Below are 144,179 nucleotides of genomic sequence, written 5' to 3'. Positions count from 1 at the left end.
AGAAATGGTGTAGGGTCTTCCAGGCTGTTTTGGGGCCTTTTGGGGGCTTTTTTCAGGCCATTTTTCAGCCCTGCAAAACAGTTGGAAAATGGCCTGAAAAATAGCCAAAAAACTACCTGAAAAGCAGCCTGAAAATGCCCCCAAAATAAGCATGCGCACACCGCCAGCTGGTCTTTGTGTATCCAGCACTCCAGCGTGCATACATGCATGTTCCAGTTTGGGCACTCGGTGCCGAAAAGGTTCACCATCACTGGTATAGGGTCTCCTTCTTGTGAGGAGGGGGGTTGGACTAGATGACCTCCAATGTCCCTTCCAACTCTGTTAATCTGTAAAACCTTCATTGCCTCCTATCTCCCCTCGCTCCTCGAGTCAGTAGCTGAGCTGGTAGTTGAGTTCCCCAGACTTATGATCCTGGGGGACTTCAATCTGCCTTCGCTCGGCGAGCACTCTGATGGAGCGCAGGAGTTATGGCTTCCATGACAGCCATGGGCTTGACTCAAGTAATTTGGGGCCCGACTCACTCAGCGGGTCACATGCTCGACCTCGTATTTCTCTCGGAGCAGTGGAATTGTGATCTTGGTTTGAGGGGTAGTGAGATCTTGCCCCTGTCATGGTTGGATCACTTCCTACTGAGGCTCGACTTTCGGAGACCAATCCCCCACTGTAGGGAGGAGGAGCTGATTAGGTGGTTCCACCCCAGGCGTCTTATGGATCCTCAGGGTTTCCAGATGGCGCTTGGTGTTGTGCCTGATACTCTCGCCCACAGTCCGGTGGAGACCTTAGTTGCTGCTTGAAACTCAGCAGCGTCTGAGGCTCTCCACTGGATTGCGCCTTTACAGCCGATCCGAGGCAGTGGATCCAGGAGGGCTCCTTGGTTTCAGTTCAGTTCACTTTATTTGTATGCCGCCCTTTTCCCTGGGGGGACTCAGGGCGGCTATCGAGGACCTCCGGGAGATGAAGCGCCAAAAGAGACGCCTAGAGCGCCGCTGGAGGTCCAGTAAACCCGAGTCAGACCGAGCACTATTAAAAGCCTGCATCGGAGCATACCTTCTGGCAATCCGGACAGCTAAGAACACTTATATTGCCGCTTTGATTGCGTCCGCTGAGTTGCGCCCAGCCGTCTTGTTTAGGGTGACCTGCTCCCTCCTGAATGGGAGGGTTGCGGATAATCCCTTACGAGGTAGAGTGGAGGAGTTTGTCCAGTTCCTCGCGGACAAAGTTGCTCGGCTTTGGACAGACCTGGACTCCAATTGCGCAGAGCCAGCCAAGGTACCGGGGGAGGGTCTTGAGAGACATTTCTGGATTGATTTTCAACTTGTTACTCCTGATGAAGTGGACAAGGCCATGGGAGCAGTGAGTGCCTCCACGTGTGCACTGAACCCGTGCCCCTCCTGGCTGGTCGCGAACAGCAAGGAGGTGACGCGGGGCTGGATCCAGGCGATAGTGAACGCCTCCCTTCGGGAGGGCTTCTTCCCCCGCCATTGAAGGCAGCGGTGGTGAGACCCCTTCCTGAAGAAGCCATCTTTAGATCCAGCCATTTTGAATACTATCGTCCAGTCTCCAACCTTCCCTTCGTTGTGAAGGTTGTTGAGAAAGTGGTGGCCTTTCAGCTCCGACGGTCCTTGGATGAAGCCGATTATCTGGATCCCTTTCAGTCTGGATTCAGGCCTGGCTACAGCACGGAAATTGCTTTGGTCACACTGACCGATGATCTCTGGAGAGCCAGGGATGGAGGTCATGCCTCCGTCCTAGTGCTTCTTGACCTCTCAGCGGCCTTCGATACCATCGACCATGGTATACTTCTGCGGCGGTTACGGGAGGTGGGGGTGGGAAGCACCGTCCTTCTGTGGTTCTCCTCCTACCTCTCGGACAGGTCGCAGTCGGTGTTGGTTGGGGGGCAGAGGTCGACCCCTAGGCCCCTGAAATATGGGGTTCTGCAGGGTTCGGTCTTGTCCCCCCTCCTGTTTAACATCTACATGAAGCCGTTGGGCGAGATCATTCGGCGGCACGGGATAAAATACCACCAGTATGCGGACGATACGCAATTGTATCTGTCCGCCCCGTGCCAACTCAGTGTGCCAATGCCTGGAGGCTGTCAGGGCCTGGATGGGGGTAAACAAGCTTGCACTCAATCCAGACAAGACCGAGTGGCTGCTGTGTTTCCCTCCCAAAAATTGGCTAAGCATTCCATCACTCAGGCTGGGGGGTGAAATTCTATGCCCCTCAGAGAGGGTTCGCAATTTGGGAGTCCTCCTGGACTCACAGCTGACCTTAGAACATCATTTGTCGGCTGTGACCAGGGGGGAATTTGCCCAGTTTCGCCTGGTGCACTAATTGCATCCCTACCTGAACTGGGAGGCACTCGTAACAGTCACTCATGCCCTCGTGACCTCAAGACTGGACTACTGCAATGCGCTCTACATGGGGCAGCCCTTGAAGAGCATTCGGAGACTTCAGCTCGTCCAGAATGCAGCCGCGCGAGCGATTGTGGGTGCACCTCGGTACACCCACGTTACACCTATCCTCCGCGAGCTGCACTGGTTACCGATTGGTCTCCGGATACGCTTCAAGGTGCTAGTCGTCACTTATAAAGCCCTTCATGGTATTGGACCTGGGTACTTGAGAGACCGTCTGCTGCCAATTACCTCCCAAAGGCCCATTAGATCCCACAGATTAGGCCTCCTCCGGGTTCCATCTACTGGCCAATGTCATCTGGCTACTACCCGGGGGAGGGCCTAATCTGTGGCTGCTCCGGCCCTTTGGAACGAACTCCCCCCAGAGATTTGGACCCTCACCTCTCTCAGGCTTTCCGTAAAGCTGTTAAACCTGGCTGTGTCGCAGGCCTGGGGTGATGAGTTCCCTTCCCCTCTCGAATCGTGTGACTGTTGATTGTCTTTAAATTCCCCTGTATCTTTTGTTGTAGTTTCTTCGTGTTTTACTCTCCCCCCCCCCCTGGGTTTGGTGAGCCACCCTGAGTCCCTCAGGGAATAGGGCGGCATATAAATAAAAATAAACCTTCAAACCTTCAAACCTTATCATGTATTGTTAATGCATCATTCATTGCATAAATAAAGAAATCTTAGGTTGGGTGAATCCTGAGGAATTCGGCGCTCTTAGGAACCTCTGGAAAGCTCCCTGCTGGAGCGCACATTATGGGGAGAAGCACTTGGACTCCCTGATCCCTCTACTTTCATATCATGAAAGAAGGTGTGAAACCTAGAGCAATGCCTGAAAGTTCAAGTACAGATGCAAAAGCAATGCACTCCTTGGTTGAAGAAAAGAGAATAAATCCACACAAAGTATTAGTAGCGCTATGTAAAGCTGCAGTAAGACCACCACCTGGAATATTGCATCCAGCTTTAGTTACCACATTACAAAAAAAGATGTTGAGACTTTGGAAGAGTGCAGAGAAGAGCAACTAAGATGATCAAAGGCCTGGAGACTAAAACCGTATATAACGGTTTGCAGGAACTGGGTTTGGCCAGTCTAAAGAAAAGAAGATTAGGGGTGTATGACCAGTATTTGAAGGGCTGCCAGTATTTGAAGGGCTGCCAGTATTTGAAGGCTGCCAGTATTTGGATAGGGCTGCCACAAAGAAGAGGGGTCAAATTATTCTCCAAAGCACCGGGAGGGCAGGACAATAAATAATGGTTGGAAACTATCAAAGAGAGAAGCAACCTGGCATTAAGGAGAAACTTCCTAAAGAGGTGAGGACATTTAACCAGTGGAACAGCTTGCACCGAAGTTGTGGGAGTTCCATCACTGGAGGTTTTAAGAAGAGACTAGACAGTCATTTGTCTGAGATGATATAGGGTCCCCTGCTTGAGCAAGGGGTTGGACTAGAAGACCTCCAAGATCCTTCCACTTCTGTTCTGATTGATTGAAAATAAGCTTCCTTTCCTTTCCCAGCACATTATTTCCTCCTGTGTCATGATTTTTGCTGCATCAGAATTACAGTTCAGTCTCTTCTGACTCCTTACACTTCACCAAAGTAGAGAGTATCAAGAATGGAGATCCAAAGAAGAAGCAGATTCTAACCAAATTGCTCATTTCCATCAAGTAAAGCCGAATTGATGATAATATTGACAGGACCCTATGTAGCCGGGCCAGATGCCAGATGTTGAGGGACAGGGACAAGGTGCTTCCGATTGCTGGACTTTCAAAGCTGAATTTAGAGAGGAAAGTCCTTTAGAAGGATCACTCTGATTTACTCCTGGGGCCATCCAGACATCTGCTTGTTTAAACACAGACAAAAAGAAAGGGTTAAGTGTCGGCCTGACTGATGGCAGAATGATGCATCCACATGGTTTTTCCTTGTTGATCAAGAGAGTGGAATAGAAGAGTCAGACCGAAGAGAGGCTGCTCAGATATGTGGTTCTACTTATGTCAGTCATTCAACCGTCTAATCCAGTGTTACACAACCTTTACAACAGGGCTGTCAAACTTGGGGCCCAGGGGATGGATGCATCATGCGCTGCTGGTTTAGCCTGATTTATCGAAGGGGGGGGGAAATTGAGACACGTCACATGACAACCCCCTGATGACGCAGTTTGATCCCCTGCTCTATAACGTGAGAAGTCAACTGGATTTCAACTCCCAGAATTCCCCAACAAGCATGCTGGCTAGAAACTCTGGGAGGTTGAACATAGAATCATAGAGCTGAAAGGGAATTGAAGCAGGGGTGAACACCAGTTTGGCGAAACCAGTAGGGACGATTGTCCTTAGTTCTGCAAACCGGTAGTGAAAAAAAAAGCTTCTGAGGATTGCACAGATCAGCTGTGAGCCACGCAATCATCAGAAGCTTTCCCCCAGCACACACACTTTTTAAAGCATTTTTCGACAATCGCCAGAAGCTTTTTTAGAATGCTTTAAAACGCTAAAAAAATAGCTGAAAGTGAAAAAAAAGTTGGCCACGCCCACCCATTCAGATGACCCCCCCTTCTCCCAAGCCACCCCCACAGAACCGGTGGGGGGGGGATTAGATTTCACCACTGAACTGAAGGTCTTCTCGTCCAGCCCCCTCTCAAGGCAGGAGCCTTACACTATCCAGTCAAATGGTTGTCCAGCCTATTTGTGAAAAACCTTCAGTGATGGAGTTGATTCTGGGTGGTTCAAATCCACAAGCATGGCTGGCTGGGGAATTCTGGGAGTTGAAATCCACATGTCTTAAAGTTCCCAAGTTGGACACCCTGCACTAGATGGAATCTCTCTCTAACAAGCTTCCACCCATCACTTTCTTGTCCTGCCCCAGATGCCTTAGAAAATAAGCCAATCCCCTCTTTTTTTGCGACAGCCCCTCAAGTACTGGAAGACAGCTTTTGTGTGTGTGTATCTCATAATACTTCATTAGGCTAGCATGATGGCAAACCTATGGCACGCATGCCGGAAAGTGGCACGCAGAGCCAACTCTCTGGGCACACCAGCTGTTGCCTGCAGGAGTTCCGCAAACCAGAAGAGCAGCTGCCTGGCATGCATACGCCTGCTGGACACTAAGCTTCCAGTTTCCAGCACTGCATGCATGCCAGCAAGCTGATCTTTCTGCGCACGGGAGCAGCAAAAAGAGGAAGAGCAGCTCCCTGGCATGCATGTGCACACCGGGAAGCTGTTCTTCCGGTTTCTGGCATTCCAGCACATGCACACCGGAGAACTGCTCTTCGGGTTTTGGCGCTCCCCCCCCCGCGTGTGCTTGTGTGCTCCCATTTTGGCACTCGGTGCCGAAAAAGTTCACCAATACTGAGCTAGACATACCTAGTATCTTTAACTATTCATTCAAATAATGAATTAACTGAACTGTCAAGTTTTAATGTTTTTGTGCATGGGCAAGTACCCTTACATGTCTTTATCATTAATGGCCAACATCTTGCAAAGGATGTCCAATATACCTTATTACCGTTTGTCACACCATCAGCCAGATGTTTAGACTGAATTTGGCATTTTTAATGTACCTATCAAGTCCTTCCTAAGGATCTGAGATAGGCAGATGTTTTTGCTTGATTGTGTGATAAAGGTATCAATGCAGGATGTAAGCTGTTCCAAGTAAAGCTGCCTTTTTGCAATTGACCAATGGGTGAATTTGTCAATGCCGATGGTGTTCAAGTGGTGCTCCAGATGTTTTGGGATTACACCCAAGACACCTATCACTATTGGTACTACCTTTGCTTCCTTTTGCTACGGTCTTTCTATTTCAAGGTCTTTGTGTTATTTTAATCATTATTATTACCGAGATAGTTTAAATCTCATGAGACTTCAGACGAGAACACCAAATCTTTACAATATGCAACCTAGGAAGAAGATTTAGGACCATAATTTATTCAGTCCCGTAGTGATGAAACCCAACTTATCCATTCTTTCCAGGAGGTCTGCAAAAATGTTCAGTATCAATATAGCAATCCATTCCATTGGGAGAGAGAATGTCAATATTTTAACAAATTCCTCCCAAAGCAGTTAAGATGTTTTGCATTCCGAGTGACCTTTCATTTGAGAGAGCCAATCAAGTGAGATACTGTCTGTCTGTCTACAGTATCTACAGTATCTATAATCTATCTATCTATCTATCTATCTATCTATCTATCTATCTATCTATCTATCTATCTATCATCTATCTATCTATCTATCTATCTATCTATCTATCTATCTATCTATCGATCTATCGATCTATCTATCTATCTATCTTTCCTTCCTTCCTTCCTGCCTTCCTTCTCTTTCTTTCTTTCTTTCTTTCTTTCTTTCTTTCTTTCTTTCTTTCTATCTAGCTATCTCTATGTCTGTCTGTGTCTATATCTATCTATCTATCTATCTATCTATCTATCTATCTATCTATCTATCTATCTATCTATCTATCTTTATGTCTGTCTGTCTGCCTGTCTGTCCGTCCATCCGTCCATCCATCCATCCATCTAATTTATTTAAAATATTTATACAGCTGCCATCTTCTAACCAACTCTGGGCAACCCCCAATCAAAATATAAATATATCAAAATTAAAAATATAAATATATTAACCATACTTTCTTGGAAAAAGATAAAGGGCAAACCTGAAAGGGGTTCATAAAGATCAATAATAATCATTGTTTATGTTGATATCTGCTTTACAAAGGAAAATTCAAAAGCAAAAAAAATATATATGCAAAAACATATCTAAAATCAAACAATATACATCAATTTATTTTGAAAAAGAATTCAATGCATAAAGTGGTACCATTAGCATGGTAAAATTTAAATGATCAAATAGCTAACTGACCAAAATAAAGGACAAAAGTAATGTTTTGCAAAATAAATAAATCTAAAGACAGCTTTCTGAAATAAATGCCTGTCCTTTAAAATAATGGATGTGTGATCCCTATAGATATTTAAATCAAATGAATAAATCTGATTTACTAAAAGAATGTATAAGATTATTCCACTCACAAAGTGAATTTCTGGCCATCGTACAGTATTTAAAAATAAACTCTTCTTGGTATCTTTTACTAAAGTTACACAGATAATTATTGCATATATTCATGGCAAAGCCAAGAATTTTAGGTTCCAAAATAGACCCCCAAAGCTGGCTTCTGCTTATTAGCTTTGCTACTGAATATACAATAGGGACATGGTGGCTCAGTGGCTAAAACACTGAGCTTGTTGATCAGAAAGGTTGGCAGTTTGGCGGTTCGAATCCCTAGTGGCATGTAACGGAGTGAGCCCCTGTTACTTGTCCCAGCTTCTGCCAATGTAGCACTTTGAAAACATTTAAAAATGCAAGTAGAAAAATAGGGACCATCTTGGGTGAAAAGGTAACAGCGTTTCGTGCTCCTTCGGCGTTGAGTCATGCCGGCCACATGACCACGGAGACGTCTTCGGAAAGAGCTGGCTCTTTGGCTTTGAAACGGAGATGAACACCGCCTCCTAGAATCAGGAATGACTAGCACATATGTCAAGGGGAACCTTTACCTACTGAATATACATTCATACTCACGAACGTACAGACAGATCATATATTGCTTTGAGACTTCACTTCCTTCTCAAAGTCATATAAACCATAGAAAATATAATGAGACACAAAGGTGGGTATTTCAAGAACGGCTCCATCAAGCAAGATAAAAAGACTCCCAGCCATCTTTCTCACTTCAGAGCTCCAAAATGCTTTGATGTCTAAAGGAGAAACTGAATTCTTCCCAAAGGCTTGATGTTATTAAGTCTTGGACGTGTGCCCGACCTGAATGAAGAGGGCCAAGAAAGAACCATCTGAAGTGGTGAGTCTTCCACATGAAGCCTCAGGTGATGGAACATGGATTATCTTCACTTGATTTCCATGTCAAGCACAAAACAAAACACTTAGCTTAAAAGAAATTAACCAAGTCCTGGCAAACACGTTGTCCCACATTCCTTCCAAGGATGTTTGCCTCAAATCTTTGGAGGAGGCTGGAGCTCTTGGCGGGTAATTAAACGTTCTCGCCACCCCAGTATTTCCTTCCTGTCACTGCAACTGATCTCTGTCACTCTTCGGTTCCATGTTGGCTGGAGGACCAGAGCATGCTCCAGTTTAAGCATTCAAACCGGGGGTGAAGCCATCAACAAATTGTGAGAAGAACACAGGGCTCATCACAATTCTCCTCCACAAAGGTAAGAGATTTCTTTGACATCCTGGAATAGGAGTAGGAAGGAAAACCAAGGACAACCCAAAAGGTCCCTCTTCCTTCTTCATCAACAGGTGATGGAATGCGTGCGAGCCTTTTTAAGGTTAATTGCTCCTTGGTTTAATGCATACACTTATATTCTGTAAGCCAGGAGTTCTTGGAAAACCCCTCAAACTGCTGTTTTGAGTCTTTTTGATACTCTGGCAGTATGGACTAGTTGTGCCACCAATGAATCTTTCCTCCCAGGTTTTAAATCATATCACAATAAGAAGATTTTTAGTACAGTCTGTTCAGAAGTAAGTCCCGTACTTGCTTGGTAGGGCTTATTTTTACCTGCTTGGATGTAGTTTACAAGTGTCTGTCTGTCTGTCTGTCTTTCTCTTTCTTTCTTTCTTTCTTTCTTTTCTCTCTCTTTCTCTATTTTCCTTCCTTCCTTCCTTCCTCCTTTTCTTCTTTACTTCCTCCCCCCAGAACATAAAAACATCCAGATTTCAAAGTAACACTTGGGGGGGGGGAATTAAAATAAGGAGAAGCAGAAATCCAATATTCACCAAATGTTTTTTAATTTCTCAGAGAGAGAGAGAGAGAGAGAGAGAGAGAGAGAGAGAGAGAGATATGATACCCACTAGAACAGGAAAAAATAGTTCCATCTGATTGATTCAAATTCTGTAACAGAATAGGCTATCCCTCCAACCCCTTTTAGAGATAAATCCTTATCTATAAAATACATTATGCACGAAACATCACAGGATGTTTATTCTAAACATTTTTCTAGAATTATAACTGAGCAACAAGATCGCAATGTAAGACCTGTAATTTGCAGTCTGGGGGTTGGGGTGGGGGGTTAAGGGCACATATTCATGATGATGGGTGGAGCACCTTCAAATGGAAAAAGATGCTCAAATTAGGTACCTGAATGCTTGCAAGATCTTCTGATCCTGATATCTCAGTTTGGCATATAAAATTAGGGCTCTTCTCTGGTTTTTGTACCGTGCTTACCTGCCAGCTCCCCCAAAACCAAGAAGGGCATGTGGTGATTCTTCTGAGCAGATTTTTTTAATGGTTCCATGCCTTTGGCTAAAATCTCGCCAAACTGAAGCAAACGACCCTACACCAGGGGTTCCAAACCTGGGGGTGTGAGACAATATTCCAGGGTGTGTGAAAACGTGGGTTTAGAAGTCTCAAAATTATAGTGCATAAGTCTTAAGAAGAAGATATGTATAATTATATCAGAGGTGGTATTCAGCCGGTTTGGACCGATTCGCCCGAACCGATAGTGGAAATCGCGGGTGGTTCCGGCTGCTGCTACTGCCAGTTTGCTCAGGGATGCACTGCACCGGCGCATCTGCAGTACTAAAAAAATGCTTCTGTGCATGCGCAGAAGCAAAAAAGAAGATGAGCGAGAATCGGTTCGGGGGTATGGCAGGCCAAGTTACTACCTACTCGGCTGAACCGGCCCGAACCAGTAGGAACCCACCTCTGGCTCACCTCCTGTCCCCTTCCCCCTTGTCCCCGCCACCCCAGATCTATGCTGTCTTATTTAGGCACATTTTCAAGCCACACGCATGTGTGCAAGCCGCACACGCGATCAAAGTGCATGCATGGAAGGCCGAACACATGCGTGGATGGGCTCACATTTGCGAACCGGTAGGAAAAGTAAGTGAATACCACCCCTAAATTATATGCATGTAATTATTTATTATTTTAAGGGGTGTGAGAATATATCAGAAGCATTTTAGGGGTGCTGGGTATAGAAGAGATTGGGACCCCCTGCCCTACACAAAGCATACACTCTGGGAGCTGTTAGGGAGAGTCCATCTTCACCCTCTTTCTCTCACACAAGCTATCTGAACTAAGTCGTCTCTTGTTCCTCTGGAAGTTAGGCACCTTCCCTCCTGGGAATCCAGGCCTGGGACTGTCTGTATGTTGAGCACTTTGGAAGACTACCTCAATGACACCCAAGGAGGGCAACCACGGAGCTCAAAGTCACAAAGGTGTAAAACAGGTGAACAGCTGGAGAAGAGAGAGAGACCGAGAACTCAAAGGGGAAATGTCAGGCTGGCTACAAATAAGAATCCAAGTTAAAAGGTGAAATTAAAAAAACAAACAAACAGAGTAGCTGAACTTAAAAGGGGAATTTCAGAAAAGGGCAATGCCAGATTATTTTTAAAGAAAAACCTGACCTCTCCCTTAATCACAATATCGATTAGAAAGGACAGGAACAAAGGCAATTTAGAATTGGAATTTGAACAATAAGATTCTATCAACAGTGAAAAAAAGCATCTTATCGATGTAAAAGAGCAAACAAATTATTTTCAAATAAGTTAAACAACATTGCTCTATTCTAATACAGTATCTAGAGACATTACTAAAATATTTTGTAAAGAAGCCGGAGAAACAAAGCTCCAGATCTACATATTATGGACGTCATTATATTTACATATGAGTGTGCACATGTTATTATTCACACGTTTACGTGGCGCAGAATACAAAGAACTTAGTTGTATAATCTAATTACAAGGGTTGTGCAAGTCTTCAAATATCCATTTCTGACAAAGGAAAATAGCAGCAAATGTGTTTTGATCGCTAATGTGGAGAGCTGTGTGGCCTGAAGGCGATTTGATTATGTGCAATCAAGTCATTTTTGACTCTTAGAGATACATAAATAGATTTTCTCTAAGACATTCTGTTCCCAACCTGGTCTTTCATGCCTTCTCATCAGGGGTGGGTTGCTGTCAGCATTACTGCTGGCTTGGCGTGCAAAAATGTATGCACATGTGTGGGTGTTTCGCTCATTCGCACACCAAACACACGCTCTGCATGCATGTGCATTTGCACCTAAAAAGGCCTGTGCATGCACAAAGCAAAGGGGGAGAACGACATTTCTGCAATGAAAATTGTTCTGCGCATGCGCAGAACTGAAAATAAAAATGGCGCCGCCGGAGGAGAACCAGTTTGGGGGCGTGTCAGGCCTGGGTTGCTGCCCGTTCCAGCAACCCAGGCCGCCAAGTTAGGAACCCACCTCTGCTTCTCATGGTGTATTCATCGCCATTGTTAACTGAGTCCACCCACCTGGCTGCCCAGTTATCCTCTTTCTTTTCACCTTTCCCCATGGTGGGTTTTTTTTTGTGTGCTTCTGTGATGAAAGGATTTGTCAGTGACATCACCGTCGCCCAGGGGATACCCATTTGGGGCTTCTTTACTCTCCCTGCAAAGTTGCCCACCCAAGGGTACCCATTCATCTGCTCAGAGTTGCTCACTTTGAAACTCCTGTGTTAGCAGGAGGTGGAGCTGAGCATGTGATGGGAATTATCCCTGTGGCAATGGGTCAAGGACGCGAGCCTGCCGATGTCAGCCCAGCATTCTAACCTCGTAAGCCACCATCTACCTTTCCAGAGAGCTGCGTCTTTGTGTATCATAAAAGTAGAATAATTTGAACCTGGTCATTTGTGCCTCGAATAAGACTCTTAAGTTCACTTGCCTAACGCTTCACTTCTATGTTTTATTTCATGGTGGCTTCAGGAATCTTCTCCAACACCAAAAGGGTCAACATTCTTCTTATCCTAAAAGTCTGTAGAGATTCTCTGTCATCCAGGTCACGATTGTCCCAAAAGTGTTTTTCAGGAGACAACTGGACTTGTTTTTTTCTTGAAGACATTTCGCTTCTCATCAAGAAACTTCTTCCAAGTGCTTCCAAGTGCTTCAAGGACCCTCTCAAAGGATGCAAATGACCAGCTGTCTGCAAGGAATATAAATCCTTCCATTCTCCACCATCCAGTCAGAGCTGAAGAAGCTTCTTGGATGAGAAGCGAAATGTCTTCAAAAGAAAAAACAAAAAGTCCAGTTGCCTCTTGAAAAAAAGCACCTTTGGGTCTTCCTAACCTACATCTTCAAGGTCCAACTTTCTCTTCCAGAGTGTCACAGGAAAAAAAAAACATGGCTTGTATTCTGGCCTTTGTACACCACCACACACCACCACACCTGAATATTTGCCAAGGCCTCCATGGCTCCAAGGGCTAGTTTGCAGCGCAGTGCTTGACCTAACCGCAGCAAAATTCCCTCCCTTCACTCCACTATACCAATGTCTTGGGGCTTTTAAAGTGCTGGTAGTGAAAATTAGAATATTTCCTAATATATTGCTCATTCTATTTGAGATCGATTTTGACAAATCTAGGGTGCAAAGAAGCTTGGGGTCTCTATTTAGGGAAAACATATTTGGCAGAGTCTGTTGCAGCATCAGGGAAGAGTTGGGTCTCAATCAATCAAAATAGATCTGGAAGGAACTTTGGAGGTCTGCTAGTCCAGCCCCCTGCTCAAGCAGGAGACCCTATATTTATTTATTTATTTATTAGACTTATATACAGCTTCATAGGGCTTTCAGCCCTCTCTAAGCGGTTTACAGATTTTTTAGCAAATTGAGTCAGCAAATTGCCCCCACAGTCTGGGTCCTCATTTCACCCACCTCGGAAGGATGGAAGGCTGAGTCAACCTTGAGCCGGTGAGATTAGAACCGCTGAACTGCAGATAACAGTCAGCTGAAGTGGCCTGAGGTACTGCACCCTAACCACTGCGCCACCTCGGCTCCTTGTACAATTGGAGACAATTGGTTGTCCATTCTCTTCTTAAAAACCTCCAGTGATTGGGTGCCTACACAACTTCAGAAGGCAAACCGTTCCAGTAGTTAATTGTTCTCAGTATTAGGAGGTTTCTACTTAACTCAAGGTTGCTTCTCTCCTTGATGAGTTTCCATCCATTGTTTCTTGTCTTACCTTCTGATGCTTTGGAAAATAAGTTGACCCCTTCCTTTTTGTGGCAGCCCCTCAAATATTGAAATACTGCTAATATGTCACCCCTAGTCCTTCTTTTCTCTAGACAAGACATATCCAGTTCCTGAAACCGTCCTTCATATGTTTTAGCCTCCAGCCTCCTAATCATCTTTGTTCCTCTTCTCTAAACTTTTTCCAAAGTCTCAACATCTTTTTGTAATGTGGTGACAAAAACTGGCTGCAGTATTCCAGGTGTGGTCTTACTAAGGCTTTATAAAGTGGTATGTACTCTATTTAACAAGGCAAAGTGTTGTAGCTTGGTGTGGAGTAAGCTACATTCATGTCAAGATTTAAGTGCTTTAGCTTCTTCAGTAATTGGCTAGAGGTACCTCCGATGAAACTGTGAGAACAGGAGTGTTAAAATGGAACCTTAACCCCGTGGATTCTATTGCTTCCAACACCAGAGATGGCTAACCGGTGGAAAACGAGACATTTGTCCTCTGACTTGCTTGTTCTCCTTTGTAGGGAGAGATTTATTGGTTTATTTGTTTATCTGTCTCCCTGTCCATCATATTCCTGAACTGCCCATCACCCTCAGATGTCTGGAATAAAGATGTCCCAGCAGAAGGAGCAAGTCACTGCTCCCATGGTGACATTGTCTGTGCCCCAGGAACCTTATGCTGTGGGATACTCTGCTTCATACACCCCAGAGGCCTACACATCACAGCCCTACAATCCACAGATGTATGCCCCAGAGGCCTACGGCCCCGAACCACAAAGCTATAAACAATACGCATCAGATTCCTACGCACCTAATGGTTCGGAGATCGAGCATTATCGTGTCACAGGTATGTGCCAGGTGCTTTTCCAAGGGTGAGGTTTGGATCAAAAGAAAGAGAATTGGGTTGGGGGCTTGATTCAAACCCTCTGCAATGCTTCTCTTTCTTCCTCCTCGATGCAGATGCTTGCTGCTATGAAGTTGCATCTCCACCTCCGTATAGCTGCGAAGAAGTGCCTTGCGATACATTAGGACCAGGTATGCACCAGAGACCTCTATGCAGAGGACTGATTCATATACAGGCAGTCCTCGACCTACAACCATTCATTCAGTGACCATTCAAACCTACAGTGGCACTGAAAAAAGTGACTTATGACCAGTCCTCATACTTATGACCACACACAATTCCCATGTCCCTGTGATCCAAATTTGGGTGCTTACCAACTGGCATGTATTTATACAAGTTGCAGCTTCTTAGGTCATGTGATTTGCAACCTTTCCTGTAGACATCAATAAGAGAAGTCAACGGCGAGAGCTGGAATCGCTTAGCAATCACATGATTCGCTTAAGGACTGCAGTTATTTGCTTAACAATCATGGTGCAAAACAACCAACGGTTGCGAAATCAGGTCCAATGCATTTAATAATTTCTTTGCTTAGCAATGGAACTTCTGGTCAGTTGTAGTCATAAATTGAGGACTACCTGTAATCTTGGGGAAGAATAAGATGCCTTAGATGTCCAAGTAGCATTCTTTGATATCTCTTCCCAAACACCAAGGGTTAAGGTTTCTGCTGGGCTTTGCACAAAATAGACCACAGAACACTGATGACAACCAGTTGTAGATCTCAGCCCTTAGTGAGGGAAGTGATGCTGCTTTTGTGGAGGTCTGATAAGGAACAACTGGTTGGAACTGATAACACCCAGTGGCTTTGGGACAGGCAGGCAGGCAGATAAGAGAGACAGACAGACAGAAGATGAATGGATGGATAATAGATATATAGAGAGACAAGTAGGTGTGTGTGAGAGAGAAGATGGATAGATAGATAGATGATAGATGATAGATGATGGATGGATGGACGGACGGATGGGCGGGTGGGCGGATGGGCTGGTGGGCGGGCGGGCGGGCAGGCAGGCAAGCAGAAGATGGAAGGATAATAGATATATATGAGACAAGTAGGTGAGAGAGAGAAGATGGATGGATGGATGGATAAACATGATAGATATATAAATATGTGAGATTTTGAGAAAGAGTGAGTGAGAGAGAGAGAGAGAGAGAGATGAGAGGCAGATAGATATAGACAGACAAACAGATGATACTGTAGATAGAGAGATAGAGAAAGACAGAGACAGAAACAGATCAACAGAGGGATAGTCCAGAAAATACAAGAGGTCTCATTTATGACCATTTGCAGATAGACAAAGTGGGTTGCCACTATTCATGTTTATGATGCAGTCATGGCTTATTCTGGACACCTAAGATCTCACAGTAGACCAATACCCGGGGAGAACAACGTCCATGTTTCCCTGAATTTCCTGCTTAAGGCTCTTAAGATTCTCCTCCAGGATCTAAAGCTGAAAGTCAGAGGGCCCAAAGGTGAGGATTGGAATGCTGACCAAGGACCAGGAAGAGCTCTGCAAATGTTAGTGACAGGAGTGCAGCAAATGACAGGGTGCCCATTTAATTACAAGGACATGTATGAGACAAAGTTGCTCTCTTTACTGGTGTTCCAAGGAACTGAACTCCTTCAAAGTGTTTCTGTTTTAAGAGTGCTGGCGGAGTCTCTAGGAGGCCCAGAAGCATTTGTGTAAATAGAAATGATGCATCTCACTTGCTCTTTGTAACCAAAAGCCTTTTATCAAAGTATTTAAGGGCAGACAAAAGCAAAGCATCTATGTGGAACTGCCTGAGAGATGAGCAGGGACCCAAGGCCATCAAAGTCAGGTCCCAAGGACAGGGGTGGTTTAAATTGCCCGACTAAGATAAAAGATCTTAGGGAAAGGGATGGAGAAAAAGCTTCTTCCCGGGAGATCTTTTCACAAAGCCATCTTTCCCAGGGAAAAAAAAGGAGCTTTCAACCTCATTACCGGGAGAATCTTTCAAAGCTTTTTGCTTGTTTTTTATTCTTCCTGGGGTTTGCTGAGCTGTCTCGATTTATGGGCTGGTGCAGTGGTGGAATTCAACTGGTTCGCATCTCAGGAGAACTGTTGGTTAACTCTTTCTGGAGTTCTGCAAACTGGCTGAATAGTCAAGGCAGGCTATCTGCCTGCCTAATGATTCCAGTGGCTTAGGCTTACAGTATATAGCAATAGCAGTTAGATTTATATCCTGCTTTACAGTGCTTTACAGCCCTCTCTAAGCAGTTTACAGGGTCAGCTTCTTTCCCCCAACAATCTGGGTCCTCATTTTACCCACCCCCGAAGGATGGTAGGCTGAGTCAACCTTGAGCTGGTCAGGATCAAACTCCTGGCAGTGGGCAGTCAGCCTGCAATATTGCATTCTTACCACTGCACATCATGGATGGATGGATGGAAGGAAGGAAAGACGGAAGGAAGGAAAGGACTAGCAATAGCACTTAGACATGTACCACTTTATAGTGCTTTTACAGCCCTCTCTAAGCTGTTTACAGAGGCCGCCTATTGCTCCTAACAATCTGGGTCCTCATTTGACCCATCTTGGAAAGGTGGAAGGCGGAGTCAACTTTGAGCTTGGGGAGATTCAAACTGCCAAATTGCAGGCAAATGGCTGTCCAGAAGAGATTTCTGCCTACACTGAAAAGCTCTGGGTGTAAGAGATGAAATACACATTGATGTCTCTCCCTTCTCTGCCCCACAGTTTGCATGGACTCATCTCCACCTGTTGTGGTGGCCGGGATCTTCTCCAGTAAACCTGCATCCACCATCTGCCCCTGTTGTCGACAGATCATCACCACCGAGGTGGTCTTCCGTGTGGGGTGCCTAACCTATGCCGCCTCGACATGCCTGTGTTTGATTGGGTGAGTGTCCATATGCTTTGTGGCTTTACATTTGGGAATTCATTAGTATGTGAGAGTAGACAAACAGACCCAACATTTTCTCGCCCGCTGAGTTGGAGGGGAGGGTCTGGAGCAGGCTGACTGGGGAATTCTGGGAGAAGTCAACCTATCTTAACATTTCCATGAGCGACAAATCTGCCAAAATGGGTGGTTCTTCAAGAGTGACATATTTTTACAATAAAATCTCAGACTGCCTTCTCCAACCAGGACTGGGACTGCAATCAAAGACTGGACACTTGGAATCTGAGGGTCCACTGTCTAAGGTCTAGAGCAGGGGCTTCCAAACTTTGCTACTTTTAAGAGTTCTGGACTTCAACTCACAGAATTCCATAGTCGGCATGGCTGGTTGAGGAATTCTGGGAGTTGAAGTTCACAAGAAAGTTGCCAAGTTTGGAGACCCCTGGTCTACAGTTGCTGGGGTAGGTTGACAGATAGTAATTCTCTATTTCTAGTTTGACATTTTGGGAGGCATTTTCCACTCTCGTCCTGCTGAATCATTAGAAATTGCCTGCGCCAGAATGGATAATGGTTGGTCTATACCCGTGATGGTGAACCTATGGCATGCATGCCACAGGTGCCACACAGAGGCATTTGTTAGGGAATGCGAGGTGTTGTCCTGTCAGCTCCAGAGCGCATTTTCGGCCATTTTTCTTCCCTGAAGCCTCCAGAGGGCGAAAAACAACCTAACAGGTAAAGTGGAAGTTCGGGAACGGACTTCCGGGTTGCCCATAGGGGCATTTTTCACCCTCCAGAGGTTTCAGGGAAGCCCCTGAAGCCTCCAGAGGGCCTCTGGGAGGGGAGGGGGAGGCTATTTTTGCCCTCCCCAGGCTCCTAGAAAGCCTCTGGAGGCTTGGGAGGGTGAAAAACAGATCCATCACGTGCCAAAAGCGGGGGGAGGGCAGGGGTCGCGCGTGCTTGTGAGAGGTGGGGGGCACATGCATAGAATTATGGGTGTGGGCACACCCGCGCATGCCCCCTGCTTTTGTAATGCGAAAGCAAAATGGTTAGCCATCACTCGTCTATACAATTTTGAAATGGAATTCTTGGTGTAATTTTTTGGCATTACCTTCAAGCCATAAGAAAACCCTTTTCAAGCCATGGTCTGTCTTTTTATTTTCTTACGTGGCTCTCAGGTGCTGCCTGGGCTGCTGTCTCATCCCCTTCATGTCCAAATGCTGTAAGGACGTCGATCATTATTGTCCGTGTTGCCGCTATCACATCTACCGGTATAAAAGGATCTAGCTGCTTAGAAGAACGGCCCACCCAGCTGTCTCCTTGGAAATCAAACAGGAGCAAAGGAGTGTCCGACGTGGATGGATTCACACATTCTGTCCCATAGCATCCTTATGTTTGGAACTGGATTGCCCTATGTGGGATGGGCTCCTTAGTCTGTGGTGAAACTGGCTGGGCTCCAGTAAACATTGGCCTTCAGTCTCCTAAGCAGGGAAGCGGCTTGCAGTCGGTCAAGGATCTGCTCTAGGATTTTCTGTACTAATTTCCTGGTATTTGAGGTTTGTGAATTAACTCATTTTGGTTTTTCTTTTGTGAATCTTTTGGTACGCTCCCTCCTTGAGACTGTTTAAACCCATCTGTGCTTCAGTCACGACATATCTCCTCTGAGGACCAGGTCAACAATGTACCATTTATGTCCTACCAAGCATCTCCTCCTGGCCTCCTTGCTTGCTGGACTAGAGGCCACTTTTACATGCTTTTTACTTCATGCTGGACTGAGAAATCCTTCGTTTTTCTCCGGACCCAATTTTCATTGGGTTGGATAAAGGAAACGCCAGAGAAATCTCTCCATTCCTTGGCCTGAAGGAGCCCCAAACAGTGAAGATGGAGTCAAAGGGCAGGTCATCAGAGCCCCGCCTATTTTAATATGCATTTTAAAAAAGGGTGGGGCTTTGGTTGCATGGTGGTGGTGGCCATCTTGACTTTTTTGTACCATCTCCACATAGACCAGGCGTGTCAACCTCAAGGCCCGCAGGCCAGATCTGCCTCACGGAGCTGCTTAGATCTGGTCTGTGGTGCTGCCTTGAAAACAATGAAGGACCAGCCCACAATGCCTTTGTTAGCGAAAATGGGCTCCCGATCTCCGTTTTCAGCTGGGACAGCCTCCTGCAATTCTCTGCCAGTGAAAACGAAGTTCGGGAGGGCCGCATACGGGCCTCCCAAGCTCTGTTTTTGCTGGCAGAGGATTGCAAGAGGCCATCCCAGCCGAAAATAGAGATCGGGAGGGCCACATTTTCGCTGGCAGACACTCGGGCTGTCACAGCTACCCCTGACACAAGTGACATCAAGCTGGCCACACACACCCTCCCCCCCGGGTCAAACACAACCTTGATGACAGAAATGAATGAAATGAAATTGAGTTTTGACACCGCTGACATAGAATATCCTGCCTGCCCCTATATTTGATACAGAATTTTGAGAAGCTCTTTGTTCCAGCTCTTGTTTTGGGGGATTAATTGTTAAGATTTTGATTCTTTATGTGGACAGGGTAATGGCAAAGCTTTCTCATTAGATGGGAGAGCAGGACACGTTCCCTGGATGATGCTCTTATTTTGTTGCACTGGTTAAAGAAATGGTTCCTGTGTCGTTCTCCAATGTTGTATTTTCTTTGATAAGGAAGATGGAGGATACTGGCAGCTGAAGGGGGAAAGGAGAAAAAGAGCAAGGGAGAAGGGAGGATACTATCAGCAGATGGTAGTCCTTGGTTCCTATTTCTCCACTCCAGCAGCTTAAGATGTGTGGACTTCAGAATTCAGTATGCTGGCTGGGGAATTATGGGAGTCAGTTCATATATCTTAAAATTGGCCAGGGAACTCTAGAAGTCAAAGTCTACAGGACTCAAAGTTGGCTGGGAAATTCTGGAAGTTGAAGTTCATACATCTTAAAGTTGCCAAGACTAAGAAACACTACTCTAGTGACAAAATAAATAAACAAACAGGCTTCTGAACCAGATTTTGAAACATGCCAAACATGTTTCTTAAAACAGGTGAGATGTATTTAAGGACCTCAGTCTTCAAACACACCATAGAATTTGGAAATCTTGCATGTAAGGATAGCAACCCAGAGTCCCTGCCATCATTGGTTAAATGGCCCATCATGGTATCAGGGCCTCCAAGAGAGTCCTGGACTGGACTTTTTCTCCACCTAAGTAAAATCAGGGACTTAAACGCATCGCCACTTGAACTGGTACATAGCAAGTAACCATTTGTTGTTTTGATTTTCCCAAAAATTGATTTTAAATACTGAATGACAGACATTTTTAATGATTTCCATTTGGTTAATTTTGCTTAGCTGAGTTGAACCACAATTTACTGATTGCATCTCAAATGATTGGCTATGCAGTACACAGTGAGCCATCAGCCACTTACAAGCCGGTCTGGTTTGACAAATCTTTTTCAGACCTCAACTTGAAAGGATGTGCAATCCCATTAATCAAAACAAGTGAGTCAAAGCTCAAAGTCCAGATTGAAAGAACGATTACGAAGGTTATTATACGGGAAGGTTAGGCAAGAGAGATGGAAATGCTGAGTCAACGGCCACGTCATTCAGAGTTTATATTTCAAAGTCCTCTAGCCAGTTTTAAAGTTCTGAGTTTAGCAATTTACCAGTCAACCGAAGCTAAAGATAGACCAAATCCTGCTGTAAATTGATGTCTTCGTACTTTACCAAGGAGCAGCTGAAGAAAAGGTTTTCCAAATTCAAACCCTACCAAACTCAACCGATACAACCACCTGTATAGAGATGGTGGCCATATAAATGGAATAAATAATTTTAAAAGACATGTTATGTATGAGGTATAAAATCCCACCTCACCCTATGGGGTGGTCTGTGCCTTTCTCCATCTTGGGTTCTCTACCAGAAGCCTGGGAGTTTTGAGGGCTTTGTAGAGCATCTCAGCTGTTCCTAGAACTGCACTATTTTGGACAGAGAACGCCAATGTTCTTCCTGGGATCTGTTGGGAGTCACTTTCCTAGCTTAGGAAACACAACTCTTGAGTGCTCCTACCATCCCTGGGGAGGCTTTGGCCCATACCTCCCACATCTTCTCTAGTTCCTTCTTCAGGCCCTGGTCCTTCTCCTGCTTCTGCTTCTTCCTGAGGTTGCCGTCACTTGGCACTGCTACAGCTTATCACCAGCGTTGTCTTCTGGCCCTTGTCTACTACCACAATGTCTGGTTGATTGGCCGGTACCTACCTGTATGTCTGGATCTGGAAGTCCCTCAAGATCTTAGGCCTGTATTTGTCATGATCTTCTGTGAAATCTCCCATCTGACCTTGGGAGGGTCTAGCCCATACATTGTGCAGATTTCCTGTACCCAATGCCAACTACGTACGTGATTGTGCCACCTAAAAGTATACTGACTTTTCCTGCATCCTACACTCTACCACTATGTGTTAGACTCTCTCTGGGGCCTCCTACATGGTCTGCTCCTCAGGTCCTAGCTAGTATGGTAGTATGGTCCTTTATTTTTATGGATATTAGTCCCTGTTCCTGGCCTGCTGGCTGGAAAATTCTGGAAGTCGACTGTTGTGGCCCGCAAGCAGATTCGGACAGCGAGGAAGTTGGGGAGGAACATGGGCCAGTCCTGGAGTCTGGGGAAGGTTCTGATGAGGGTTCTGTGTTGGAGGCAGAGAGGGGGCCAGGGCGGTCTGACAGTTATCAGCTGCCTTTGGAGTCAGACATCAGTGGGGCAGACAAATAGTTGGAGCCTGTTCCCAGTGTGCACATGCGCAGAGTTGCCAGACAAAGGGAACAACTAAAGAACAGGAGTATGGCAACAGGTGGATGATGAATGGCCCCTCCCAGAGGAAAGAAAAGAGGAGTGAAAGGGGAATGGAGCTTGCAGGAGACAATTAGTTTGCTTAATTGATTTGTGACTCTCCAAGACTCCTTGCCAAGTTTTGCAGATATCGGGCTGTCCACTCTCCAAGCCAACAAGGTCTGTGACTGTAAATCCTCCCTTGAAAGACTTTGTTGGGTGTGAAGGAGCAGAATTCAGTCAATTAATAAAAGTGGTTTTTGTCGGGACAAGGAATTTGCTTCAGGCTCTTGGGAAACCTCGGTCAGAACATCAACGTTCACACATCTTAAAGTTGCCAAGACTGGGAAATGCTGAGTTTTAACAACTCAGGATTGTTTGGTGGGAACCTCATCCTCTCACAAAAACTAGTTGTGGTTCTCACTTGACCCCTGTCAGAGATTTGGAGGAGGTTGAGAAAGAACGCGGAGGAACACTGATGATCAGGTAAGGAGTTTCCCAGTAGCTTCTGAAATAAGATAGCCCAGCCATGCCTTCAAAAGGTAGGACGAAGGAAGATTCAGAAAGCTACAATTTAATAAAAGTGGGACATTCATAGAACATCCATAATTAATTGGACTGCTTGGCACAATGTTTAATCAGAGCCATGGTGCACAATTGCAGATAAAGTCTGCCCACAGCCTGGAGTTTGATGCTGACGGGGCTCAAGATGGACTCAGCCTTCCATCCTTCTCAGGGCAGTAAAACGAGGATCCAGATTGTTGGGGGCGATAGGCAAATAATGCTTCAACATTGTAAACCACCCAGAGAGTGCTGTAAATGCTATTGCTTTTGCTATTATGTCAGGAGTACAATAACCAGGAGCAGTCATTGAGTTTAAAGCACAGATGAGTTTATTACTATCTGTACACAAGAATCTGAACAAAGCTAACATGGCTCTAAATATGGATCAATGGAATTCATGGGGGGCTGGGTTTAGGTCTGTCATGGGAGCGCACAATGATTCCAAACCAATGACCTACCCACCTCTGGACCATTCCCACATAGCAGGGGTCTCCAACCTTGGCAACTTTAGCTGGCTGAAGAACTCTGGGAGTTGAAGTCCTAAAGTTGCCAAGGTTGGAGACCCCTGCCATATACCATTCCTGCAAGTCAGCAGGAGGTTGTAGATGGCTATTGGTGACTGTGGGGAGCTGCAACCTCATGGGAGTCACCTAAAAGTGGCAACTGAAACTGTCTCCACTGCCACTGTTAAGTCAGCATGGTCATGTGAGGTCACACTTTTATGACTGTGCTGCTTTGCGATGGAATTGCAGTCCCAAACACTGTTGTAACCCAAGGACTACTTCCCTACCACTACCACCACCATTCAAAAATTGTGGAACATAACTTCTCATGCCAAATGGACACTTTAAAAAAAAACACCCTCTGGGAGTTGAAGTCCACCCTGCCATGGTTGAAAAATTTCTGCCCTGAAGGCAGGCTGGCAGGAAGGAAGGGAGTCTAAACCAGGAGTCTCAAACCTTGGCAACTTTGAGACTTGTGGACTTCAACTCCCAGAATTCCTCAGCCAGCAAGCTGCTTTATGCTGCACAGTAAGGCCACACTTGGAATGCGGTGTCCAGTTCTGCTAACAATATAAACAAGAGGCTGAGACTTTAGATAAAGAGCGGAGAGAAGAACAATGATGACAAGCGATCTGGAAACTAAACCGTACAATGAATGTTGTGGAGAAAAAGGTATCTTTAAAGAGAAAGATTAAAGGGGGCATGATAGCTGTCTTTCAGTAGAGGTGCTGCCACAGAGAAGACTAGGTCAAGATTTTCTCCAAAACACCTGAGGGCAGAACAAGTAGTGGGTGGCAAAATCATTAAAGAAAGATGCAACCTAGAATTAAGGAAAAATTCCGATAGAGAGAATTATCAGGAAATAATCAAGGTTGACTCAGCCTTCCATCCTTCCAAGGTCAGTAAAATGAGGACACAGATGGTTGGGGGTAAGAGCCTGACCCTGTAAACTGCTTAGAGAGGGCTGTAAAGCAGAGTGAAGTGATATATAAAGGAGGCTCAGATCTAACTGTCATGTTTCCGATAGATGCCCTAATTGATTCATGAGCCTCGAGCCAAGTTTCAAAAGAAAAACAGTCATTTATTAGGAGCACCATTTTGGCAATACTCTATTGCAGTCAGATCTAAACCTCATTTGAATTATAGCTGAACTTTACCCGTTCCTCCCCTCCCCTCAGTCTGTGTCATAAATCACATTCTCCAACAAGGTGCATGCCTCCCAAGTCTGCTGCAGTAATCTGAGATCCGACTCTAGCCGAAGGTATGAGTGGAATGCGCTCCCCCCACCTTTCCTCACCATGGCAACTTTATGAGTTGATATTATTGCTATTAATTGGTGGAACAACATGTCTCCAGAAATTATGGGTGCTCCTTCACGGGAGGTTTTTCAGAAGAGGTTAGACAACCATTTGTCCAGAATAATATACGTAGGTCTCCTGCTGGACCAAGTAGTTGGACTAGAAGACCTCCCAAGAACTTTTCCAACTGTTATTCTACCTTCTATGTTCTATACTGGAAGGTGGCATGACAATTGGGCCACCACATAGCAAAGCTTCTGTGCACTTTTAGACATGCTGAAGATGGAATGTAGAAGGCAGGGCAACACACTAAATGGTGCCATACATACAATATTCCCAACTAAAATAAAGCTTGATAGACATCCAAAGAATGAGGCATTTCTAATGGAGTTGGGGGTCATGGAAAAGGGACCATCTTGATTCAAGTGGAGAACCAGAATAGATTTTGTAAGGAATACATGGGGAAGGATGCCTTTGTAACTGTGTGAAAGAGGATGGACAGGCACTTTATAAGAGCCACAGATCTCCAGCTTAATTCTGCTGACTGCTGGGGGTTTGATCCTCACCGGCTCAAGGTTGACTCAGTATTCTGAGGTCGGTCAAATGAGGACACAGATTTTTGCGGGGGCTGGAGGCTGACTCTCTAAACCGTTTAGAGAGGGCTGTAAGCGATATACGTATAAGTCTAAGTGCTATTGCTAAGCCAAGGTTAAAATATTAAAAAGGCTGCCTTCCATGAGATGGAAGGCAATATGATCAGAAATCCAAACAGAACAAAGAAGTCTCAGGCTAGGTAACTGCAGAATAATAATTAGGGAATTATGATTTCATGGCAGGGCTGTAACTTCATATTTATCCAAATGAGACTCAAATGGGTTGGACGTCTCAGAGAAAGTTTATCATAGGTTGCCAACCTCATTGTGTTGAATGGGTGAAATAGAAGAGAGGACACCCTGAACGAGATTGGCCCATCTGGTTTTAACTTACATTGTAAAGATTGATCTGATTTAAAAATGTAAATGTAGCTTTAAATTTTAATCCAGAAACTTGGAATTTGTCAGTATGGCTTTACATAGTACAAGGCACAGAAGTTTTGTTTTCAAGCTTAGAACCAAAGCGCAAACCAGATTTGAAATCCTGCAGAAACATCTTCACCTTATTTTAAACTGATTCTTTATTAATAAAACAGAAATCTTGAGCAATAATATGTAGGCCATGTAATGGTGCTTAAAATCTGGACTTTCTCCATACACAGTACTTTGCTTCCTTCTGTTTCTTTTTCAGTGCAATTCAAAAAATAAAAATATTAGCTTTATAAACCAGACCGCCTAATTTGGCAGAGATGTGGACACATTTTAAGTTTTAGACCAGTGATTACCAAGCAACCTGACGTGATTACAGAATATGTTAATTCATTACTGAAAACACACACCAACCCTTAAAAATACGACTTGCTAAAGTAAAGTATTTCCTCCAAGTTTGCTTTCGGAAAAATTAAAGCATCCAAGTGAAAGAAAATTGTTCAAAATGAAAACAGCAGACTTTTTGCATCACTTCAGTATTCCATTAGAATATTTTGGGATGGCAAAACCAGGAAAAAATATTACAAGATGCTGAAAGGGTTGCAAATTGCCTAAACAATAGAGAGATTCTTGTCAGTACAAAGCAGGGCCAATCCCTTCTTTTAGAGAAAAAATTCACATTGCAGCATTTCAAGGCACTGGAAGCAGAGAAATCTCAGGGTGCTCAGCAAATTCTTCTGGTAATTGAAAGGATCAAATAATTGCAGGGGAAGTGTTGTTTTAGTCCATGGTAGCTAAAACTCTGAGAGCCTGGTAGCATCTTTTTAAAGTAAAGTTAATTAGGAAGTGTAAGCTTTTGTGAGCTGCAGCTTATGCCTTTCAATTAAAAAATGGTCACTATAAAACGGTTCATTTGGTGTGGGCAACTTTGAGGTGTGGACTTCAACTCCCAGAATTCCCCAGCCAGCAATGCTGGCTAGGGAATTCTGGGAGTTGAAGTCCACACCTCTTAACGTTGCCAAGGCTTAGAATCACTACTCTAAAATTATATTTTTTTAAATGATAAAGCGGCTGTCCATCTAAGCTCATTTTACAATCAGAGCTTTGATTATTCCTTTCCCTCCACCTCAAAGGGCCAATGGGATAAGGCTAATGGGAACTGTAGTCCAGCAGTTTCAGAAGGCGGACTCCTCACCAGGAATATTGCTGGCCTAATTTTAACGCACTAAGCTTCTGTTTTGCAATTTTTCAAGGATTCGTTTTCCTAAAAATTTCTCATGACACAAACTCCATTAATGTCTTTTCTATTGTACTAGAAGGGAGTATTTGCTCCGCAGACAAAGCTTGAACCCAGAAACGTGTTCAAGATGCACCCATATCTTCAGGGGTGTGTAGGAAAGAATCAGGCAGCTGCCGACAGCCTGTCTTGCACTAAGCCAGGATTAATCACAGTTTGCTGGAGTAACTGGCCCACATTGAACCAGGAGAAATTATAAACCATGACTTAACAGTTCACTAATGGAAGAAGCAAAAGAAAAAACAACCCCAACCTACCACAGCCTCATGGTTTAAGTTGTGCAAATCCAGTTTATTTGATAAACTAGTTACGTTCCCCTTAAACTTTCTATAAAGGATGTGATGTCCCTGGAAAAGCTAACTAGTCAAGCTTTTAGGACCAATTGTTAACCGGGAATTAATACACACTTGGAGAAGGTACATTTTTATGGGAAAATATTGATTGCTCTGGCCCGAAGTGAAGCAGAACATACTGACAGAAATTAAGTATTACTTTTATTTTGGTTGCTATAGGAAAAAAAAAGTGTAACATATCAATCTCTCTCAAACTCCTTGAAATTATGACCTATTCCAATTTAGGTCTTCGCTGCACTTAGCTGTATTTATGTCACTTTCGTGCTGCAATTGCAACGCTATGTATATTATTTTTTCTATCAGTACCAACATCTTGCTTTTTAAAATTCAAGCCAAGAGAAGCCACTTCACCTTATTCCTGAATCAGGTCAATTTCAAAAACGTTTGCCCTTTGATAAAACAAAAACCCTGTCTTAAATAACATCTCCCAAAACTATACTTGCAAGGAGAAGTCGTCTTCGACTCACTGAAGTAAAATTTTATAGAAAATTTTATTCAACATACAACATTTTTTTTCCAGCCAAAAAAGGCAATATACAGGAAGAATCATTGCACACTGTAGCTACAGAAACAAAATAAAACAAAAAACAAAACGGGAGGGGAGGGGAGGAGAGGAGAGAGGAGAAAAAGAGAAGGGAGAGGAGATAAGAACGAAGGAAGGGGTGAAGATAAAGAATACGAAATTAAAGGAGGGAAAAAATGAAGGGAGTGTAAATGGCAGATTCTAGTTTTACTCACTCCAAAAAGAAGAAAAAAAAGTAGATATTCCACAAAGGTTGCCATTAGCTCCAAACTAAAACAGGAAAGGAGGCTGGGACCGAAATAAAACTACACACAATGAATATTGACATCTGAGGAATTCACTGGCAGACGTACCCTGCCCCCCTCCCCTCCCCGGCAAAAAGAGAAAACTCCAAGTGTTAAATTGTACATGTTTCCTTTGTTAAATATACAATTGTTTTTTTGCCCCCTCCCAAGCTCCCTGCCCCTTTTTACAAAGTCAACAGCTTACTAAATGCTAGTGAACGTGCCCTCAGTGCGAAAAAGCGAGTTTGCTCGTCTTCCTGGATTAGCTAAAATTCAATATAAATCAGGTGATTCCCTCCCTCCCTTCTGCAATCCCCCTGAGATGCCAGCTGCCATACTTGGGCATTAATTGATAATCAAATCCTTCTTCCAAGCAGTTTCTAAAAGGAATATAAAGATGCCATGGCTCTTTCGAGGATTTTGAGTCTTCCTTGGCAAAAAGTGATGTGGGGAGTTAGTGAAGGGGAGGGACTTGACTCAAAAGTCTTTTATTTAAAACAATAATAACAATAATAGAATAATAATAATAAAAGGAGAATTCCTAGGCTGATTGAAAAGACGTTTCTGCCCCGAATAAGTGCCAACAGTGTACACAATGAAATAGAGATTGCTATTTATTGATGATGTGAGTTTCTCTTCGCATTTACAAATGCACAAAAATTTCACTTAAAGTATATAACTGAAGGAAAGAAATCAAACGTGAGCCTAACCATAGTGCCAGCTAGCTGCAGTGATGGCAGGTACCACGCATAGGGGGTGGGTGGGTGGGTAAAGGATCGGGTGGGGGGGGGGAGAGAAAGGAGGGAGGGCAGCCCGCACAGACTGTGCCCTTAAAGGTACTACAGACAAAGAGTTTGCCAATGTCAACTGTCCTATTCGACCCTCTTCCCTTCTTTTATGCTGACCATCTTGCTTGGTTCCCCATAAAAACTCTCATTGGCACCCGAGCTGTATTTTTTTTTTTATAAAACACCTTCATTTTTTTTTGCTCAAAAAAAAAAAAAGAAAAAAGAAAATAGAGGGCAGTCAATAATAGATATACAGAGAAGCCAAACTGAACAGCCTCAAAATAAAATTAATAAATCAGCAGCAAATTGTCTTGCTGGAGACTCCCGATCTCAAGTGCACGTGTACCAAAAGTCCTACAGTTGTTAAAAAGGTGCGCGCGCGCACGCACGCACACACACACACACACGCACACACACACACTTATCGTTGCCCCTTTTTGCCTCGAACAAACTGGAGAGGGTAAGTCAGTTATGGATTTTAATAGCTTTTTCAAGGTACGTGTAGCGGCTTCTCTTTGGGGCTTTGTTGAAATGATCGAGCCCGAGCCATGGCCTGGGATGAGACATGTTGCCTGGAGGAAGAAAGAGAAAGGATGAGTGAGTTTCTACAGCAGGGGTGTCAAACTCAAGGCCCGGGGGCCGGATTCGGCCCACAGAGTGCTTAGATCTGCAGGCCATCTTGGAAAGACTGGCCCGTGGTGCCTCTGCTAGCAAAAACGGAGCTCAGGAAAACTGCGTGTGGCCCTCGCAAGCTCCATTTTCACTGGCAGAGGGATGCAGGAGCCCATTGCAGCCAAAAACGGAGGGTTTCGCTGGCGGAGGGTTGCAGCTGAAAAAGAGCTCAGGAGCCCGTTTTCACTGGCAGAGCGCTCTGGCCACCACAGGTGCACCTGACATGAGTGACGTCGAGCTGGCCATGCCCACCCCAGCCCCCAGTGGTCAAACACAATCCTGATGCGGCCATCAATGAAATCAAGTTTGACACCCGTTCTAGAGGGTTTGCTGTGACACCTGAAGAATTGTGACACAGGATCTGCTCCACCTTCAACCTGAAGTAGCTCCCACTTAGTTTGAAGAACACAAACAACACAACACAACACACACACTCATATAGAAACACACACACCCCAGCCCCCAAATGAAGATAAATGGACCCTCACCGGGTTGGGGCTCAAAATCTTTCAAGTTCACTTCATATTCATCTTCATTAAGATACTGGTGCCGGCCCATCATTACAATAGCAAACTTAAACTTTAAAGAGAAAAAAACACACAACAGAAGATTTATTTACCGCACTTCAGTGACTAGACTGCCACAAAAATTAGGGACGAGTACAAGCTGAGAGAAAACAAGAAACTTTTAGAAAGATCAAAGCATGCCCATGGTTATGTGAGCTTTAGGGGGCGGTGCTCATCTCCATTTCAAGGCCATTGGGCCAGCGCTGTCCGAAGACGTTTCTGCGGTCATGTCATCACGGAGTGCTGTTACCTTCCCACTAATGTGGTAACTATTGATCTTCTCGCATTTGCATGTTTTCGAATTGCTAGATAGGCAGGAGCTGAGGCGAGGACGGGAGCTCACCTCATCACATGGCACTGGGGTCTCGAACCTGGGCTGCTGGTTTTCCAGCCGACAAGCCCAGCATCTTGATACCTCAATTTACAGCCACAATGACTTATAGTTATAATTCTGGCCTCTATGCATGTTTTCCTTTCTATTAAACCTGACTTGTTTTTTTTTTACATCTCCAATACAAAATCCAAATTTTAAACATAGAATATTATAAGTATTTACATTTACAAAGCAATTCTAGGCAGTTTTATTCCTAAGAATGTAAGCGAGAACTTTGTGGAGGGGAAAGGTGAGGTCCTTACAGATTTAATGAAGTAGATGAAAAGAAGGAACACCCTTTTCTTCTACCTCACTCTCATGTCAATTCTAACACCCACCATCCTTTGCAAAGTAACAGATGTTCTACTTCACATCAATACCTTTTCAAATTCCTTCTCTTGGATGTCCAGGACTGTCTGAATCCTCTTCATCACTTCTCGAAAATGCTCACCCTAAAAGCATCAGAATTCCAGAGATACAGGACATTAATTATAGCACGTTAAAAGTCTATCAAGCATATATTCTGCTAGTTAACTGTAGATTTAGGTCTATTTTATACATCTGAGATGATGCTGGACAATGCTAAAAGCCTGTTTTGTGTGCATGTGCTGTATAAAAGTTGAACAGTTGTGTGTGCACATTTATAAACATTTATACACACCTATGCTTGCACACTGATTTAGTTTACCACCCAAGGATGTTGACTAAAAATTGTGATGGAGTGAACAATAATGTGAAAATTGTGAGACCTGATAGCCACTGGTTTGGGAAGACCATCCATCAGTTTTGGTCTTCAGTGCAAAATAATTTCTCTTTCGGTAACACAGACTCAACGCAACCACAGTCTATACAGAACCCACCTGGTGTATTCTTAGCAAAAAAGGGGTGCCAAATGTTCCAAAAACCTCTTTCTGGAAATGAGCCACTGTAATTAGCATCTCATTCTCCTTATCGAGCTCTACCTGGTCCAAAGGAATTTCCTACAGCAAGAAAGATCAATGAAATATGCTGATTATGAAGACTGTCCGGCAGCAGCATTAGCAGGATAGTTGAAAAACATGGCAGTAATCGAATCAGAACTTCTGAAATCAAACTTCTGAAAAAGGAAGTAACCAAGACAACGACGTTTGATTAGGGAGCAGCTAGAGGATCTCAAGATGAGCAGAACGAAGCCCCTTCACGCACTCCATCATGGTACTCTCTTAGTAGGGTTTCTTTCATTACCCAAACTAAGTAACATCATCAGAACTGGTAATGAAACTTCTGCACAAAAACTATCAAACTCAGAGAGCAACAAGAACCCTTAATTTCAACCGTGAGCTAGAAATATTCTCTTTTATCAACCTTTAAATGAGAAGCAGAAGTTGTGAAGGGGATAAAAATCAAACTGTAAGTCTCCCCTGGGTGGCCTAGTTTTGTCAAGTCTGCAAAATATATTTTTGTTCCATAATTTGTCCATTATGAACAACTGATTTGGGGTATCTGACAGAGTTAAAAGCTCTTTTTAACTTACTGCACCTGTGTATGGTTTGCCAATTGCACAGTGGTAGATAGGCCATAACTCTAGAAGGTTCATCATTGCCCAGAGGATCATTGGTTGCCCTCTCCCCTCTTTGGAAGAGCTTTATAGTTCCCGCCAGCTTAAGAAAGTTTAAAATATTCTTAAAGATCCATCTCATCCTGGGCACCTTTTTTTTTTTTGAACTATTACCATCTGGCAGACGGTACAGGACAATAAAAACAAGGACAAATAGGCTGAAAACAGCTTCTATCCCAGGGCAGTAACTATATGGAATTCTACTGTATAGTGCAATATTAATGCAATAATAGTTTTCAATTCAATAGTATAGAATGTGATGGAGGTGTGTTTGTATTTTTATTTTTATAATTATAATGTACCCTGAAGATGGCATTTAATTTCGTTGTATGAGGTGCAATGACAATATACTAAACTAACTAACTTTTTAATCCTTTACAGGATTTATTAATTCTGGTAATTTCTAACCAATGAAGATGATGATAACAAAAGCTCACTTGCCCATCCAATCAATCAAATGGACTGGAGAGAGCAATTATACTACAGTTTGAGAACTACTGACTCCTGGAAAAAAACTTGACAGCAACTTTCCTCCTTGCCCCCTTCCCCATTTTAAGAGGGGAAACTCCTCCTTTTTTCTTTAAAGGGGTCCCGGGTTGCAATGTCAGATCTATTGGATCAGTTTAGATCCGGTCAAAGGATTTTGGTCCGTGAAGCAGATAAACCAAACCAGCTCCCCCCTGCTACTGAAATCAAATTAATACAAAACACACAGGTGTATGGAGTACAACTTCCAGAATTCCCCAGCCACCATGCTGAGCTGCCTGGGGAATTCTGGATGTTGAAGTCCATACATCTTGAAGTTGAGGCTGAGCAACACAAATCTGAAAACAATTCTCCTGAAGCAGCTTTATTACAGTTGAACATTTCAGTGAGGCCTGCAGGAGAAGATCACCTCACCCAAGTCCCAACGTTTCCTAATAAAAGTACCGTATTTTTCAGACTATAAGACACACCTAAATTTACAGGAGGAAAACAAGAAAAAATAGTTTTTGGCCTCCGTGCATCGGATTTTCGCCCTCCCAGGCCCCCAGCAGCACTCTGCAGGCCAAAAACAGGCATGTTTTTGTGAAAAGCAATAGCAATAGCAGTAGACTTATATACCGCTTCATAGGCCTTTCAGGCCTCTCTAAGCGGTTTACAGAGAGTCAGCATATTGCCCCCAACAATCTGGGTCCTCATTTTACCCACCTCGGAAGGATGGAAGGCTGAGTCAACCCTGAGCCAGTGAGATTTGAACCGCTGACCTGCTGATCTAGCAGTAGCCTGCAGTGCTGCATTTAACCACTGCGCCACCTTGGGGCTGTGCAGAGCACTGAAGAGTGCTTCTGGGGACTGGGGAGGGTGAAAACATGATGCGCAGAGGGCTTTGAGGCACAAAAATGCCTGAATTCAGTCTATAAATCACATCTAAATTTTCATCCACTTTTAGGGGAGGAGGTGTATCATACTCCGAAAATATGGTAATTTCCCATCTTGTCTCTTTGCACACTTGGGCCTCAGGAGCTCATAAACGTAGTAGTAGGACCCATTGGGAATTAATGGATTTTTTCAAGTGCAGCATGAGGTAATGGGAATTCTAACTATGGTTTATTGAAGAAGCCGTAATAGCCTGGATTGTGCATTAAACCAAGCATCAAACAAAGGACCCTGTGGTTCAATTCAAAGAAGGGACCCAGTCATGAAAGCCGCTTGGGCCCTTGGGCCCTTGGGCCCATCAAGGGTCTGGTACCGCTCGGATAGCCATGCTTGACATTGTCTCATTACTGACCTCTATTCGAAATGTCCGACTGGTCGCTGGCGATAAGCACTCTAGTAATTCATCCTCCTGATGGACACCAATGATTTTGTAGCTTACGATTTCTAGCAGCCTTAATGAGAGAAAGACAGTGTAAGAATACTCAAAAACTCACACCTGAACTCCCGAGGAAGTTCTGCTTCTTCTGAAGTACTTCGTCAGAAGTACTTAGCGCAGGAGGCGAGGTGACTTTTAAGAAGATGCATTCAAATCTGGCTTGCCATACATTTTTACAATTGATAAACGGAGCCCAGTAATGATAAGGAATAAAAACATTTCAAACTGGTAATCAAGTTGAAGTTTGGCTTTCCTAATTTGTTTAAGTATGCTTTCTACTTTCTGTGGATCTCAAGGGGAGGGGGGGGATTTAATTAAATAAGGAAAACACTTGCCTTAATTTCCCTGAACCTCTTTCAGCAAGTTCTACAGCTTTTTTACATTCATCTAGTAAGTCTCGCACACATCCATGTTTATCTGGATATAGTGTTATTTCCTAAAAAAAGTTAAGTGGGGGGATGAGAGAGAGAGAGAGAGAGAGAGAGAGAGAGAGAGGGAGGGAGGGAGGGAGGGAGAGAGAAGCCGAAGCCAATAATTAATTGCTGTAAGATGCAAAAGGAAATTAAAGTTAGAAGGAACAAGCTCTTGAGTTATATACAAATGGTAAAACCTATCAAGTATATTTGATATGGCAACAGAATCACTAATACTGTTCTATGTATCCAATAGGGTTTTCAGAAGAAAAAATGCTGTATCCTTTGGCTAGTAAGATGGGCAGCATATACATTGAGCTAACAAACAGTTTGTTAATTGATTGCACCTTTGCAATTCTTCAGTTAGTTCATGTATGGTACTGAAAAGCTAAGTAACAACAACAAATCCCTACCCGTAGATAAAAATTCTGATTTTTTCCTCAAATACTTTACTATTACTGGAATTTTGGAATGAGTAAAACCTTTTGTAATTTATAAGACATGAATTTAAGGACGTGAATTTAAAAACTTGCCATTTGATCATTCTGAACACAACAACAGATGAAAGGGCTTACCTCTTCCCTAAATTGGCTGTTTAGCCATATGCACTTAAAACTTCTCCTGTTTTCAAAGTCTGTGATTTTCATTTTAAGCTATGGAGAGTTAGGGAGGAAAAAGGCACCAGTTTATTCATACTGAAAAACGAGACAATTGTTCCTTCTTGCAGAAGTAACAGAAGCCCCTTACCTGCTGATAATAAAGTTTCTTAGGTTGTCTGGGTTTGAAGAATTGCAGGAGATCTCTTAAAGTTCCATCATAATTATGCCTAAGAGGGTTACCAGGACCATCCCTGTAACTAAAAATGAGACACAGAAAGACAGACAGACAGAAAGACAGAGACAGAGAAAGAGACAGACAGACAAGGGGGGGAGGGGAGGAAAGAAATCTCACTTTAAAATACTTTCTGCACAGCATTTTAATTGGATTCCCCCCCCCTGTAATCAGTCTTTTAATATACTCTGTTAGATATGCACTATGATTTCTCCCTGCCCTTAAGAATAAAGAGAGGGAGCTGTAGTTGTGCAGTTGTTAGAATGCAGGATTGCAGGCTACCTCTGCCCGACTGCCAGGAGTTCTATCCTGACCAGCTCAAGGTTGACTCAGCCTTCCATCCTTCCGAAGTCGATAAAATGAGGACCCAAACAGTTGAGGAGCAAGATGCTGACTTTGCAAACTGCTTAGAGAGGGCTATAAAGCACTGTGAAGCAGTATATAAGTCTAACTGCTATTGCTATATAAAGGTTTTACAAAATCTACAGAGGTTTACCATCTTGTGGAAAACATATTTTTTTTAAAAACCTGCTCTAAAAAAGTATGCACGTTGGTCCATGATGAAGATAGAACAACTTGGAAAGAATGTTTAACCAGAATGTCAATTGCACCAGGATCTAAAACACACACTTACATGCAGCATGAACCAAAATCCAAAGAATCTTGCTATGCAAAATGCTGCAAATTATCTTCTGTGCACAACTGGCTTTCCCTCCCCAAATCCAGGATTCTACCCTGGAGATTTCTGGCATCAGGAATACACATGTCATCTCTCGCATTTGTAAGTTTTCAGCATCTACATTACCACATGAACCAGATGATGTATTTGATCAACGTCTCTTACCCTTGGGACTTGAAAAACTGCAGCAGCATAGGATCCGTATTAAGCCTTTGAGCCACGGTCTTTGCAACCTGAGAAGATAGAAGAAGAAAAAGAAGAAGGAGAAGGAGGAGAAGAAGAGGGGGATGGTGGTGGTTGAGGAGGAGAAGAAGAAGAGGAGGAGGAAGTGGTGGTGGATGAGGAGAAGATAGAAGAAAAAGGAGGAGAAAAAGAGGGGGAATGGTGGTGGTGGAGGAGGAGAAGAAGATAGAAGAAAAAAAAGGAGGAGAAGGAGGAGAAGAGGGGGTGGTTGAGGAGGAGGATAAGAAGAAGAGGGGGAGGTGGTGGTGGTGGTGAAGATAGAAGAAGAAAAAGAAGGAGAAGAGGAGGTGGTGGTTGAGGAGGAGGAGGAGAAAGTGAGCTGCATTTGGGTAAACAATGGAACAGCTTTCCTCCCAGAGTTGCGGGTTTAAATATTATGATTTTATTTCATACCAGAGCTGCTATTCAGCAGGTTCCGACCCGTTCTGGAGAACCGGTAACAGAAATTTTGAGTAGTTCGGAGAACCAGCAAATACCACCTCTGACTGGCCAGGCCCTCATCTATTCTCTGCCTCCCTAGTCCCAGCTGATCAGAAGGAAATGGGGGTTTTGCAGTATCCTTCCCCTGCCATGCCCACAGAACCGGTTGTAAATTTTTTTGAATCCCACCATTGCTCCATACCACATTATGAGAAAGGAGTAAGTACCTGAAAATAATTCATTCTGTTGGATAACGTGACCACAAAACCAGGATCATTAGGGATAGTTTTATCACAAAAGATGACGTCGACTCGGTAGTAGAGATCTCGGAAGTATTCTTTTGCTGTTGCTAATTCACTGTTGTCGTTTTCGGGGTCATCCCTTGTAAGCAAGAAAAAAAAATTAACTAAAAATTGCTGAAACAATGAAAGGATGATAAAAATCTGTAGCTCTTTGGTCAAACAAGAGCTAATCCTAACCCTAATTTCTAACAATGAACTACTAAAATAATGCACACATGCTAAAAAGAGCAAAAATGAGAGTGAACTGTTTTTGAAAGAATTTCACAAAAAATAATTGCAATTACATATTGTAGCCAGCCAACACAGTAGATTACTCAACTAAAACTCCAACAGATTATAAGCAAAATGGGATGAAGATTTTGTTTTAAGTAAAGACCTCACTTAGAATGCTCTACCAGAGTATTTCAAGTAAACTGCATCCCACTAGAATGAAATTTGAGAAATGTTGGAGTGTTTCACCACGTAGTCGGTAAGAATTTGAAACAAATCCATTACTCCTTCAGTTTTTGTACAGAGGTCACAATAATGGATTCAGATGTGTTGGAACCCATATTGATTTGGGCTGCTGGGGCATTCCATTGGGAGAGCCTGGGATTGAAATTGTCAGAGCCCTTGCACAAAAATGGTTGCAAGCCTACTTTTGAAATACAATGATGTCACCGTCCATGAGTTCGTCAAGAGCTTTGTCGAGGGAAACATCATAGTCTTGAATTCTCTCTGTTAAATTCGGTTTAACTTCCTGGGGGGAAACAAACCCAAGAAATTAAGAGATTAGTTAGATTAGTTATCAGAAGTCATAAATAAGGAGAAATAGTTCATTTTCAATCCTAAATAAAATCTTTAGATATTTTTGTATAAGTAGCCACAGTACACATCAGGATTCTGCATCCTACTGTACGTTTAATCACTATTCCTTAAGGATAAAAATGTTCTTTAAACCATGCCCTGAAGATAACTTTTGAGTTATGAACACTAAGAAATGTATTCTGGCATTAGCTCTTAGGGATTGATGTGATTTCTATTTTGAAAAGAACGAAGGGGGGAAAAAAGATTAGCCTCTGTGTTTCTCTTTTAATAATATTTTATGATAGGCTTCTCACAGCCTAGAAAAAGAAATGGGGATTTGTGCAGTGTTACAACCATAGATCATCTTCTGGTGTAATGGACTTAAAATTGGTACTAAAGGAAAGGTGGTTCCCAAGATTTCTGTAACCCAATTCCTCTTTCCCTTTCAATAAATCTGATAAAGGAAGACTTGAGTATTTTTATTTTCAGTTCTAAGTAGCTACTGATGCTACTGGTGTGATTCATTTTTAGAGGTTTGCCTGTTTTTCTGCTTCAATAAGAACCAACTAAGGCTCTTATACCACTGACAAATTTGTTATGGCATGACTTTATGAAAATATTGTCAATATTATCTTTGTTTCAAAGGGATCATTCTTGGGTGGAAACACTGCAAAAAGCTAAGGCAGAACTTTAATTATATAGACTAACTGAGGCAAAGTACTGTTTATTACAACCACGTGATTTGCTTAACAACTAGGGTGACTCGACTTGTGACTGAAGTAAAAATTGTTGCAGAACAAATTGTTATTACAACCGCAACAATTTAGAACAGAAATTCCAATCTCAAGAGTGGTTGTAAGTCAAGGGCTACCAATACACTATGCAATATTAAAAATGAGTTAAGTTTTTCCATGTGCCACAAACTGCCTTTATTAATCTGAGGATATTGAATGCATGAAAGAAGGCAAATACACAAGGTGTTCCAAGATAATGTTCCAGGATCCAATCTGGGTCAATCACCAGAACCAGAGGTTTAGTCTTCTGAGCTTTCAAATTCATGCTGGAGCCCATCTTCAAGAAACTCTCTTTCTTTCTTTTTTTTGAATTAAAGTTTTTTATTTTCCCTTTCAAATTCATTCACAAACATACATTCTTATAATTGCTATTTAACACTTGTCTATTGACCATTAGTCTCTATAATTATTTTTACTAATACCGTATTTTTCAGAATATAAGACGCACCAAAGTTTTGAAGAGGCAAATTTAAACAAAAAGTAGGTAGGTAGATAGAGATAGAGAAATAGAGATAGAGAGAGAAATACAGTAGGTAGGTAGGGAGAGAGTGTGTGTGTAGGTAAGTAGATAGAGGGATAGATAGATAGAGAAAAATACAGTAGACAGGTAGGGAAAGAGAGAGTAGGTAGGCAGAGAGACAGATAGAGAGAGAGGGAGAAATACAGTAGGTAGGTAGGGAGAGGGAACTTCTCTTTCTGTGCACACATTCTGGTGAGAAAGACATTCCTGATGATGGGCTCCAAAAAGTTTGGAAGTCAGAAGACAAAACCTCTGGCCCCAGTGACAGACCCAGGCTGGATCCAGCAACATTGAATGCAGTTTCTAACTCATTGCTGCATTTAAAATTGCGCCATGCTCCCTCTGACCCCTTTTCAACACACTCCCTTTTGCTGATGTTGCTGGATGGAGACACTTTAAGGGTGTTTCAGAGCTTTGCTCATTGGTATCTTTCCAAGTTTACATGTTTTCCTAAGTCCACACAATAATTGCATGATTTCAGGAAAACATGTGTATGAATTTAAGAAAATGCTTAATTTGCAAAGTACTGCATGGCAACCACAACCACTCTGAAACATCTTTTTAGTTTTTGCTCCTCTGTGATGCAGATCCCTTAACAATTCCCAAGCAGCATGCTTAACAGCACATTGCAACTATTTGCAATTGAACTATTTATAATTTTTCCAACCTCTAAATAAAAGAGAGAGACTTAACGCAGATTAGCTATTAGTACCCCAAATTTAACTGAAGGTCTGGATGAACAGCTGTATCTCAGTTTGCCCCAGAGGCTTGTAAAATTTGGACACAGTACTTATGATACCTTCAAGGGGAAGGATATAAGGAACTTGAATTTAGCTTGGCGTTGCAGTTCCCCTAAAGCAGAGGTGGGGGAACGAAGGCTCCTTTACGATTCATGGATTTCAACTCCCAGAATTCCTGAGCCAGCATGGGAATTGAAGTCCACAAGTCCTAAAAGGGCCTTGGTTCCCCCACCCCTGCCTTAAGCAAACACTTTAGCAACATAGTCGAGTGTTTTACACCAGCTGTAGCTTCCAGTCCCACTCCACAGACAGCATAACATTGCAGGTCTTGAAATCAATAGTAGGTAAATTACTAGGGCCAGTCCTAAATGCCAATTTGGAGATAAAAGTCCACAAGCAATAATGAAGATAATCTACTGCCCACAAGCAGCACTCATAACAAGAGGAGAGCAATAGATACTTAATGATAGAGCTCTTGTTATGTGTTAGCACATTAGTTCTAAACATAAATGGCAACTTTTCTAGGAGAGCGTAAAATGTTTTGGATGCAAAACAATTGTTCAGAGTTCAAAGTGGCTATTTCAATTTCACAGAAGTAGTACAACAGTTGCTTAACCTTATTGGTCTGTGGAGAGGGCTGTGAATACTTCCAGGATGTGGAACTATCAATGGAATTATTATGATTATAGACCAGCATTATAAATGAAAGCATTAAAAAAAACTCAGACAAAATAATGTATTACTATTAGTGGCAGATTAGTGGGTTGTTAAAATCAGCCTAATTCTGTACACAATGTAACAAAAGTTGGCCATGTTCAGAGAAATTACTTTGTGCTGATCTGAAAACAGCAATTTTAGATAAAAGAAATCAGTATTTCTCCAGTATTTAATTAGGTGAGGTGCTATCAATTGAGTCTGCCAGTCCAACCTTGGCCATTTTAAGACTTGTGGACTTAAAGCATGGCTGGCTGGGGAATTCTGGAAGTTGAAGTCCACAAGTCTTAAAGTGGCCAAAGTTGGAGAGCCCTGTTATAGAACGTGTAGTATAGCAGGACATCACTTGTAGCTTCCATGGTCTCTTGTCCACAGGGATCTGGAAGTACTGAAATGCTTTCCTGAGGCCACAGCAACCCATTTCAAACTCAAAATAATTTGCTACGTCTGATTTTTCCAACAGCCCTAAAACTTCAAATGCACTAATCTCTATGCCAAGTTTTACTATGCAAAATGATCGATTTTTCTTTTCTTTTTTAAAATATGTTTTATTTCATTTTCATTTTCAATTTATACAATCACTTATATACTGTGCGATTAAAGAAACAATAAACACAACTCTTCCAAAATACAAAACCAACATAACATTTCAACCCTCCATACACCCTTTCTTTCTCCCCCTCCAACTTTCATTTCTCCCCTTCAGCATTCCCCTCCTCTACTTCCCCTCCCCCTCTAACGTTCCTTTCTCCCCCTCCCTCCATCTCCCCCTCCTTCCATTCCCCTCTCACTCCCTCTCTACTCCTCCCTCTTCTTTCCCTCTACTCCTTACTTCGGTGTATTTCTGCTATTCATTAGTATATTCGATTTGTATTTTATACTAAAATTGAAAGAAAAAAAAAAGGAAAATAAAAGAAAGAAAAGAAGCAACAGTATACAAGTGCATTCTTGTTGTTTTGAAAATTGAAACTATGTTTCCCCCTCCCTCCTCCCCCCTCCCCCTATGATCCCCCCTCCCTACCCCCCTTCAGACTTCCCAGATCCCATACCCGGCTTAGCTTTTATCAAACACAGTCTAGAGTATTAAAAACCAAGTACATTGAAGGTTAAGAGATAAAAAAAGAGAAGGAAATAATTTAAAAAAAAGGAAAAATCAATAAACTCTTTACTTGAGCTCAGCTTCCCATCATTATTAAGACTTGAACCAATGTGCATCATTCCTAATCTCAGTTAATTAATTGCTTGCAGATTTTAAACTGTATTGAAACCAAATAAGTTAACCAGATAGAATTCTTCTCTAGCTAGGGACCTTATTTCTTTATCTAAATATCTGTCTGGTTCCAAACCTTTAATTTGTCCCTTTTATAAACACATCTCAAATTCTTCTCTCGGTTTTCCTTATCCAACTCTTCTTGTCCTGCCTCTATCCGTGTCCATATACATACATATACACATATATATGTATATACACACACATATACATACACATACATATTTTATTTTCATCCGTACTCCTCTCATATATGCTTCCGCCTTCCTGCAGACTCCCTGGGTGTATCCTTCCAGGCATTATAATCAAATAACAGTTTATACAAAAATCAATTTACTTTCTATCTCAAATAAGCTCTAGTTCAGCCTCCACTACCCTCCCATCTACACCACACCTCCCAACTCCCTCCGACCTGAACCACGATCCAAAAACACCAAACTCTCCGCCCTCCTCACCCTGGAAAATAATTCATTAGTAATTTATATAAAAGTTCAAAATTATCCATCAAGTCTTTTTTTTAAGTCCATATAATATATTTTCCAAGGAGATCAGCATCATTTTCAAATGAATTGTTACAAGATGCATTTCATTATGCTGCTATTTTTTGCTATTTTTTTTAAATAAAAAAAACTCTCCTTGAAAAAAATTCAAATCGTGATTGGAATATTATTTGGAAAAACTGCCAAACCTTGCAATTTGATCCAACTATTTGGAAAAATGAAGACACATTTTAAAGAAATGTGTTCATATTTGGATTGCTCCAAGTTTATTTTGCTGTAAAGACATTCATTCACTCTGACAATATATCATAACATTCAGCCTATTTTCCCCCCAAGATAAATGTCTCAAAGAATAATTCTACTTTTAAAGAAAAAGTAAATAAATGGCCCAAACCTCATAGAGGATAAGATTAGATTCTTGGGGAAATCCTGCTCTTTCACACATAACTGGCAGCAAGTCACCTTTGGAGGAAGAACAGAAAAAATATATATATACATATTGCAACTTCTGCTTCTTTGGAAAAATATTGCATCTAGAAATCACTTTAATTATCTAATGTTGTGGTTTAGCTCAGAGATCAAAACTATAGCTCAAAATTAGCTTCTCTCACCTTCTTCACAGATTCAGGCAATTAGAGGCCATGTCTGCTATCCTATATTAACAAGTTCAGACAAATATATAATCTGAAACTACAGAATTCTATTATGCAAAGCATAATATGTGGGGTGGAATAATTTCTTTTTCTTTTGGCTTAACACAATTCTTAGGGGGCTCCTTAGGAGTGACAAAAATATCCCAAACTTACGTATTTTGCAGGATATAGGTGTGTAGATATGTCCACAATAATTCAAACTTCGTGTCTTTGGATCATACATTTTCAGGAACAGCATCACATCGTCTACAAGAAAGTAAAGACAATTTTCAGAGAAGAACAAAATCTCCATTTGTGCCTGAGCTGTATATATTTCAACTGATTATATTTTGTGTAATGTAAAATATAAGAGAAATGTTTGGTATTTAATGATTCGGATTGTAGTTTTAATTCCTTCTCAAATGATTAATAAATCAGCCATATAGCCAATCTTAATTGTACTTTCAATCAAAATACAGTAATTATTCAATCTTAAAACTATTTGTTTAAAACAAATCATGTTGCAACAGATGGAGACAAGAGCCAGGACTAGTCCATTAACTGATCAAAATCCAATTTTTAATATCTTTTCTTGTTCTTCTGAACTGTTTCCAGTTCATCAGTCTCGATATATCATGCAGGTTAAAGAATCAATTTAAGAATGTCCCTTCCTTCTTTTCGCTCATCTTAAAAGGAAAATAAAACTGGTTTAAGCTTGTTTTTAGGGTTTACACCACACTATTAATCTAGTTCAGGGTTCCCCAAGGGGGTCAGTGGGACAATCCAAGGGGTTGATAAATGGCCGAAGATCAAAACGATGATCCAAAGCCATTTGGGGTCAATTAGAGGGTCACTATAAGGAGCTCTGCACCCATCCCCTAGTCCCTGAAGGTGATGTGCCTAATGGCAACTACAACTCCCAAAATTCCCAACCAGCACGGTGAGATAGTATCACCCAGGATTGCATTGACAATTACCAGTAAGAGCAGCCATGATTTCAATTGTAAACTTCTTGAAGGTGTACTATCAGCAGGAGTTTGAGGACCCTGTCCTAATTCTTGTTTTAAAGGGGCATGAAACTGTTCCCCTGGTGTTCAGGATACATTTGGGGAATGGGGGGCTTCAGAGGCTGTCAATCTGGAACTGGGGGTCAAAAGGCTATCCACAAGGCTCCTTTTGACCTGTATTTCTCAACCACGGCAGTTTAAAATGTGCAGACTTCAATTCAGACGAGGCCTCTGCGTCTAAGGCAGAGAGCGGGACAGGGCCGTCTGGGAGTTATGTGCTGCTTCCGGAGCCTCCAGAGTCAGATTTCAGTGAGGAAGAGGAACAGGGGGAACCTGTTCCCAGTGCGCGCATGCGCAGAGCTGCCAGAAGGCAAGATCAGTTAAGACAAAAAGGGCGACTCGGGAGTAAGGCTCCCTGATTGGCAGGGAGCTTTGTTCATTCTGGTCAGTTTACCATTCTGAAGCTCTGTTTTGACTTTTTGCTCTGTGTGCCTTGCCAAACTGCCGATTAGGTCTTTGGCAGCATTTCAAGGAAGATAAAGGTGGTGCTTATCAGCCTTATCCCGAAAAACTTGGCAGCCTACTGTCGGACTCTTTACAAACTATTTGTGACTCATTACAGGTTGTGAATGAAACATAGATCACAGCCTTAAAATAAAAGAGGGTTTTGTGGAGTAAGCATGTACTTCTTATCAGGAAGCCTAGGTCAGAACACATTTCATCAATACAAGCAGCTTCGAAATCCTACAATCTAAAATGCTGACTTTTCTATGGAATGGAAGATGGCCGTATTACTCACTTTGGCCTGAAACTTGCAAGCCACGGGACTTACGGTCTTTGTCGAACTGGGGTAATGTTGCTCCCGTAGCAGCCATTTCTGGATCTACTGTTTCAAATGAATATTGTCCATGGGTTTCATTGTCGCTGAGCTCAATCATCTGTGAGCGATTAATAAAGGAGAAAGAAATAAGCAATGAGTGCAACATAGTCAGAGGAAGGAACAGGTAGTATTACATCTGCATCAGTGAAGAAAAGCAGGTTTAAAGTATTTTTAATAATTCAAATGTTGCACTGGATTAGCAGAAACATGGGCTTAAAATTTTGCTATAACTTGGGGAGGATGGCCTTCATCAGCTAGCTCTAATCTAGGGCTCTGGATTTTGAATTTTTGTCTTGTCAGTATTTAAATCCTGGCATTCTCCTAGGTCCAACTAATTACACCTAGAAAGGACTAGAGCTCACAATCTCCTGATTTCTAGACTGGTGTGTCTTAGCTATGTTGGCTCTCAATCTAGAGCATATGTAAATTTAAAATATTATTTAGGTTCCTTGGATTTTTTTAAAAAATGTACTAATTTTGTCATGCACTTTTCAATGCAACAGAATTTTACCTGTGCAAAATGTTATGTATCTATCTTAAGACGACTGTGGAGAAATGAGGATATAATAGAATGGAATAGAATTTTAGAAGGGACCTAGGAGGTCTTCTAGTCCAACCCCCTGCTTAAGCAGGAAACCCTATACCATTTCAGACAAATGGTTATCTAATCTCTTCTTAAAAACTTACAGTGTAGGAGCATTCACAACTTCTGGAGGCAAGCTGTCCCACTGATTAATTGTTCTAACTGTCAGAAAATTTCTCCTGAGTTCTAAGTTGCTCCTCTCCTTGATTAGTTTCCACACATTGCTTCTTGTTCTACCCTCAGGTGCTTTGGAGACTAGCTTGACTCCCTCTTCTTTGTGGCAGCCCCTGAGATATTGGAAGACTGCTATCATGTCACCCCTAGAATAGGTGAAATGAACTCATTTGGAATCGGACAAGACTTCAGAAGTCATATTTCCTCTCTGATGTGCACTCACAGTTTTATTGCCATCAGCTTCATTGTCTAACATGGCCGGTCTTTTCGTCCCATTGCTTCGCGCTTGCATCGGCCACAACCGTATCTGATCTTGTGGGAAGCCCTACGAAATTTTTTAAAAAGCAAACAAACATGATGACTGGAAAAATATAAGTCATTACAAGATCACTGTCGGGTTTTCAATGCCCAAAATGATGAAATTATTCTATGCAAAAAAAAGGGTCAGGGACTAAATCGCTACCTCCTCCTGCAGAAGCTCACCATTGTTTGGGAAAGATTTTGAACAAATTCTGTCAGTGTGGAATTCTTCAAGACTTTGAACACTGTGTACTTCACTTTTTCTTCATCGTACATGTCATTGCCTTGATGGCCACAGAACTGGTCCTCTGTTACTATCTGAAATTACACAAGCATTGGGTTAGTGCAGAGGTCCGTAAACTTGGCGACTTTAAGACTTGTGGACTTCAACTCCCAGAATTCTCCAGCCAGCTCTGGAGAAGTTTGAAGACATCAGGGTTAGCGAAACCACATGGATCACAATGGGAGCCTTCTCTATTTCCACAAAGATGGGCACTTTAGAAGTCGAACATTTGTGCTCTAGCTTCTAGTTCCTCTCAACTATATTTTTTGGGGTGGGTGGGAATACTACAATCTAACTCTGAAATGGGTCTGATTATTACAGAGCTAACACCTTTTGTGAACTTCTGCCTAGCAGGGCATACAGATAGTCCTCGAGTTACAACAGTTTTAGTAACTGTTCAAAGTTACAACGGCACAAGTGACTTATCACTGTCAATTCTGCTGAATGTAACTTGAGTTACATGCCTATTTAACTAAGCCATCATAAACAACCTTTAAGAACATATTTTTTTTCAAATACAGTTGTTCATCACACTATATTATTACATGGTATCAGTTTTTATGAAAAGAGTTGAAATCTAAGGGCAAGAAGTGTGCTGCTGAAAGTGTGCTAATAGGTTCTTTAAAGGTTGTTTATGGTGGCTTAATTAAACAGGCATGTAACTCAGTTACGTTCAGCAGAATTGACTGAAACCAGGTTATGACTTATGACCGTTTTTCATACTTATCATACTTATGACCATTGCACCATCCCTCATAGTCATGTGATCAAAATTCGGATGCTAGGCAACTGGTTCATATCTATGACTGTTGCAACACCCTGGGGTCATGTGATACTTTTTTGTGACCTTCTGACAAGCAAAATCAATAGGGAAGCCAGAGTCAGTTAACAATTGTCTTACTAACTTAACTACAGTGATTTACTTAACAGACGTGGCAAGAAACGTTGTAAAATGGGGGTAAAACTCACTTAAAAAAATATCTCACTTAGCAACACAAATTTTGGCCTCAATTGTGGTCATACGTCGAGGACTACCTGTAATCTCTGAAAACTGCCTGGCAGATACAAATGAATTGGGGCTGCCTTTTGCAGGCACTTGCAACACCTGGACACAAGGGGGCTCCCTGAGGCAGGCAGAAAGAGGCAAGGTAGACTCTACCTTTCAAATCCAACCGCCACCATCCTCCATAAGTGGAAAGGAAAAGGATTCTGTATCAAATTAACTAATGCGCAGCAAAAACATTTCGTGCAGAAAACATCAACTTTACTAATGGGCATGAGAGCTTTCTTGTCTCCTCTTGATATTAGGCCATCATTGGAGAACTTAGTTCTCCTCCCACAGTATCTACAATGAGAGGAACTTTACTATTACCCATCAAGTATTGATTGAAACACATCAAGTAGCTTTAACTCTCCCAGTTGACCCAGTCTTAGTTCTATATTAACTATGTTCCCCTTAGCATCAAATGCAAGTGGAGGAGAGCTACTTTGAGAAGTTGGAAAAATGTATTAAGGTTAATTATGAGTGTAAATTAACTGGTCACGTATTCCTTTGATGTTCCTTTTACAGAGAGATTCAGAAAAAACTTAACTTTCCAATAATTGCTAGGTATCCTGGCCATTCCGACACTGCTTATCTCCAATGGCTGCTTAAGGACAAATAGTCCGGAATTACAGCACGGTGGCCAGATTCTGCGCAGCAGCACTGGGGATTTGGAACGAGCTCCCCGTGGAGATTCGGACCCTTGCCACCCTTCAGGCCTTCCGGACAGCCGTTAAGGCCTGGCTGTCCCAGCAAGCCTGAGGTTGAGTCCCCCCCCCCCCTACTCGAATTTGCTGTGCTTGCTGTGCTTTTTTAAGCTGTTGTATCACTGTCCTGTTTGTCTTACTTTCTGTATTTGTTTTTCCCCTTCCCCTGGTTTTTGTTCAGCCGCCCTGAGTCCCTTTCGGGGAATAGGGCGGCTTACAAATCGAATAAATACCAAATACCAAATTTGTTCGAAACACGCGTCAAACCCACCATAGCTATTTTATACAACAAATGCGGCAAACCCCTTGCCCTGCTTTTTCCTTTCCCTTTTACTATTAAACTGACTACAGGCCCCACAGTTTATGGCTTGTGATTTTAGTATAGTTAGACCATGCACAATTGACAGACTGGATTTTATCTGTTATTTATTCTTTTATTCTAGATTTTTTTATTTGTTCTGGTCTCTGGTCGTAATAAATAAATAAATTCTGAAATACTGTAAACATAAAGAAAAACAATGCAGCCCAGATGCTTAGTTTCTATCATAGGAAGCAGTGCTGAAAAATATTCAAATGACTAGATAGCCTGGAAGAGGAGACAGCAATCAAACCGCCTTTAGAACTGTTGGTCTCCATGTGCCAGCTGGAGAGAAGAAATGCTGTAAAGCACCAATGCGGATAAAGATAAGAGTTAGTACTACTTGAGTTACCGCCACAATTGAGCCCAACATTTCTGTGGCTAAGTGAGACATTTGTTAAGTGAATTTTGCCCCATTTTATGACCTTTCTTGATATGATTGTGAAGTGAATCGTTGCATTTGTTAACAGTTGGTTTCATGATTGCTGGATTCCCCCTTGACTTTGCTTGTCAGAAAGTTGCAAAAGGAGATCATATGATCCCAGGACACTGCAATCATCATAACTGATTGTTGAGCATGTGAATTTTGATCGTGTGACTTCAGGGATACTGCAATGATTGTGTGAAAAACCGCAAATCACTTGCAACATTGAACTGTCGCTAAATGAACTGTTGTAAGTCAAGGAAGTGGTTCCTTGATACTCAACTGCTTTGAAACCCATTGAATTTGGTGCGCAACACCTTTTGACACGAACATTTTGTCCATCATTTGTGTGGTACTCAACACACAAGCTAGAACATGTCAGTATCCGCTGCTTTGTGACTCACCACATTATTCCTTGTGGGAAAATTTTGTTTGCTACTCAATGATCTTCCCAGAACCAATTAACAATGAGCACCAAGTTACCACTGTTCATCAAATCAACTTCCACGGCTTATACTTAAGTCTTAAGGGGAGAACCTGCCCCGCATCACAAAGATTTGGGTTGGGAATGACAAGAGTCCCCTGAGCCACAAACTCAACCAGACTTAGGGATGAACTTTTAGCCTTGGCTGGTTCAGTTATTAGGATAAGAATGACCCGCATCCAGATGGAAGGGGTGAGAAAGAGGTCCAACGAAGGGAAAACGAGCAGAAACGATGTAGAATATCCAAGGCAGCTCCTTCTCCAAGCTCACCTGTACTTGCATATAGAGATGGGCTTCTTGCCTCTCCTTTCTCTTTTGGGCCTCTATTCTTTTTTCTTCCTGCAATCGTTCCACCAGCTGCTGAGGAATATCATGATCTGTGACTGCTTGCAAAACCTCACCTGCAAGAGATACAACATTGGCATTAGGGGAGCAGAACAAAACAGCCAATGACTTGTGGATGGTCATTTGGTCCATCCCTTAATCCATCCATCACATTTGAGGGACTGCCTCTCACCAAACATATCTACCCAACCCATAAGGTCCAGGAACACGGGAAGGGCTGGTCAACCTATATTCTAAAGCACCAGAAGGCAAGACAAGAAACAATGGATGGAAACTAATCAAGGAGAGAAGCAATCTAGAACTAAGGAAAAATTTCCTGACAATGAGAATAATCAACCAGTGGAAGGACTTCCATCCAGGAGTTGTGGGTACCCCAACACTGGAGTTTTTTATGAAGAGGCTGGACAGTCATTTGTCCAGATGTTTTCTGCTTGGGCAGGAGGTTGGACTGGAAGACCTTCAAGGTCCCTTCCAACTCGTTTATTCTGTTATTCTGAATGTGGCAGGCACTGTCCAAGAAGGAATATCATCTGATGGGACATCTAAGGAATGCTCCAGCATCCATCCTCTGAAATATTTTCTTAGCAGTCCTCTCTCCCCACTCCTGGTCTTTTGGAAGAGCCTAAAATCTTGGCTCTTTTCCTTGGCCTGGGCCCTGACAATGGTCTGCCACATTGGGGGTGGATGAAGGGTAGAGAAGATTCTCACCCAGGATGTCCATCATCTTGGTTCTTTTAATCCTTTAAATTGTTTTTAGAGCTTTTAACACTTTTTATAAAATTGTAAGTTGCCCGGCTTGCTGTATTAGTGAGTTGGGTGCCCAGAGATTAATTAATTAGGTGAACAAGAGGCCTGATTCCTGCCTAAGATACCTTTGTATGTTCTTCAAGACAGCGGAATTCATTAGCCTCTCTTTCATAATACAAACTGTATCGTAACAGAGGGATTGTGGCAATCCTTTCAAGTCAGTTTTCTATCAGAAATGATGAACTATTTGCATTGGTGAACTGCTAGAAAGAACTTTAGTATTTGAAATGTCACTCTTCCAGTTAACACTATTTATTTATACTGTTAGCAATCTTTTAAACACTACGATACAACATTCCTTTGCAATGTTAAGCTTCTTAACCACGATTTCTTAACAGCTGAAGATTGACTGCAGATTCCACGAAGTACTGCCCAAACTGACATCAGGAAGACTGCTAATCACACGTCATCCTTTTTTAAAACAGAGGATACAAATTATTGCATCTCTGAAGGTCAGCAATTTCTTCAGTGGGATTTTAGAAATGTTTCTGTACTCAGTATGCCACATACATTATTTGTGCATGTTGGAGAGAGAGAGATAAATTTAAAACAAGAAGCAGAGCTTCAGATAAATTCATTCTGGATTCTTGAGCTGCCAATAGCTTAAGCCTTGTACTTATTTATTGATTAGAAGCAGTTTATTTTGATTTCAGCTTTTTTAACTGCTCTGGAGACCATATGATATCTAGTAGTTTTTTTCAATCCCTATTTGAAAGTTGAGTGTCCAGGAATCAGGCTTCTTAAATACTCTTCCTTTTTCACAAAAAGAAACCTAGCAGATACCACCTTAAAAATATACTTTAAGTAATTAGAGAAACAATTAACACTCTTCTTATAATTGTAAACCTCATTTGCCTTCCCTTCATTTTCAACATCACAGTTTTTGCAAACGTGGTTTCAGAAGTGCAAAATGTGAGATGGCTGTTAAACACAGCATGGAGAAAAACAACATTCAGGTCTGTTTTACATTTCAACAGTCTGTAGAACAGATGACTGGTGCACCTACTTAGTTTTGACTCCCTGATATAAACCAACATGTATGCGTTGGTGCAGTGCCGCACAGAGAGGTCATCATCATGGCCTCCATAGTTATGCTCAATTGCTTCTTCTTTTGTACATCTAGACACAACGTCGTCATCAAATTTACACCACTGTGAAAATAAAACAATGAATTCAAAAACTGCAATATGCAGAAAGTATTCAATAGAACGTTCATGTTCTAAATTTTAGAAACTTACACTTAAACTTATTCTAATTTTATCTAAGAACTGCAAACTGCCTGTAGCAAGCAGACCCAGCTATGTAGCTCAGAACTGACAAGCCTCAAGTTTGATACCGGAGCTTCTCTGAGTTGCTAGGGCTGATTCTAGACTGTACAAGCCAAGGAAAGTCCCAGAACTGATCCAGTTTCTCCTTGCTTGTTCCTTTGTACTGGAACTGTTTGAAATCCCTCTTGCATGTTAAACGTAGCATATAGAAAGAAGATTGCATGGCTATTTCTTAAAAAAAAAAAACTTGATATCTAGCATACTAAAAATATTTGGTGTAGCAGCACTTAAATAGAAACTATAGATTATTCAAGTTATGAAAACAGCCCCCTCCCCCCCGCATCTGATAAAAAGGCTGATAACTTTTCTAAAATCTCAGTTAACCTTCCACAATTTTCAAGACATTATATCTGGGGGGAAAATATATCATTCCTGATGCTAAAATTGTTAACAGGTGCTTCATTTAAAGAATTTCCAGTTAAATACCTGATGATTTTTCTATGACTTACTTTTCCATCCCCCTTTGGGTTCAAGTAAACAACATAATGCCCCCCATGGTTGTCACCACTGTGTACGAGCACTGCGTGAAGAATATAATTTGCAGCATCTTTAGGATCAGTTTTTTGCAAGAATTCATCCAGAGGCAACTGATCTGGAAATTCAAACCTTTTACAAGAATAGAAAAAAAAGAATTACACGGGGTTTGGAAATGCATGCAGTAATCAAGTTCTGTGCAACTCATAAGTGCATCATCTTTGAGAGATCAGTTGCATTGCTAGGTTTCTTATTAAGTATAGGTCCCAGACAATTTTATCTCTTTACTGCAGAATTTTTGTGCTGTCTATGATTGTTTGTTAAGTGCCTGGAGTTGTAAAAGAGGGAGGGAGGGAAGAAGGGAGGAGGGAGGGAAGAAAGAAGGAAAAAGGAAGGATGGTGGGACGAAGGAAGAAGGGGGGGACAAAGAGGGAGAAATAGTAGAAGTTTTCCTGATGCAGGTTCTGAAATCAGTTTGCCAAATGCAGAAAAATTTCAGCTTTATCTTTTCCCCATCTTCCCAATTCCATGAAGATTGAGGTTAGAATCTCATCAATTTTAGTCTTGTTGCAAAAGCTAAGAGTCTACAAAGAAAGCTGAGTTTTTCTACATCATTTACCAAAAGGACAGAACATGGAGAGGAATGGCCTTCTGCCAACTCACCTCACTAGCCCACTTCTCGTTTATTTATTTATTTATAGCCCATGATTCTCCCAACTTTACTTGGCGAAGAACAGAGATTGTCTATTAGTGAAAGCATTTCTGGAAAGCATGAGGGCTCTTCTTAAAATCTAGGGTGGGAAGGGAGGGAGGGACAGCAGTCCCGTCCCTGAAGTTTCCTGCTTGGTACAAAAAGCTCAAGAGAGGACAGCTCTGAAGACTGTGAGGTTTGTTGTCCCAAATGTGCTTTTTCAGGAGGCAACAGGACTTTGTTTTTTTTTTCTTTGAAGACGTTTTGCTTCCCATCCAAGAAGCCTCTTCAGCTCTGATGGTGGGGGAATGGAAGGATTGATACTCCTTGCAGACATCTAGTCATTTGCATCCTTTCCCACACACATTTACACCACTCAGCTGACCCTGATGACACAGATAAACCTCCAGGTGACCTTAACTCCGCTAAAAGGATGCAAATGACCAGCTGTCTGCAAGGAGTATCAATCCTTCCATCCCCCACCATCCTCTCAGAGCTGAAGAAGCTTCTTGGATGAGAAGCATAAAGTCTTCAAAGGAAAACCAGGAAGTCCAGTGGCCTCTTGAAAAAGTACCTTTGGGACAACCATGACCTGGATGACAGAGAATCTACACAGACATCTGAGGCATGTTGTAACGTAAGCAAGATCCCAGGATTCCAGTTAGCATCTTCCATTTGCTCAAAGTGAACTATTCGGGATTATGTATTACTGCTCCCTAGGCAACCAGAACCCTCTGACATGCAGCCACCAGCTATGGTGCAAAGTTATCCTCATCTGTTCAGTAGCAATTGAAACATACACACACTCATTAGGATCCTAAAGGTCACCCATAAATATGTCACCTGTCGTTTATTTTGATGTTCTGGTCCGTTTGGGGATCGTACATGAAACGCATGAGCTGTAGGTGCAGCACTGGTGGCAACGTGAGGAATTTCACCCCTTTTTCTGCCTCCTGAGTGTCAAGCAGAGAGAGACACAAATGCACAATTGAGTTACACATCACCCCTGAAAAACCGGTTTTCAACCAGAATGGCGAAATGGGCCCCCAGCTTGCCATAAAACAACTTACAGCTGTTCATTTAGTGACTGTTCAAAGTTAACAACCCCACTGGAAAAAGTGACATGACTGTGCTTCTCACTTATGACCATTGCAGCATCCCCACGTCACTGGTTCATATTTACAACCGTTGCTGTGTCCTGGGGTTGTGTGATCCCCTTTTGGGGCTGGAGGGTGCGGGTAGGTGGGTGGAAGGATTAATTCTGACAGGAGCCAGTAACTAATCGCTCCATCCTTCCGCCCCCCCCCCCGTCCCTCCACTCTGGCTGCCCTGTCCCCATCTATTCTCTGCCTCCCGAGTCCCAGCTGATCGGGAGGGAATGGGGATTTTGCAGTATCCTTCCCCTGCCACGCCCACCAAGCCACACCCATAGAACTGTTAGTAAACATTTTTGAATCCCACCACTGTACTACAGGTTATGACCACAATTCAGCTCAACATTTCTGTTGCTAAGTGAGACACGTGAGTAAATTTTACATCCCCCGCCCCTTTACCATCTTTCTTGCCACAGTTGTTACCATATTTTTCGGACTGTAAGACGCACCGGAGAGTATAAGACGCACCAATATTTTGAAGAGGTAATTTTTTTAAAAAAAATCATTTTTGTACTCTGCAGGCCTCCCAAACCCCTGCATGCCTCGTTTTTTGAAAAAATGGGGGGTCATGCAGAGCTTTAGGAGACTTGTAGAGTGCTCCTGGGGGCTGGGGAGAGAGGCAAAAGTGGTCTGTTTTTTGCTCATTTTTGCCCTCCCCAGCCCTCAGGAGCACTTTGCAAGCCTCCCAAACCCTCTGCACATCCGTTTTTACAAAGGGGGCGGGATTTCAGTAGGCCAAAAATGTTGTATTCAGTGTATAAAACACACCCAGATTTTCACCCTCTTTTGGGGGGGGGGGGAAGGTGTGTCTTATATTCTGAAAAACACGGTATCTTGGCTTCTAGATTTGGGATTCTACTCCTATGCTTGTTGTTGGTTGTGCTATTGTATGTCACCCAGAGATGTCTTTCTGTGGTAGCACCGTTAATAAATAAACACACTTCAAAACACAAACATGCTGCTTTGGCAAGTTACGTTTCTCTGGCATCTTTTGCAATTCCACAGAGCTAGTTGAAGGCCGAGCGTACCTGCAAACCATGTTCCCCTGCATCATATTTATTGTCTCCGTCCAGCTGCTCCACTGCAACATAATCTATGAAAGACTCAAAGACTGAAAGAGACAAGGAAGAAGGGCTTTAGGTATAAACTCCATATTAAAAATGTATGAAACATTTCAGTGGGCACAACTCTTTCCCCTCCCTCTCAACTGAACCAAAGTATTTCAGAACTAAATAAAGTAGGGAGCTAGTTTCCAATAATACAAATCAGGCACTGAGTTTCTTAGGAGGATGTTTCAGGAATCCTGGGTGCTCTCTGAGCTTGGTTGTTTGCTTGCACATAGGGAGCAAACCAGAAGTAGTATTCTGCCAGTTCTTACTGGTTTGGGCGAACTGCTGGAGGCTCTGCCCAGTGACCTTTGAGAACATTTGCGAACCGATAGTAAAGGCAAGTGAATCCCACCACTGGAGCAAACCCCACTCTCTTCTACACTCATGATGTCACCTAGCTGGGTAATGAAACATCTGCAAGGAAACCACCAAGCTCAAGAGAGCATTAAGGACACTACACTTCTGCCCAGACCTTAACCCTGACCCCATCATTATCATCATCATCATCATCACTGATGATGTTACTTAATGGGGTAATGAAATGTCTCCAAGCAAACAACCAAGCTCAGAGAATAGTAAAGGACTCCACAGTTATTCTCTTCTCTTGATAAAGAAGGGCTTATCTGAGGCACATGATTTCTTACTTAAGAGAACACACATACTTACTATTTTTCTTTCCTTTTATACTAAGTTGAATATCATAATAATCCTCTATTCGTTCAGATCGATAGTCTACGTGTTTGCACTGGATATAGGACTGCAAATAAAAATGAGGCAGTGGGATATCGAGACAGGTGAACAATTTGTTTCCCACCCCTCCCCAAGTCTAATACATACCACCATCTTCCCTCTGAACAATTTAGGGATGGTCCCTTCGACGCAGGTGCCTTTCATTTTGTTTTCAACATTATCAAGCAACTGAAGAAAAAAATAGAACGCTTGAATTAATAATGAGCAGCCATTAGAATTTTATGTGTCGGACAACCCAGGAGGGAGCAACGGGGGCTCAGGGGGCTCGGCTATCTCTCACGCAAGCCCAGCCAGGTAATTATTTGGTTTTTGTCTTAAAAGTCCGATTGCAGGTTCTGAAGATCTCAAAAAGGCAACTTCTCCATTTAAGAAAGGCATAGACGTCGATTAGTTTAAGTTTAGTTTACTTTATTGTCATTGCACATGCTACAACAAAATTAAATTACCGACAAGAAAACAAATTTACACGTTCCTTCAGATCTTTCCCTTATCAAATAGGTTTCCCAGTTGGTCGAAGAAAAGCTTCCTTTCAGCCAAACTGCACTCCAAGTGACCTCATAACTATTTCCATATAGTTCCCTTGGTAACAATATGGAAATGTTTGCCAGTGTTTTTTATTTCAGGGAGGGGGGGGGGTCTAACTTGTATCTTCCCGGTCTAACTTGTATTTCTCAGAGGTCTCTCATCCAAAATATTAACTTAAGCTTCTTGGGATCAGCGGAAATGCTATCATCTGCTGGGATTGTAAAAATCTGAGCTCAGCCCTGGGGTGACTGCCTTAGGCCCATCAAACTCTACAAACCAGCAAAAGGCCTGTTTTTCAGGTGGTAGGACCACTTTTGCTTTTGAGTGACATGCTGGAGTCTGCACCTTAAAAAGAAGGTGAAGCCAGGGTAAGAAAATGGACAGGGTCAAGACAAAATTTAAAATCCATCCATCCAGCGGAACTGGAATTGTCTAAATTAATAAAAGCAGAGACTTAATGTGATTATTCCTTATGCAGAGGCTGAATGAAGGACAGGACTCTCAATTTGAATACTGCTGAGTGAAAATAGAAGAGAAACAATACGTACCACTCGGCATAATTCCTGAACATCATGTTGCATGAAGCTGTCTAAAGTCTCCCATCTTTTAAAAACAAAAACACCACTTAAAAAATGCTCACATTTGAAAGCAACCCAGAAGCATCAAATATATCTGACTCGGTGCACCAAAAAACATAACAAAAAGGACATATTAAAATGAGATTAGCTATGAAACCTTTGGGAGTTCAGTTAATCTCTTAATGAATCATCAAAGGCTGCATTTTGCTCTGCTCTGAATGGTTGCTGGCCACGTGGAAACACACTTCTCTTTCCGTTGGAAAGAAAATCACGATGGTAGCTTAACCTTACACACCAAGGAGGCCGGGCACCTGCCCCAATGGGGCGTTAAGTGAAAGAAGAAAGTGATCTAGCAAAACAGCCTGCTGCATAAACACAAAAATAAAAGGCAACGGTTGGTCCATGATGCAAAATAAAACCGAAGGAACATAAAACAGTGGACCACAAACCAGAGCCTGTATTAATCTTGCAAATATTCTACATAATAACACTTGGCACAATCTCGTATGACGGCATGCGTTACAGACTGGTTTGGTTTAAGAATCAGACAACAATTCTGCTTAAGGAATTTTAGGAAGTTCTGGGAAATATTCTGTCTTCAACATGAGGTCACATGTATAGTGTTGGGATCCCTTCCATCAAGCAAAGTCATCCAAGGGGAAAAGGCTACACATGGCCACAATCCCTTGGCTATAAGAACGTCCTATGCCCCAAGTTCATTGTTAGTTTAAACTGGGGTGGGGAATCGTGGTGCTTTTTTGCCTTGCGGACTTCAACTCCCAGAATTCCTGAGCCAGCATGGCTGGCTCAGGAATTCTGGGAACTGAAGTCTACGGGTCATAAAAGGGCCATCATTCCACATCCCTGCTTTAAAGTAGTGAATGCCAACTTCTTCCCCCTGTGAATCAGGCCTGCTCCTTTCTGCTTTCAGGTGATGCTCAAGAATGACAGGATATTGGTAGCAGACTGTTGAGGGGCTTCAAATGAAAGGATTTCGTTGTTTTAAGATGCACCGAAACTAACTTAAATTAGTCACCTCCATCAGGCCCCAGGGCACAGCCACATTTATTCAGTGCCAGAGTGCGCTAGGAGCTGCACCTAAGTAGTGCTGCAATGTTTAATTGATTAAAAGAGGTTTGTTGTGATTAAGCACATGCCTCCCAATTATGCCAGCAAGCATTTTTTTTTACAAAAAAAAACCATCATTGTTTCTGCCCATATGAAAGTTTGAATCAATACGCAGATTAAGATTTGTGGGGTTAATCGATTAAACATGCTTTAATTTTGTTGCAGCCCTAATAAGGCACCGTCTGCACTCACAAAAGGTACACAATTTAAAGAGACCAGAAAAATTATGTTTATCATTTAGCTGTTGAAGAGGTCTTGGAAACCCCTTGCCAGCACTTACCCAAAAGATTTCGTTAGCTTCTTGGTTCCTACTGGTTTGTCGCTATGTTGAAGTTCATAGAAGACTCTCTGCAACGCTAAAGGGACACTTTTTGAAGAGTCGTCTCCTTCAGTAGGCATCATATATACAGCCTAAAAAGTACATGGAAGTTGAGTTTAAATTCTGAAATCAGGTCCCAATCCTTTTGTTCTTAATGCTTTGTCCCAAAGGTGCAAAGCACTTCACTTCTCATCCAAGAAGCTTCATCAGCTCTGAGTCAGAACTGAAGAAGCTTCTTGGATGAGAAGCAAAACGTCTTCAAGGAAAAAGAAAGTCCAGTTTACTACCTTTTGGAAAAAAGCACCTTTGGGACAGCCCTGACCTGGAGAATCTTTTGTTTTTTCATCTAATGTCTGCTTCCCTCTGGTGATTTGCTGGCCAATTCAGTTCAATACTCCTGAACAACCTGCTTTGCGATAACCAACAACAACCCAGGCTGCTGTCAGGGAAAGGTTGTTTACATCAGACAACAGGTTGGTCTTTGAGAGCCAAACTACCACCAAACCAGTCCTCCGTTTGAGTCTGGGAAAATGGCACTTAGATTCCACTCAGCTTTTAGGATTTATAACATGGGATTAGGGATGGGGGAAGGGAGAGGAGTTTCTAAACAAGACTGCCTTTTCATAGGAGAGGAAGAAATGGAGGGGAAGTAAGAGTAGGAGAGGGGGTAGGAAAGGGAAGAAGAGGGGAAGGGTAGGGGAGAGGGAGGGGAAGTAGAAAAGGGAAAGGAGAGGAGGAAAGAAAAGAGAGAAGAAAAGAAGGGAGGGAAGGAAGGAGGAAGAAGTTGTTGTAAAATAAGATGGATGTATGGAATGGTAGAAAAGCAATCTCAATTATATTAATTGTAGGAGGAGAAAAATTGTTATAAATATTAAAAGATAAGACACATTATTAATAATAGTTATGAGATTATATGTTTGTGAATGTATATATGAGAAATACAAATTAAAAACTGTTTCTTTTTTTTTTAAAAAAGGCTGCCATTTCATGTTGCTCTACTGTTGACTTCTATCCGGCCTTTACCCTCACATCCTGGGATATTATTATAAAGATGGATCATCTCACAAATTTCAAACAGGATTAAGGTCAACTGTTAAACAAAACTCTGATGGCCCCCCCAAGTCATTCTCCTCAAAACCAGAGAGAAGTGCAGATTTCTTAGCTCAGAATCAGAATGCTCAGTTCCCCTAAGACCACAACTCTCCCAACTACACAGTTGTAGTAAAAGGTAAAGGAGACTCGGCGGATTTTACTCCGCTAGTTGTTGCCGACTGTAGAGGACAGTGCTCATCTCCGCTTCAAGGGCATTGAGCCAACTCTGGCTGAAGACATTTTGGTGGTCTTGTGCCAGCATGGTCATGGAATACTGTACTTTTCCACCGACGAGGTACTATTGATCTACTCGCATTTGCATGCTTGCTAACTGCCAGGAGCTGGGGCGAGGATGGGAGCTTACCCTTTCACTTGGTATTCGGGTCTCGAACCTGGGTTGCTGGCAAGCCCAGCCTCTTAACCTCTGAGTCACTGCACCGCCCTGCACAATTCTAGTGGAGGAGTCCAAGAAATACAGATGTGCCAAACTCCAGTTGAGGCAGGGGGCCTCAGGCAGAGGCCTCCTGCAGCTCGAGGCACCTGATCGACCTTGACTATCTATTCCGCAGAGCTGCTTGTTTTGGCACTAACTCCCTTATCAAGCAATTTCATATCCTGGGAGCCTGAAATGGAGCTGTTCAACTTCTAACCTACTGGATTTTTCAGAGTATAAGACCACACCCTTTTTCCGCCCAAAAAGAGGGGTGAAAATTTGATGTGCGTCTTATATGCCAAATTTAGCCCCGACCCCACCACACCGCCCCCACCCTTTGGCATCTGCTTCCCAGCAATTTACCTCCTTGCAGCAAATGGAGAAAATGGGGTTGCGGAGGCTCAATAGGCTATGGCAATACCTGCAGCCTAGAAACAGTTGATCATCGGGAGCCCCCTGCTTAACTGAAATTGAAGTGAAACTGCTGTTGCTGCAAGGAGACAAAGGCAAGTTTTTTCTTCTTCTAATCAGGCTAACTGAAACAGGCTGTTTGCTACAAGGATAAGGTGACCAGACGTCCCGATTTCAGTGGGACAGTCACGCTTTATAACAATTTGTCCCGTGGCGTTTTAAAAAAGTCCCGATTTTCTGGCTTCATGTTGAAAGCCCAGTGGATTTGCTTAAGAAATCCTAACCGGGGCAAGACAAAAGACACTCTGTCCTAACCTTTCTCTCTCTGTCTCAGTACTTTCATTGAAGATATAATTAAAACATTAAAGCAAGAAAACGGACCCCCCCGCGCCCCTTTTACCTCATTTTATAAGAAAAAATGACCAAGTACCATAGAGTTCCAGGAAATACTTGGCTAGAGAAGCTGCAAGTATTACTTCCTGGATTTTCCGGAGGGGAGGGGCACGGAGGTTGGAGGTCGGAAAAAATGGTGGTGAAGTTTTTTTGAAAAATATTTCCCTGACTAATTTCACCATTTTAAGTTGCTCAGTTCTTTGTATTAACATCTACATCATTTTGGGTTGACTTGGAGTGCTCATTTGTGCCTGCTGGTAAGTGAGCTGGGTTTTTTCTTTTATTTTTTTAATGTATTTTAAAATAATATTTTATTTATTGTGCATAGGATTTTTTAAAATATTTTTATTCTGTGTCTTAACTATTTAAAAAAAGATTCTATTCAAAATAAATTGAAGTGAAACCATTTTTAAAAATTCTATGCACAATACTTTGAAATGTTTTACTTCAATTTATTCTGTGTGGATTCTTTTTTTAAATTGTCTTAGACTATTTTAAAAAAGATTCTATCCAAAATACAAAATACCAGCTGCAGTTATTCACTTAAGAACTGTGGCAAGAAAGGTGGTATAGTGACCAAAGTTACAATGGCATTGAAAAAAGTGACTGATGACCATTTTTCACACTTAGTGACCATTTTCACACTTAGCGACCGTTGCAGCATCCTCATGGTCACATGATCAAAATTTTGATGTTTGGCAACAGTTACAATTTATATTTGTAAATTGTAGTTATGTTGAAATAAAAAACAAATATTACAATACTATTTTTGTTGCTCCGTATAAAATTTTTAATCAAGTCTCCCCCCCCCACCCCAGGTCAAAGGTGTCCCTCTTTACCAATCTGAAAATCTGGTCACCTTATACAAGGAGGTAAGTCAATAACTATAAATTCTTATAGAATGTTCAAATTATTAGACTTATTTTTTAAAGACTGCTTTATTATTGTTCTAGACAACTTAACAAAATGAAGAAGCTTTTTAAAATAAATGCTTGATCTGAAGAGGCCCAGTGCTATTGTATCTTCTTTTAAATAGCAGAAAACTTCCAGAAGGCCACATCAATTTTAACAGCATCTGTACAAGTATAGTCTGAAATGTAACACCACAAACAGTGTATATATTTTGTACTGTTTACTGTTTGGTGCAAGGAGGCAAATTGCTGGGAGACAGAGACAGATTTTTCCCCCCTTGCTTTCCTCCCCAAAAGCTAGGTGCATCTTCTACTTCTGAGTGTCTTATATTCCGAAAGATACGGTCAATCAGTAGAACAATTCTGAATACCAAACTCACATACACTCCCCCCCCCCCCCGCCCGCCCCCCAGCCTCTTGGTCAAATGCTTGTAGAAATATGCTGAAGAGGGGATTTCCACGGGACGCCCTTTCAAGTCTGTGTGAAACAAAAATCCAGGGCATCACTTGTTCTCACACTGGCCAATGTGCTCTTTTATCCTATCACATCCTATCATTTTGCTTTATATAGCAGGTTGAATTGGGTCAAAATTTAGGATAATGTTTGCTGTCCTTCTTCCCTCTTACATAAAGCAATACAAAGTATTATGAGTAGGATAAGTATGCTTTGCAATCTCCCAGCTCTGCTCTGCAAAATAAAATGGAAAATTTCTGCCTGCAAGAATTCCGATGGGTTTCCAGACCTGCTGCAGAAGTAGGAGATATTTATCAGGCAAAATTGTATCTCATTGGCCTGGTTTTCAACAAATGTCGTGAGTCAACTTTGGAGAATGAATGGAGCTCAGGGACTGACCACTTGCTCTTTACAGTACACTGAACTTTCCATGATTCTGTTTGTGAACCTGTGATGAAAGGCAGAAAGGATTCTGAAAGTCTACCGACACAAGGCAGCAACCGTTCCTGGAAGCGATGAGAACAACCACGTTCCAACTCTGTTAATCTGTTATCTTATTTAGTGGAACATCTTTAGTTGACTCTAGTTGCAACTACTCACAGCCAAAAAGGCCAAAGGAACTCTCGGGGGTAATTAGTTTGCAGAGCTATCCAAGAGATTGACTTTCCTAAAATCAAAGAACTAGAGAAGGAAAATAAAGTGCTCTAAAAACAAGAAGCAAAAACAAAGGTGGCTTTCTTTCCTTTGGCACAAAGCCTAAACAACGAAGGACCCTCATTATTAACCAGGAAGATAGTAATAAACCAAAATACAAAGCTTTCTGCTTTTAAAAAAAATGTGGACATGTTGAAAAAAAAAGGGTAAGACAGCTTGTTACTATTTAGGGCCATAAAATACCAAGAAAAGCACTAGAGATAAGGAAATAAGGTAGAGGAGTGGGAGAAAATAATTTAACCCGCTTGCCTTCCTCAAGTGTATGAGTGGAGCAACCATGAAAATCCAAGCACTTTTCTGTATTCTGCAGGATCAAAGCTTCATGGACTGAAAGAATCCTTGGAAGTTGCTGGAATTGGTTTATGACAGCATTTTCTGCTACCTCAGACATTCACAGGAGGGTCTTCGAGATCAAAAGCACTCAAAGACTCATCCTCCGTAAAATTTATTCCAACAGGTTTTAAAGCCACTCAAGCTAATGGCCACGATTTGTGGTGGTGAAGAGTCTTGTAGGATGAAAGAGTTTGTGTGAAGTTGTGCTTTCTTTTATCTACACCAATTCTTCCACCGGAGCTAGGATTTGTTCTAATGTCAGGAAAAGTCCAAAAGGACCTCTATCTGCCCACTTTCTTTATGCCAGGATGGATGATTTTAAAATGCCTCAAATCACATCGGGGTCGTGTGATCGTCTTTTGCGACCTTCTGACAAGCCAAGTCAATGAGGAAACCCGATTCACTAAACAACCGTGCCACTAATTTAAAAACTGCAGGGAATCTGTTTAACGATTGTGGCGAGGCAAGTCATAAAATGGGACAAAGCTCACTTAGCAACATACATTTTGGTCTCAATCGTGGTTGTATGTTGAGGACTGCCTATAAAGACCTTCAAATACCTAGACTGAGCAGACAAGAAGCAGATGGCAGGCAGAGATAAAGATTCAACAGAGGAATTTGGGAGGCAAGTCAAAAAGAGCATAGCAATTAAAGTATTGAAGTGGACAAGAGACAATGGATAGATTATTTCTCTTTTTTGTTATTGTTCTGATTTCCTTTTCCTTTTCTCCCTATCTTTTTTTTTAGGTAAGTGACATGATTAGAAGTTAGATAGGATAGAAAGGAAAAGTCTTTTAATGAAGGGTGACATGATAGAATAAGTGATAGAAATAAGAGAAGTGGGAAAAGTAGTGTATACACCTTTATATAATAAAATAAAAGTAACAACAAGAGAAAACATGGAATAATTGAATAATAACAGATTACAACCTAATATAAATGTGTATCATTATTAGAAATATATAAATTGATTGAAATAATTATGATTAACTTTATTAGTTTTATTTATATTAGAATGTATGCACCCAGGTGTCACATTGTTCATGCATTAATTTGATATATTTGTTAAAAAAAACCAAAGCCCTTCAAATTTTCTAGCCTTGCCTCACCGAAGAGGTCTTTGAGCTCCCTGATAATTCTGCCTCTTTCCATCGGCATGTTTTGGGTGCTTCATTGCCTCTTTTCTTTCAAATGTGGAGATCTAACTACATTCGTCGCAGAAACTTAGTAAACTCAATCATGGGAGCATGGATGGGATGGGGGCCGTAGAAAAAAAATCAGTAACATGAAAAGTTCCTTCTCATCTTCAAATACAGGTATCCCTCAACTTATAACCATTCATTTAGTGACCATTCAAAGTTACAATGGCACTGAAAAAAGTAACTTATGACATTGTTCACACTTGTGACTTTTGCTGCAACCCTATGGTCCTGTGATCAAAATTCAGACATTCAGGCAACTGTCTCATATTTATGACTGTTGCAGCGTCCTGGAGTCATGTGATCTCCCCTTCTGCAACCTTCTGACACGCAAAGTCAATGGGGAAGCCGGATTCACTTAACAACCAGGTTACTAACTTAACAACGGCAATGATTCACTTAACAACCATGGTAAGAGAAGTCGTAAATGGGGCAAAACTCACTTAACAATGTCTCACTTAGCAACATAAATTTTGGGCTCAACTGTAAATCGAGGACTACCTGTAGCATCCCTTTCAAGAGTTCCTCACAGAAAAAAAAGGGTTTTACGATCAAAGATGGCTGTTCCCAGCCATCAGCGTTTATCCTTTCTGTAAAGTCCAATGAAAACTTAAAACACTGAGCAGGAAAAACGCTGAAAGAGACTTTTTGCTCATGGGAGAAATCTAATTTAAATCTAACGACAAAATTCACAATGGAACAAAATGCAAACAGCAGCCCAGTTAACCCTGTTTTTCTGAATAGGGAACATGGGAGCTCATGACGACAATGGCACCTGAGCAGCTCTGAGATGCCATAAACCGGCAACCAGGGATAAAATGGCACTGCCCTTTTCTTCCTTTCACTGATTTGAATCCCCACTATCTTTGCTGCTGCTGCTAACGCTGCTTCGCAGTGCTTGGAAAAGCCTTGCTTGTGTGCACGAGTCACGAGACTAAATCTATGACTGTGCACAATCACACTCCTCTTAATAGCAGGGCTGTCTCCGTTACATAAAGTGAATGCTATCGGTCGGGAGAGGGGGAAAAAATACTCCAGCACAAAACAAACAGGGGCTGCAAATTAAGATTCCGATGGGAGGTAACCATAAATGTAGCATCTCCTAAGGAATCGCCAGTAAATTCAAACCCAGAAATAAACCCAGGGGAGTGGTCCTAATGTTTTTCTTCTCCAATGCGCATGTATACCAATATTGGGCCAGTAGCAAAAGTTTTTAAAGATAATGGTAAGATAATCTTTATTGTCACTATTTCTGTGTACAAACATTAAAAATGACATTCTGATGCCTTCTCTGAAATATTATATATATGCATACATATACACATACATACATACATACATACATACATACATACATACATACATACATACCTACCTATGCTGGTCTTGGCGATATTTCGACGAGGTCACACTTGCCATCTTCAGGCTGGTGCCTTTGGCTTTGTGCTTGTGTGAGCAAAGCGTGAATCGGATCGATTGCTCTCACAAGCACGAAGCCAAAGGCACCACACACACATAGATAGAGAGAGGTAGGTAGATAGGTAGGTAGGTAAAGGTTCCCACACATATGTGTGCTAGTCATTCCCGACTCTAGGAGGCAGTGTTCATCTCCGTTTCAAAGCCAAAGAGCCAGCGCTGTCCAAAGACGTCTCCGTGGTCATGTGGCCAGCATGACTCAACACCAAAGGCATACGGAATGCTGTTACCTTCCCACCAAAGATGGTTCCCATTTTTCTACTTGCATTTTTATGTGCTTTCAAATTATAGGTTGGCAGAAGCTGGGACAAATAACGGGAGCTCACTCTGTTATGCGGCGCTAGGGATTCGAACTGCCAAACTTTCTGATCAACAAACTCAATGTCTTAGCCACCGCACCCCATGTGTGTGCATGTGTACATACGTGTGTGTGTACACACACACACACACACACACACACACACACACAGAGTCCATTTTGAATACATATTTATTTACCTTTCGTAGTTGGTTTGTGAAAAATAATGTCTGTAACAAACTGTTCATGTAGCAAGTTGCACCCTGGTTCTTCAGCCCCACATATCCTGTGTGCTTCTTGGAGTCCCATCTGGAATATTCAAAGAATTAGGGTATTAGAATTGGGCCTCCACACATTTTGCGAGCGCGCGCGCGCACACACACACACACACACACACACACACAGAATCAAGCTAGAGCTTGGTTTCCATCACTGAAATCCAGCTGATTCAAATTGAACTGTCAGCAAATCGCGCATCTGTTATGCAGCAATTAGGATAACCGTACACATGTTCAGAATTCTGAAATCTTTTCAAGACTGGGAACAAAGCAACCATAACAAAGAGAGAAATTAAAAACAAAGATGGAGCAATTTCCAAAGAAAAAGTCATGTATCTGAAAAATGAAAGCTGCTTAAAAGCTACGCCTCTGTGAAATGATTTGTCCGAAACTGAATTATTGATTATACCGCTCAAATTTATGATAAGCAACCAAGTCTATACCAATTCTACAATACAGGTAATCTTTGACTTGCAACCACAATTGAGCCAAAATTTCTGTTGCTAAGTGAGACATTGGCTAAGGGGATCACTGCGATTGCTAAGTTAGTCACAAGGTTGTAAAGTGAACCTGGCTTCTCTATCAACTTTGCTCGTCAAAAGGCCACAAAAGGGATCGCATGACTGAGACACTGCAACCGTCATAAATATGATACCAGTTGCCAAGCATCTGAATTTTGATCATGTGACCCTGGGGATGTGGCAGTGGTCATAAGTGCCGTGATGGCTCAGTGGATAGAAGACCGTACTTGAACGCTACTTCTGCTGATTGCCAGCAGTTCTGCTGTTCGATCCTGGCCAGCTCAAGGTTGATTCAACCTTCTGAGGTCAGTAAAATGAGGACCCAGATTATTGGGGGGCAATAGGCTGGCTCTGTAAACCACTTAGAGAAGGTTGTAAAAGCACTGTGAAGTGGTATATAAGTCTGAATGCCATTGCTATTTTCCTTCTTTCCTTCCCTCCCAGTGGTTAGAATCCAGTATTGCAGGCTAAACTCTGATCACTGCCAGGAGTTCGATCCTGACGACACAAGGTTGACTCAGCCTTCCATCCTTCCAAGATGGGTAAAATGAGGAGAGATTGTTGGGGGCAAGATGGTGACCCTGTAAACCACTTAGAGAGGTGCTGTAAAAGCACTGTGAAGCGGCATATAAGTCCTAAGTGCTATTGATATTTTCCTTCCTTCTTTCCTTCCTCCTTCCCCTCCCATCCATCCATCCCAGCTCAAGGTTGACTCAGCCTTCCATCCTTCCGAGGTGGGCAAAATGAGGACTCAGATTGTTGGGGGCAAGAGGCTGATTCTGTAAACTGCTTAGAGAGGGCTGTAAAAGCACTGTGAAGCAGCATATAAGTCTAAGTGCTATTGCTAAGAAAAATGGCCACAGGTCACATTTTTCAGGGCCAACGTAACTTCAGTCACTAAATAACTATTGTAAGTGGAGGACTATCTGTACAACCACTTCCTGTGGAGAAAGGAAGAGGATTAATTCATGTGTAGACAAACTGATCTGAATAAGAAGAGATTCTTCCCTGGTTATCCATCACATAAACTCCTACATTAAGGGGCCTGCAGTTTTCACAGGGTACTTTGAACTCAGTTCTATCAACCTCCCCGAACAGCCAGAGTGAAAGCACGGGGTGGGGTGGGGTGAGGGATACCAATGTGTCTCGAGATCAGCAAGGATGACAGGGAAAACTACATGCAAATCTCAGTTGCAAGGGAAATTGTGGAGAAAGCGAAGGTTCTGAATCTGGCTAGTCTAAAGGAAAGAAGAATTAGGGGTGACATGATAGCAGTATTCCAGTATTTCAGGGGCTGCCACAAAGAGGAAGAGTTAAAACAAGAAACAACAGATGGAAACTAATCAAAGAGAGAAGCAACCTGGAATTAAGGAGAAACTTCTCAACATTGAGGACAATTAGCCAGTGGAACAGCTTCCCTTCAGAAATTATGGGTGCTCCATCACTGGAGGTTTTTAAGAGAGACTGGACAGTCACTTGTCTGAGATTGAATAGATTCTTCTGCTGGAGCAGGGGGCTGGACTAGAAGGCTTCCAAGGTCCCATTCTATTTTATTCTGATTAGCATCAGAAGAATGCTCAAGCATTTCATTGTTTAGTGCAATTTTTATTGGCCTTCTTTAAAAAAAAAACTTGGCAAAGATTTGAGGGCAGGGGAGCAGACATTGCAGTGTTTTAAAGCCATCAATGTAGAACTTCTAACTGTCTTGGAATACAACACAGGTTTTTCAGCATGGTGCAAATGTTATACAGTCCAGGTAGTCCTTGACTTACACATTTAGTGACTGTTCAAAGTTACGATGGCACTGGAAAAAAGGGACTGGCGGCTGTTTCTCACACTTATGACCATTGCAGCATCCCCAGGGTCACACGATCAACATTCAGCTATTTATCAGATTTTTGTGACAGTTGCAGTGTCCCAGAGTTATGTGAGCTCCTTTTGCAACCTTCTGATGAGCAAAGTCACTGGGGAAGAAGCCAAATTCACTTAACAACCGTGTTACTAGCTTAACAACTGCAGTGATTCACTTAACGGTGGCAAGAAAGGTTGCAAAATGGAGCAAAATCCATTTAACACGTCTTGCATAGCAACAGAAACTTTGGGCCCAGTTTAGGTCGTAAATCGAGGATTACCTTTATTGAGGAATTGCTTCTGACCCACCTCCCCAAACACGACAAACCCTCTGTTGTTAAATCAATGATTCCTTTATTAAAAGCGCCAGCAGCCCTGGTAAAAAAAAGTTTCTCTTGCAGGCTAACAAGTCTGTCCAGCCGGGAGATAGTTGTCTGCCACATCTATTCATCTCCACCTGCTGTCTTTTATCCCCCAAAATAGGGAGGGGCTTCACTAGCAGCGGTGGCTCTTCCATCCCAAGGACCGGCCCAAGGATTTCCTGCTCTCCTCTCCTCTGCCTTCTGCGAATCCGTGCATTAGGTACTGGACCAGCTGTTCCTCCTCTTCCTCTTCACTCACCTCCATACCTGGGGACTGTTGACTCTTTATCTGAGGGATGACATACGGCCCAGGCTCTGCCTCTGCCTCTCTTGCTCTGCCAGCTCCATTCCCTCCTCCCCCTCAAAGCTTTGAAGTTGCCTTGATGTTCACCCTGACTCCCATGCCTCCTCTTCATCTGATTCGGCTGTTGGAGGGGCTGGCGGCCACAACAGAATCTATTTCTCCACCCAAGACCCTATTCACTAAAACCCTGGGAAGGATCAAAACATTCATTTCTTGATTTTGAAAGCAATTAACAAAAGGACTCTCTACTTTCGGAAAATGTCCCTTCCTCCAAGATGAAGAAAGAAACCCTGTGAGGGATTACCAAGCTGAGGAACCTCTCACAAAAACTTACATTCTGAAGTTGGGGATGTTTCATCACTGAAGGTTTTCAGGAAAACATTGAACAACTGGCTGGGGGATTCTGGGAGTTTAAGTCCACAGGACTTAAAGTTGCCATGGTTGAGAAACACTGGTCTAGATGGTATGCAGATTCCTGTGGTGTGTGTGTGTGTGTGTGTGTGTGTGTGTGTGTTTCCTAGAAGAACCTGAACCTTTCCAAGAAACCAACTCCATTGGAAGGAAGATCCTATAATTATAATCCCTCCTCTTTCCATTTTATGTCAGTTCCTTGGAAGAAAATCGTAAACATGGCAGAGATTGTTTGTTAAAACTTGCTAACCAATGTATTAGGCAAGGATTACACGTGAGAAGGAGTAGGTCTTTGACTTGGTGAAAGAGATTTAAGGTAGAAAAATGTGAGTTTTTCCTCTATTAATCCCACATTTAAAGAAACTGTAATATTTCTTAGAAATAGCTCACAAGTCTGAAAGGGGGGGGGGACTGCAAAGGAAAAAGTGAATCAAGCTACTTTCCCCCCAAGCTACTTTCCCCCCCCTCCAAGAAAGAAAAAAGAGCAAAGGCTACTTACGCCCACACATGAGGAGCATCAGCTTGAACATAAACTTCAAAAGTGACTTTGTCATCTTCTATGTAGCCTTTATCTAGATCAGTAACTTCCTACCAAAAAGAAAAGGAGAGGAGGAAAAAATTGAATCAAGAACATCAAAACCAGATGCAATAATCTGTTGGGCCTTGCCATTCTTGAAAGGTCATGTTTCAATCTGAAGCTCAAGTCAAGATAAACACATATCAATTTTTACCACCGAGCTCAAATGATACGGGGACATCTCAAGCTGTCACCAGATGGCCATTTCTAGGAATCAATAGAAGACATTGACAGCTTGACAACTGCAAACACAATTAACTGGGAGGCAAAGGGGACTGGAGGGGTGGAGGGTACAGACCCACATCTTCAATTATAGCACCTGAAGCAGCTTCTGTCTCTTCCTGATTTAGAGAGCTGAGAAGGTTCTTAGTGAACACAAAATTAGTTTTTGGGCTTTGCATCTCAGGATGCCCTTATGAGACTCCTAAGATCCAGCTCGGTTGTCCTGCATTTGAGGCCAAGGATTTCCAAATTGTGAAGGTTTCACTCACAAAAAAAGTTCCGAAAAAAATTACTTTAGGCTAAGAGTGGAGGGAGAGAAGATAAGGCAGCCAAGCTACACACAACGCCACTTCAACCAGGGTTGCGATGTGTTTCATCCCGGAATGGGACAACTCGCCGCAGGCCCAATTGAAATTAATTATTTTAAATAATTTAATTATTTAAATATTTTAATTCTTGTCATTCACATTTCATTTTGTCCCTTCTTTGGCATCCTTTTTTAAAAAGAATGATGATTAAATAGTGATTCTATTCCACCATTTCTTCGATATTGCACCTCTTGTCCCATGGGGAATTCGCTGCATCAAGTTGGCTATGGCCAACTGCCCTAGTCCCCATCTAACATGCCATACCTCCCCCCCCCAGTGGCAAGCAGTTACTTACACTCCAAGACATAAAATTGGAAAAGCCCAGTCGTTTCCTTATGAAAGAATAAATGGCTGATGCGGCGACTGAAAGATTTTTCATCGTCCTTGTAATTTATGATCTTGAGGACTGCCTGCGCATGGCAAGACCATGACCTGCAACAATTAGAGAGATAACACTTGACACATTCTGTTGCAGAAAAGCCACTACTCATAAATTAGGTTTTACCGAGCAAGCCTCTTCATTTCTTGTCACTCCTGGATTTAAAACTTTCTTTCGGTAACCTCCCAGGAGTGGTACCCATTATTATCCTGGAAAAAAATTATAAAAAGCTTCTCCTTTTAACAAAGCTGATTGTTTTATTTCATTTTTTTTAAAAAAATGTTGCTTCTCACATAAATTTCCATTTCATTTGATTATTTTCTTCTGTAGATGGTTAAAAATATTACTCCTTTCAAGCAGTAACATAACTCCTCAAAAACTTTTGAAAGTTCCTTGAAAGCTGGCTGGGGAATTCTGGGAGTTGAAGTCCACGCAACTTCAAGTTGCCAAAGGTTGAGAAACAACGGTCTGGATTGAAACAGGTCACTGTTCTCATTATGTCTTCTGAGGCTACCAACACTGCAGACAACATCCAACTTTCAGAAGTGACAAACAAATCCTGTGTGTGTGTCTAGAAGTTGAGTCACGGCAACTGGACTTCTTTTTGGTTGGAAACGTTTCACGGCTCATCAAAGTAGCTTCTTCTTGGATCTACTTGGATAAAGCAGGAAAACGTTTCCAACCAAAAGGGAAAGAACTCTGGTTGCCATGACTCAACTTCCAGACAACTCTAGCTGGATGACTGTGAATCTTCATCGAAGTAAATCCTCTGAATAAATGCACATCTACTGTACTGTTTCCATTCGGCCTCTGCCAGATGATGCCCCAGGCTGGAGGCATTATCTCCTATCAGGCAACATATCCCCATGCAGAAAATGTTAAGGCACTGCATTCAAGAGAGGTTCCGTGTATCCATGCATAACAGGACTTACGTGGAATCTGACTCAGCGTTGCACTGAAGAAAGAATCCTACGCTTTTTTGGTGTGGCCTGTCTGGGTAAAGGCGTGGCATCACCATGATCTTCCAGGGAAGGTTCCGCACGAAACAAGGGGGGCTTAGGACCGATTCACTCAGCCGGTTGAAACGCTCAACTGTGAACTGAAACGTCGCTTCTGACCGCCAGCTTGTGTCTGCAAAATAAGGGAAAAACCATTTCCGAGTCTGCAATCTTGTCTGTGGGTCTCCAACGAGAGAGTTTACATCACTGTACAGGTAGTCCCTTGAATTGTGACCTGTCGCTTGTGACCATCCAAAGTTAAGAACAAATGGTACATATAATAAGCTGTGGTGGCGCAGTGGTTAGAAAGCAGCATTGCAGGCTAATTCTGCCGACTGTCAGCAAGTTGAGCCTGACTGGCTCAAGGTTGACTCACTCAGCCTCCAATCCTTCTGAAGTCAGTAAAACGAGGACCCAGATTGTTGGGGGCAAGGGGGTGACTCTGTAAACCGCTTAGAGAGGGCTGTAAAAGCACTATGAAGAGGTATATAAGTCAAAGTACTATTGATCTTCATCTTTCTACCTAGCATCCCTCTACCTCCCATGGTTCAGTGGTTAGAATGCAGTATTGCAGATTAGTTCTGCTGCCTACCAGGGGTTCGATTCTGACCAGCTCAAGGCTGACTCAGCCTTCTATCCTTCTGAGGTCAGTAAAATGAGATTGCAGATTGTTGAGGGAATAGGCTAACTCTGAAACTGCTCAGAGAAGGTTCTAAAGCACTGTGAAGCGGTATAGAAGTCTAAGGGCTATTGCAGGGTCCCTGCAGTCACATTATCACATTTTGGGCACTTGGCAACTGACCTAGTTTCACAGCGGCCATTTGCCACATCCCATGGTCCCGTGACAGTGGTTTACAATGGGTTTTTTTGCACGGGGAAAAAAAAGAGTTTGCTTCTGTTTCCAGCCACAAAATGTCTACTACAGACAATTGGTGGGCTTAATGACTAGGAATTTACCATGGTGATTCATTTAACTACCCTTGCAAAAAATGTCATGAAATGAGGTCAGTCATGGGATGCCCAATGTAGGTGAAAGACTATCTGTACAGAAAAAAAAAGACCAATCATATACAGCGGGGGAGAGAAAAAAATTACTGCCTTCTCCTTGGCTTGACCCCAATCAAATAAGAGTCTCCATCAAAAAACAATTGTAAAATGAATTGTTTCACAATGGGTTTCAAGCATGATTGTAAGCTGCCCAGGTAAGATGGGCAACCTATAAATTTAATCAATCAATCAATCAATCAATGGCCTATAGTGAAGTTTTCAATTAGGCTGTGGTGATCGGTTTTCTGCTGTAGTTCCATTACTTTCCAAACATGAAAGTGAACCTTAGAAGCTGGCTGCAGAATTCAGAAGGAATTGTGCATCTCCTCAACTTTTCAGCAAAGAAATTCCGTCTAATCCCCATATTGTTCAATATCTACATGTAATCAACAGGATCAGTTGACTGGATATTCAGAGTAGGCTGCCATTATCCTCTCAGTGATTTGCAGCTTTCATTCCCCACTCTTCACCCAATTGTTTGAATAGAGGTAACACTTGGTTGATTTCTCAGGGCTGAAAAGATGCTGAATCTCAACTAACCAGCAGCGCCTTCCTCTGGCACAGACACTAAGTTACATTAACAGTGGGATACAATCAAGACCAAGGGAGGTACTAATACCACTCTATAAAGCCTTAGTGAGACCACACCTAGAGTACTGCATCCAGTTTGATCACCATGCTATAAAAAGCATGTTGAGACTCTGGAAAGAGTGTAGAGAAGAGCAACCAGGATGATGAGGGGATTGGAGGCTAAAACATACGAAGAATGGTTGCAGGAACAGGGCCTGGCTAGTCTAGGGAAGAGAAGGACCAGGGGAGACAGGATAGAAGCCTTCCAATATTTGAGGGGCTGCCCCAGAGAGGAGGGGGTCAAGCTATTCTCTAAAGCACCTGAAGGCCACACAAGGAATAATGGATAATGGAAACTGAGCAATGAGGGATTCAACCTGGAAATAAGGAGGAACTTTCCGACAATGAGAACAAGCAACCAATGGAACAGAAGTTGCCTTCGGAAGTTGTGGGAGCTTCATCCATGGAGGCTTTCAAGAAGAGACTGTACTGCCATCTATCAGAAATGGTGTAGGGTCTCCTGCTTGGGTGGGTGGGTTGGACTAGATGACCTACAAGGTCCCTTCCAACGCTGGGCCATAGGAAAACTGTACTCCAAATTGCTAATGCATTGCCCTTTGCAGTGGGAGCCATCAGTGCCAATTATACAGCAGAACAAGTTAAAATTAAAATTCCTCCAATAAATAATATAGTCCTCAACTTATGACCACAACTGAGCCCAAAATTCAGTTGCTAAGCAAGACAAGCATTAACTGAGTTTTGCCCCATTTTACAACCCTTTTTTGTCACGGCTGTTAAGGACACACCTCTATTACAACTTTACAAATTGTAGGCTTTTATCCTGCTGTGTCATCACAGACATTTTAAGCTTTACACTTGTACAGTAACATAGCTAACTCAATCTTCTTTCCTGCCATGGTTTACGTTCACTCACGCCAAAACTCCAGCAACTTAAAAGGTGGGAGGACAAGATCAGCATCCCATCCAAAACTTCATTCACATTTTCAGGTAAATCCAGAATCATTTTTTAAACTTGAACTCCGTGGCACGTCCTTGGGAAATACAGTGCTTGGCCACAAAGCAAACTTCAATAAATGTACTAATGGCTAATTCAATTTATAATGGAGATATATATGTCAAAAGATACTAAGCCACTTTGCTGTAGTACAGGTAGCCCTCAACTTAACAATGTTCCATTTAGTGACAACTGAAAAAAGGTGACATAGCTGTTTTTCATATTTATGACCACTGCAACATTCAAAGGCTCATGTGGTAAAAATTCAGGTGCTTGGCAAGTGGCTCATATTCATGATGGTTGCAGTGTCCTGGGGTCCTGTTATCCCCTTTTGCGACCGTCTGACATTGGGGAAGCAAGATCCATTTAGCAACCATTGGTTGATTGTTCTCACTGTCAGAAAATTCCTCCTTATTTCCAGGTTGAATCTCTCCTTGCTCAGTTTCCATCCATTATTCCTTGTCCGGCCTTTGGGTGCTTTGGAGAATAGTTTGACCCCCTCCTCTCTGTGGCAGCCCCTCAAATATTGGAAGACTCCTCTCATGTCTCCCCTGGTCCTTCTCTTCACTAGACTACCCATGCTCTATATCAGTGTTTTTCAACCACTGTGCCGCGGCACACTAGTGTGCCGTGACATAGTGTAAGGTGTGCCGTGGGAAAATTACTTTATATATAGTCAATATAGGCACAGAGTTAAATTTTTTTAACATTTTCTAATGGTGGTGTGCCTCGTGATTTTTTTCATGAAAAAAGTGTGCCTTTGCACAAAAAAGGTTGAAAAACACTGCTCTATATGACATTAAAACATAAACTACAATTTACAAAGCACAAGAGAATCCACACATTGCTCTAACTCAGATGCAACAAAACATGATTTTGGCTTAGTACGACATGTGAACCCAAGTTGTGTTAATTTTAATGAGAAAGGATGTGGCTGCTTCTTCTGCTCAGGTTTCTCTTTTTGGAAGTCAAAAGGTGCTATTCTCACTAAAATCTGCTCGGTGCATCCTTTGTGGTTGACTGTGGCTTATGTTTTAAGAAAACCTGTGTGACAAAGGTCCAAAAATGGTTCCCCACAGACTTTCATTTAGCAGAAAGCTCCTTCAAGTGCCTGAGGTCCCAGCCCTATCACCTCCTGTCCAAATAGCAGATCAAGTTATAAACACCATCAAATAACATGCAGAAGAAATGAGCAGAAAGATGACTGGGAACCGTTCACCCCTGGTGATTTAAGTTTCACATTCCTCAGCCGAGAGGACTCAGGGCAGCGCAGTGCAGATGAATTCAGGCCAAGGCAATTCAAGCCCACTCCCACTTCAAGGGTCCTTAAATGAGTTAAATAAATTACTCGATATTCCTCTGCTTTTGATTTTTTAAAAACCACCTTTATTTTAAAATTGGCTCTTTTATTGCACTTTTATACGGTTTTTTTTAATGTCTTTAGAGAAGAGTCACTCTAAGAGCCTGATGGTCAGTATCTAAATTAGGTAGACAGACAGACAAGACAGCCAGACAGTCTAGGTCATACATGTACACTGCAAGAAAACAAATCTTGCGAGTTTACCAGAAGGATGGCATAGGGAACATAAATGCTGTCAAAACTCACTCCTGCTTTTGCCCGTGCATGTTGATAGTACACGTAAGAGAAGCAAAGCACGCAGCAGAACTCAAGAGTAAGTTTTGAGAGATGGCTGAACCATCTCTCAAAACTTTGGTCCAGACGTTGGTCCAGCCATCTGTCCAAAACTTCTATCAATCAAGAGCAGGGGTGTGTGTGTGTGTGTGTGTCTCCAAACTCTGCAACGGGAAGACTTGTGGACTTCAACTCCCAGAATTCCTCAGCCATATGGCTGGCTGAGGAATTCTGGGAGTTGAAGTCCACAAGTCTTAATGTTGCTGAGTTTGGACAACACACCCCCCCATCCTGCAATCAAAGCAATTCTTTGTCAGGCAGATGTATCTTACCATCTGGGGACTGGCTTTTATGGTATGTCAGAACAATTGGCAGTTTTTGGAGCGCACAAGTGCATGTGTTTACTATTGTAATCCTTAAACATCCCATGCCTTTTGAAATGGGTGTGTTTGCAGTTTCTTAGCCTTTTGAAATGAAAAGGGGGGGGGGCTTGTTGGGTAACAAGAGAGAAATCCTAGATTCTGGGTTCAGAGATTCAGAACAGATAAAATGAAGCAATTATTCACACAGCCCATGACAATTAGCAATGAATCCTCCAAATTGTTTATCCATGTAGGGAAATATTTTGCTTTCTCTGTCCTGTATTAATTTAATTTAATAATTCTGAGTTACGAAAGAGGAAGAAAACGATCTTTATCCGTTTTATCCGCTACAAGCTTTGTCTCAAATGTTTCAGAAGTTTTCTTCCCTAGATAGGTGTTCGTAATTAGCATTATCAAACCCTTGGGGACCACTTGCTGAAGAAAACAAAGGCAGCTTTCCAGTCGCCACCAACCTGAGAGCAAATTAACTCACCATCTTCCATGTCTTCTTCTGTGTTATTGTGACCATCAGCCATGGCTACATTCCCATTGATGACTGGATTTGGGGTAATTCTTGGTGGATCATCGGCATCTCCAGCTTTGGAGGAAAAAGAAAACAGAAACACATCGATAAATGAGGATTGTGCCCACAGCGTGGACCAATATAGCGAAGGAATGGATAAAGCGGTTTCTCTCAATATGGTTGGGTTGGCAGTCCATGTTGGGAGTGGGGTGAGGGGCAGGGCAGGGGGGCAATAGCTAGGGAAACTTTGTATGTAAATTCAAAAGATAAAATAGCATTAAATAGCCACACAACTGTAACACAACATCAATATTCATCTTACTAGTTCACTTGAACTGTCTCTCCGTGTGCATAAAATATGCTGTACAGAACAATATATCAGCAGATAATGTTTGAAAATATTGCCCTTCTAGCTCTGCAAATTACACATCTACCTTTATCATATCTCTCTCTCTCTTTCACTCCCTGCAATCCACCAATAACATTTCTGTTTGTATTAATAAAATACTTCAGCTCATTTTTCTGGAAAGTAATCCCAAAGAAGAAAATAATAAACACTGCCAAAACTGTTTGATGGCAGCCTGTTGCTTCTCATTTTCTTCCTACAGTAAGCTTATTCTTGCAAAAATTAGTCAGAATTATTATTAATGTTAAAAGTTGTCAAATGATAGGTTTACACCGTTTTTCACTCACAGTGTGATCAGAAAATCGATGTAAAACTAGTAGGTCTCCCCCACCCAGCATTTCATGTCAAGCATCTGGCCTTCAAAAGATATTCAGCACCCAGGACAGAGCTTCGGTGCCTTCATTACACAGTATCTACTACCAAAGTGATATTACTGCAGGTGCCATCTTCAGCAATCTTCGGGAAAAACACAGCGCCGAGTGTAAAAAAATTCCCCACAACAAAAGTTGGCTTCAGAAAGCATGCTGTATCTTATGGGAAAACTGCAAACTTTGCTCAGCACATATTTGATACATTTAAAATGAGTAGGAATATACAAGAGGCCTCTACATTGTAATAATGTAGAACCCTTCATTATCCCTACAGCCAAACATGCTAACGAGCACAAGTCATATTTTTGCATAAAGAATTAAACCATATCTTAGTATTGCCAGATTAACAGTGTCTCTCCCCCCCCACCTCCGAAAAATAGAAGAGCCAGCTGTACCTAAATTATATTTTGGCCCTTCAATCCTCTGGAACTGTATCATTAATATTTTGTTTTCCACCACTGACCTACTGGTTTTTTTTTTTCCTGCTTTGAAAAGTTTTACAAATTACTTGGTAATGCTATAAAATTTTATTATTTGATGTAGTAGTATCTCCAAAATGCAGTCTTATTTTGCTTGCAGTAATGGCAGTAATGAGCTTAAATGGACTCCAGAGGATGGTAGAGGACAGGAAAGCCTGGAGAAACATTGTCCATAGGATCACGATGGGTCAGACACGACTTCGTAATTAACAACAATGGAAGTAATGGGTATCATTTTTAATTCACAATTTATTGTTAGGCAGCACCTAATTTTCCATTATCCTTATGAAGGAATGCCCTTTTGTTTAGGATAAGATTTCCAACTCTGTGGATTTCACTGCAACTCTTTTTTTAAAATATTCTTTTATTTTCAAACAAACACAAACACACAACACATATAACATAAAAGCCTCTTCAACTACATACAGCGTGTCGATTGATTACAAGGTCTTTCTTTCCATAGTCATCACTTCAATTTTATCAAAATTCACATATTGTCAATCAAGGTATCTTTGTATACATTGTTATTATGCTTCCTTTTTTTGATTATCACTATTGTTTCTTCATTTTAGACAAGGTATTCTAAATATATAACCATTAATATAATGATTCATTATATCATCTTCAATATATCCAATAAGTTTTTTCAATCCTATTCTAAGTCATTCTATTATTTTAGCATTGATAACATTCTCTAATAATTTTCAATTACATGTTTTTACCCATTATTAGTATCATCAACCTAATATACATGTATACAAATTGTTATAATTATTAAACATCCATTAAGCCTAGCTATTATTACATCCTTTCAACATAAAGCATATTAAATTTGAAGTAAATTTATACTATGGCATTTCATTACATCATCCTGAAATCATCCAATGATATTACATCTTTATATTCTATTCTATATAGAATTGTTTATCAAAGGCTTTTGAACATCATCTCCATAATCCTCACTTACAGTTTGTATAAAATTTCGTATTATCAATCTAGTATATACAAATGCTTTATCATTTTTAATCATTTATTTGACTATAGCTATTATTACATTGTATATAGCACTCAAAATGTAACTACATTTCACTAAATTTTATTGTGACATTTCATTTCATCATCCTATATCCTTCCAGAAATAGTGTAGTCCAATATCTCTTGCCATTTGTAAAGTCTGTATTCTAAGGGTTTTCTTGATAAGTGGACTTCTCTTAAGAACTTGTTGTTCATTGCATGTGTCATAAGGATTTGAAACCCTCTATCTGCTCCTTTTATCAGCTTAACTTTTGTTATCATTAGTGCTTCTGTCGAGATTACTCTAATTATTTCTGCCAAATTTTCTCTCCTTTCTTCATTTATATCTGACATCTGAAATAAAGTTCCGGTTCATCGATCTCTCCTTTCCATATTTCACACTTGTCATTTCCCTCCACTTTCAGTCTGCTGTCAGTGTCAACAATTTTCTTATCACTTTCATATGTCTCTGTGATTTTTTGAGCTCTGTCCTCAAACTTCATCATTGTCACCGTACTTTCTGTATTTTGATCTATACTTTCAAGTCTCTTTTCAATTCTCTATGTGATTATTAAAACTTTTTGAATTTCTAAGAAAATTCTTTGCAAAGTTAGTGTCTTTTCTTCTTCACATTGTGCCATTTTCCAGGTTATAAACACTGCCAAAACATCCAAAACTTTTTAGGTTTCAAACAAATTCAGTGGAGTTTTTCAAATCAAAGCTTTCTCTTTCCTTCAAAGGAACATCTGTATAAACAAAACGTTTTCCACTGAGCCTTTCCGTAAACAAAGCCTATACTTTGTAATATCAGATATTGCCAAGCCTCTAGCCAATAGATGGCAGTGTTACCTCTTTTCCATCTGTTTTTGCCTCTCTGTGTAAACTCCAGGGTCCATAAGAGGGGGAAAAATGTTTAAAAATTATGTTCCGACCGAGCTTTACGAGAGAAGAAACTTTTAATCTATGAATACAAAAAATGGAAAGTATAGAGGAAGAAGGAAAAGAGACCAGTCCAGTGTAAAAGTAAGAGGCATTTGTAAAAAGTCCATCCATAGAAAACAAAGTTAAGGTAGAAAATATAGTTTAAACCAGGGTTAATCCACCACTTATTTTCTTCTGTCTTCAATTTTATTTTAAACTCCAAGTCTTTTGGGTTTTCCCTTCTCTAATAATAAAACATTTTCTCACCATTTCGACACACTGTCTCTCCTGCGCTGCTTCTGTTTCAGGGGCTTGTCCCAACCTTCTTCAGCCATTTTGGCTGTTTCTCTTGTAGCTGGCAAAAAGAGCTTTCTCCTGGATCAATCAGGGACTTTGCGATGTCCCTGAGATCAGCAGGACATGCTCTTTTCTATCACTGTTCCTTCAGAACAGTTTAGGTCCAAAAGGACCGTCCAGGAACAGAGATATTGACAGCAATCCTGGAGCCCCAAGATTGCATGTTGTATCGTTGCGACGTCATTTAAATTTAGCGTGCTTCACAATGGGGCAGAAGGCATCCCCCCCCCTCCTCCTGGAGCCCATTACAATGCGGAGCATCAGCCGCAGCCGGGCTCGGCCAGTGTCTCAGGGCACAGAGAAAGTCACGTCTCCCCAAGTGACCGAGAAGCACCGGAAGAAGCACCCACGAGATAAAAGGCAAGTACAAGGGTGCTTCCCTCCCGCTCTGGAATATGGAGCGAGTCTCCTTCCCCGCCGCCACCCTTACCTTCTCAGGCCACGTAAGGAGTGAATGGGAGGGGAGGGCGAGGAGTGGAGCAGCCAGCCAACAGGGAACTACAGCAGGGGGACGAAAGAGCTTCATTTATCTGGGAACCTGAAATGACTCTTGATTCAAATCATATGGTAAAAAGCACCCAAAGAATAATAATAATCCCAATCCTCACCTGTTTTTGCAAATGGTTCAGAGGACAGACAGACAGACACACACACGAGGGGGAGAGAGAGGGGGAGAGAAAGTGAGAGAGAGAAAAGGGGAGAAAGAGAGAGAAATGAGAAAATGATGGAGGGAGAGAATGAGAGAGGAAAAAGAGAGAGAAACAAATGAGAGAAAGGGGAGAAGGAGAGAGAAATGAGAGACAGAGCTGGAGGGAGAGAATCAGGGAGAGGGAAACAAATGAGAGAGATAGAAGTGGGAGAGAAAGAAAATGGGTACGTGTGTTTGGGGTGTGTGTCATGTGATTGGGTGGGAATGAGATTGAGTTGGCCACGCCCACCCAGGTTTTGTGACTCCCAATGTTTTCTTTTCTGTGGGAAATGGGTCCAAGTGGCTTTTTTGAGTGTTGAAGGTTGCAGACCCCTGCCCTAACCTAAGTGAGAACTCTTCATTGCTTCCATTAAATTCATTTTGTCATTTTTAGCCCACTGCCCAAGTTTATTACTGGTTTTTTTATGGTTAGGGTATTAGCTATCCTCTACAGTTTTATGTTAAGTCAACTAAACAAACATTTGCTGGACTTCAACTCCCAACTGCCTGTCCAAAAAAGCAATGCCTTCTGCATTCAATCTACAGTACTAGTCAATAAATGAAAATAAAACAATAAATAAAACGAAAGCAACAAAATGATTGCAGGACTCCACAACCTACACAACTAGAAAGCGATTTCAAGAACTGTTAAAAGATGTGACACATTTTCAAAAACCAAGGGGAATAGGACCCAAAGATAGCTTTTAAAAAGTGCTTACGTCACATGTGATCTGGCACAAGGAAAGTCCTTTTATGTAGAATTGATTTACAGAAATCTCTGAGATACCTAAACTGCAATATCAGTGATTTGGGAGATTGACATTTTGACAGTAGCCCCCCCCCCCCCCCGCCGCCTCTGGAGACCTAAGGTGGTCATGATGAGAAAGATGAACTAACATCGGAGCTCAGAAAACCTTGGAAGAGCAATATATTGAGAAAAAGAACATTGGTCTTACCTGAACGTGTCTTTTAAGAGGAGGGGAGGGAGTGGTCACCTGTGGGTTTTCTCAAAGCCTGATTGGTCCAAAGACTGAGAACAAAGCTTTAAATACTGGTGCCTTCCAATCCTGGCCCAGATTCTCGAAGCCGAACGGTACAAAAAACAACAAAAAAATAACAACAACCACCCGGGCCCTCCCCTTGGCCCCAATGGAACACAACTCAGGGCGGGTCGTGACCACTCCCTCCCCTCCTCTTAAAAGACATGTTCAGGTAAGACTAACGTTCTTTTTCCAGAGGAGGGGAGGGAGTGGTCACCTGTGGGACATACCCAAGCTACAGTCCCAGGGAGGGAGAACAAGAACCACTAGGACCCAAGGGAAGCATCAGCCGCCACCCTCTGCAAGACCCTCCGACCAAAGGACGCGTCCGCAGACACGAAGGCATCCAGATGATAATGCCGGATGAAAGACATCGGAGAAGCCCAAATGGCCACACGACAGATGTCCTCAAACGGGGCCCTCGTGGCCAATGCCACCATGATCGTGGCACTCCTGGTAGAATGGGCCATGATCCCCGATGGGGCCGGCCGACCCGAAGCCCTGTAAGCTTCCACAATGGCCTGACACAGCCAACGGCCAATGGTAGCTGAAGACACCCTAGACCCCAGCGTCCTTGGCTGGAACGAAACAAACAAGGCATCCGACCTACGGACCCCCTCGGTCCGCCGGAAGTAGATTCGCAGAGCGCGGCGGACGTCCAACCGATGCCAGAGTCGCTCCCTATCATTGGACGGACCCGGGCAAAAGTCGGGCAGGACGATCTCCTGAGCCCTATGAAAGGGAGTATTCACCTTCGGGATGAAGGCAGGGTCAAGGCGAAGCACCACCCTGTCCTGGTGAAAGTGACAAAGGTTCGTCCCTAGAAGACAGGACACCCAGTTCTGAAATACATCGGGCGGATGTAACCGTCACCAGGAAAGCCACTTTCAGTGACAAGAACCTTAAATGAACAGACCGGAGAGGCTCGAAAGGGGCCCCTGTCAAAGCCCTGAGCACCAGAGAAAGATCCCACGTGGGGAACCTGTGAACGGGGGGAGGCCTGAGATTAGCTGCCCCCTTCAGAAAACGCTTGACCAGGGGAACATGGGAAAGGGAGGAAGACCCCACCCACCCCCCAGGATCGAAGACAGAGCCGTCACCTGGTAGCGCAATGTATTCTGCAAAAGACCGCCTTCAAGATCCTTCTGGAGGAAATCCAAGACATTAGGAATGGTGGCCCTATCGAGAGGAATGCCCCAAGGAGAGCACCACTGGACAAAGGCCGTCCAGGTGGAATTGTAAATGCGGGTCGTCGACGGATGCCGAGACACCTCGATTGTATGAATGACCCTGGAGGACAGATGAGCCCCCCTCAGAAGCTGCCATTCAAGAGCCAGGAGGTCAGATGGAGCCACTGGGGCTCCGGGTGCACCAGAACCCCCTGCAGCAAGACCACCTCCCCCTGCGGAATCCTCCACGGAGGGGCCACCGACAGCTAGACCAGGTCCGCGAACCAGGGCCTCCTGGGCCAATAAGGGGCCACCACAACAACCAGGGCCCGCCACCACCTTCCTGACGGTCCCCGGGATGAGGGGAATGGGAGGGAAAGCATAAAGAAGGCCCGGGGGCCACCGGCTCCTGAGGGCGTCCGTGCTCTCTGCCGACCTGGACTGGAAACGGGTGAAAAAGGGCATTGGTACTTACCTGATACGCCTCTTCTCATAGTGGGGGGAGGAGTATCCAGAGCGGGTTGACCTTGTCCTCTCATGATTGGATGAGTCAGATAAGCTCTTTGGGCAACGCCCCCTGGCCAGCAGGACTTCCCCATTATTTGACGAAGAGCTCCATCCGACTCGTTGCACCATTCACTCCAGACTCTTAATTCAGTTCTTAGCTTTATTGTCTTCGACATCAATATTTATATAACTTCATAAAACAATGAACATAACACTTAGTCGTACAAACATCGTCAGGGAGGGACTGGATACTCCTCCCCCCACTATGAGAAGAGGCGTATCAGGTAAGTACCAACGCCCTTTCTCCATAGTGAGGGGGGAGGAGTATCCAGAGTGGGACGTACCAAAGCCTGCACGTCCCTAGGGAGGGAGACCCCTGAGGCCCCATGTCCCCCTTCATGCCGGTTGAGGCGTGGGCCACGCCCTGTGAACCGCCTGCAACGCCCTGCGGCCAAAGAGGCTTCTGCCGAGGCAAAGAGTCCAGTTTATAGTTCCTAGCAAAGGGAGAGGGGAAGGCCCACGTGGCTGCCCTACAGATTTTGACCAGGGATGTCTGCGTGACCCAGGCCGTGGATGTGGCTGCGCTCTGCCTGGAGTGGGCCATGATATGATTGGTGTCTGTAAGCCCTGCGATTGGTATGCAGTGGCAATGCAGGTTCGCAACCACCTGCCTATTGTGGTGGAAGTCACCTCATTACCCAGGACCTGGTTGGAAGGAGACAAACAAAGCTTCGGATTTCCTGTTTGGCCTGGTTCTCCTGCGGTAATCCACAGAGCCCTCCTTACGCCCAGAGTGTGCCACTTCTCCAACGGGTGAGAAGAGTCTGGACAGAAGTTGGGCAAATCAGTTCCTGGGTTCGATGGAAGCAGGGGCCCACCCTGGGGATGAAGGACAGATCTAGTCGTAACCCTACCCTGTCTTGGTGGAAGACGCAGAGATCCTCCCTGGTGGACAGGGCTTGCAGTTCGTATATCCGCCTGGCGGAGGAGATGGCCCCCAGAAAGGCCACCATAAGAGCCAGGAACTTAAGGGAAACTGTTCGTAAAGGCTCAAAGGGAGCGCCTGTTGGAGCATCCCCTATCCTGTGTAAGTCCCAGGAAGTGTACCTGAACACCGTGTGCGGTTTGGGGTTGGAAGCCCCCCTTCAGGAATTGCCTGACCATAGGAGGTGAGTCAAGCTCTGGCTCCTGCCACACGGGAGAACTGATGAGATGGCTGAAACCTGTCTCCTAATCATTTTAGGAGCTAACCCTCTGTCCCGGCCTGCCTGGAGGAAGTCCAGAATCTGAGGCACTGAGGCCTGGATAGGGTTGTATCCCAGGAAGTTACACCGTGAGGCAAAGGCCCGCCACATGGAGCCATAGATACGCTCTGTGGAGGGTGCGCGGGCAGTCTGGATAGTCTGCATCACCCTGGGGGGGAAGAGGTCTTTCCCCAGGATGCTCCGCTCAAGAGCCATTGAGGGTTTGATTGCTCCAGCGACCCCTGGTTGAGGGATATCCTCTCCTGGGGGATTCCCCAGGGCCTTTCCACTGAAAGCGACTGGAGATCTGCAAACCACGGCCTCCCGGGCCAGGGTGGCGCCAACAGGACCCCTTCTGCCACCTCCCGAAGGATTTTCCATATGACCCTGGGGACCAGGGGTAAGGGCAGAAAGGCATACCAATGACCCCTGGGCCAGGGGCTTCACAGAACGTCCACCCCTTCTGCCCCGTGTCTGGTACCTGGAGAAGAACCTCGGGAGCTGAGCGTTGAGGGGCGTGGTGAATCAGTCGACCCCCGGGCGTTCGAAGCACTCCGTCAGCTCCTTGAAGATTGCTGGCTGCAGCTTCCGCTCCAAATTGTCCACCTCAGTCCGGCTGAGCAAGTCGGCTGTGATGTTCTCCAACCCTGCTATATGTTCTGCCCTCAGCGAATGCTGTCTAAGATCGTGGGCTATCTGAGGTGCTTCTGCGACTTCTCATAGTCGGACATCCCATTCTGAGTTTGTGGTGGGTTCTGGCCTGGGGACCGGCCTGTCTGACCCTTTCTCCCCCGGCCATAAGGGTGCTATGATTCTATGGCTAGGATTAGCGCAGAGATATTCTGAATGTAAACACAGACGGAGTTCAATGGTCAGCCACTAGAATGTGTGTGAAGATGAACTGAGGGAAGCTAAGGCTCACAATAAAGAAAGGCCTGCTGCAAAGGTAAAATAATAATAATAATGATAATGATAATAATAATAACAACAACAACAACAACAACAATAAAATGAAATACAGAAGGGGGCATCTTCCCACATGTTAAAAACAAGAAAGATTAAGGAAACAGTTCCTTGCTGGGAGAAAGTGGCCAGAAGGTGACAAGCAGCAGGGGTAAGGCAGAACTATTTAACTCATGTATGGCATCTGTCTCTACCCAAAAGGGTAAAACAGTCCAACCTATCAAGAACAGCACCCCAAAAATCGGATTAGGAACCCAAGATGAGATAGGGAAGAAATGGTAAGTGAGCACCTGTCTACCTTAGCCAATGTCCAATTCCCAGGACTGGATGGGTTACACCCGGGATCTGAAAGAACTGGCAGACGAGATCTCCAAACAAGTGAACTATATCTATCAGAGATCCTGGAGTACCCGAGAACTCCTATAGGGTTGGTTATGTGGTTCCCCTCTTCAGAAAGGGAGAAAAACAGATCAAGGGCCCAAGGCCAACCTGGATTTGTCAAAGCAGATCCTGACAGACTAGCCATATTGCCTTCTTAGATACAGTGACAACCCTAGTGGGCTATAGGAATGCCATTGATATAGTTAACTTGTACTTCAGCAAGTCCTGATAGGGTAGACCATAACCTACTACTAGATAAAGTAGAAGAATGTGGGTTAGACATAGTCACCCCCCCATGGCTTTGTAACTGGTTGACCAACCGCACACACCTGTACTCCTCGATGGAACTGCCTCTTCATGGAGGGAAGAATGCAGTGGAATATCCCAAGGCTCTGTGTTGAGTCCAGTACTCTTCAACATCTTCATCAGTGATTTGAATGAGGGAGTTAGGTGTGTAAGCTAACACTTGGGTTAGCAATATATATGCCATGATAGTAGTACTGCTTCTTTAAGTACTGCTGTTATCTCAAGCTGTCATAAGAAGGAGCCAGAATGACTGTTAGCTCTCTGTTTGATAAATGCTGATCGGTGGGGGGACTCATCAGATTTGCAGATGACCCCAAGCTGGCAGGAATAGCCCACACACCAGAAGACAGGCTAAAGATACAGAAGGATCCTGATACGCTTGAACAGTGGGAACTGCCTAAGAAAATGAGATTCAATGAAGTAAGGTTCTACGAACATGAAGTGCACAGGTACAGAATACCTTGCTCCACAGTAGTAACTGTGAAGGGGATCTTGGAGTCCTAGTGGACAACCCTTTAATATGAGCCAGCAGTGTGCAACAGCTGTCAGAAAACCCAACACAGTTTTTGGCTGCATAAACAGAGGAATAGAATCAAGCTCCCGTGAAGTGTTTATCCCACTTTATCTTTAAGGGCTCTTCAGAGCATCCGGTTGTGGTTGTTGCTGGAGGGCTGAGAGCTGGGCTCCTGCCTGCCTCCTCTGAGCAGCTGGGGGCCACCATCTTGGACCACGTGGTTTCAAGATGGCCCCCTGGCTCCAAATTCAAAAGGCTCCTCTTTGCTGGAGCACATGGAAATGGCTTTTGCCTTTGCAGGCTTGCCATGCGGCTGCCGCTCGCCTCCCCTTGCCTCCTGCAGCTCTTTCTGAGCCTTTCCGGCTCTCACCTTGTCCACTGGTGATAGCTGCCAGTGCAGGCTTTCCAGGGCATTTTAACAACCCTCGTGGCTCAACCCCTGAGGGGAGCAGAGGAGTGCTTCTGCTCCTGATTAGCCTCTGCATCAAGGGCTGCCTCTAGGAAGCATATATGCCCTCTCCTCCTGCCTGCCCGGCAAGGGTCCTCCCTGAGTGACTTCGTCTCACTCAGTGGCCAGGGCAGAGTGCCGCCCCAGGGGGCTTGTGGCAGTCCAGTCCTTGCAGGAGGAGGCTGTGTGCGATGTAGGGAGGCAGGGTCCAAGTTTATTTTCCTTAATCCTTTGTAAATTACTGGAGGTCCAGAGTGGTGCAACCTTTCCTTGAGCGGAAGAGTCGAAATAATGGGGAAGTCCTGCTGGCCAGGGGGCGTTGCCCAAAGAGCTTATCTGACTCATCCAATCATGAGAGGACAAGGTCAACCCACTCTGGATACTCCTCCCCCCTCACTATGGAGAAACCGGGGAAGCTGGGAGTTCGCGGGCAACGCAAACAGATCCACCAGAGGAGTCCCGAACTTCTGACAGATCCTCCAAAACAGCGATGGGTGGAGTTGCCACTTGCCATTGTCCAGTCGCCCGACTCAGCCAATCCGCCTGGATGTTGGAAAGTCCAGAGATGTGCTCCGACACCAAGGACTGCAGCTGTCCCTCCGCCCAGGCGCCCAGCCGCAGAGCCTCAAGCCAGAGGGCCCGCGAGTGGGTCCCCCCTTGACGACTGATGTGGGCCTTGGTGGCCACATTGTCCTTCAGGAGGAGCACGTGGCGCCCCTCCACCGAGGACTGAAAGTGACGCAGAGCCAGGCGTGCGGCCTTCAGCTCCAGCCAATTTATGTTGTGGCGGAGGTCCGAGGCCGTCCACCTGCCCTGAGCCATCCGAGAACCCACCAGGGCCCCCTACCCGAACAGACTCGCGTCTGTGGTGACGGTCACCCTGTCCGGTTCCCAGAAGCAGCAGCCCCGCTGAATGGCCGGGGAAAGTCACCATGCCAGAGAGACCCGGACCCCCGCTGGAAGACGGAGAGTCCGAAGAGAGTTGCTCAATCGCCCCCTCTGAAAGGGGATGAGCTCCCACTGGAGAGGCTGGAGATGAAGCCTGGCCCACGGGACAATCCCGATGCAAGTGACCATCTTGCCCAATAACTGTGATAGAGAGAGGATTGAAGTGAACCGCCTTCCGCGCACGCTTTCTGCCAGTTGACGAAGTCTGTTCTGACGTTCCTGTGACAGACTCACCACCCCCAACATGGAGTTTATGACCATCCCCAGGTGGAGACTACGTGTGGAGGGGGAAAGATGGCTTTTGGTGAAGTTCACCGAAAAGCCCAGGCTCTGAAGGCTCCGAATGGTGAGCCAAAGGTCCGAGACGGCCTGATGAAGAGACCCCGCCTGAACCAAGACATTGTCCAAATAACATTGGAGCCGTACCGGAACAGAGCATAGATGAGCCGCCAGGGCTGCCAGAACCTTCGTGAAGGTCCGGGAGCCGAGGCCAGCCCGAAGGGAAGAGCCCTGTACTGATAGTGGCGGAACCAGTGCGAGAACCTCAAGAACCGGCGGTGAGCGGGCAGAATAGGAATGTGAAGATAGGCCTCCATGAGGTCCACGGAGGCCAGGAAGTCCCCTTTCCTGATGCCCTGAAGAATAGATTTGAGGGAGGACATTTTGAAGCGCCTGTACACCAGAAACTGTTCAGGCGCTTGAAGTCCAGAATCACCCTCCAGCCCCCTGTGCTCTTCGGAACCATGAATAGATTGGAGTAATGGCCCAGGCCTTGTTCTCCTAGAGGAACTGCTTCCACCGCCCGAATGTCGAGAAGGTGGGCGATCGCCTGATCCATCAGGCGGCGGCGCTTCCGGCTCCGAGACGGAGGGCGCGACCGGAAGAGATTCGGAGGGGTGGAGAGAAATTCTAACCTGAGACCGTGATGAACCGTGGCTCGGACCCAAGCGTCCGCCGTGATTTCATCTCATTGATCCGCATAGAGGGAGAGGTGGCCGCCGATGGGACGACTCGGGTTCGAGGCACTTCCCCCTGTGGTAGGGACGGCCGCCTCCACCATGAAAGGGCCGCCTGGACTGGCTCTGGAAACGATTCCTGTCATGAAAGGACGACCCGGAGAACTGCCTATCAGCTGGGAAAGAAGAAAAACGCTGGTTATAGCCGTAATCCGCAGCCCTATACCTTTGTCTACGGAAAGGGCGTGATTTAGCCTCGGGCTTCTTAGCATTAGAAGGAAGGACCTTCTTCTTGTCCTTATCCTCTACTAGGATGGGGACGAGGGCCTCCCTGAAAAGATTGGGCCCCTTGAAAGGGGCGGCCTCCAAATCCCATTTAGCCTTGTTATCAATCTGCTAGTGATGCAACCAAAGGAGCCTACGAGAGGTGACAGAGGTGGCCAAGGCACTGGAAGCAAACTTAACCGTATCCAGGGTTGCATCAGCAGAGAACTGGCAGGCAGCCATGATCTTAAAGAGATCTTGGTGGAGCCGCTCGTCCTGGATGGGAATGCGCTCCTGGAGTTTCTTAAGCCACATGACCATGGTGCGGTTAAAGTAGGAGGCCGAGGCCGCGGACTTGATAGCCCATGCTGTGGCATTAAAATTCTTCCACAAGGTAAGCTCTGCATGCTTCTCCTCCGGCTTCATCTTATCTGCCGCGTCACCCGATACCACCGGAGAAGAGGAAACAAGGGTGGCCACCGGGTTGTCAATGGCTGGCAGCTGAATGGCTTGAGCAAAGGTCTGCTCGACGTTATAGTGCCGGCGGCCATTACTCCCAGGAGCCGAGAAATTGGAGGGGCGAGCCCACTGATTTGGTCAAGACCTCCAGAAACAGGGGAGGAGCCGGAATCTCCTCCTTGTTGGTGGCCGTGGCAGAGAACATGGCCATGTCAGGATCCCTAGGAGGGGGCACCGAAGGATCCCCCGTCCCTACTTTGGTGGTCTGCCTTGCCTTGTCTAAGAGAATCTTGAACATGGCTGGGACAAAGAGGCCCTTAGAAGAGGGCTTGTCTGAAAGCCCCGCATTCTCATCATCTGAGAAGCCCATGTCCTGGAGGTTCTCCCCCCCCCCCCAAGAATGAAGCTTCGCTAACCATGGAAGGAGAGGATGCCTGATACTGGGCCCTGCCTAGCCCCCCCATGCCTGGAGGCAATGCCCCGTGAGATGGCTGCAGAAATAAGTCTTTTAATACCTTCAGGAAGATTATCCAAATCCTCCACATCCCCATAAGCAGAACTAGGCCCCTGAGGCGCCAACCTGTGAAAGGTACAGGGGCCCCTGGACGTACCCTCAAAAGGATCACCTGAAGGGGAAGGGGAACGCCTCCTCCCGGAATAGGCCCGAGGCCTGTCAGGGGAGCTCAAGGAAGAAGCAGGACTAAACCCCCTAGGGGAAGATCTGCTGGAAGTAGGCCCGAGGGGGTCCTGGACCTGTCTCGGGATGAAGGCCTGGCTGACTGGGCCTGCCTTTCTGCCCGGGCAAACGTCTTCTCAATCGCCCTATGCCGCCTGGCCTCCTCCCTAGTGGAGGACCTAGAAGGACGCTGGACAACCCAGCATCCTGGGGGGGGGGGACCCCTGCCCCACCTCCTGCCCCAGGGCTTCCTTATCCCTAATTGGGCCCACCACCTGGCCCTGGGGAATCTTCACTCCCTCGTCCATAGTCAACTCACGTGTCCGACGAAGGGAACAGGAACACAGGCCTCCGAAGGCCTCCGAAGGCCCCACCGGGACCAGGGCCTAAAGGTCTGTGGGGGAACTAGGCAAAAAAGGCCCCTTGCCAGGCCTCACCCACGAAGCAGGCCGAAGTAAAGGCCCCGCGCATGTGGTGACCTCCAAAATGGCCGCCGGAACTCCGTGCGCGGGCAAAAAGGCCGGCAACCAAATCAAGCGGCTCAGCCGGGCTTCCAGGAGCCGGCGCCGCACTGAACAGAGTCGGGGAGAGCCACGCGGCACCCAGGTACGCTCCCCTCACCCCCACAGCAGTAAGAGTAAGATTGGCGGAGCGGCAGCTGCCCGGAGTGATCAGCTGTTCCGCGGGCGGCTAGAACGCTCCACGAGGCGCCGAAGCTGCTGCTGCCGCCGATTCCAGCAAGGAAAGCTGCTCCTCAAGCAGCTGAAGACTGGAGCTGGCACCCCCACAATCCTGGGGATAGGGCTGAGGCTCTGGGCCCACGGGGGGGGGGGAGAGGCCAAACGCCCCACAGGGCCCTCCCCAACCGCCCGAGGCAGAGATCTGTCCCTTGGGGCCGCAGCTGCACAATTTAGAATTTATAAAACGTTTTAAAATGCCCAATTAAACCAAATGGAAACCAGATTGCAACACAATAAATCCTACCTAAGTATGTCTCAAACAGTGCTTGGACCAAAAGACTGAGAGAATCTGGGCCAGGATTGGAAGGCACCAGTATTTAAAGCTTTGCTCTCAGTTTTTGGACCAATCAGGTTTTGAGAAAACCCACAGGTGACCCTCCTCTGGAAAATAAAATCTCAAGACCATTCATAGACTGACAACCTAATTGTTGCAATCTGCTCCTATGCAAAAGGGCATGTTTTTCTTATTTCAGATGATTCACACAGACAAAAAGGCCCATTATATTTGCATAAAATTGCTTAATATCAGTAGTAAATATAGACACATCAAGGTCAAACTTTCCCAAACATGTTTGTTAACACCTGCATATAAATTTGCAATATCTCAAAATAGCTGTCTTAAGTACAAAAGTAGTTATGAGAGGAGTAACAGTAAAAAAAAAAAAAAGAGTTCAGATTTTTCTGGCAGAAAGGAAAAATCAACACCCCCCCCCTCCTGAAGCAGGTCTCCAATATGGGTAAAAACAAAACATCCCTGATCAATCTCAGTCTATAAAAAGCCACTGCTGTTGAAGAATGAGAAATATGTTTCCCTGTGAGAGCGACCAATGTTTTAATAAAAACAAAACTTCCCTTATTTACTGAAAAACGGATTTGATAAACACGGAGCCAATCTCTGTGACAACCGACTCTCGGGTGCACTGAATGGCCGTGGTGCAACCAGAAGATTAAATCAATTGGCTGGAAGTAACAGCCTCTGGTATTTACAATTAATCAGTCTGAATGTTGAAAAATATGGCTGCCAGCACCACATCTCCAGCCACTCACAGGAAGAAACTGCCATCACCATACGGGGTGTATTTGTGGGTAACCTATTCCAGAGCTGTGTGATGACCCAGGATAAGGCACAAAGCTTATACCAGCCGAGAGTTCAAACTCCCCTTTAATGCTCCAAGTGCTCTCACGTTCTTGGCAAGTCCTAGAGTGAAGTGCGCAGACACACACACACACACACACACACACACACACAGCAGCCTCTGGCTGCGCGCAGTCCAGGAAAGCAAAGGAAAAGGGAAATGAGTCCACAAAGCAAGAAGGGAGACATCTGGAATGACACACAAAACTGTACAAGTTCAGCGTTTGTTCCCAACAAACGCCCCTTCCCACAGTGTCTCCTTAAATCTCAGTCCCCAGGTGTGCCTTGTGAAGAGGAGCAGGGCGCTCTCCTCCCGAGTCATCGTGTCAGCCTGCGCTGTTCCCGCATTCTTTCCACTCTCCGTGCTTGGGGATCAGGAGTAGGCGGCCCTTGCTCATCACCTGAGCTCTATCTCTCCCCATTTCCACTGCTTGCCCTCTCTCGGTCATTCTGCCCACTCCTCCCTACTAACAAGCCATCCCAAACCTGAGGGGACCTGAGCTGCCTCATCCTGCTCCTCCCACATTCCTCCAAAGCCAAGAAAGCCACCTTCTTGATCTCTGGCACATCTTCCTCTGCAGATTCAAGCTCTGATGGGGGCATGACAATCTGCAGGCATCTGTATCTGACCAATGTTTCTCTGAACACTGAGAAATATCTGACTCATGTGAAGCTTAGCCCCGATATTAAGATCTCACCTGGGTTGAAGACATAAAGTTCAAGCAGGCTCATGTTGATTTAAAAGTGGTGGCAGGTAGAAGTCGTTCCTACCAGTGCAGAAACGTAAAGAGTGGCCTAACATCTATCTATTGTGTCCAACCAGCTTGAAGATCAGTTACATCACCTAGAGAGTTGCAAGATAAGTGATTAACCCACCCGGGCACTATCCAGTGGTTCTCAGATACAAGATAAGGTTCTTCCTATGCAAGAATCCATTCAGAAGAGATATAAAAAGCATAAATATCTTTGTCAATTGGAGAGCATAAGTTTTGGTGAAGGCAATGCAGAAGTGCTTCAACCATTCATTTCTTTTAGTCTTTACTGGCTGTTCAGCTGGAAGGAACAAAAGGATCTTCCAAGACATGGTTTCGCCAAGACAAGCGAAACAAGCTAAAGAGTGCTGTGGGGATATATTTGTGACTGATCCATTCTCTCTTTTAGTTAACAGCCAGCAGCTGCAAAAGTTAAGACAATGGGGGGGGGGGGAATCCACCAAGCAATTTTATATCAACACTATCCTGGGCGGCATTACTGCCTAACAGCTGGTATGATCCTGAAAATGGCTCTTAGTAACTTTAGTAGTTATGACTGTCATATAAGATGCTGACGTTTTGGGGGTTTTTTTTTGGGGGGGGGGGAGTTGGGTAGCCTAAGGGAAAGTTATTGTTAATTAAAAGGAAAGAAGGGGATTCTGCATCACCAAAGTCAATTGATCAGTATTTCTCCCCTCCCTAAAATACACCTTTGTCATGTAATATAGAGATGATGTTGAATGCATTTACATGATTGCTACAAGTAAAGAATGCAATTTTTATAAAAATGTAAAATGTAGCAGCCTAATTACCAACTCTAGAAATAATTCCCATTACAAAAGGAAGCTTTTGTACAATTCTGAATAAACCAAATAACTAATCTAAAGAAGGGCAATGTGACAGGGGAAAATATCTATTAGTAATACTGTTGCTGTTTATTTTGCCATTTTTCAAAACAATCACTCCAAACCTGTTTGCAAGCAACAGCAACCGAAAATAAAATACAAGGATCCTTCAAACAACTCAAAACTACAGATTGAACTCTTGCCTAGACCTGCTGAAACTCAACATAACTCTCTCTGTTTTGATTTACTTAAATCTAGGATTTCAATGATTATACCCGACCCAGCTTGAATCCAAGACAATATGAAACCGGAGTTACTTGAGCTGCTTGTAGCTATGGAGGAACGTAGGGGAAAAAAGGCTCACAGTTTCTCATTCTGTGACATGTTACGGATCTTACAAATTACATTTGATTTTATAAATGGTAACCTTCCGGTTCCCTTAGCCTGCTGAAAGTAACTGATTTTTTTTTAATACTGAAGGAAAGAAAGGCAGGAGAGCTGCTATGCAAAATCCTTTTGTGGGGGAAAGCAGAATGCTGAGACTCAGAATTCCATGGCAGTTGCTGTGGCTGAATCTTTGCATCAGCCAATGGCTGAAGACCAGATTTCCAAAAAGAAAAAAGAAAGAAAGAAAAGCTCTTATCTGCAAAAAAGAATAATCAAAACATCCAAAGGCTCATTGGAAAATAGTTGCTTTTCCAGCTTTGATATATTATGCAATGGTTTACTCTCTAAGAGGGGGGAAAACATAATGTAATTTAGTATCCTAACCAAATCAGAGGAGCAAAGATAGGAGGATACAGTCTTGTTTAGTGAAAAATTCCACTGAATTAAATGAGACTTATTCCATGACCTCCCTGTGTGATGACACTGACACACACACACACACAAACACATTCTGAATTAGTCCCATAAAGATGTGGAATAGTAGAGATTTCCTACAGAAGTGTCCTGTGCTACAGAGAAGAGACAGCAACCACTAACATAAAAAGGTGGGCCACAGAAATACATTATTGGAAGTTCTGCTTTTTTTAAAAAAAAATTGCACGTTTGTTTCACGCACACCCCACCCCCAACCAGGAGAGATGGGTTGATTCAAGAGCTAGAGCTGGCCTCTTTAGAGAAAGTGAATCTACCAGAACATGTCCACAATATTTGGAGGGGCAGAACACTGGTTATAATATATGACTGCTGAATTATTTTGGCTCCAATTGAAAACCCTGGGACTTTGTCTTCTGATACACTATATTGCCAAAAGTATTTGCTCACAACTGTTTCTGATTATGTCAATGGGTGAGCGAATACTTTTGGAAATATGGTGTATGTACAGTACCTTCTCTCTCTTTAAAAGCTGGTCCACTACCCAGAGACACATGAGGGTCCCACCCCAGGAAGTCACGGGAGGGGGGGGGGGGCTAGTGTATCTTCTCTGTAGCTGCCTCCTGTGCAATGGAACATATAACTTCTTGAGAGACAGGGCATGTCAATCTCCCTGCCTTTTATAAACCATTGAAAACCTAGCGGTCGTACCAAGTACCTGGACCTCATGGTGCACGGTTGCTTTTTAGTTGTGCAATCATTGCCTTTGCAGATTTTAATTGTAGATAGTTTTTGTTCTGTTAATTGTGGACAGTTTGATTTATTTAGAAAACCACCTGGAGTTTCAATGAAAATGGGCAACACATAAAACCATGCAATAAAAATTAAAGAGACATTTCTATCCAGAAACAAGCAGAAGCCAAATACTGACTACAAAAGCTAACTTCCTTAGATCACCATTTCAATGAATAGCACAAAATACTCACATTAAAAGTTGTACGTCTGCTAGTAGCCACTCTATTGGTGCAAATTTATTTTTAAAAAGGAGGTGAATGCTTTTCATTCCCATTAGGTATGGCAGCCACAGTTTTAAGAAAAGCCCCCGATTGTGAAGAAGGTGTCCGGAGCTCAAGGCAAACAGTAGCAATGATCCATGTTTAAAACATTCCCCAGAAGAAGCACCCTCAGCCATGCCCCCTGGGTTACCAAGTCTTCCTCTACCTTGTATATGATTGAGAGGTTTGAAGTCAACTCTAAATACTTCCCTCGCTAGGCAAGCAGCAAACATGAATTAGCGTTGTTTGAACATTACCCTTATCGTCATGACACAAGCATGCCTCACTTTGCATTCATCTAGAGGCAGGAGGAGAGCTGCTCCAATCAGCCCTGTATCCTGCCAATGTAGATTCTTTGGATGTGGGTCAAAGTCGGGCAAAGGTGTTGCTCCCAGTAGGGCTGAGGAAGGCGCTTTCCTCAATGCCCTTCCTATGCAACCAAACCCCATATTCTATTCAGCAACGGCACTACAAAGTGCATTACCAGATGAAAACCATCCCTTACATTCCATTGCCGCTGATTCATGAAGCCGCCCCCTTTATAATTATTACTCAGGATCCCAGGCAATTCTGAAGGTTCTTAAGCTTCGTCCACATGGACAGGGCAAGAGAGAGAAGGGAGAAAAACAACCCCCAAAATAACTTCTGTGAACAAAACAAGGCGACGGCAGGTAATAAACAGTCCTATTAAACATCATGTAATTTGTCTCCTCCTTAGCGAGTTGAAATTAAATGGAAACTGAATAAAAAGGGGGGGGGGGTTCCAACGTGATGCTCTTTTTAAAAGCCGATAACCACTAGGTGGGTTTGTACAAGCCAAGGTTTTTTCTTCCTTGCTTTGAGCATATCAAAATTGAGTTAAGTCAGCAAATCACAGGTTTAAAAACATCTTATGCAGATGATTAAAGGTGTAGCAGAGTTTTTAAAAGTGTCCAAGTATATATATATTTGCCTTTTTATAAGCCTATTACTCTGATCACAACTTCCCTTGAGTTTTAATGCTCTGGTCTTAACTATTGTGAAAAAAAGTTTTTTTAACTGCTGGTGTTTGCTGCAGTTTGATTATCGCACTTCACTGTCATGTTTTATTCCATGTGATCTTACCTTCATTAGCAACCTTGGGAACATTTTTCTTTAATCTTATATAAAAAATAAAAGTAGGTAAATTTCATCCTCTTATTTTTGCCGGGATTTTAAAAATGTTTTTATTGCACTTTTTTCTGTTCTAAAACAGCGATCCCCAATTCCTGGTCTGTGGACAGGTTTGCGGCATGCCAGCAACCAGGCTGCGCAAACAAGTGAAACCCCATCTGTGGGATGCAGCCAGAGGTTTTTCCGGTCCATGGAAAAACCTTTCTTCACAATCCTGTAGTGCCCAAAAGGTTGGGGGGCTGCTGCTCTAAAAAACTTTGCTGCAAAAAGCAGATGATGTACAGTATGTGTAGGGGGGGAGGGACATGGATCAATGGGCAGACAGTTCCTCCACTTAGCAGTTCATTCTGTCAGGAAATTCTTCCTAAAATGCTGTCTGAATCGATATCAGTTCCCATTTTTTATCCACCTATCGCTTTCAACACACAACAGCTGATGCCCTCTCTTGCACGGGGCAATCTTTTAAAATATTTTTATCCCACCAATCTTCCACTGCTCTTTCTCTGCTATTACATAGAGGGCCTGTCTCCCAGTTAACACTTATTATTATGCCTTTCTCCTCTGAACTCACTCCAGTTTTGCCACATTCCCTTTCAACTGTATTGTCTATAACTAGGCTCAGAAGTCTAAGTACAAGCTAGTCGGGGCCAAAGACAATACAACCAATTGGTTTCCACATGTTCTTGTGTTAAAGCAGTTTGACATCCCGGAAATTTTCAGCTGTTTGCTTAAATTCAGACCGTGGCCCACCAGGAGTCATAGACCCTGATCACATGCACTACTCCCTATCTTACGATTCTACAATCTGAAACCTGTATCTGATACTTTCTTCACAGGTAAAGGCGACACGGTGGCTCAGTGGCAACGATGCTGAGCTTGTCGATCAGAAAGGTCGGTAGTTCGGCGGTTTGAATCCCTAGCGCTGCATAATAGAGCGTGCTCCCGTTACTTGTCCCAGCTTCTGCCAAACTAGCAGTTCGAAAGCCTGTAAAAAATGCAAGTAGAAAAATAGGAAGCGCCTTTGGTGGGAAGGAAACATGTTCCGTGCACCTTCAGCATTTAGTCATGCCAGCCACAGGGCCACAGAGACGTCTTCAGACAGTGCTGGCTCTTCGGCTTTGAAACGGAGATGAGCACCAACTCTGCTATTGTGTTGTATTGTATTGTATTTTGCTCTTTGCCTAGTCGCCTCCACCCTTGGATGGACCTTCAGGGGTAATCTCTAAGCTGATTGGAGGCTCTTCTGCCTGTCCAGTGGGGCTGCCAGCTTTAGAAGCGAGGACTTGATTCCTGACTGTGTCCTCCAAGCTGCAGGAGGCTGCCATCTTGGGCCATGTGGGGCCTCTCCTCCCCCTTCTTTTCAAATGGCTCTGCGGGGCAAATACAACAGCTCTGCCCGTCAGGGCTTTGAAAAAATGGCTTGTGCTACTAAGAGCTGCCGCTCTCACCTGTGGCCTCCTGCTGTTAACAGCAGCTCACTGAGAGCCTTCTCACCCCCTCCCTCCAGCTGCTTTCCTTTCTCTTCCTTAAAGGGAAGACCTTCTTCAAAGGGGAAGCCTCAGCAACGATCTGAGCCTCGTTGCCCTATCTGGGCTTCTCCGGCTTGTCAGGCACGCAGAAAAGGATTGAATAGGGCTTGCATAAATTGTGATAGCAAGGTTGCCGGAACAATGACAAAGCCCGAGGTATTAAAGGGAATCCTCACCTGGAGGGAGGGGGTCCCCTTCTGCAGTCCTGCCAGGTGAAGAGAAACCTGGTAATCTTTCCTCAGGTTCCAGGCCAGGGAGGGGGGGTTTCTTCCTGCTGCTGGCCTTGTGGCAGATGCCTCTGCCTTTCATACTTGGAGCTAGGCTTGGGGGGGGGGGGGAATGATCCACAGCCTGCCTCTTTAGCCCCCTTGATGCCTCCTTTTGGCCTTTGCTTGCCTCCCCCGCCCTTGGCTGATGCCTCCGAGATGGTTTCTAACCTTTTTAAGGGCTCCTCAGTGCCTCCGGTGGTTGCTGCTGCAGGGCTGAGAGCCGGCCTCCTCTGAGCTGCTGGGGGCTGCCATCTTGGACCACGTGGTTTCAAAATGGCCCCCGGCTTCAAATTCAAAAAACTCCTCTTTGCTGGAGCACATGGAAGCGGCTTGTGCCTTTGCAGGCTGCTGTGCGGCTTCCGCTGCCGATGGGGCTCTCTCTCGCCTCCCCCTGCCTCCCACAGCTCTTTCTGAGCCTCTCCAGCTCTCACCTTGTTCCCTGGTGATCGTTGCCAGCGCAGGCACTCCGGGGCGTTTTAAAATGCCGCGTATCGTCGCTCAACCCTGAGGGGAGCAGGAGAGTGCTCTGGCGCCCTTACAGCCTCCTTGGGCGTTGCCCATGCTGCAGGGCCCTCTGCGGAGCTCGCTTGCCTGTCTTTGGTGAGAGTCCTCACTTAGCGCCCTAGGTCTCACTCTGTGACCTGGGCTCCGTGCCACCGTAGCGGTTGCTGCACAGGCTTTCTACCCCCGCTGGGGGTTTCCTCAGCCTCTAATGATTGATTAGGCAGCGTGGAGGCAATTTCGATCACTTTTGTAGCAATTTAAAATTTTTCCTTTAAGTTTCTTCAGGATCTCAGGGTGAACACAGCCGTCCGTTGATGGACTGAGTCGATAACTGGGTGGAGCCTGGTGACCAAGGCGTGGCCAAAAGAGCTTACCTGACTCAGTCCAATCAAGAGAGGACAAGGTCAACCCATCCTGGATACTTCTCCCCTCACTATGGAGAACAAAATGTTTTCACTGGTGAATTGTCTTTGGATCTGGCCCAATGTTCAGGCTTCATCTGCAGTGTGATTTGGTCTTGCAGTTAAATCAATATATCCTGTACTTCATGCTGAACAGCGCTGGGTCTCCATTCGAAACAGCCTTACCGGATGACGCAAACCATTTCTGAACAACCTTCAACGAGGTTCAACTACTATCACAGAACCAATCAGTTAACATTTCTCCAACTTAAACTTTAGGGAAATTAGGAGAGATCTTTTTAAATGTTACATTCAAGATATACCACATTCTTAGCATTCCCTTGGTCTATCAAAGAAATCATTCTGTAATACAGGAGATAAAAGTACGTCTGACAAGATTTGTTCTTATCAAAGTCACACTTGCTCCTGAACAACAGGATTGTTTTTGAAATTCTCACAGACATGCACTTACTCTACTCTCTTGTGCAATACAGGCATTAAATTAACCTATCTGTCGTTTCCGAGTCTTCTCTCCCCATTTCTCAGTATCACAAGGCAAGATTATTCCATACATCCACTACATTTAAACCTACAGTTTATCCAAAATAGTATTTGTATCTATATTTTGATGAAATTGAAAGGCAAAATAAAAATGAATATGTTAATGAACCCATATTTATTAGACTACAAAATATCTTGAATAAGTTGCAAGGAGCTAGCAAAGGGAGGAACAAAAAAATTCAGAACTGTTTTTACATTATTATCCGGGGCATAAAAGAAGTGCCATTTGATTTTGGTGCAAGATACAAATTGTGTCCGACCCATCGCAACCCCATAGACAATGTTCCTCCAGGCCTTCCTGTCCTCTACTATCCCCTGGAGTCCATTTAAGCTCACCCTGACAGCTTCGGTGACTCCATACAGCCACCTTATTCTCTGTTGTCTCCTTCTTTTGCCCTCCACCGTTCCCAGCATTAGGCTCTTCTCCAGGGAGTCCTTCCGTCTCATTAGGTGGCCAAAGTACTCATCTTCAGGATCTGGCCTTCTAAGGAGCAGTCCGAGTTGATCTCCTCTAGGACTGACCGGTTGGATCGCCTTGCAGGCCAAGGGACTCGTAGGAGTCTTCTCCAGCACCAAAGGCCTCCGTTTTTTGGTGCTCAGCCTTCCTTATGGTCCAACTTTCACAGCCATCCATTGCAACCATAGCCTTGACTATGATACATATAACAGTATAATAAAGACAAGTCTGTCCCTTCCACCAGCAAAATCATTTACTCATTTGAATGCACAATTTCTATCGCCACAAAAGAGCTATTATGTATTTTGCATGTGCAAAACAGGAAAGATTCTTTATTTTGTGGGCCTTCAGAATGTTTCAGGATGGCTGAGCTCTGATGGATCAAAACACAAAACAGTTCAAAGGTTTTTGGTTTAGGAAACAACGAGAACTCAGAGCAAAAACATCTGCCAAATATAAGACTACAAATAGGAGTGCGTGAAGTTCAGCAACCCAATTAAAACATTAGCCTTGCAGTGGCTCTTTCCATTTACAAGTTCTGTTAAGTTTAGCCAAAGTTAGCAGCATTTGTATATGAAACACGTCAGTGCAAGCATGAGTGTGCAAATATATTCTAACTGCACTTATCTGCTGGCTTTGCAGTTCCCTGGGATTACCTGAGATGCAGTATTTGCTGTACGGCTCAGCCAGCTGCTCCTAATCGCCTTTCCTGAACCTGAGCCACTTGATAATAAATAAATAAACCAGAACCTTCTACTGGAAAAGAATGTTACTGTGGTGCATACAACACGCCCTTCACTCTTCAGCGCAAGGCCTGACAAATGCGAGGAGGGCTTGCTTATCACCTAAGCACATATCTCCCAGACCCACCCCGGAGACCAGCTATTCCTACAGTTTCTCTGAAAACCTTCTAAGACAGGGGTTTCCAACCTTGGCAACTTTAAGACTTGTGGACTTCAACTCCCAGAGTTCTTTGCTGGCTGAGGAACTCTGGGAGTTGAAGTCCACAAGTCTTAAAGTTGCCAAGGTTGGAGACCCCTGTTCTGTGAAGTGAAGTTCACCCTGTCTGTGTCTGCTGGCAGGAAGTTAGTTGTGAAGCACAGAAACTGCCTTGGCCAAAGGGGTGTGTGTGTGTGTGTGTGTGTGTGTGTGTGTGTGTGTGTGTCTCAAAAAGACATCTGGGCACGTCCTACACTGCTGCCCACTGCTTTTACCAGCCATCCAAATGACAAATCCACGGGAGTTCCACCTGGAGTGGAAATCCTATGGGATCGAACTGGAGAGGTGAAGGAGAGTTCAATCTGGTGCTCATCAGGCTCCCCCTCCTTTCTAAACGTACCATTGCGCTGCTTTTTAAAAAATTAAAACACTAGCAAATGACTGCAATGGATTAGTCTCTGGATCAGCTTAGGTGGGGGAGGAGTAGGGGGGGAAGGCTGGGTTTCTATGTGGTTTTTTTCCTCCGCTGAGGCTGGTTCCAATTAGCGTCGGTAGAGGAGAGGGCTCCTGCACTGCAGTCTGCCTCGGGACTCCACTTTCTCTCCACTCCTATTTAACATCTACACGGAGCTGCTGGGTGAGGTCATTCGTTGGCACTGGAGGAAAAGTTTGGCGGCGCGCTGAGTAATGGCTGGACGTAACTGCCCCTGCCTTGTCCAAGCAACGCTGCCGAGGCCCTTGGATGGAAGGATGAATGAAGAAGACATGAGTTGATCCTAGAAAGACCAAGTACAGGTGGGTCCCCACGGCCACCACGGAGTCCAAAATTTACCATATCTTTTGGAGTATAAGATGCACCTTCCCCCCCCCCCAAAAAAGAGGGTGAAAATCTTGGTGCATCTTATACACTGAATGCAGCATTTTTGGCCTACCGAAACCCCTGCCTCCTTTGCAAAAATGGACATGCATAGCCTTTAGGAGGCTTCCAGAATGCTCCTGGGAGGGCAGAAATGAGCGAAAAATTGGCCTTTTTTGCTTGTTTCCCCTCCAGCCCCTAGGAGCACTGCTCTGCATGCTGTTTTTTGCTGTTGCAAAAAACGAGGCGTGCAGAGGGTTTGGGAGGCCTGCAGAGTGCAAAAACTTTTTTTCAAAAAAATTATCTCTTCAAAATCATGGTGCATCTTATACTCCGCTGTGTCTTATAGTCCAAAAAATACGATATGTTCCTAAGGGAAACGTTTGTTAAGTAGGGGTTGCCCCATTTTTTAAACGACATTCCTTGCAACATTTGTTAAGTGGACCGTTGCAATGGTTACGTTAGTCACACGGTTGTTAAGTGAATCGGGCTTCCCTGTTGGCTTTGCTTATCAGGAGGTCGCAAAAGCAGATCACGTGACCCCAGGACACTGCAAATGGTCACAAATAGGAGTCAGTTGCCAAAGGTTTGAATTGGGATCACGTGACGGGGGGGGCGCTGAAACGGTCATTAAGTGTGAAAAAGGGTCATGAGGGTTTTTTTTCCAGTGCCATGGTAACTTTGAACCGTCACTCAATGAACTGTTGTAAGTCAAGGATTATCTATAGGTGTAGGATCTGTATATTTCCAGTTGCTGATTCCAGAGGAGGTGCTACTCCTGCAGGCAGAATCGGTGCACAACTGGGGTTCCTCTTGGGCTCAGCATTCCTATTTCAGAAGCAGGTGGCCATTATGGCCAGGATGGCCCTTACAGAAAATCATCTCCAATTGTGCTCGTTCCTGGACTGGATGACTCCTGCTTAAAAAAGGATAACTGGGACCAGGATCTCCATTGCTAACGATGGGGTGGAAAGCGTTACAATTACTGACAGCAGTTCTGGCGGATCCTGGTTACCACTGTTCAACAAATCACTGCAAGTCGTTAAGCAAGCACCTCATGTGACCACAACTTCCGACCACCTGCTGGCTTCCCCACTGACTTTGCTTGAGGTAAATCAGCATGGAAGGTGACAAATGATGAAGCCATGACTGTGGGGGACACTGCCGTGGCTTGAAATCTGGGCCGGTTGCCAAGCACTCGGGCTGCAATCACATGGCTGTGTGGGTGCTGCCACAGCAAGAACTGATTCTGGTCGTTTTACGGTGGTGCTCAACCAAGCACCACCTGTACTTGTATTTACTTATGCATTATCCCCTAGTTGGACTATAAAATGTGCTCAACGTAGGAGTTGAAGAAAATATGGAAGTATTAATATCATTGTATTAACTTTCCATAGGCCTCTGGATGCCATACCAGGTTTTGGGTGATGTCTGTGAGACCCTGCATAGTAACATCCATGCTTCCTGTGAGACCACTTGTCTCTGGTTGTTTCCATTCACCCTACCAGATCTGGCAGAGGAGGCATTTTGTCCTGTCTTCCTCCTGTGAAACAGGATCACCCCAAGGGACCTTGTTGTTATGGCACCCATCTTTTAGAACAGCCTGAGATCCGAATGGCCTCAGCCCTGTCAGCTTTTGGAAGGCGCCGAAGGCCTGTTTTTCCCCCTCAGGCTTTAGGGCCAGGATGTTTACTGGAGCCATGTCTAGATGCATGGTGATGCATAATGGAAGAATTTTCCTACATGCCTCAGCTGCATCGCACTGTATTTATTTTGCATTGTTTTATTTCTTTGCATGGTTAGCTGCCTTGAGTTTTTCTGATTATATTTCCTTTAAATAAAACTGGTTTTTTTTTTAAAAAAAAAAGATGGGGTGACTGTATTAGCAGACTCCCAGATCTACACAGTGGCTTCACTCAGAGATTAGTTTACTACCATTAAGTTGGGTTCTTTTGATCGCTGGTCCATCTTTCAAGTCCTTCCAAGCATCCCGGAGCTAAATAAGCAAGACAATCTATTCTAGGCTCTTGATAAAGCATCATATTTGTTCCGTCCTTTTGCATAGTTTCATATAGTATTATTCTGTTATTCATATTCTGCTACCATTTAACCCTAAAACCTTCACAGTAAGCCTGGTAATAAACAGCTGCTGGGGAGGGATAAGCCCAGCCATGGCCTTTGCTTTTAGTTTAGCATGACAGAGTCAAGAAAGTGTCACCAGATCAGAGTTTTGCAGCTCCATAATGTAAATATTAAGAAACTAGAATACGAGTCTAATAAACCACAGCTCAAGAGATTCAATCTCTATCCAGTTTACAATCATTGAGCATCGGTGACGCAATGAGTGCAAATCAATTGATTATATATTTGTTATTTACTATTTAAAAATTCCTAATAGGAATTAAAGGACAACGTTCTTCAAAAGTATGTCAGGGAAGAGCTTAGAAGAATTTATTCTACTTATTTTAAAAAAATACCAGCACCTATCTTTTACATCTTTCTGTGCAAAGTTAAACCCAGACACCCTGAAATGAATACATGATGTTCTTTTGCTGCAGTAAGCCAGAATTTCAGAGCATTCTGGGTAAATATATATATATATATATATATATATATATATATATATATATATATATATATATATATGCGTATGCGTATGCGTATGCGTATATGTATATATGCATATATGCATATATGCATATATGCATATATATATATATATATATATATATATATATATATATATATATATATATATAAGAGGAAGTCAAACTATTTTCCAAGGTACCTGAGGGTAGAACAAGAAGCAATGGGTGGAAACTAATCAAGGAGAGAAGCCACTTAGAACTGAGGAGAAATTTCCTGACAGAATCAGTGGAATAGCTTACCTCCAGAAGTTGTGAATGCCCCAACACTGCAAGTCTTTAAGAAGATGTTGGATAGCCATCTGTCTGAGACGGTATAGGGTTTCCTGCCTAGGCAGGGGGTTGGACTAGAAGACCTCCAAGGTCCCTTCCAAATCTGCTATTGTATTGTATTGTTAGATGTTACTAAATACATTTGGTCCTTCCAATCTCTGGAGAAGCTACAAGGTTTGTTGCATTTTCTGCACTTTGTTTATCCCTGTGTGAAAATTGCAAACTCTGGATCCCTCCCTTTCCCCCATCATGACATTGCAGTCCTCATGTTTTTCATTTCTAAAGTTGAAACCTGCCAAGCCTGTATTAATTCAAAGTCAAGAATCTGTGCAGACTAAATGAATGGCTGAAGCAATGATGAAACTCAAGAGTCATGGACCTATCCCTTGACTCATAGTTATCCTATCCCTTGGCAATCTTAAACACTCAAAGAGCTACAAAGGACCTAACCGGAAGCCCCCCATTCAATTCTGGAGCCGACCAGAAGTCCGGTTCCAACACCATAGAGTCTCCTCCTAGCGCGGCGTCCTTTTCCTTGTACTGTCCTAATCGAAAACCCTATCAATTGTGGAGCTGACCGGAAAACCTGCCCCTTACCATAGTCTCCTCCTGGCCTGCTGTGCTTCCCCCACTCCCTCTAAACTGGCTTGTTTGATTTCTAACTGATGGATGACCGTTCTCAGTGGTATCGAACCACTGAAGAGGTGGTTCTGATCCAAACCGTGGTCTATAACAGGGGTCCTCCAATCTGGGCAACTTTTAAGACTTGTGGACTTTAACTTCCAGAGTTCCTCAACTCTGGGAGTTGAAGTCCACAAGTCTTAAAGTTGCCATGGTTGCAGGACCCCTGGTCTATAATACAAAAGAACATCACAGTCGATACCATCAAATGTGCTGAGACAAGGGACCAGAACTCCTCTTCCCCTCCATCCTGGCTCCCCTCAGAAATAACCCACAAGATGATTTCAGAGGGGAGAAAATGGCAGAGAAGAGTAGTTAGGATGATTAAAGGTCTGGAGACAAAAAGATATGAAGAACAGTTGCTGGATTTGGGTTTCCGGCAGAGCTGCATGCACAAAGGCCAGATGATCGTCACGCATGCATGTGCGCCAGAAACCCGGAAGAGGAACAGGCGATGCTGCACGTGCCAGGCGACATGGCTCCTTGTGACACTTTGGGTACGTGTGCCATAGGTTCGCCATCACGGGAATAGGCTCCCTTCCATCTCTGTTCTGACTAGGACTAAGGGAAACCAATGCCTCTCTGATCACCACAAACAATCAGCTTTCTATGAAACTCTCTCCTGTAAAATATTCCCTAAAAAGGAAGGTTGGGCACAGGGCGACAGCCATTTAGCCCAGCTGGATCCAGATAGAGCTGCACATCAGTGCCTCCTTTTTCCAGGAGGCAGGCACTGCTCCCTCCTCCCTCAATGATGCATTTATTTCCTTCCCAAGCTCAGTGCCTCACCCGCATTGTCTGGTTGCTCAAAGGAGCCAAATGGAGCCAAGGCCTGGTTGGGAAGCAGTTTGGCAGAGGCTGCAAAGGAACCTCTCCACTTCATCACCATCCACACAACTCAAAAGCAATTGAGGGCCATTGGGCAGAACGGTAATCCCGTAACTTCCTTTGCAATGCAGCCCGTAAAATAGACAAGCCAACCAGCCACAGCAGCGTAAGGGGCTGGAAGGACTTTTTCTGGTCTTTTGGCTTCTGCTTCGGCAGAAAAACAATCCTGAATACAGTGGCTGGATAACATCTTGTTGAGTCAATGTGAGCAGAAAAGGATAGATTAAGGGTGTCAAACTTCATTTCATTGAGGGCCGCATCAAGGTTGTGTTTGACCTCACGGAGGCTGGGGTGGGGCGTAGCCTATGTCGGTGCCTGTGGTGGCCCAAGCACTCTGCCAGCAAGAAAAGAGGTCCCAAGCTCTGTTTTTGCCTGTGTTGGCCTCCTGCAACCCTCTGCCAGCAAAAACGGAGCCCGGGAGGGCTGCCCGTGACCCTTGCAAGCTCCATTTTTACTGACAGAGGCATCGTGGGCACCTTTGCAGTTTCCAGGGTGGCTCCGCAGGTCACATCTAAGCACCCCGTGACCCGGATCTGCGCCCCGGCCCTTGAGTTTGACACACCTGGTGTAGACTCTTCCAACTGCCCATCTTCATGCCCTTGTGGCTGTTCCTTGCCTTCTGCCATGCATCAATGCTTCTTTTCTTGGAGTTTCTAGTAAACCATAGAGATTCTCGGGGCTTGTAAACAGTGAGATGCTATTTTGGGAGAATCTCACTTCAACACCCTAACTTGGTCTGCATTCCTGCCCAGCTCAGGGTTGTCTCAGCCTTCCCTTTTTCCGAGGTCAGTAAAATGCGGACCCAGACTGTCAGGGGCAACATGCTAACTCTGTAAACCGCTGAGAGAGGGCTGTAAAGCATTGTGAAACGGTATACAAGTCTAAGTCCTATTGCTATAGATCCGCGATGGTGAACCTGTGGCACACGGAGCCATATCTGAGGGCATGTGCAGCTCCAGTGCGCATGTGCGTGCTGGCCAGCTAATTTTCGGCCTATTGGTGGCCAGGGGAGGTGGTTTTCCGCCCTGCCCAGGCTTCAGGAAAGATTCTGGAGCCTCTGGATGGCGAAAAATGGGTCCAACAGTCCTACTGGAAGTTTGGAAATGAACTTCCAGTAGGCTTGTTGGGCCGTTTTTCACTCTCCCCAGGCTTGAGGGGGTTTTCCTGAAGCTTGGGGAAGGTGAAAAACGGTCCAACAGACCTACCGGACGCTTCAGTGAGGCCTGCGCGCATGGAGGGGAGTGTGTTGTGCGGATATGCCCGAGGGGAGGGAATTGCATTATGGGTGTGGGCACACATACACACCCGAGCAGAAAAACCTTTGCCATCACTGCTATAGATCAATGATGGTTGTGGCATGGTGTCTGGGTAACCGAGGTGGAATGTCTAATTTGGCTGAACCTTCTTTTGGAACTCAGGAGTGGAGCTATGTGTGCTGTTCAAGAAACAATCTGCTAAAGACAAAAGTGTGTACAAAGTCCTCCAACCTCAGATAAGATGCCACTTGTTCTCGAGTAAAACTACACCATAGTTTTTTTGAGTCCATCATAATTTTGAACGATTGAGTGGCCTGTTATAAGCCATCCTTCACAACTGATTAACACCCTTGACCGTTTAAGAAACAAAGTACAATGATAATAAGGTACTATCAATGAAGAGATGGCTTCCACTATGGTCTCAAGTGATTGCAATAAAATCACATTTCAGAAAATGTTATTCTAACCTCCGTTTTCAGTCAGGTAAAACCCAACACTCCTTTGCCTCCCTCCCCTTCTAAACATTTCATAGGCTGAGGAGAACAGTACATCAAATAACAAGCACCATTCAAGAGGCGCAGTCTTAACTTCTTCTGCAAGGCCACCTTGCCTCAGTACTCGGAAGAAAATGGTATTTATTCCTATGGCCGCCCATCTCAACCAATTGATTCAGGTATGCCTCAGATAAGAGACCGAGATTACATCTAAGCACACACTTTTCACAGTTACTTGCTCAAACTAGATTAGTCTGTAGAGATTCTCAGTCATCTAAGTCATGGTTGTTCCAAAGGTGCTTTTTTCAGGGGGCAACTGTACTTCCTTTGTTTTCTTTCTGAGGAAGTTTTGCTTCTCATCCAAGAAGCTTCTTCAGCTCTGACAGGATGGCAAGGAATGGAAGGATTTATATTTCTTGCAGACAGAACTGGTCATTTGCATCCTTTTAGAGCAGCGGTTCTCAACCTGTGGGTCGCGACCCCTTTGGGGGAGTCGAACGATCCTTTCACGGGGTCACCTAAGACCATCAGAAAACACATATTTTCAAAAAAATACATTTTAGAGGGTTGTTTTAGAGGGTTGTTGAAGCACTTGGAGATTTATCTGTGTCCTTGTGGGTCACCTGAGTTAGTGCTCCTGGTTCTTGTAGTCCGCAATTTTTCCTCTGGAAATCCGTTCCTACTCCTACACCATTCAAAGGGTGTTCATCCCAAATTGTATAGCTAAAAGTCTGCAGAGATTCTCAGTCATCCAGGTTATGGTTGACATGGAAAAGTGCAGACTACAGGAACCAGGAGCACCAACTCAGGTGACCCCGAGGACATAGATGAATCTCCAAGAGCTTCAATGACCCTCTAAAAGGATGCAAATGACCAGCTGTCTGCAAGGAATATAAATCCTTCCATTCCCCTCCATCCTGTCAGCGCTGAAGAAGCTTCTTAGATGAGAAGCAAAAAGTTTTCAAAAGAAAAAAAAACAAAGTCCAATTACCTTCTGAAAAAGCATCTTAGGGACAAGTTTTTACCCTTTCCTCAAAGGGTGAAATAAAGCCATATTTTCATGCATATCATGAAAATTCATCCATAAATCTAAAGTAACTAATTGTACCTGTCTTGCAATTATAATGGAGGATGGGAAAAGTACAGGAGTCCCTGTGGATTTTATTCCACTAGTTGTTGCCAAGTATGGGGGGGAGGGGTTGCGGCCGGTTCGACCCAGGTTGGCTGAACCATTAGTACCGGTGGCGGGAGGCTCCGCCCACCCGCCTGTACGCTTTTGTGCATGCGCAGAAGCGTCATGTGCATGCATCCATATGGGAGCGCGCCCGAACCAGTAGTAAAGAAATTAGCAACCCACCTCTGGTGCTCATCTCTGTTTTAATGTCACTGAGCCAGCACAGTCCCAAGACATTTCCGCGGTCATGTGATCACCATGACATCACAGAGTGCTGTTACCAAAGTGGTACCTATTTATCTACTCACATCTGCATGCTTTCGAACTGCTAGGTTGGCAGGAGCTGAGGCAAGGATGGGAGCTCACCCCATCATGAGGCGCTTGGGTCCAAAACCTGGGCTGCTGGCTTTCCAGTTGACAAGCCCAGAATCGGTGGCTCAGTGGTTAAGCAATGGAGGATCTCACTGGTAAAATTCTTCAATTTTTTTCATACTTGAGACCCACCTTTACTCAAACATATATTGGAGGAAGGGATACTTCATAATTTTTGACATCTATGTGTGTGTGTGTGTGTGTCTGTCTGTCTGTCTGTCTATCTATCATCTATCTATCTAGATCTAGGATGAATGATCTAGATTTAGGGGATATTTCTATCCAACCCTTGTCATGGTCAGATCATTTCCTCATCAGGCTTGACTTCCATACTGCTACCCCTCACCTCAGGGAGGTGGAACCGACTAGATGGTTCCGCCCCAGGCGCCTGATGGACCCTGAAAGGTTCCTGATGGAGCTTGGGACTTTTCCTGAATCCCTTGCTCACAACTCGACCAAAGCTCTAGTGGAAGCCTGGGATAGGGCGGCCACTGGGGCTTTGGATCGTGTTGTGCCTTTGCAGCCTCTGACCCAGTGTCGATCCCAGGTAGCTCCCTGGTTTACTGAGGAACTCCGGGAGATGAAACGCTGGAAAAAACGCCTAAAGAGTGGTTGGAGGGCCAGCCGGTCCGAATCTAATCGAACACTAGTAAGAATTCATATTAAATCCTACTTAGGGGCGATAAAAGCGGCAAAACGGCAACTTTTTCTACTCTTATCACGTCCGCAGATAACTGCCCAGCCGCCCTGTTTAGGGTGACCCGCTCCTTACTTAACCATGGAACTAGGAAAGACCCCTTGCAGGGTAGGGCTGAAGAATTTGTTCAGTATCTGCAGGATAAAATCACTCAGATCCAGACAGGCTTGGACTGGGTAGATTCGGGCAAGTTGACGGGGATGAATCTTGTGGAGACCATCTGGGATGCTGTGAACCCCAAGGGCATGGACAGGATTATGAAGAGACTCAGTGCTGCCACTTGTGTGCTGGACTCGTGTCCCTCTTGGTTAGTCTTGGCTTCCTGAGAGGTGACAAAAGACTGGCTCCAGGCGATTACCAATGCTTCGTTGAGAGAGGGGTTCTTTCCCACCGTGAAGGAGGCGGTAGTGAGGCCCCTCCTTAAGAAGCCTTCCCTGGACCCAGCTTCTTTAGCCAACTATCATCCGGTCTCCAACCTTCGCTTTGTAGCAAAGGTTGTCGAGAGTGCGGTAGTACGTCAGCTTCCCCACTACCTAGATGAAGCTGTCTACCTGGATCCGTTTCAGTCGGGTTTCAGGCCTGGATACAGCATGGACACAGCATTGGTCGATGACCTCTGGCGGGCCTGAGACAGGGGCTGCTCCTCTGTCCTGGTCCTATTAGACCTCTCAGCCGCTTTCGATACCATCGTACATGGTATCCTACTGCGATGATTCAGGGGGTTGGGAGTGGGGAGCACCATTTTACGGAGGTTCTCCTCCTACCTGTGGGATCGGTTGCAGTTTGTGTTGACTGGAGGACAGGGATCGACCCCGAGGTGCATCACTTGTGGGATGCCCCAGGGGTCAGTTCTCTCACCCCTCCTGTTCAACATATATATGAAACCATTGGGTGAGATCATCCGTGGTTTTGGGGTACGGTATTATCAATATGCTGAGGATACCCAACTTTTCATCTCTACCCCAAACCACCCAAACGATGCCCTCGATGTGATGCCCCGATGCCTGGAGGCTGTGCGGATCTGGATGGGGAGGAACAGGCTCAAGCTCAATCCCTCCAAGACTGAGTTGCTGTGGTTTCCGTCATCCCAATTTGTGCATCTTGTTCCATCTTTGATGATAGGGGGAGAAATTTTAGCCCCCTCTGAGAGGGCCCACAATCTGGGCATCCTCCTGGATACGCGGCTTAGTTTAGAAGAACACCTGACGGCCATGACCAGGGGGGCCTTTTACCAGGTTCACCTGGCACGTCAGTTGCATCCGTTCCTGGATCAGGATGCTCTGTGCACAGTCACTCATGCCCTCGTCCTTTCTCGCCTGGACTACTTGTTAACGCTCTCTACATGGGGCTGCCCTTGAAGAGCACCCGGAGGCTTCAACTGGTCCAGAATGCGGCTGCACAGGTTATCATGGGGGCACCTAGGTGCTCCCATGTTTCACCCCTTTTAGGCAGCCTGCACTGGTTGCCAGTTGTCTTCCAGGTGTGATTCAAGGTACTAATTATGACCTTTAAAGTGCTCCATGGCTTAGGCCCAGAATACCTGCGAGACCACCTACTGCCACCGGTAGCCTCCCACCGTCCAGTGCGATCCCACAGAGTTGGCTTCCTCAGGGTGCCGTCGGCCAGTCAGTGTCGGCTAGCGACCCCCAGGGGGAGAGCCTTCTCTGTGGGAGCGCCTTTCCTCTGGAATGAGCTTCCCCCGGAGCTTCGTATAATCCCCAACCTCCGGTCTTTCTGACGCGCCCTAAAAAGTTGGCTTTTCCAGCAAGCCAGCCTGGCCTGAACAAAACAAAACAAAATTATTGATTATTGTTAATTTTAATCAAATTTCTTTAAAAAATGTTATTGTTAATCTAAATTGGGTTTGTTTTTGGGATATTTAATTTTTTTTAAAACTTTTGTAATATGTTTTTTTTTTTAATGTTGTACGCCGCCCTGAGTCCTTGGGAGAAGGGCGGCATATAAATCCAATAAATCTAAACCTATCATCTATCTATCTATCTATCTATCTATCTATCTATCTATCTATCTATCATCTATCTATCTATCATCTATCTATCTATCTATCTATCTATCTATCTATCTATCATCTATCTATCTATCTATCTATCTATCTATCTATCTATCTATCTATCTATCTATCTATCTCTATATCTATCTGTTGTTGTTGTTGACTTCTCTTTAATCCTGCCCTAGCAATATAAGGGCAAATCAAGGACCTTTCAGAACCTGTTTTACGACATCAATTAACCCCCCCCCCCGTGAAAAGCTAATTTTCAATATCAGATTTTTTTTCTACTTCTCCCCTTAAATAAGAATCACAATGGATGCCTTAATTCTAAAGCCCCCTCAAAATTATATTTAAAAGATTTCCCTCTGCCTATTATGGTAATGTTATCACTCTATGGGGCAAAAATAAAGAACAATAGCAGAAAAAAGTATGCCTGCCCTACAAAGTCAATTCCAAATGTGTCAGTTAAAGGATAATTATTCATAGTGTTTGGTATAGCATAGGACTGGAGCAGCTTTTCTGGAATTATCATTTCTCAGCCGCTGTTTGAGAACCTCAGTGAGACTTAAATTTATCTTGTTAAAAGCTGCCTGTAATAAAGTGGTCATATAAATTCATTTATCATTTTAGGGTATCCCAGCACCACAAAAACTGAAAACCCTCTTCATTAAAATCTAATAATAGTAAACTGCATTTATGTTCTCTAGTGCAGAAACAAGAGCAAAAAAAAATACACACTGATGCATCTTGAACACTGGATAAAAACTTGAGTGTAATAATTTAACTGATTATAACATTATCCTATCTGATAATGTTATAGTTATCTGATCAGGAGAAAAATCAATAACGCATCTCAGATTACCTTGTGAAACTGTTTTGATAATTCTGCTTTCAGGAAATAAAAAAAGGAAAGTACATTCTTTTCAGATTAGCTCTGCATTATTTTAATTGACAGAATTTTCTATAGATCTCAGGAATAAAATGGCTTATATCCATTTTGCCCACAGTATTCAATTCAGAACTTCAGCTTGTATCTCCCAGAGCATTTTTTAAAACAGGGGAGTGATTGGATCTTCCATTCTTGTTTACTTGGAATGCTGAACACCATTTAGAGCTGTGTGGGGTTCTCCCCACCCCCTTTAATGGTAGTATCAGTCAGCATAGCAAGAAGAGCCAACCAAAACCACCTCCAATGTTTTGGGTTTGCTTGTTCCTGCTACACTGGCTGATATTAATTACTACAGGAAGAAACCCATGCAGCTTCTAAATGGAGTTCAGGATTCCAGGTAAACAAGAATGGAAGATGCATTTACTTCACTTTTTTAATCTATTTAAATCAGGGAACCATCCAGGGCCAAACTGAATTGGATATATTATGCCCAGAGCACAGACTTAACCAAGCCCTACACAATGCTTCCCATTGTTATGAGTTTCTTGATGGTTGGTGAAGAGGTCTTATCTCAAACCTCAGTCTTTTATCAATCTTGTGATCTTTTTAGCTGTGATAGGAAAGTTAAATAGGTCAGACCTTCAGTTTCAGTTCCTTCTTTTATTTTTTATCCATGAAGTTGTCTAAGAATAAAAATAATTTACCTAGTGAGCAGACTATGTAGTAGATGTGAGCAAGTATGCGTTGTTCAATTACAATTCCAGCCATCTAGCCAAAAATGCAATACTGTGGTCTACACTTCCTCACTTCGATTTATAAAAGCATTTTCTTTTTATTAGCCATACCATCATCTGTTTTCTTGTACACAATATCAATAGCAGCCCAACAGGTGCTTATGGAAATCTAAAACATTTCCACAGCTATAGCTAAAAGCTTGCCTATGACCTCTGGGATTTTAAATAAATTAAATAATGCCACCACTACTCTAGAATATAGTAAAAACTATTCTTGAAACTTTCAATCTTCCACACCCAACCTTCAAAATTGTCTCAGTATTTATTTTGGTATCTAAAAAGCTCTTTTAGACATAGTGATATGATAGGATACAGACGGAATTGATTCTGAACCTAACCTATTCAAATTGGTTTGTTTGTTTGTTTGTTTGTTTGTTTCCTGCCTTTATTTCGTGACCTGCTACCTAGTAACAACATATTTTGGATTTCTTTCTGAAATGTATACATTTTCTGAACAAGTAGAAAAAGAAAGACTGTGCCCTCTTTGTATAAATGCAAACATATAGTTAGAATTTGAGGATTTCAACGCATATTATTTTCACTAGTCAAACACAGTAAAATGCATGTTTGAAAAAATACATAGTTCACACAATATACCAAATCAAAATTTTGTTATGACTAATTCTGGTTTGATTGTACATCCGAATCCAAAAGGTCTAAGTCACACCAAACGCAAGCTTCAACGGGTGAACGCATCTGGCTAGAAACAGGCAGGCCGCAAGTTCTGATCTTGCCTTGGGCACAAAGCCAGCTGGGTGATCTTGGGTCACTCTCTCTCAGCCCTAGGAAGGAGGCAATGACAAAGCACTGCTGGAAAATCTTGCCCAAGAAAACTGCATGGACTTGCCCAGGTAGTCTTCAGGAATCAGACACGATTGGGGGAGGGGGGGCGCTCCTAATTTAATTTTATAAAGCCCACATTAAATTTAGTTTTTGTCCCACACAAATGTTGCCCTCAAACTATTAAAAGGTGGCATTTTTGGTTCGCCTGATAAGTGGTCAACTGCAACATGCTATACATAGGGCTGATCTTGAAGATCAGTTATAAGTGACAGTCGGTCCAGAATCTGGCAGTGAGCATGTATGTATATACCCTGAAAATAAGACCTCCCCGGATAATAAGCCTAATCCGGCTTTTAAGTGCATGCGCTAAAATAAGCCCTCCCCTGAAAATATTGCAACACAGCAGCAGCCATGAGGTGGCCACGCTCATCACCTCAAAAATAATAAGACCTCCCCAAAAATAAGGCCAAGGGCTTATTTCGGGGGTCAAAAGAAAATAAGACCATGTCTTATTTTGGGGGAATTACAGTATGCATGTATTTTATTTTATTTAAATTTATTGGCTGCCATCTTATCGCTGGATAACTCTGGGTGGCTTACAGTTACACATACCATAGTATGCCCATGTTTCATTGTTGTTTTATGATTCATGCTGGTTACCAGTTGCCTTCTGGGTGTATCTCAAGGTGCAGGTTATCACCTAAAAAGCCCTTCGTGAGAAATTGCCTAGATAAGGGGTGTCAAAGTGGCGGCCTGCGGGCCAGATGTGTAATGCCCAGGCCAAACCCACCCCAGGTCCCCGAGTGGGAAAAACATCCCAAAATGATGGCAATATGTGGTTGGCCCCTGTGGCCTAGCTAGTTGAGGGACAACTGATCTCCAGTACTGCCCACCCGCCCGCCCAGTAAGATGGGACACTGGGGGTGCTCCAGGACCCTTTAAATGCACAGCATCACCCAGGAAACGTATCTTCCCTGTCTTCAGATATCCCATGGTTCCCAATCTGAGGGTTTTCCACAAGTCACTGAAAATTTGCTCCAGGTTTGGGGAACATCAGCAGTTAAGTGCCTGTTCTTTAGGTTGTTTTATTTATCGCTTCCAAATGTTCAGGATTTCCACCCCTTCTTTTGGTCTTTTACCATGTAAGCCATCCAGAATTGATGGGGTCCCTAAACAAATAAATACCAAAAGGACCATGGATAAATAAACATATGAACTGGCAACCTGGCTGATTTTTATCTTGATGATGAGAATAAAACCAATAAATTAATATTATTCACAACTTGCCATTTTTGCTCTTGTCAAAATATAAACGGAGTCGAAAACTCGGCATGCTCAATATAACTATCAGTAAAATTTCAGTGAGGGAGGAGATGTGCCTTGGGAAACTATTTCAATGCTTTTAATTCTTTTAATTCCATTTTACAAGTCTCGGGCACTGGCAGGTGAGCTACGAGGCTTTCCAAGTTTGTTGCCCTTGTCCCTATTTTCCTAACTATTATCTGTATGAATCTATAACAATCCAAGGATTTGGGGCAAGTTGGAGCTCATCGCCAAGTGACTCCTGCCTCCACACCTTGACTGCCACTTCCAAACATTGTTTTGACATTCAAAGTAGTACAGGTCCAACTGGTTTATCTCTTTCACTTTATATACACAGCATCATTTTCCTGGGATAATAGCCTGAAAGTTATTTCAACTAAGCCATCTCCAGAACGCTTCAAAATAATTGTTACATCTTTGCCCAATATCGTGAAAATATCACAATACTGCAGTACTGTTTTAATATCAAATAAAGTACTACTTATGAGGTCATTTGAAAATGATACTTTTAATCTACATATGGAGAGCACTCACACATGCAAGAAGGTGAGCATCATACCTATTTCTTCACATGCCCTGGCTTAATTTTTTCCCCTCCCACCTAACATGCATCTCTTGCTCCTGGTTCAGATAATTAAAAAGCCATGTTGGATTGTTCCACATAATTTTTTTTAAAATTCAGAACTTTATTCTAGATGTCTGCAGATAATCCAACCCAGACACCCTCAAAAAACAAAGTATGTCCTTCCATCATTTCTACTGGAAGATGTTCCCAATGCCTTCATTTAAAGATTAGGTTAAAGGATTTCTAACATTTTTGTTTTGGGCTTCCCTTGGCATTTTTCACTTCACATTTGATAACACCTACTTTTGAAAGGCATCAGTGCTAGATTTCATGCTCCCCTGTTCAGTTTCATGAGCTATTCTAGTTCAAGTTATCTAAACATGTTATTTATTTTTAACACACATTTATCCAGTATATGGAACAATAAATTAAGATAGCCTTATTATCCTTTTACTGTGGGAGTCTTCTGACTTCATTCGCCTTCTAAATATTCAGCTGAATATTTTGGTGGGTCAGTGGAACATGTCTTAGTACCATAAGTACTTTTTAGACTTTGCATTTATGCTAGCATAAAGTGATATTGCTGAAAATTGACATTCTCACGCTTATTAAGCTTACCATTTTGCCTCTTCTGTTGAGAGAAACTCCCTCCAATATCAACATGAATCCATCCCATTAGATTCCTGCTTCGTCCTTTTATGCCCTTTCCCGCAGGCCCTGTGTGGCCCCACCATGAATCCAATCCCTCTCCCCCAAATAATTTAAGCCCTTTCCCTTTATGCCACCCTTAGCTTCATCTACCTGATATTTTCATGTGGAAGAAAGAATTCCAGAGACGGAAGATCCTAGCTCTCAACAACCTCCAAGCAACCAACTGGACTGCAGGACCTCACATTTCCTTGTGCCACTGGCGACAAGAGCTAGTCTCCACCCCAGCATTCACTAGGTAGGCCATTTCCGGGCAGACTCCACCTGTTGCAAGTAACAATTTCTAACGATTAAATAACCCATTCCCGGGCGCTTTCCATCTCCTGAAGGAATGCCCCACTTCTTCCCAAGACGAGCTCTTTCATGCGAAGTATTTCCTCACATACACACCTTCCCACAACATCCGCATTCCCCATTCTGTCAGGGGAGTGATTATAGTTAGTGGGCCAAGAAACCACATGGAGGGAACTTTTATCTTCCCCCAGTTTCTTCTGGTCAGTACCTTTCCCTCCTACCCTCCCCTTTGCCCAAATAGTTCCCCAACAGAAAGGAATTTAAAACAATATGCTCCTGTCCTTATAACCAGCTGGCAGTTGGTCCTACCGGTTGACATACACAACTCTGATAACCCTGTTGGCTTTCGATCTTCCACGGGTTACATAGATACAAGTACATAATTGGGCTAATCAAGTCCACAACATGTTATGAAAAATAATAGCTATTCTGTTTCCTTTGCACTGAGTTAATGTAGAGAACATAAATCAGAGAAGGGAAACAATAATGATAAGTTTTCCAGCTTTGTACCAATCAAAATATACACCAGCACAGATGTTAACACAAAACAAACCGTTTAAACAGATGTTATGTATGTCCAAGCAAGAGCATCTTATTAATAAAAATGCCTAGCCACTTTCTGTTTATCTAAGTGGGAGATTCGGAGACACTCATCCTCCCTCTCCTCCTTAGTGGTTCCTCCTGAAAAGGAGGACAAGGGTTGCTAAGGTCTAGCAATGACACATCATGATGACACCCAACAAAACTTACTTGCAGCTGCAAAATGGTCCGGTTTATATCCTTGAAAGATAATCAAATATCCTGAGGCTCAGGCTCTTCTGAAGCAATTTCAGGAGTCAATGGCTCCCATTTCAATGAATTTTAGCTTACTCATATGTGCACAAACTATGGCTAGTTACCTATGATATAATAAGCCAATCTTGAAATGTAGGAAAGTAGTCACTTCATTTATTAAAAAATAGACCCCCACAGATCAAACACACAAAACATTAAAATATGTTTTTTTTATTAAAAACCTATTCATGCCTAAACCAAACACGCCTTGTTTTGTGAAAGGATGCTATACCATCAACCAATTTGTTAAAGTTCAGAAATAGCAGCAAGCAGCTGAAAATAGAAGACACATTAAATCCTGAAATGATGGGCTCTTAACTATTAAAGAATTTATTATGATTCGTCACACAGATGTTTAGACAGGATTTGGCATTTTTATCCACCCAATTGAAACCTTCCCAAGATTTGAGATAGGGAAATGTTATTTGTCTGATGGCATTAAAAGCTATCCTTGTAGGATGCAAGTTGCTCTGAGTCAAACTGCCTTTTGCAATTGACTGGTAGGGATTTTGTCCATGTTGATGGTTCAAGTGGTGCTCCAGATGTTTTGGGACTGCACCTATTACTATTGGGACTATTCTTTGCTTTCTTTTGGCAAAGTTTTTCTATTTCTTTATGCAGCTCTTTGTGCTTTGTGATACCCCACTGCCCTCTAGTTCTTTCTTCTCTTCTGATGACTCTAGGTCCCTGGTGGCACACGAGCCGTCAGCTCCAGCGCACATACGTGCACTGGCCAGCTGATTTTTGGCCTTCCGGAGGGCAGGGAGAGGCTTCAAGAAAGCCTCCAGAGCCTGGGGAAGGCGAAAAAGGCCTTCCCTGGTCCCCTGGAGGCCCTACAGAAGCCGGAATTGGATCATTTCCAAACTTCCAGTTGGCCCGTTGGACCTGTTTTTCGTCCTCCCAGGCTCCGGAGACCTTCCTGGAGTTTGGGGAGGATGAAAACAGTCTCCCCAGCCCCCCCCCCGAAGGAAATACCAAGGTCAGCTTGGAGGCGAGTAGTGCGGTGCATGTGGGAGGGGGATTCTGCGCACATGCGCATGTGGGGGGCGCTTTGCATAATGGGTGCCGGTGCACACATGTGCAAAAGTGCACGCACTCGCATTTTGGGCACCCAACAACTAAAAGGTTAGCCATCACTGCTCTAGCTACTGCCACATCCGTTGTCCAGACTCTTTTGTCTTTCTGATTGACAATTATAGTCAGTCAGTCAGTCAGATGTTTTGATTGGATTTGGCATTTTTATCCACCTACAGTCTTTCCCAAGGAGCTGGGACAGGCAGATGTTGTTGTTTGAGGCATTAAAGAAATCATCACAGGATTTAAGCTGTTCCAAGGAAAACTGCCTTTTGGAATTGACTAATGGTGATTCTGTCCATTATTATTATTTGGGGGACAATAACATGAAGAGGAAATGAGGTTTAATAGAGATAGGAAAAGGGGGGGAGGCCTTACGTTGACACTTTCAACCATCTCAATTAAATTTGCTCAGCTGTGACACAAAATAAAACAAATCCACAAATCTTGCATTTGCCAAGGTTGGACACTCCTGATCTACATGATAAGAGGGGCAATTCTGGTAATCTTACAAGATGTCAAAAAGTTTAGATTTCAGTTAAATTAGTCTTGTGATTAGTTTCATCTCAGAGAAAGTACCATATATTTTAGTTTGTGGAAAAAAATGAGACTATTTCTCACTGACATCTCTCTGATCTGTTCAAGCAATACAAAAACACTACTTTTTTCACTTATGCAATTTAGGTTGCTTTGTTCCTCTATCAGCAACAAAATTACCTTTTTATTTAAGTGGTTTTGTTTTTATGAACACAAATCCTGCCTCTGACCAATTCAAGAAAATAAAAAAATTCAGTCTGTTGCTACAGGTTCAAAGTTATTTATCCTTCAAGAACTGAAGTATAAGAAATGGAAAAGTATGTGGTCAAAGCAAATCGCTATACTGCATATAAGTGGATTTGTTTTCTACACTGAAGTTTACTTCAAGGAGCAGGAATTAAGGACAAAATTGAAGCAATCAGAGATTTGACTTGTACCTTGAATAACACGAGTTAATCAAGGTACAAGTTAACATGAGTGTCAGCAGCACAATGAGAAACACCCTTCCAGAAATGCTGGAATGGGCTTTGACCAATGTTTTAAAAATGTATTGGTCACATTCTCAGAACTCAAGAAAAAGACAATATCCACTTAGCCTTCAAGCAGTGTCTGCCGGAAAATTATGTCAACATTTTCATTTATTATGCTGGTTAGAATGCCGGTACAAGAATGTCTATTTATATCTAATACAATCACAATCGGTACCCCTCTAACGAAGTCCAAGTTCAGAATACTGGTGTTTTTGACAGTCTACTGCAGTTTTCCTCTTTAATCTCCATACAATAATTGCTTTCCTGCTTTGTATTTGCATTTTGCTACACATCCTTGTAATTTACTCTCAGGTTTGCTGTCTTCCTGCCTCTCTGTTCATTATTCCCAAAATCTGAAGCAACAACTTTCATCTATGACTAGTCATTAAGCCCTTGCTTAATGACTTGTCACTTAGCAGCCAATTGAGATTGTGACAGACCCTTCCCCAAAATGTGCTTACCATCCTGTTCCAGAATTCTGATGAAAATACCCCCCCATCACATGATCACATTTTGGAGACTGGGGATTGTACAATTTTACAGCCAATTGCAGTGTTCCAGTCACCAGATCCTGATTTATGGCATTTTTTGCTGGTTTCCAGCCTTTGGGACCAGTTTGTCCAAACAAAACAAAAACAAAAAACACGTCCATAGCAATCCATTGCCTTTCTTTACGAGCACAGTGTTCACTTTACGACTGCTGTCCACCACTTAATGAGCAACGTAAAAATAATAATGATAAAATCTGGTCAGTCACGTGGATATCTCGACTCATGACCCTGATGACTCAAAATGGATATTCTGGCTTCCATTATGGTTGGGAGTAAAGGTGTGTGTGTGTGTGTGTCTCTCTCTCTCTATTCCAGACTTTGTTCTTGAACTGCTATCATTCCTTTTTCCACACACTCTTCCTGGCTCAGCTCACAGCTTCCAGTGTCCCACCTATCTCCCTGACGGAATTTACTACTCCTGTTTTCAAATTGTATCATTGCAAAATCTATCTTTCCTTGAGTCTGAAAAAAGAGTTCTGCATCCTGGTCATCTTTCAATTTATCAACCATTAAAAAAAAAAAACCCTCACACTCTCTATCCAAAGTTCTCTACCAAATGTATTCATCACCTGCCTTCAGTCAGACTACAAGGCATCTGTTTAAACTCCCTTCCTGTTTATCCTTCTTTCCTTTCACAATCCTCAGTGGCCTTATTCTTCTTGAGCCCCATCGCCTATCCAGTTTCTCCACTTGCAATTATGCAAACTTTTTCTACTTCCTCAATTCTCTGTCTTTCTCCTGCTGCCCTATATTGCTGGAATTGCCTCATCCGCTTCTTACCTTTAAAATGCATCCTCAAATCTAAACTTAATGCAGAGCCTTTGGCAAAAGCAAAACAAAATTACCCTGCAACCCTTGATGTCTTACTGTAATTAACCTAAAGTTTATATAACTGAAGTAATTCCATACTTTTCTCATTCCGCCTTTGCTTAAATCTGTTCCTTCCACTGAACTCTGAATTCTTTTGGACAAGCATGTATAGGTAATCCTCGACTTTAAAAACAGTTCATTGAGTGACCACAGTTACAACAGCACTGAAAAAAGTGACTAGTGATTGTTTACACACTGACCACCATTGCAACATTCTCCATGGCTACGTAATCAAAATTCAGATGCTCAGCAACTGACTCACATTTATGACGGCTGCAGTACCCCGGAGTCATGTGATCACTTTTTGCAACCTTCTCACACAAAGAGTCAATGGGAGGCCAGATTCACTTAACAACCATGTTATTCCCTTAACAACAGCAATGATTTGCTTTAACAACTTTTGAGCGCAATTGTGGTTTAAGTCGAGGACTAGCAATATCATTCTTTATAAAAATGTGGGGTAGATGATTGGCTTTCATTGACAGCAAGCGGAGTACAACAGCACTCAAATGGTACGTGGGATAAATGAACTGTTACTTTCATACCAGGAATCCAGATTAGGAATATGAAAATGCCCAATATCATACATATCACTTATTTTGGCCATGTCATGCAGGGGAATCCACTGGTGAAAACAATTATGTATGGATGAGTGGCAAAAGGAAACCAGGTAATCAAAGAACACGGTGGCTGGACTCCATCAAAGCGGAGCACAGAGAAAGATCGGAAGATGTGGAGAAACCTGGCCCAAAGAATCATCAAGAGCCGGACACGACTGAATGGATATGATCCATTCCTGAATGGATTCATCATCCTCCCAAGGTCGGTAAAATGAAGAATCATATATGCTGACTCTGTAAACCACTTAGAGAGGGCTGTACAGTACTGTGGGGGTGCTATGTAAGTCTGTGCTATTGTTATTGCTATCATCATCATCTACATGCCACTGAAGTTGTAATTATGCAGAATGAGAGGCGACAAAATATTTACTAAATAAGTTTAAACAATCATTTTTATTTACTATATGGACTATAAGAATTTTGTTCATTCCTTTTATTGTGTGGAAGATTTGCTGCCCAAAAATGTTTCTTTTTTTTTAAAGTAACCCTAAAACATGAACTCAACTTTCATATACCCCAGTTCCATTAACTAGGACTCAACCATCCTATTTATATTTGTGCAATCATCCCATAAATAAATCTGACAACTCCAACCTGTTCTTGGTTTATAAGGCAACTAACAGGATGATAAATAAGGGAAGGAATAAACAGCATGGAGACAGCAAATAAGCCAAAAGTTTTCTCAAAATATACAACTTATTGTTGCCTGGCTCAAGAGAGACATGGGACACATTAACAAGCAATAATTCATCACCATGCATGAAATCCACTAGCTCAGGCAGCTTTGAAAAAGGATTAGGTAAATAGGTTTATCCATGGCTATTAGAGTCATTAAAGCTCTATCCAGAAGCCTCCATGGACAGTCACAGTATACCACTGAATACTGGGCTATGCAACCAAGGAGTCCCTGCCACTTTCATTACACGTCCTAGAGGCATCATCTCCTTAGGAACAGATGAAGATGGATTTTGTTAGCGATGGGATAAAGAATCAGAAAAGCCTGGACAAAATCTCAAAAGATTGCACTTTTCTATTATTATTTCAGTTCAGGGATGGCGAAATAATTGACTTTCTAAGTATTTGTTATCTCATCAAAATACATACCTGTATTTTCCCAAAAATAAGCCATGGTCTTATTTTTTACCCCCAAAATACGCACTGCCTTATTTTCAGGGAGGTCTTATTATAGGAGGCAGCGAGCGTGGTCATCTCATGGCTGCTGCTGTGTTGCAATATTTTCAGGGGAGGGCTTGTTTTAGCGCATGCACTCAAAAGCCTGATTGGGCTTATTATCTGGGGAGGTCTTATTTTCAGAGAAACAGGATATACTTCTAAGAAAGTGTTACTTTACATTCAGTAAACTGCTAACGGTAATTACACAAAAAATGTGAATTAGCAGCTAAGACAGTTTAAAATACAGCTTTTAATTCATCTGAAGCAAAACATACACACAGAAAGACCCTAATGCATCTCATAATATTTTTCTTACTGTTGTCTAACTGGACAACATAATAAATGAGAAGAGTTTGAATAGAAGACCCATAAGACCCAGGTGGGAAAACAAATTGAGAGAAATATACCTGAATTCATTTCATTTTACAAGAAATACACAGTTCTTTAAATAGTGAAATAATAACTAGGATGTCAAGGAGAAAATGATCTGCAAGTTCTACATAAGTGGGAAGGAAATAAGAATGACCCACTGAAGTTCAAGCAAGTCTTAAAATAAGGAAACGAGGAAACGAGATTAATTAATAAAGTTTGTGCTCCATGATGTGTAGGTCAGGACACACTTTACTCCACAACTTGCTCCTCTTTTTCAGCTGTCACAAAGTAACATCCTAGCCTTTGCGGAAGTCCTAATCCTGCATGAGTGACCACTTCCTCATCCATCCTATTTCTTCTCATGTGGAGCTAGGTTCCTGTGTGCAGAAAATCAAGTGTGTTTTACACACAGCATCCAAAGTAGCCCAAACACTCTTCATTATTTTAAGACCAGAAAATTCCCCACCACCTAACTTTTGAAAGAAAAAGATGCTTCTGATTTCTAATTCCTATAAAGCACGCAACTTTGTCACTGGGCTATATAAATAGGGAGGTTTTAAGATGCCTGCTATAGGCTAATCAATGAAGCTATCATATCAAGATCTTGCTGTTGGGAAGAAACCTAACAGTGAGAACAATTCACCCGTGGGATCGGTGGCCTTTGGAATCTGCGGGTGCTCCTATCACTGGAGGCTTTCCAGAAGAGACTGGACTGCCTTTTGTCCCGATTAGCATAGGGTCTCCTGCTTGGGAAGTGGGCTGGCCTAGAAGACCTCCAAGGTCCCTTCCACCTCTATTCTGATCGACTGAAAGGGGAAAGCAGCACCAAAAGAAATCAGAAGAACTTGGGGGAAAGTCTGGGAGGAGGTCAGGAGCAGCATGTTCTTGGGGGGGGGGATCCTCCTCCTCCCCCCCCCCCCAGCCAGCATGACTGAGCAGGGACAGGGGCCTGCTGGCTCCGGGCGAGCAACGCAGCGCCAGCCTTGCTTGCTTGCTTCCTTCCTTCCGCCCGCTTGCTTGGCTTCCCCGCCCCGAAAGCTGGGGCGCTCTCTGTAAATAACCCCTCCGTGCAGCCACCGCCGCCGTGCCCCAATTAAAAATGGCGAGCATCTCGCGTGGCTGGTTGCGTGCAAGCTACAATGAGAAGGGGCCGGAGGAGGCTTTTTAAAACAAATCCCCCCTCCCCAAGCAAACGCCGAGCGGCTAGCCGGAGCCTCCCGGGGAGGGGGGACGGACACAGCGCCGGGCATTCCTGCAGGGGATGCAGACTTGCCCCCACCCCTCCCCCAATTCCCCTTTGCAGGCGGCGATCTCCCCTCCCCCAAGGAACCCCCCAGTGCAGCTTAAGCCGCCTCCGGGCCCTCCGCCGCCCACCAAGCGGGGAAGCCTCCGCCCCCCAGCGCTGCCAAACTTTTAAACTCCGGCCTCGCGCGAGACGGCAGGCGCCTCCCCCCGGAAGGGGGGCGCTCGGGAAGGGCTTCCCAGATGCCGCGCACACACGGGCTGCTCTGGCCCGGAGACCCTTCCCCAGCCGCCCGACTCCCCCACGCCAACCGGGCGGCACGTGTCCCAGTTGGGGCTTCGGGGGTGGGGTGGAAAGAGAGGCGCCGCGGGAGCAACCTCGGGGTCCCCCTTGCATCGGAGGGGCTGGGGGAGAGGGAGAGAGCAAAGGGGGGGGCAGAATAGCGAACTCCACCCAGCACAGGGGTACACAGGGGGGAGGGTCCCTTTCCTGCCAGGCATTCGGAAGCCTCCCCAACCGGGGGGGGGACGATGCAGCCCCCATAGGCGCGGAGGCCGGGCGATGCTGGAGCGGCTCCAGATTAGGGCGATCAGGCGCTTAGCGGGGGCAGCGGGGATATTTAAAAAGGGGGGGGGGTCGGAGGAGCGCCAGTGATGCGGGATCTAAAAGGGGGAGGGGAGGCGCCCCCTTCCTTCACCTGCGCAGGTGGAGGCGCGCGGGGCAAGGAAGGACGATTCGGGGGTGTATTTCGGGGGGTCCCCGGAGAAGGGGAAGGGGGCGAGAGGGGGGGGTTCTTGCCTACCTTCCATCTCCATGTCCTCCGGCTCGCTGAGCTGCTGCTCGCCCGGCTTCTGCGGCGGCGGCGGCGGCTGCTGCTGCGGGGGCGGCGGAGGGTGATGGTGGTGGTTCATGGCGGGCGCCGGGGGCCCCTCGGGCGGGGCGGGGGCTTCCTCGCGGCCTTCCTCGGCGGGCAGGGGCGGCGGCAGGGAGACGCGCACGTATTTGCTGGCGATGCGCCCAATGGCGGCGGGCGAGGCCGAGGGAGGCCGAGGCCCACCCGGCGAGGGCTGCCGGCTCCGGCGGGAGAGCGGCCCTCTGCGCGCCCGCCTGGCTCGGCCGCGGCTCCTCCGCCTCCTCCTCCTCCTCCTCGCGCTCTCAAAATGGCCGACGTCGAGTGTCACATCCGCATGGGCGCCCCGGCCGAGGCGGGCCGGTCCGGGCCCGCGCCAACGCCGCCACGACAGTCAAGGAGGCCCGCCGGCCCTCAGGCCCCGGGCCTCCGCCGCGCCGCGGGCTTGCCTGCCGCGCTTGCCTGACTGCCTGCCGGCTCGCCTTCCTCTCGGGCGGCCGGGTCGCTGGGCAGTGGGTAGCGGAGAAGGCGCGGAGGGAGCAGCCAGGAAGGAGCAGCAGCAGCGCCGCGGCCGCCCCGGGAACAGCAACCGACGCCGCCGCCGCTGCTGCTGCAGCCGCCGTGGAGGAGGAGCCGAGGGGGAGGGCGGTGCGCGCCCCCGTGAGGGGAGTCAGGGGCGAGGCGGGCTGGCAGACCCCCCCGCGTGCGCGCCCCCGCAGCCGGCCTTCTCCGACCTGCGCGAGGGTCTCCCCCCCACAGCCTCTGGTCTCTGTGTGTGTGTTTGGTGTATGTGTCTAGGTGGATTTGCCCCCTCCCCCCAGGAGGGCCTTCAGGGGCGAGAGGAGGGGTCCCACGGGAGTGACCCGGCATCCCCCCCAAAGTCTCCGACAAATTGGGGCCAGAGGGTAAAATGACTGCGCTGGCTGGTACAGAGCGAGTGATGGGGAGGATCGCCCACCACACTTTTCTCCTCTCTTTCCCTCCCCAATAAGTGCGACCCCTGCAGGTGGGCAGGACGTATTAAGGGGACAGGGAGGGGGATGAGGAGAACAGGGTTCCCATTCCCCCACCCTCCCTTTGCCACCCCCCTCCCCTGGGCTTCTTTTCCCACCAAGCATGATGGTGTGGGGTTTGGTGGGAAGAAAAGCCCAGGGGAGGGTGGGGGCAAAGGGAGGGGGAGCAAGGACCCTGTTCCCCTCATCCTGCTCCCCTGTCGCCTGTCCCCTTCCCACGTTCTTAGTCTTCGGGATAGAACTATTTTAGGAAGTCTTTGACATACGATGGATGATTGAGCCCCAAATTTCGGTTATTGAGTGGGACGTTTCTTAAGTAAGCTTAGCCTCATTTTACGACCTTTGTTGACACAGTTCTTAAGTGAATCATTGCACTTAGTAAAATAATTGTTAAGTGAATCCAGCTTCCTCATTTGCTTGTCAGAAGGTCAATACAGGGGATAACATGACCCCATGACACTCCAGCTGTCATAAATACATGCCAGTTGCCAAGTATCTGAATTTTGATCATGAGGATGATGCAGTGCTTGTAAGGGTGAAAAATGACCCTAAGTCACTTTTTCCGTGCCGTTGTAACTTCAGACCATCACTAACTGTTGTAAGCCATGGGCTACCTGTACCACTATCACTGTTTCACTCTGGGCCTCTTTCAATTCCCTCTTGCAGTTTTTTGGGGGGGCTTTGGCATGAAAATTCCTCCGCTAATTTATGTAATGCAAAACACGGTACCAACATAAAATAAATTGCTGGGTTACAAAGAGAAAGCAAATTAATTTCCCTGTTGAGTCATCCTGGATCAGGTTTAAACCGTCCTTTGCAACCCACCAATTACTCTTTGATTGTTTTCCCACCCAAATCCAGCTCAAAACCTGTTACCGCCTTGCATGTTTGTGTACCCAAATACAGTACACATACACTGTTACCCATAAAGTTGGCTTAATCTGGAGATGTGTACCCTATATTTTGAAAGGGCTGGTTCTAAGAATTTAACCGGTGAGATTGAGAAACTGATCTCTTGAGCATTGTTTCTCAACTTTGGCAACTACCATACAAGATGTTGGACTTCAACTCCCAGAATTCCCCAGCCAGCTATGTTTAGGCCAAAGGAGTAAAAAAATAAAGTGATATTTTCAAAAAGCAAGGATGGGCTCTCAGAATTGGGCTGCAAAAATCTGCACTACCATTCCAAAACTTAATCACTGCCATTTAATGATCATCTGGAATTTTTGTAGCTCAAATCTGGTACCCCTTTTTCTAGTGGAAGATAGCTACTCGTTACTTGAATACAAGAAACAATGAGAAAGAAAACTAGTGCACAGAGTTACAAAGAAAGAAAATATTACATTAAAAAACCAGGACATATGGATACAGTACATATATAAACATTCTAGATAAGGGTTTCGGTGAATAATAACCAAATTTTACTATAATCAGCCATAGCTGAGCTCTGCAAACAATTGAGTAACGAAATATAAGAACAAGCCTTTCCAGCCTCTGCAGCCATGTAGATTTAAGCATTGACTTATCCTCTTTAGCATCTATAGCAGTTAAGGATTTTTTTGCACCCCTTATGTAATTATTGGGAATGTGGGGATGGGAATTTGGATTTATTGTTCACCGCTACGGAGATACCTATTCTGAGAATACTGTACGGCACATTTTTCATTTGCCTTTATAATAATTACTCAGCAGAAAACAATTACCTGCTTATAAAGATAGAGAGTTTGTAGTATTTTTTTAAGCAGGGATCATCAAGAATTTCTTCATGCTTTTTCTTAGATGCTGTGTTTGGCACAACTTATATTGTGGAGATGCATTAAAGCAGCACTTTGCTGGGCTTTTCCATGGGAATGAGGCAGGGATCCAGGAGAGGAGTTGGGGAGGGAAAATCAAGAAAATATGGAATTGGAGAAATGCAAGAAGATAAGCAGTTTGAGGATGTTGATAAAAATAGTGTGAGAGGGAAGAGAGAAAAATAGCATATAGGCTGGATTTATACAACGTGCTATGTTCAAATTATTATATTTTTAATTCCACCTTTTTTTTTTTGCAGAAAGACAACTCTGGCAGCGAACATATCTAATACTCTTCCTCATATTTTCCCAACAACAAAAACCCTGAGGCTGAGAGAGAAGAGGGACTTGTCCCAAATCCCCCAGCTGTCATTCATGCCTAAAGCAGAACTAGAACTCCTTGTCTCCTAGTGATTGGCCCAAAGTCACCAAGCCAAGTCACCATGCAGGCTTTCGTGCCTGAGCGAGGCCAAGTCAAGATAATTTGTCTACTGGATAGCATGAACCCAGGCTGGTTGGTTATTTCAGTAAACCAAGCTGGTGCCTTACAGGGAGTCCTCAATTTATGACCACAACCGAGCCCCAAATCTCTGTTGTTAAGTGAGCTTTGACCCATTTTGCGACTTTCCTTGCCACAATTGTGAAAGGAATCACTACAGTTGTTACGTTGGTGACAAAATTGTTAAGGGAATTTTAACAATAGCAAAAGGGGATCACATGACACCCCCACCCCCAACCGGGACACTGCAACCATCTTACATATGTGTCAATTGCCAAGCATCTGAATTTGTATTCATGTGACCACAGGATGCTGCGATGGTTATAAGGCTGAAAAATGGCCATAAGTGACTTTTTCCGTGCCGTTGCAACTTTGAAAAGTCACTAAATGGATGATTGTAAGTTGAGAATGACCTGTATCATAACAGTTTAAAAATAGCGCAAGTTTACATGTTCAGATGTTTATATAAGTGTGTTAGCTCTGACTGATTAACTTCATCATCTCACAGTAATGAAATGGTTACTGTGAAGGAGCCGAGGTGGCGCAGTGGTTAGGGTGCAGTACTGCAGGCCACTTCAGCTGACTGCTATCTGCAGTTCAGCGGTTCTAATCTCACCGGCTCAAGGTTGACTCAGCCTTCCATCCTTCCGAGGTGGGTGAAATGAGGACCCAGACTGTGGGGGTGATATGCTGACACTGTAAACCGCTTAGAGAGGGCTGAAAGCCCTATGAAGCGGTATATAAGTCTAACTGCTATTGCTATTGCTATGTTATGCTGAAATTTGGGCCAAAGGTAAATCCAGTTAAAATGAATCCATTAAAAAGCAAGTGTTAAATTCATTCATAGGAGGGCAGAGCTACTACAATCCTAGGCTGCATTAACAGAGGAATAGAATCAAGATCACGTGAAGTATTAGGACCACTTTATAAAACCTTAGTAGGACCACATTTGGAATACACGATCCAGGTTTGATGACCACGATATAAATAAAATGTTGAGAAATCTGGAAAAAGTGCAGAAAAGAGCAACTAGGTAGGATGATTAAAGGCCTGGAGCAGTGGTGGGTTCCGGATCCCGTTCCAACCAGTATGGTTGGAACTGGCCCAGCATCGGCCATATGGACATGCGCAGTGTGTGAGCACACATGCGCAGTGCGTGCATGCGTCTTACCGCTTCTGCAATGCTCCAGCTGTTAAGCAGAGCATCGCGCAGACTCAGCAGACAGTGCGCGGAAGGGCCGAAGACTTAAAAGACCAATAAGGAGCTCAGGCGGGCAGGTGGGCCCTCTGGAGCACCGTACCAGAACGGTATCTGGTACTCCGGGCAGGCTCCGGTACGCTCATACCGGGGTGTACAGAGACTAAAACATGAAGAAGGGTTGCAGGATTTGGGTATGTCTAGTTTGATGAAAAGAAGGACTAGGGGGTGACATGGTAGCAGTCTTCCAATATTTGAGGGGCTGCCACAAAGAATAGGGAGTCAAACTATTCTCCAAAGCTCCAAAAACAAAGATGAAAAACAATGGATGGAAGCTAATTAAAGAGAGAAGCAACCTAGAACTAAGGAGAAATTTCCTGACAGAACAATTAATCAGTAGAACAGCTTGCCTTCAAATGCTCCATCATTGGAGGCTTTCAAGAAGAGACTGGACAGCCATTTGTCTGAAATGGCCTAGACTCTCCTACTTGAGTAGGGGATCAGACTAGATGACCTCCAAGGTCCCTTCCAACTCTGTTATTCTATGTTTGAATGAACCCCCCAAATGCATTTGCCTCCCTTGATGAGCTTCCAAATATTTGAGGGGAGATTTTCTCTTTCTGCAAGAGGGGGTGTTGCTAGTCCGTAAGCCTTAATTTGACATATGAGAGGGAATCTGCTGATGGAAGTGTTTGTTTTTATTTATTTTCTCTGAGAGGGCAAGGGCTGTCAATAGAGGGTGTGTGTATCAATTCAAGAGGATCCCAAAATAATCCTGTGAAGTTGATTGGTCAGATGATTGAGCCCAAATCCCCCCAAAAGACTCATCATTGAAGGTTACGCAGTTGAAGTTTCCCTCAGAGACAAAAAGTAGATTTGTCTCTCAGCCCAATCTATCTCACAAGATGGTTATCGTGAGGAAAATAAAAAATTGAGAACATGGTCCTTGCCACATTGAGTTGTACACAATAAAGGAGGGATACAAATCTAGTAAATAAAAATAAATAAACTTGTCATCTTCCTAGTCACAATGCAAAACCTTTATCTCTCCATTATAATGTCTAGAGCAGTGTTTCTCAACCTGGACAACTTTATGATGTGGACTTCAAGTCCCAGAATTCCCTAACCAGCCATGTTAGACCATGTTGGCTGGGAAATTCTGGGAGTTGAAGTCCACACATCTTAAAAATCAAGCATTTTTGTTGCTTAAACATCTGTTCCTCCACATTTATTTGAACTGAATTAGTTGTCCACTCTGCAACGCTTGTTATAAGCATAAGTGAAACCAGAGATAAAGATTTTCCCCCCCAAACCTGAAAAATCTGATATTTCACAAGCCAGAAGATTTTCTGGAATCAGTTTTTTTCTTTGTAACTTCTTGGATTGCTGATGTTCTGGGTCTCGTCATACATGTTAAATAACAAACCCTGATTAATAAACCACAGTGTGGGAGGGCCCACAAAACATGAAGCAAAACCACATTATGAACTTAGATTGGTTGGGGATTAGTCAAAGTGTTAGGTACAAAATCACAGTTCTCAGGATTCTGATGAAATATCCTTGAAATTTGAAAGATAATAAGTGCCTTTTCTAATATAGTTTACATGTTACTTTTCCCAGGCTATTTTTTTTTAAAAAAGAAAGAATTACTTGAGAGTATCCTTGTAAAATCCCAGTCATCTGCAGAGAGAGCCGTGTGGATCAGCTTCCCAAACATGAGTAAGTATCACTTTATTCTCCAGGAATGGATTCTCCTGCAAAAGGTTAGAAATATAAACCAAGTCACGCTTTAAGCTGCTCTCTTCCATTTCACATTCCTCCCAATAGCAATAGTACTTAAGACTTATATACTGCTTCACTGTGCTTTTACCGCACTCTCTAAGCGGTTTAAAGAGTCAACCTCTTGCCCCTAACAATCTGGGTCCCCATTTTACTGAACTCGGAAGGATGGAAGGCTGAATCCATCTTGAGCCGGTCAGAATCAAACTCCTGGCAGTGCGCAGATTCAGCCTGCAATACTGCATTCTAACCATTGTGCACCATGGATGGGTGGATGGATGGATGGATGGAAGAGCGGAAGGAAGGAAGGAAGGAAGGAAGGAAGGAAGGAAGGAAGGAGAAAAGGAAGAACAATAACAATAGCACTTAGACTTATATACCACTTCACAGTGCTTTCCAGCCCCCTCTAAGCGGTTTACAGAGTCAACATATTTTCCCCCAGTAATCTGGGTCTTCGTTTTACCAACTTCGGAAGGATGGAAGGCTGAGTCAACCTTGAGCTGGTCAGGATTGAACTCCTGGCAGTGGGCAGAGACAACCTGCAATACTGCATTCTAACCACTGTACCACCGCGGCTCCAACAGGAATGGCTGTTATCTTTAACTGAGTGATCATGATTTGATCGTGGTTCCCCACTTTCATTTCCAAGCCTCTGCTGCCTCCCTAATTGCTGAAAACTCAGGCCCTCTTGCCCCTCATCCTATTCTGAATGCAAGAAGGGCCGTTCTCATCCTTGTGGTCGTTTTAAAAAAAGAAAGACAAATCCCTCTAAACTCACTGGGTCTAGGACTGTAATGGTAAACCTATGGCACATGTGTCACAGGTGGAATGCAGAGCCCTCTCTGTAGGCATGCCAGCCGTCGCCCCAGCTGAGCTCCACCGTGCATGCGCACAAACCTCCCGCCGGCCAGCTTGTCTTCAGGTCTCTGCTTGCATGTGTGAGGGGCGGGGTGTGCACATGCACAGAGGGGCAGGGTGCATATGCAGGGGGACTCTTGCATTGCATTTTTGGGCCTCACGCAATGTTTCCGCACCCCCTTTTGGCTTCCAGGTCAGTGCAGGAGGCCTCCCAGACCCAAAATGGGGCGGGGGCAGGGCACGCGCAACTCTCCTGTGCCCCGTTTTGGGCCTGGAAAACCTCCTGCACCAACCTGGAAGCCAAAAATTGGTGAGGGGGGTGGGGCGGGGTGCATGTGAGGGGGGATCACAGGGGGTCACACGTGCATGCACGGGTGGGTCACACACACATGCATAGGGCGGGGCACATGAGGGGGTCACACGCACAGTGCATTATGGGTGCAGCTGCACGCGTGCTTTCAGCACACAATGGCAAAAAGGTTAGCCATCACTGTTCTAGGACAACTCTCCGTGGCCAACTTGCAACACCAACTCACCACCGGACAATTCGCTGTTGGACAAGAGTTACACTGACATGGAAGAAATGGTAGAATAGAATCATTAAAATTGTTTTAAATAATTAAAGTGAATTATTGAATTGTCCTGCGTCAAGGTGTCCCATGGCAGGTTGGCCATGGTGAGTTGTCTGCGGTGAGTTGGCAGCGGCAAGTTGTCCCATTCCAAAACGCACCGTCCTCCATCTACCAAACTAAAGAAAACCTGGGATTTGGCCATGACCCTGCCATGGCCCTCAGCATTGTGTTCCTCGAAAAGCCCCAGGCACTGAATCCATTCTAACAGTGAATGGCGATGGGATCCTTCAGGTTTCAACAACCCTGTCATCATCACCCCCCTAAAATCACCCCATAAAAGGCCATGTTTTTGTACCACCCAGAATTAAGCCGCCATCAAATGCACATCTGAAGCATTGGCAGCTGTGCTTTGTAGGGCTCCTTCTGGACTTCATCTTGTTTACTCGGTGTTTGCACAAGATGTTGCTGTTAACCAAGATATATTTTATAGACTTAAGCCACTCCACAGCCTTGGAGGCACAATATTTGTTTTGGGACTAGTGGTGGGTTTCAAAATTTTTTAGAACCTCTTCTGTAGGTGTGGCCTGCTTTATGGGAGTGGCTTGCCAGCCATGTGACTGAGTGGGAGTAGCTTGCTGGGGGGTGTGGCCAACTTGTAAAATGTGGTGAACCTCACTTAACAACGCTCTTGCTTAGCAACCAAAATGTTGGCTCGGAAACTCTAGCATTTGAAGCACACAAGTCTTAAAGCTGTCAAGTTACAAGACCCTTGCACCCCTAACCCTTTAGAAAAAAAAACCCAGGGGTGTTCAAACTTGACAGCTTTAAGACTTTATGGTTTAGACTGGATTCTTAGAGGTGGGCGGGGTGATTGGTGAGCCAGCCAATCAGTGAGCAGCGGGTGGGGCAAGCATGGTGTGGACGGGCAGCGGAAGGGAACTGGAACTGGTTCTAAATGGCACGGTAGATTTGTGGAACCTCTTCTATAGACGAGGTTAGAACTGGCAGGAACCCACCCCTGTTTGGGACCGAACACAGGTCTTGATCAATAAAATATCTCCACAGACTTTCAGAAAGGATTATTTATCTGCCTTTCCTGCAGTCGCTTAAACTGGATTTTGCATGCAGCTCTTCCTGACCTGTCCTCTTTCCATCTGCTGTATCCCTTCACTGGTGATGAATTACTTCAATCTCTCTGGAACTTAAAAACTCACCCTCATTCCTAAATCACAGCTTATAAACCACTCAATTAAAACTAGGCAAATGGTGCCTAGTTTTAATTGAGTGTGCATGCGCAGTTTTAACAAAATTTACCCTCCACATCACTTCTGAGGAGTAACGCTGAGGCATGGCACTTTGCTCTGCTGTGGGAATCGGCTGAGAGGATATAGGTAAGGAAAGCGCGGCAGTGGGGGGGCAGGCCCATCTGATCGTTGGAACGAACCGGTTTTCTCCCCAGCTGATCATCAGAGCTACCAGTTCTCCTGAACTGGTCCAAACCGGCTGAATCAGTGGAGGGTTCCTACCAGTTTGGACCGGTTCGGCCAAACCGGTAGTAGCTTGGTGGCCTGGGTCGCTGGAACCGGCAGCAACTCAGGCCTGCCTCAGGTCTGAACTGGTTCTCCTGGCAGCATCATAGGTGCCGCCATCTTGTTTTTTGCTTCTGCGCATGCACAGAGCAATTTTAGCTGCACTGCACGTGCGCGAAGCATCCCTGAGCGAACCGGCAGTAACCCTGGGTGTTAGGATGTGGAGGTGACCTCTCTCTTTAATGGGTGAAACCCATAGAGAGGGTTTCCCAAATGTGAGTTGTATCTCCCTTGGGGTGGTACAGACAGAGTTCAGGGGTGGTGTGAAAAACCTTTTAGGTTAAAATAAATCCTTCTCTCCCAAAGTTTCATTGTAGTTCCATTGTTCACTTGTGTTCATTTTGAGGTTTTGATTTTTAGGGGAAGTGTTCAGAAGATTCACATTCTAGACAGAGGTGACTGTTGGTTTGAAATAGGAGTCAAAGACGCCATCTATATTAAATTGAACAGCCCTCCCCCAACAGAGAGGGAGGGATACGACATCATCTTTTGCCTACCACACAGTCCTTTCAGCAGTTCCAAGAAGGCTCCACACCCATTAGCACCACTCAGGTGACCCTGAGGACACAGATAAGCCCCCCTCCCCAAAGTGAACTCAATGACTTTCAGAGTCATTGAACAGGACAACTGCAAAGAATCTAAGTCCTTAGAACCGAAGAAGCTTCTTGGACGAGAAGCAAAATATTTTCAAAGGAAAAAAATCAAGCCAGTCCAGTTGACTTTGAAAAAACAAGCACCTTTGGGATAATTCGCTACCCTAATTTTTCTGGTCTATCTATCCAGGACATTTAATTCTACTTGAGTCCAGTCCAGTATTCCAGCTGTGTATCAAATGTCTGGAATTAGACAGGTGTTTATTGTCTGGATGGTATTTTCTCCACCGAGCTTGGACTTTAATATACAACAGAGAACATAGAATAATCGAGTTGGAAGGGACTTCTAGTCCAACCCCCTCCCCAAGCAGGAGACCCTACACCATTTCTGACAGAAGGCAGTCCAGTCTCTTCTTGAAAGCTTCCAGTCATGGAGAACCCACAACTTCTGAAGGCAACTCCTGTTCCATTGGTTGATTGCTCTCACCATTAGGAATGTCTTCATATCTTCTAAATTTAAAGTATCTTCTTCACTCCCATGAAATCCACCTTCTTGACTTCAGTGTGCTTGATGTTATGAGCTTGAAACGAACATCTATAAGTTGAGGACCACCTGTGTGTTGTTACATTGCTTGGCCATGAGTGGGTGTAAACCAGTCAGATGTTTCAATCAAAAACTATGGACTTCATCTTCCCCTGATGCCTTCTTGGTCATGCATTAACTGGTTCTCTGCAGTCTCTCCATTGAAGGATTTGTAGAAATATTTATGATTGGATTGAAATTCGAGATTCTGTCCATGGTTTTAATTTGAGCTTGGTATCTGCTGATCTTCTTGGCTGCTTTATTATTTCCAGTGTTTCCTTGATCTTCCTTGTTTCCAGTTGACATTTCTTGACCAGGTGTTCTTTGGTCTTTTGTTCTTCAGCTTCTTCTGTTTCACCTGTTCTAGTCTGCTTGCGTCTAACCTTAGCATGTTGATCTTATCTTCTGTCTCGGCGGTGCAGTGTATGCCTTTTTTCCTTTGTTGATTTTGCGTCCCACGTATTCAGTTATTTTTGCAGCAGTGCTCGACGTTAGTTGACTTGTTTCTTACTATGGGCTGGTGCTTGTATTTGATATTAAATTATTGGCATCTTTAATAGTTCTACTAGCTGTTTCTTTGGAACAAGGTCATGTCAGGCAACCTCATTCTATTGCTCTTGTGCGGTTTTAGATACTCAGTCTTTGTTTTAATTCTTCTTTTCTAATTAGATTGTTATTTTTGAGGAAAAGGCAGAGGAGAGGGTCCCTGGTTTGGGAAGGAAAATATGTCAATTTCTATGCTGACTTCTGCTTCTGACTTTTCCTAGTTTGCCTCTACATTCTGAAATACTTCTGGCAAGACTTTGATCTCTTTGTCCTGGATAGACCTTTGCAATTCTCCCAATTCTGCTTCTGGGAATACTTTTATTTCATATTATAAATTGACATTGATCTGCTAGCCTGTGTTCTGTTATTTTTGGTTCTGAATGTTGTCCTTTCTAGAAATAATGCATTCTTTTTAGTTATCCTCTTCTTGTTGGATTTGATTTAATAACAGTCCTGAATTCTGCAGCCCATTTGCCCCAAGATGTCCAGAAACGTTAATAATTAGCACAGTCATTGGTGGCCTGGATGATAAACCAATTTGGTCAGGGTTCCTGTAAATTACTTCTCACCATATTATTTATGGGAGACACACTTTTTCTACCTCTTCTGGTGACAGCTGTCTCATACAGTTGAACCTCAGGCTTAGCTCCAATCTTCCTCAGAGCACACAAACCCCACAATCACATCGAGGTGTGGCCTCACTGGGGGATTATTGTAATTGTGATTCTTGTTGTATCCAGATGTTTGGACTGGGTTTGGAATTTCTACATACAGAACAATGTGAAGTCATAGCTGCCAGTTTGTCTGTTGGCCTTCATACCTATCCAGTTCTTCTCAAAAACCCAGAAGGTCACAATCCATCAGCATAGTAAGTGTGTGAATCCAAGCAGTGTGGCCTTCTGTAATGGCCTCATGGAAATTTTGTCAAGGCACAGGTTTTGTAAAGTGCTGTTCGGGATTTTGTGGTACAGCACCCAATGTGTCAAGCCACTGGGACCACCACAGTTGGTTTATGCCATAATATGTCCATTTCAATTTCCAGATCTAAATATTTTCAATTCTTTGTCTTGCATTCTCCTATCCCCTGGCATCAATTATCCACACATTCTTCTTTCCCACCAATATTGCACCTGGTATATTATGAGCCAAGATGATCAGTCTGCATTTGAAACTCCCACAAAGAGCCATGGTGAGTGCAATCCTGCAGGCTACTTCTGCTGACTGCCGGCTGCCAGCAGTTTGGCAGTTCAAATCTCACCAGGCTCAAGGTTGACTCAGCCTTCCGTCCTTCCGAGGTGGACAAAATGATGAGCCAGATTGTTAGGGGCAATATATTGACGCTGTAAACCGCCTAGAGAGGGCTGCAAAGCACTATGAAGCAGTGTATACGTAAGTCTAAGTGCTATTCCTATTGCTAATATTTTAATATGCTGATTTTTGACTATTTTTCCAACTCTATATTCCCACCAAGTTTTCATTTCTGGCCTATGATTTTTCCAACTCTATATTCCCACCAAGTTTTCATTTCTGGCCTATGATCATTTTCTTTTAATTACATGCACTAAAATGTGATCTCACAGCTGCCACGTTTTTTTTTAGCTTGTGTTGATCATCATGCGCATCACATTCTTTTCAAGAACATAGGATGGCATAAGGTATGTGAGGATACTTTTATAATTGTTGATGGAAATTTTGTCTATGTGCGGATTTTAATAAATTATGAACTATATTTCTACTAATAACTATTACCTATAATACTATTGCTTAAAAAGTTTATTGCATAGTTTTCATATAACATATATTTGGAATCAATGAACAATCTGAAACTTCATGAAGGGGTTGATGAACTGAAGAGTTTGGGGACCACTGTTTTAGGGACTTTACCCCAGGGATATTCCTGTAGTTTGGGTTGGACTTAAGGAAGAAAGCTTTCCTAGTAACTTATTGCTGCCTTATCTTCAATTCCACTCGTTTAGATTTATTTCTTGCTTTAAAGAGCAATGGAAAACTTCTATTTCAGTGAATGCTATAAACATGAGCCTCTTGCTCTCGCTCTACCATGATGAATATAGTACAAGCAGTCCTTGAATTACAACTATAATATATACACCCATCTCCTCCCACTTATGACTGCACGACTGTAACTTTGTTGCTTGTATCCTTACGGTTTATATTATATTGATTGTTTCCTGATTGCTTATTTGTACCCGATGACTATCATTAAGTGTTGTGCTCATGGGTGAAATCCAGCAGATTCTGACAGCTTCTGGAGAACCTGTAGTGGAAATTTTGAGTAGTTCGGAGAACCAGCAAATGCCACCTCTGGCTAGCCCCAGAGTGGGGTAGGAATGGAGATTTTGCAGTATTCTTCCCCTGCCACGCCCACCAAGCCACGCCCACAAACCCACACCATGCCCACCAAGCCACGCCTACAGAACCAGTAGTAAAAAAAAATGTATTTCAACACTGGTTATATCTTATGATTCTTGATGAACGTATCTTGTCTTTTTATGTACACTGAGAGCATCTGCACCAAAGACAAATTCTTTATGTGTCCAATCACACTTGACCAATAAAGAATTCTATTCTATTTAATTCTAATTCTAATTCTAATTCTAATTCTAATTCTAATTCTAATTCTAATTCTAATTCTAATTCTAATTAATTCTATTCTATTCCATTCCATTCCACTCCATTCCATTCTATAATTGAGCCCAGTGGGGGTTTCCATTTTTTTTACTACTGGCTTGCTCGTGTGCGCGCGTGACACTTCTGCGCGTGTGCATCCAGGCGGGTGGCTTGAGCCTCCCGCCATCGCTACTATCGGTTCGCCTGATCCAGGCCGAACCGGGAGCAACCTACCTATCAGCCTCTGCTTTGCTGCTGCTTCGGCTGCCATTGAAACGGGGAGGGGGGGGCATGGTATTTGGGAGGGGATTACTAATTGTGCTGGAGGAGGATTCTGGAGTTTCTGCTGCCTGTCTTACTGCGCATGCGGAGGTTTCCCGCCAAGGCCAACAGCACCAACATTCCATCTTGGTGATGCCTTTTGAAGTTATCTCACACCTGACACTTGGGAGAATTATGATTGGACTGTAACTGGGATGCCAAGGGGTGGGGAATGGCTTATTCTATATATCATTTGCTTTCGCGCCTAAATAATCAGTCTTCGCTTTGCTACGCTTCTGATCATTTATAATTAGTAAAAGTACACTTGATTTCTAGCAATGGAGTCTCGTAGTTTTCCTTTCCTGATTATCTAATGGAGGAGTGCTGACAGTAAGCGAAGACTCACTCACACCCCACCAGGAGTTTTCAACCTATCGTGGGGGTTGTACCCACAAGAAGGAACGGAGAAAATGTTATTGCAAGCGAGCGATGATGAGGAGATTGAAAGAGAAACTGCAGAACCAACTTTACCTGAAAGGCTAGCTGGCCTAAGGGTAGAGGAGCCTGCGGTTCGGCCCTGATGGACTTTGAGAGTGGGGCAAAAGGAGGATTCTGAGAATTTGGATGCAGGAGTTACCAGAAGAAACCAAAAGAAAAAAACCAGCGGACTGGGAAGAAGCTATGACCGAGCGAAAGACCTGAGGGAGAGCGATGGAAAGGGAGCAAACGGAAGAATTTGAACAAAGGTACTCCATGCATAAATTTAGGGAGGGTGAAGATGCCGAGGGGGGATGGGAGCAAGCAAACCTAGAAACAGCCTCCCCCCCCAGCCAGGGCTGCTGCCAGAGTAGGGGGGTTCCCCAGAAGACGCAAAATGGCAAAAGTCCCTCCCTTACCAGTAAAATATAACGGTGATACGAAGAGGTTGGGTCTTTTCGGCATTCAGATTTGCAACTACATGGAAATATATGGCCCAGATTTAGAATCAGATGAGATGAAGGTGCGAATGGTTTCATTTTCTTTGGAAGAAAAAGCGGCCTAATGGATGGTGAGCTTACACCAATGTAATTCCCCTCTCCTGAGGAATTTTGATGACTTTATGGCTGCACTTCAGGTGCAGGATTTCAGGTGCTACATCAGCCGAGAGCCCAGGGAAGGGGTGGGGGTGTGGCCGCTGTTATCCGAGAGTCGTTAGTTCCTCGTAGGGTCCCTGCTCCGGAGATTGTCGGGTGTGAGTCTTTGCTGTTAAAGTTGGACCTCAAGGGTCAAGTGGGTCTGCTGTTAACGTACCTGCCTCCCAACAGCGTTGCAGCAGCCCTCCCCTCGCTCCTCGAGTCGGTAGCCGAGCTGGCAGTTGAGTTCCCTAGGTTGATGGTCCTGGGGGACTTTAATTTGCTGTCGCTCGGTGAAAACTCGGAGGGGGCGCAGGAGTTCATGGCTTCCATGACAGCCATGGGCTTGACCCAAGTAATTCGAGGCCCAACCCATTCGGCGGGACACATGCTTGACCTTGTATTTCTCTCGGAGCAGTGGATTTGTGATCTTGGTCTGAGGGGGAACGACATCATACCCCTGTCGTGGTCAGACCACTGCCTACTGAGGCTCGACTTTCGGAGACCAAACCCCCACTGTAGGGAGGAGGAACCGACCAGATGGTTCCGCCCCAGGCGTCTTATGGAACCGTCAAGGTTCCAGACAGAGCTTGGGGTTATTCCTGACACTTTCGCCCACAGTCCGGTGGAGGCTCTGGTTGCTGCGTGGCACTCGGCAGCATCGGAGACCCTCGACCGGATTGCGCCACTGCGGCCCCTCCGAGGCGGCGGATCCCGGAGACCTCCTTGGTTCACCGAGGAACTCCGGGAGATGAAGCGCCGGAGGAGATGCCTAGAGCACCGTTGGAGGTCCGATAAGTCCGAAGCGAACCGAGCAATGGTAACCACCTGCACCAAGGAATACACCAGGGCACTTAGGGCTGCAAAAAGATCCCATATAGCCACCTTGGTTGCGTCCGCTGAGTCCCGCCCGGCCGCCCTGTTTAGGATAACCCGCTCCCTACTGAACAAAAGGGAAGCGGGGGAACCCTTGCAGGGCAGAGCCGAAGAGTATGCCCAATTCTTAGCGGACAAAATTGCTCGGTTTCGGTCGGACTTGGACTCCACCCCTGCAGCTCCAGCCGAGGCACAGGAGGATTAATTTGAACAACTCTGGGTTGAGTTTCAAGACGTTACCCCCGGGGATGTGGACAAGGCCATGAGGGCTGTAAGTACCTCCACCTGTGTACTGGATCCGTGTCCCTCATGGTTAGTTTCTAACTGCAGTGAGGTGACACGAGGCTGGATCCAGGCGGTTGTCACCGCCTCACTTCGGGAGGGGAACTTCCCCGCCGCACTGAAAGCGGCGGTGGTGAGACCCCTCCTGAAGAAGCCATCTTTGGATCCAGCTATCCTTAATAATTACCGTCCAGTCTCCAACCTCCCCTTTTTGGGGAAGGTTGTTGAGAAGGTGGTGGCCTTCCAGCTCCAGCGGTCCTTGGAGGAAGCAAACTATCTAGACCCCT

The 144,179-nt window shown here is 44.0% G+C and overlaps 2 protein-coding genes and 1 long non-coding RNA gene across 3 annotated transcripts; 2 read left to right on the top strand and 1 right to left on the bottom strand.

Moving 5' to 3' along the window:
- The first annotated feature begins 13,993 nt into the window (after positions 1-13,993).
- LOC116517865 (lipopolysaccharide-induced tumor necrosis factor-alpha factor homolog) lies at positions 13,994-18,432 on the top strand. Its single transcript, XM_032231038.1, has 4 exons — positions 13,994-14,228; positions 14,342-14,416; positions 16,992-17,151; positions 18,324-18,432. Exons 1-4 carry the CDS (start codon positions 13,994-13,996, stop codon positions 18,430-18,432), a joined length of 579 nt encoding a protein of 192 aa, XP_032086929.1.
- A 9,037-nt stretch (positions 18,433-27,469) lies between these two features.
- On the bottom strand, positions 27,470-127,856 carry USP7 (ubiquitin specific peptidase 7). The gene is given in 32 exon segments (XM_032230357.1): positions 27,470-29,164; positions 29,753-29,843; positions 30,584-30,655; positions 31,064-31,183; positions 33,572-33,671; positions 33,991-34,091; positions 34,644-34,721; positions 34,816-34,924; positions 35,744-35,811; positions 36,469-36,622; positions 37,182-37,282; positions 42,262-42,329; positions 42,674-42,766; positions 44,339-44,444; positions 45,367-45,468; positions 45,627-45,761; positions 49,012-49,142; positions 50,900-51,044; positions 51,671-51,827; positions 53,230-53,339; positions 54,569-54,651; positions 55,316-55,406; positions 55,487-55,567; positions 56,473-56,527; positions 57,911-58,041; positions 65,864-65,972; positions 69,890-69,978; positions 70,853-70,880; positions 70,882-70,989; positions 71,869-72,067; positions 77,055-77,159; positions 127,663-127,856. Coding segments are annotated over 32 exon segments (3,336 nt in total). The 5' UTR covers positions 127,772-127,856; the 3' UTR covers positions 27,470-29,057.
- A 3,522-nt stretch (positions 127,857-131,378) lies between these two features.
- Positions 131,379-140,470, top strand: LOC116518094. Its single transcript, XR_004256503.1, has 3 exons — positions 131,379-131,412; positions 133,834-133,932; positions 140,333-140,470. It is a non-coding gene; the product is annotated as an uncharacterized LOC116518094 (long non-coding RNA).
- Positions 140,471-144,179: the final 3,709 nt, after the last annotated feature.

The sequence above is a fragment of the Thamnophis elegans genome, chromosome 14 (assembly GCF_009769535.1).
Source record: "Thamnophis elegans isolate rThaEle1 chromosome 14, rThaEle1.pri, whole genome shotgun sequence".
In the NCBI taxonomy this organism is placed as follows: domain Eukaryota; kingdom Metazoa; phylum Chordata; class Lepidosauria; order Squamata; family Colubridae; genus Thamnophis; species Thamnophis elegans.
Note: the sequence above shows the minus strand (reverse complement) of the source record. Positions and strands in the feature narration are given on the sequence as shown.

Bases quoted from the DNA above. Each gene is read 5' to 3' on its own strand.
- LOC116517865 (XM_032231038.1), top strand. From the start codon at position 13,994: ATGTCCCAGCAGAAGGAGCAAGTCACTGCTCCCATGGTGACATTGTCT. The intron at 14,229-14,341 runs GTATGTGCCAGG...TCCTCGATGCAG, and splicing joins CGAGCATTATCGTGTCACAG to ATGCTTGCTGCTATGAAGTT. The intron at 17,152-18,323 runs GTGAGTGTCCAT...CGTGGCTCTCAG, and splicing joins ACATGCCTGTGTTTGATTGG to GTGCTGCCTGGGCTGCTGTC.